This window comes from Lissotriton helveticus, chromosome 8 (assembly GCF_964261635.1).
Source record: "Lissotriton helveticus chromosome 8, aLisHel1.1, whole genome shotgun sequence".
NCBI lineage: Eukaryota > Metazoa > Chordata > Amphibia > Caudata > Salamandridae > Lissotriton > Lissotriton helveticus.
The window spans coordinates 1489849076-1489993254 of record NC_136069.1 but is presented as its reverse complement, the minus strand read 5'-3'; the positions used below and the strand labels follow the sequence as shown (position 1 = coordinate 1489993254).

Below are 144179 nucleotides of genomic sequence, written 5' to 3'. Positions count from 1 at the left end.
GCCTATTCGCACATCGGTCCGCTACTGACGCCGCCTCACGTGCCAACGTATTTTCTCCGCATTTTATACCCTATGCCGCATAACAGGTCATGTGACTTGTTTATAAAACTTTTCATTGGTTCATTTTACTTTTGGTTTCCTAATGATGGAAGGCTTGATCATATGACCTAAAAACAACACTTTTCATTGGATGAAAACTTTTTTTTTTTTCCAAACGATGAAAGCCCCACCTTGTTTCTGGATGTTTCAGACTGAAGCTGGCGTCAGCATGAGAGCACCACCATCTCGTAGCTCCGTCGTGGTCATTCCGCGAGCAATCATGGCAGCCGCTCCCCACCAGAAGCCTGCAGGAGTCGGGGCCCCCAAAACTTTTGATGAATTCTCAAAGCGGAGGGGACGCTTTCGAGAATGGGGTCCAAGACCTAGCAGACAAGCGTCCGATTTCCAAGGTGTCCCAGGGCCATTTCAGTGGACCAGGCCCAAAAAGGAAAGAGCCTGCCGCCATTTTGAGAGTCCTGTGGCAGCCGACTATCGCTGCACCGCAAGAGTGGGCGCAACTCAGCTGAATTGCGGCTTTTGACACAGTGGACCAAAAACGGACGGAATGGCAACTGAAACGGTAAAGGGGCGCCCCACTACAACAGATGACACTCCACCTGGAGAGGCCCGTTCACGCCGCCTCCCCCGGGGCGCTCCACGCCGTTATTCGGAGCAGCATTGTAGTATACCAAAACCAGTGCGGCAACTTACTGGACATCACCTTGGTGCCATCGTTCTGCTGCCTTGGAACTATTCGCACAACAGTTTGCTACTGAAGACCCACCCCCCGCGACGCCCCACGCCGTTATTTGCTGGGTGGCAACTTACTAGACATCACTTTCGTGTCATGTAGATTTCAGCGCGTTCTGCTGCCTTGGAACTATTTGCACAACAGTTTGCTACTGATGACCCGCCCCACGCCGGAAATCTGGACGTTGTGCTGCGTTGGGACTATTCGCACAGCCGACCGCTACTTCGTTGTTTTTCCCTAAAAATGTTTATATGTTATTACTATTTTTGTTTTCTTGTATATATTTATAAATTATTAAAGTTTTATAATCTTACTACTTTGTCGGAGTGCTATATATTTTTAATGTGACACATAATTGTAAAAACTTTGATGTACAAAGAGTCATCCCTGGAATCTTCCGCTTCACGCTCGGTCCCCTCCCCAATCACAATACAGGATGGTTTTCAGATAATAGCAACGCTTCTGCTGTGACGGATCTCATCGAGTGTGGGCCTTGATCTACTATAACTCCTTTGAAGAGGGGTGAATCTTTACAGCTGTGGCCATAAACTACATCTGCAGGGCTAGCTGATACCCTAGGACCAGCCTGGACAATCGGACACAGAGGAAAAGGAGTGTCAGAGGGTGCAGTAGTGAATAGGGCGAAAGGGAGGTGTCGGGCGGGCACAGGGTGTGATTCTCAGGAAAGAGCAGCGCAGATGGGGGGAGGTTTATTACCCATGCATAAGACAGAGAGCGGGGGTGACCACTGCCTGGGGGAGATGCTTGCGAGGGTGGGGAGCCATGCTAAGGATCGACAGCGTGCACAGAGTGGGTCTGGTCAAGGCATCTAAAATGGCTGCCGTGCACGACAAAAGTGTGGCATTTGAAAAAAGACAAGATGGCGCAGACAATGTTTTTCAACACTTCCTGATTTCCTTCGAATCGAACGTTAACAGACGTTGGGGCATATTACCAAAGTTAAGCGATATTTATCCCTAACGATGCATTGCAAAGATTTTTTTACCGTCAGAAATTATCGCAGATAAACGTTGCTATTATCAAAGTTTATCGCAAATACGATAAAAACCGACCGCAATGCATTAATATCGCTGAAAACTCAGCGATATTCATGCATTACCGAGCTAATCCTCTTAGCCATGTTATCCACCTCCCATAGGATAACATGGCTAAGAACTGCTCAGGGCAGCTGTTACTTTTTGGAGATATTCGCGCTTATCTCGAATATTTCCAAAAGTTGATAATAGGAGATAGCGATGTTAGCGACTGTTTCCAGTCGCTAACATCTTGGCATGCCCACTTTGCATGTCATTAGTGATAAATATCACTCACATGCAAAGTGGGGCCCAAGATGGTCGCTATCTCCTACTAGCCGTCGCTAACTGGTGTTAGCAACAGCTAGGTAATACAGATATAATTTTATCTCCGCGAAGCGGAGCGCTGTTACAGATATATATCTTGTTTTTGAACGTTAATTTCTCAAAATGCACTGAAGCACATATATTGAGACCTAGCAAAGGCACATCGGGCTACCAGTCCCTAATATTTTACCAAGTTTCGTGCAAATCCATTCAGCCGTTCGATTATTATTATTATTTTTTTTTTTTGCCCCGCAGGGCCCTTTTAAAACCTCCACATCAAACCTAGGGGATCAGCGAGGATCTACTATGCCCCCTTATGGTCATTTGCCCCTTCGCTTTGGCCTCCTCTTGTCTCTCGATCCTACCGAGAGACAAGATGGCGGCCGCTACGGACTGTTTGGAATGTTTACAGACACCGGAGAGCCAATCAGCTTCGCTTCGCAAAGCTCCGTAACGCGAAAAGTACGCGAAGCGGTCCGCTGTTACAGATATATATCTTTTTTTGAACGTTAATTTCTCAAAATCCACTGAAGCACATATATTGGGACCTAGCAAAGGCACATCGGGCTACCAGTCCCTACAATTTTGCCAAGTTTCGTGCAAATCCATTCAGCCGTAAGATTATTATTATAATTTTTTTTTTTTGCCCCGCGGGGCCCTTTTAAAACCTCCACATCAAACCTAGGGGGTCAGCGAGGATCTACTATTCCCCCTTATGGTCATTTGCCCCTTCGCTTTGGCCTCCTCTTGTCTCTCGATCCTACCGAGAGACAAGATGGCGGCCGCTACGGACTTTTTGGAATGTTGACAGACGCCAGAGAACCAATCAGCTTCGCTTCACAAAGCTCCGTTGCGCGAAAAGTCCGCGAACCAGTGCGCTAACTGGTCCGCTGTTACAGATATATATCTTTTTTTAAACGTTAATTTCTCAAAATCCACTGGAGCACATATATTGAGACCTACAAAAGGCACATCGGGCTACCAGTCCCTACAATTTTGCCAAGTTTCGTGCAAATCCATTCAGCCGTTCGGGCTAAAAGTGAGGCCAACCGCCCTATGGAAAACTCAATGTTAAAAACACGTTTTGGGACCCCCCTTTTTTCTCGGCCCCCACCGGACGAACCCCCCCCAAATTTTCAAGGGCTGCTCAGAAACAAAATGTGCCATTTTCCTGAAAATTTCAGCCAATTCCGTCCACAAACGCCAAAGTTATTAGACATAGAATTTTCAAAAAACCCATAGAGAAAAAATCCTAACTATATATACCTACTGGCGACCGCCAGTAGGTAATATATATATATATATATATATATATATATATATATATATATATATATATATATATATAAAACCAAACAAAATTGAGTGATCCTACCGCCCCCACACACCAGTCGGTAGTTTGTGCGATGTGCTGGCAGAGCCCACGAGTCGTAATATGTCGAAGAAAAACCAAGTAGGCGAACACTTAGCGGATAGTTGCTGAGCCAAAGATTTAATGGCAGTTATGCGTTTCAACTGTCAAAGTAGTCTTGTTCACACGATGGATTTTTGCCAAACCACATACCGATATTTAGACATAGAGAACGGACACCTTATGCAAGTATGCAATCTTATAGTTCTACTATGGCATCCATTTTGTAGCATGTCAGATTCAATTGGAAAATTTGCATCCGTACAGCAGAGTGTAATCATTATAGTAATAACAATTATTGGCGAGTAACTTGAGCTTATTGAATACAAAGACACGGCAGACCCCTTGAAACCTAAGAACCACTCGATTACCTCTTACAAATTATCTGACTGTTCTAAGATAAAGCGGACTCACAGCCTAAAGATATTGCCTCCCCCCCGTATTCCCAGGGGAGGGGGGAGGGGGAAGAAAGCACACTAGACACCAGGCATTTATTTTTAGAGCTCATTAGGGGTAAGGGCTGCCCGAGATGGGCATGCAAATGCCCCTACCCCTTCAAAATTCCACAGTCTTCCTTCCCCCCTGGGGGGGCAGAAAGCACACAAGTAACCAGGGATGCTTTTAATGTGTATATAGGGGTAGGGCTGCACAAAATGAGCATGCCAATGCCCCAACCCTCACCCCCCCCCCAAAAATCCACATGCTTTCTGCCCCCCTAGGAGGCAGATGGTGGCAATAGTCCCTGATTTGCCCCCTGGGGGCAGAAAGCACATTAGACACCAGGGATTGTTTTTTTCAATACGTAGGGGTGGAGACTGCCGAAAAATGGGCATGCCAATGCCCCCACCTCCCAAATAAATTACCACAGTCTTTCTGCCTCCCCTGGGATGCAGATGGGGGCAATAGCCCCAATATGTCCCCACCCATGGGGAGGCAGAAAGCACACTAGGCACCAGGGTTCTTTTTTATATAAATAGGGGTAGGGTCTGCTCAGAATGGGCATTCCAATGCCCCCAGGCCCCCACAAAAAAATTCTACAGTCTTTCTCCCCCCAGGAGGCTTATGGAGGCAATAGCCCCTGACTTGCCCCGAAGGGGGCAGAAAGCCCACTAGGCAACAGGGACTGCGCTATGTTTTATATGTAGGAGTGGGGGCTGCCCAGAATGGGCATGCCACTGCCCCCACCCATCCATAAAAATTAGCTAGTCTTTCTGCCTCCCCTAGGAGACAGATGTGGGCAATAGTCCCTGCTCTGCCCCCGGGGGAGAGTAGAAAGGCCACTAGGCACCAGGGACTTTGTTGTTTTTTATACGTAGGGCTGGGGCTGTCGAGAATGGGCATGCTAATGCCCCCACCCCCAAAAAAGTCTTTTGGCCCACTCCAGAAGGCAGATAGGGGCAATAGCCCCTCATGTGCCCCCCCTTCTACCCCGGGTAGCAGAAATTCCACTATGCACCAGGGATATGTTTATGGGCAGGCCAGGGAGAAGCCTCATATACAAGGGTTGTTCTCCTTCCCTTGCAACCTGGTTTTGCAAGGGAAGTCGACTTGGTTTTTGTCCTGGCTCGGCGGCCATCTTGGGCAACCTACCAAACCCAGACATTTCTGAAAACTAGACACCCGGGGGAGTCCAGGGAAGTATCCCCTACATGGATCCCCCGTTGTTTTACCCAGAATCCCCTGCTATTCTCAAATCTAACTGAAAAAATCACATTGTTTTCTCACGTTTCTGTGTGGGAAAGTTGTGAGTTCACCAGGCTGATGCAAATTTTCTACCACCCAGTTTTACCCCAGGTCTCCCGATAAAAATGGTACCTCATTTTTGTGGGTGGGCCAAGTACCCGTGACAGGCAAGGGCCCAAAACATGTGTTTTTGGTCCGGGCTCAGCGGCTATGTAAGGAAACCTACAAAACCCACACATTTCTAAAAACTAGACAGTCGGGAGAGTCCAGGGTTGTGTGGCTTTCGTGAATCCCCAATGTTTTCCTACCCAGAATTCTTTGGAAATCTCAAATTTAGCTGAAAAAATTCAAATTTTCCTCACATTTCTGTGAGGGATCCTTGTGCCTGTCACTCAGCGTTCCCCTCAGTGTCCAGGGTAAAATGATACCTCACTTGTGAGGGTGGGCCAAGGGCGTGCGACTGGGAAGGGTCGAAAACATAGGGATTGAGGGGATAGCACCGCAAACACATTGTGCTATATTTTTTTAAAATACGTTTTTAGGGTGAATTTGCATTGGACACCTACACATGTAAGGTTTCATTTTTATCCGGAGGCCAAGGGGAACGCTGTGTGGTATGACATTTGTGCCTGGTCAGTGATCCTACAATTTGAAATGTGAGGAAAATGTGACTTTGTAGGTTTGCAGGGGATACTGGGTAATAAAATGCTGGGGGATCCATGCAAGCCACACTGCCAGCCAAGAGCCAGTACATTCACACCACCAGCAGAGCGCCATCCACACACACCGCCAGCAAAGCGACATCCATGCACATCGCCAGGCAAGAACCAATCACCTACACTTTCAGCCAAATGCCATCTATGCACACAGTCAGCCAAGCAATATCCATGCACACAGTCAGCCAAGCAATATCCACGCACACCGCCAGCCAAGCGCCACACACGTACACCGCCAGCCAAGCGTTATCCGGGAACACCACCAGCATGCAGGCCCGGACTGGGAACAGCAACCCGCCCAGGCACATTGCTGCTTGACTGGCCCTGAGAGGTGGGGGCGTGCTAGTAAGAAGCACCGCTCCAGCTTTTGTTACTGGGGGCCGATATTGCACTAGTGCTGCAAAACTGCCCCGTGACAAAACCGCCCCCAGGGGCAGAAATCTGGCCCCCACTCCTCTGGCCCACTTGGATAACACCCGGTGCCCGCTATGGCCAGTCCAGCCATGCAGCCAAGCACCATACATGCAAACAGTCAGCCAAGCATCGGCCAACATACACCACCAGCAAAGAACCACTCCACGCACATCACCAGGCAAGGGCCAATGTACCCACACCATCATCATGTGTGAGTCCACCCACACCAATAGCCAAGTGCAGATCCACACATACCACCAGCAAAATGCCAGCCAAAGGTCAGTACAAGCAGACCGTCAACCAAGCTCTGGTTCACACACACACACAAAACTGGTTTCTAGTGGTTTCCTGCCCTGCTTGGGTGCAGATAAGACAAAAGATATCACTGAAACAGCCGAAATGTGTTGTGATAGGTCATTTTGATGTCTCCAAATACCATTTTTATTGGGAGACTTTGGGGAATGCTGGCTAGGCGGAGGTTTATGAATCCACACAGATTCCAGAACTTTCCATCTCAGAAATGTGAGGAAAATGTGTTTTTTTAACAGTTTGGGGTTTGCAAGGTATTCTGAGTAACAGAACCTGGTGAGAGCCACACAAGCTCCCCCTATCCTGGAGTCCACTGGTTGTGTAGTTTTCAAAAATATAAAGGTTTGATGGGTTGCCCTAGGTGCCAGCTCAGCTAGGGTTGAAAATCCACAGCTTGGCACTGTGCAAAAAAGGGTCAGTTTTAACTGGAAAAATGTGATGTGTCCAAATTGTTTTGGGCTGTTTGCTGTCGTGGGCACTAGGCCTACCCACACAAGCAAGGTACAATTTTTATTGGTAGACTTTGGAGAATGAGGGTGGGTGGAAGTTTGTGGATCCACACAGATTCCAGAACTGTGAGGAAAATGTGCTTTTGTTTTTCACAAAGTTTGAGGTTTGCATGGAAATCTGGGTAGCAGAACCTGGTGACAGCCACACAACTCACCCCATCCTGGATTTCTCTGGGTATTTAGTTTTTAAAAATGTATAGGTGTGCTAGGTTGCCCTAGGTTCCGGCAGAGCTAGATTTCAAAATCCACAGCTAGACGCAGTGCAAAAGAAAGGTCATTTGTCACTGAAAAATGGTGTTGCATTTTGGGCCGTTTCCTGTGGTGGGCACTAGGCCTACCCACATGAGTGAGGTAGCATTTTTATTGGGAGACTTAGGGGAACAAGGGTTATTAACCATTGGCTTTCTTTGCATTTCTGCCTTCCAAATGTAGGACAATTTGTAAAAATAAAAAAAATGTCATTTTGCAAAAAGACCTCTAATTCACAGGCTTGTATGGGTGACCACTATTTTAGAGAAGTGCAAATAACCACTGCTTCTAAACACTATACATTGTTCCCATTTCGGATATATATAGGTTTCCTTGGTACCCATTTTTCACTCTTTGTATTTTACCAAATGAATTGCTATATACCCTGTATACAATGAAAAACCATTGCAAGACACAGCTCAGTTATTGGCTATGGGTTCATTAGGTTCTTGGTGTACCTACAAGTTCTATATATCCCCACAACCAGAAGAGTTCAGCGGATGAAATGGTATATTGCTTTAAAAATCTGTCATACTTAGAAGAAGTTTCATGTGAAATCGTTGGCTCAAATGGCAGTTTTCTTCAACTCAATTTTTTTTTTTCAACTGTTAGTTTCTATTTTAAAAAAAAAAAACTGAAAAGATCTACACAAATAGCCCCTTGCTGAAGCTAGAAGTTTATCTACTTGTCAGAAATGTACAGCTTTCCGGGATCCATTATGGCTTTCACACCCATTTCTACCACTAACTTGAAGGAGGTTTAAAGCACCAAAAATGACAAAAATAGGTTATGTCCCAGTAAAATATCAAAACTGTGTAGAAAATGTTAGTTTTCTGACAATAGTCTTCCTGTCTCTGAAAGCTGGGAAGATGGTGATTTCAGTACCACAATCCCTTTGTTGATACTATTTGCAGGGAAAAAACATAGGCACTTTTTTCTGCAGCACTTCTTCCCCATCTATAAAAAAATAGCTGTATTTGGCTACATTTTGGTCCCCTCCAGGGCAATCCACATATCCTCATGATGTGCGAAGAAAAGGATGCAAATTTGGCCTGGATACCATGTGTGGACAAAAAGTTACAGGGGCCTAAGTGTGAACTACCACAAATAGCCCAAAAATACTTAGCAAGGGGAGGAGGCATAGCAGTGAATGGGTAAATGCTGACAATACCTGGTTATGGGCTTGGTACAGGTTGTATCAAACCCCCTCGCACGTCTATTATGGTGAGTGTTCATGGTCTAAAGTCCCCCCCCGTCCTTGATCACCACCATACATATCGCAAAATCACAATAGGATGCAGCAATTAGATTTCATAGAAAAGTATCCTTATCAACTCTCGGCTAACTCATGGTGACCCCCTTATTAATTGAAAATGCTAATGATATTGGGTAGGCCGTCACCTCCAGCTTTTCAAAAAGGCATTACTTATCAAGACAGCTATAAGTCTATGGTCGCTCCGAGAGGATTTTAAAACCATGTATTCTCCTACCCATTTCCTTAGATGATATGACAGTAAAATAAAATTAATTCGACTAAAATGGCCATGCACAACAAATGTAGGAGTATCATCTAGGCCACAGTCTGAGGAATCAAAAGCAAACATCAGATTATACGTCATAAACAGCAAATTAAGTTTGTCCCCATTTGGACTATGAGTGGGCTCCCATTCGGTACAGGCCACATGACATTGCTGGGGAAACTTGAAAATATTTTGCATTAAAATCCTCGATCCACACAATTCCATAGATGCTGTTAAATTTGCTCTCACTTTGCTCTATATCCTCCTGCAAAACTTACACTATGGCTGTTACTGCCTTGAAAAACCTTCTTATAAAAAGGAACCAGTAGCATATATTCTCTTTCACATTTTATGGATACAATGCAATAATGTGGTGAGGCCAGATTTGTCCACATAATCCGACCGGGGAAACTGGAGGACACCACTGTAACTAAACCTCCTTTAGCCCTCCCCTTGATTCCTGCTATCGCAGGAGTAGAGTAGGTAACAAGCCCCAAGATAACAAGCATTTGCATAGCCAATAGGTCTCGCCTTTGGGACCTTATAAGTGTTTAGCCATGCAACGGTTGGTGTTGTTGCACCAAGGATATTGTGCTGCATAACTAAATACTTATAAGGTCCCAAAAGCGAGACCTATTAGCTATACCAATGCTTGTTTAGTGAGCTGCATGCCATCAAGAGAATTACAACGTAATTTAGAGCCTGGTGGTAGTAAATACCCCTGTGTCTGGAGGAAGCAAACATTGTTTTCAGAGCCTTGACAATGGCCTAACGCAAAATAATGCCCCCCCGCAGAACGTAATGAGGGACCCTGGCCCCGAGTCTGCCACTTCTCACAAATATTCATTCACATTGGCCTGAAAGACGCCCCTCGGAAGGGTTGTGGTGCCTCTGAAGGGCTGGGGTGTCCCTGAAGGGATGGGGTTCTCCTGCGCCAATGCGGCTTGTGTTATGCCCCTACGCGCTGGCTGACAGTAGATTTGTTGAGGTTGCATGTCTCTCCTGCATCATAATTCAGAAATTTGTTTGCATGTGATGATGGTACCTGGGCCAAGAAGGCAGAAACTGCAGCACATCACCAAAACGCACCTGCTGCAGTGCAGGACACATGCCGCAGACAGCAGAGGAACACACAAAACCATCCGACTTGAAGCATGCAGCAAACTTGCGCATACAGTGCACATAGCAGACATGCAGCACAAGATGCAGTCAAAGCCAACTTACAAAAGATAAAACATCCAGCAAATCAGTGTTAAACACACACCAAGCAGAATTGCAGCATGCAACACAGCAGATTTACAACATATGGCACACATGGAACAGATTTGTAAAAAATGCCTTAATGTATACATTATGGGGCCGATTCCGATCCGGTAAAATTCTCGTCTGTACGATTCGCATCCGGAGCCGTCTCCGTGCGGCTCGTACACACACCGTACGACTCGACAAATATGATCCGGACCGGGGTATCAGGACGCGATTCGTACAGTCCACGTCAGGTAAGGGCGATTTGTATGGAAAAGCGCACATTCACATGCACACCGTACGGTGCGTACCCCCCATGATCGCAGGGGTACGCATCATAGCCCTGCGATCATGGGGGGTACGCACTGTACACCCAGCGGACATGGGGAACGCACCGTACACCCAGCGTACATGGTGTACGGTGCGTACACCCCAAGTTCGCAGGGTACGGTGCATACCCCCATGATCGCAGGGCTACGGTGCGTACCACTGCGATCATGGGGGGTATGCACCATACCCGGGGGGGGGGGGGCGTTCCGTACCTGTTTTGGGGCGAACTCTGCTTTTACGGGTGTTTTTAGCTCCCGTAGAAAAAGGGTCGTACGGTGCTTACCCAACACGAATCGTACTTGCCGGTTCGGAAAAAGCAGCCGCGAACCGTACAGATGTCGCGTACAGCGGGTTCCGAGGGAGATTCATATGGGGATTTCATTTGTACGGTCCCTGTACGATTCATATGGAGTCCAGCTCCTGGTACGGATCGTACTTCGTCGTACGTACTGGGGACTTTGCTGGGTACGATTCGTACGGGAAAAACGCTCCGAACGGCAATTCGGAGCGCTTTTTACCGGATCGGAATCGACCCCTATGTGTATACATACATATATATATACATACATACACACATATACATACTTTTGTTAGCTTTTTGGTGGTTTAATAAAACATACGGTAAATATAATCCAGAGTGCGCTAGGATTCCTTTTGGAGGTTTTCGAATAGAATGCAGAATTGCCTCCAAAAGTAGTGGCACCCATCATGAAAGTTAGCGGTGCTTCTTTGGCAACCTTGGAAACAAAATATACACATATATATATATACATATAATGACTCCAACCTCAAAATAAATAAAGCAGACAAAGGAGGTAATATTGTTAAATGGCCCCTCACTGCGTATATGGAGGAAGCAAACAAGCATTTAAGTGATGAGGATTGCTACAGAAGGAGTACTTTTAATGACATCAGGTGTTTAAAGGATACAGTGCACAAAGAACTTAACCAATGGAAGAGAGAGGGACTTTTGAGTAAAGAGGAGCATGCCTTCTTCAAAAATGATTTTCCGGTGACCCCAACCTTTTATCTCATTCCAAAAATTCACACACAGGTTACTCCTGCACCTGGGCGACCTATCATCTCAGCCCAGGTAAGTCTATTGGAAGCAGTCTCCAAGTACGTTGCTCACTTCCTTCATTATTTTGTAGAGAACTTACCCTCGTTTATAAAGGATACTGGGCATTTTTAACTAAACTTAAAAATATAGAATGGGAACCAGACTATGTTCTTATTGCCCTGGACATTAGCACCTTGTACACTAGCATCTGACATGCAGATGGTCTCAATGCTATAAAATATTTCCTGGATACACGAAACATTGGGTACAGACAACACAATGCTATGTTGTTAAGGATGATACAACTATGCCTTACTAACAATTACTTTTTGTTTAACAGGGAAATCTATCAGCAGCAAAGAGGCGTGGCTATGGGGGCATGCTTCTCCCCAACCTATGCATGTTTGCATGTTGGGTGGTGAGAGGAGCATGTCCTCAGGGGGACACACAAATCGTTGTTTGATGCAAATGTAGTCCAATTTTGGAGATTAATTGATGACATTTGTATGATATGGAAAGGGACAAAGGAATCAGCCTTAGAATTTGTGAATACTATCAATGAAAATAATTTGAATTTTACGGCAGATATTAGTATGACACATATACAGTTCCTTGACGTTGAGATCTATGTCAGCAATGAGTCAATTAAAACAAGGTTGCATAGGAAACCCACTGCGGGAAATGCGATTTTGCATGCTAGGAGTGCGCATCCTGGCCATTTAATTAAAAGTATACCCTATGGGGAGTTCCTTAGGATGCGAAGAATATGTAGCTCCAATTTAGACCTAGAGACATGTCAAATGGAAGCTTTTAAGAGATTCCTTGCACGTGGCTACAGCCCTAAAGAATTAGAACGTTCTAGGGCGAAGGCTAACAGCCATAGCAGAGATGAGTGTTTGGCTGTAACTAGCCATAGGAGTCACTCAAGGGATGGTCAAGAGCTTATCACGAATAAGGAACATATCCGCCTCATTACCACATTCAACACAGAGCAAAGAAAAGTGAGGGGTATTTTGAAAAGAACATTGGCCGCTATTAAAAACTGACATCAGCCTAGCCCCACTTCTACTAGAGGAACCTTCCATTACCTTTAGAAGGGCTCCCTTTGGTTAAATCTAGCCCTGAGGTAATGAACTTGAAGAACTGGTTATCCAACAAATCTGGGTTCCACAAATGCATATCATGCAGAGCATGTAAATTCAGTGTAAACACCAACGAATACTGCTCTGCATTCGACTCTAATCCAATTAAGATCGAAGGTTTATATACATGCCGCACCGAATTTGCGGTGTATGTATTACAATGTACCTGTGGGCTAAAATACGTAGGCAGCACCAAACTGCAAGTTTTTAATCGCATTCTCCAACATCTTAGGGCCATTGTTCATTCAGATGACAGCTACTCGGAAGCCCGATTTTTTAAACTGGTACACAATAAGAACTTAAATGATCTCAGTTATTACATTATAGATGCCGTACCAAAAAGCATAAGGGGAGGCAACAGAGAGAGACAATTCAGGCAGCTGGAGTGCAGGTATATCCTACTCTTGGACACAAGGATCCCCAATGGGATGGACACAGGGGAGGACCTATACAACTTCTTGTAAGTGTCAATCTGGGAAGTTTAATATACACGCATTAATGCAGACACCTTACAGTTATCTCCAAAAATTTATCCACATTCGAGTTAATATGTTAGGAACTCCTGATGTGGACTTAAGAGTAAAACAATGGTTCTTTTAGGGCCTAATACTTGTATGGGTATCTGTTCCACCTGACTATTAGTGTTTAAGCTATCATCAGGGCCTAGCCTCTGAAAACACACAAAAAATAAGCCTAATGGTTTAGTAATAATAGGTATTACACAGAATAGAACCAAGGTATATGGGGTATTCAGTTTAATATATTGAGATCAGTTTAACAAATTGGGGTCCGAATGAGGGATATACCACCATGCGAACTATTGATGAGTTCAGATTACTAATTAGCATTATTACTTTTAAATCTGACAGTGTAGCTTTTGTACATATTTTTTGTATATATTCATTTTGTGATCTGGTATTAAGACCGAGATAAAACTGAAAAATAACGTATTCTCAATTATGATTAGGTTTATAATTCAGCACTTGCACTGGATAATTTTGCACAATGCTTTCAATGCCAGGGAATGCAATATTTATGTAATTAATTTTAACATTGCATCCGTTACTGCCACTTCTTTTATATATCACTTTTAAGAATTTTCGTATATTGTATATGAATTTTATCTTGGAAATATGATATGCATTTTAATATCCTTTTTATCCAAGAATGTTTACACTTTGCACTGTTTTTTGCACATAATTGGGTTTAATAGCACTAGCACTTTAATCTTGTGAACAAGGTTTACGTTGGGCGCAATATGAGAATAGAAGACCTAATGTAGCAAGCTGGCAGCAGTCTGTTGTAATAGTTGACACAATATTGACATGAATAAAGTGTATTTAACATTGACTAATAGGAATAGGTTTAGGCACTGTCTCTTCATTGCTGCTAAATGTATGTTATTATGTTGTGGTCACATGTATAAATATTCAATTTATTTATATTCAAGAGGCAACTTTTTGCATGATCGTCATACTGCTATTATGGTGGCCGCACATTTAGTATGTCTTCTAACTCTATGCGCAGGGTAATGTGCTCGAATGGGAATTCACACTATTTAAACACATCCATTGGTTTCGGATGGTATTGTGAACAAGGCTGCAGTGACGCTGGAGACTATGGAGGAATAAAGCACTTTAAACTTACAACTCTTCGCGCACTGTGGTCTGTACCTGGATAAGCGGTATTTCATGTGCTGTGATTCAGGACTGGTTGGCTGAATATATAAATGCATTCGCCCATCATGTGGTGTTGTTTTCAATAAAGAAGCCTCCTTTGCCTCCCCTACCGCGGCCTCTTCTTCTTTTCTTAAGGAGGTTCCTGTATATATATATATATATATTAAAAAAAATTCAATACAATCCTTCTGGTCAGAGGGACAAACGGGTCGGACTCCCGTAGTTTTTGTAATTTTTCGGTTCAGTATCTACAAATACCTTGCTCACGATCGTGAGCAAGGTATTTGTAGATACCGAAACACGTTGATTGTCTCGCCTACAGCCATGCAAATGAGGATGTAAAGAAAATGTAAACAAAAAAAAATTGTTCTTCTGACCAGAAGGCTTGTGTTGAAAATATTAAACAGCGTGGTTCTGCTGCAGGATACCGCAACCAGATTTAGCGCTGCAAAATCGGCGATAGGGAACCTTGTTGGGACATATATATATATATATATATATGTTTACACATATGTTATGGATTTTTAAAAAGATGTGGCATGTGAGAGAGCACAAATTAAGAAAAATTGTAGAAGTGCACCATATTTACAAGCACGTTGCATTAGCCTAGTAGAGATTATATAAGGGTGTCAAATATATAGAGTGACCATATATAAGAGTGTTTAATTAGAAGGATAATACATATACCAGTGTGAAAAGTTAATATAGAATTGTGTGGTGATGTTAGAAAGATGTTGAAATTCCATGTTATATGGCTGTTTGAAGGGAAAATGTAATTCTGCTAAACGTAGAAATGTGTAGGCCACATGGCAGTTCACAAAGAGTACAAGAAGCTGATGCATTTCCACATGAGATGGATTTTAATGTTGTTATAATTCAAAGTATTATTGATTAATAGAACTGAAATATGTTTTAGACGCTTTATATAATCATTGTGTGTTATAAGTTAGAATACTGTTTAAACTAAGAAATTAAAGGGTTGCAGAATGCATAGGCCCGTTTCATGTAATCTTAATAGGCCTGAAAAGACAAAAGTCATCTTCTTTGATCTGCATGTGCTCGTTAGAGAAAAGTCGTGCTAGGCACAAATTGTGAAGCCTGCTAGATGGTTTACGACTTAGAAGATACGGTGGAGGCCGGATTTTGGGGCCCACAGTACAAGTGTCTGTTTGCAGGTGTGAGGAGGTCCTAATCAGGAGAGTGATGAATAGACTTTTGTTCAAGAGAGCCAGGCACAGGCCTGTAGGAGTCTTTAGGAATTTCTGGGGGGTACCGTCCTGCCGGAGAGGAGCCTGGGAAGCAAGGTCAACTTTAACGACGGGCCCAGAGGAGTATCAGCATGGAAAATTCCAGAACCAACACCACGTGAGGGGCGTCTCTAAAGGGCATTTCTATTGTAAATGTGATTTTGTATTAGGGACAGCACCCCTGGGTGGAGTTAAGGCAGATGGTCTGAGGAACCTAAGAGAGCGGATGGGTAGGCAGATAGGTTAACTGCGAGACTTCGATTCACCAAGAAGACTAAGGGAAGTGTGTGATCTTCTTTGAAAGTCACCACTGCTGACACCTTTTTAGGTTAAGATCTGCTAAGTAGGGATGTCACTTGGTCTAGTGTAGGGACAGTCTAATCTGATTTTTCCGTGCTGTAAATGACTCATAAGCTACAGCTTGTGTCTATTCTTGCAACTCTGATGATTTTTGAATTGGCATTGGTAATATTTGTTTGCCGACTAAGAGCATTTAGAGAATTTATGTTTGTATTGATACCCGTGTATCTTTTGAACCTTATTCTGAGATGTTTGTATCTCCAGTTAAGTTTGGCTTTACAATAAACTTTTAAAACCTTTTCCTTAGTAGGTGGTTCTTCAGAGTGGTATAAGTCTTTAACTGATTGACCTAGTAGTGGATTGCCTTTTACTCAATGACAGGTACCAACGGTTCAGTCGACCAGAGTTGGGATCTAGATCTATAACAATAGACTAGAAATCCCGCGTTAACAGATGGTAGCAGAGTGAGGATGGTTATCTTCTTGAGGAAGGTAACCTAGACTAGGTTAAGTTTACCCCAAAGGTCCCTAGAGTTCGAGAGGTGGCCTGCCGAAGAAGGTGCTGACGGCACGAGAGAAAAGCAGCAGAGTCGGACGAGAGTGAGTATAAAAAGGGTCATGCGTGAACAGATTGCGGTGTTTTGTGTTGTATTTGTATTGTAATGTCATGCGGAGTTGAATGCCTGTAGTGTGAATGAGAGAGGGTTGTGAGCGCGCGCAACCTGGCAAAATCTTAAGTTCGAGGAAGAGCTTAAGTGGTTCGGGTGTATCGAACATCCAGAGTAGTTGTCGACCAGAGAAAGGGGGTCATGAGGTACCATTGATAGCCCGCAGGACCGAGATAGGGGGAACGCAAGAGTGAGTGTGTGGGTAACGGACGCAGGTCAAAAGTTACCGGGTGCAAGTAACCTATCAGAGAAGGCGATTGTCTGGACGTACACGGAAAGACATTTCGTCAGTTAAGGTGACAATTACAGTTAGACTGTGGACGTACAGTCAAGGAAAGTGATCGCTTGGTCGGAAGTAATAATTTTTCAAAGTATGAATGGGACGCATGCATGACCGGGAGACGAGCGGAGAAAGGAGGGGAACTGCTGCGAAGGGGGACGAGTGACGTCAGCGGGAGCCGCGCTGTGATAGGGCGGTTGGTGTGAAGCCGCGCTGTGATAGGGCGGTTGGTGTGAAGCCGCGCTGAGATAGGGCGGTTGGAGTGACGTCAGGGAGAACCGCGCTGTGATAGGGCGGTTGGTGTGACGTCAGTGAAGAGCCGCGCTGTGATAGGGCAGTTAGCGAGAACAGTGCAGAGATTGGTGGATTGTCATCAGGAAGTAAACGAACGCGGAGAACATAGAAATTTTGTAGATTTTGAACATGAAGTGTTTTAAATGTTTGAGAGGGATTTTTAAGAGGAAAAGAATAGAATCTTTTTACGGGGAAGAGGCACCGCCAGAGGGTACACCAGCTCACTATATGGCAACGAATGTTGGGTTACATACTATACTGTGGCTTGATACTTGGAGTAAGATTACAGAGGGGAATGAGGAACTGACCTTTCCGAAATACGGAACGTTTAGATTAGAAGTGTTCCATCAGTTGAAAGCAGTTATGTCCTCATTGAGACCTTTGCCTAGACCAACACAGTTTGAGGCGCTTAATGCATGGCTTAGGGCGGCGCACGACAGGAATCAGAACAGACGCCAGGAAAGGGTACGGCGATCAGTAAGGGCAGTGCAAGATGCTAAATGGGATGCGGAAGCCAAGAAATGGAGGGTACAGGCGATTGAGGTGGATAAGTTGTACCCAATGAGGGAGGTTGCAGGTGGAAAGAAACCCATGGAAGAGGACGATGAGAGTGAGTCGGAGGATGGTCTGATAAATAGGTTGTTGATAGATAGACCGCCTCCGGACTGTAGGGAGACAGAAGGTACGGAGCTCCCAAGGGAAAACAGGGTTGACGTGGAAGGGTATAGGCTACTCCCTATAACAGATTGGGCACCTAACAAAGATGAAGAGGCACCTCAGCATGGTACTGTACAGAGGGTAGTCGGAAGGGTTGTGGTGCAGAAGATGCCTGCAACAGAGAGGGTTGAGTCTTATGAGTTGCCAGATGCTCTTCAAGTACCCGTTACCATAGGTCCCATACGGTCGATCTATCACCCAGGGAAGGGGAAAGAGGAAGAACAGGTACAGCTAGACAGAGAAAGAATTGAGATGGAAAGGAGGAATAACACGACAAATGCCTGGAGGCAATTGCCAGGACCGATAACGTGGAGCACCCCATTAGATTCAGCAGTGTGTCCCGAAACAGAGCAGGGGGGTTAGAGAGGACCGATGGACCTGAGGGGACCACGGCCGAAATCTTTTAAAGAATTGAGGGCTGACTTGAGGGAATGGGATGGGTCCACAGAAGCACCGAGCAACAGGTCAAAAGCAGAAGCTGAATGGGGAAGTCGAGGCAAAGGGACATTATCTCACTGCGGGGCTAGCGAAAGCAGTCAGGAGTGGGATGGTAAAAGTCAGGAGAATAGAGGAGTTACATGTCATATTGACGGAGGAAATGGGCAGGAGCAAAGAGGCAGAAGTACGGAGTGTGGAGAGACATCTCGTCTCATTCAAAGTGAGGGAGATCAAAGGACACAAGAGTACAGGGAAAGGTTTAGGTGCACTCACCATGCACCTAATGATAACATACAGCACTGGAGTCGTGGGAACAGCGAAGGGTCTTGCCAGGTGTCGAGTGATCAGAGACCACCGGCAAATGGTAAAGAAATGGGGAATAACGGAATGTCTTACCATGCACCTAGAGAAACCAGGCAGAATGGGAAATGCAGGATTATGAGAGGTAGAGGAGTGTTTCACCATACACCCAGAGAAGATGGAACTGCATGGGACCTGGAGAGATGGGAACATGGGAGGACTCCCCATAACTCGCCTGAGCCTAGACGTGGGACTCAGAGCTGTGATGGGAGAGATGTAAATGGGCTCTCTAGAGATGGCATACTGAAAGCGGTGGTTAAAGCCAAGAGACTTGATGTGTCCAGTTTAAGATCTGATCTGGACGATATAATAGAGGGTACGTTGCCGATGGAAAGGATTGAGATGTACGAACAAGATGAGCTGCTGTTTATAGCAAAGGACATCACTCGAAAGGCAAGGACAACTCATGAGAAACTGTCTGTACTAGCAGACAAGTATATGGTAGATTTGTCCAGAACCAAGGCATTACAGGGTAACCACAGGTTGCATTATTCAGATCAGGATCTAGATGAGAGGAGGACAACTGGATTAAAAACACACATAAGGGAACTGATCACAGGAATAAGAGCATGGAGAGATCTGGATAAATGGGAAGAGAGGTGGTCCAAAAAGGGAACCGTTAGACGGAGCACGAATGTGATGTCTCCAGGGGGAAGGCTAATGCAGATGGAGGCATACCCTTTGCGAGAAATATCGAATGGGAATTATGTACATGTGCCCTGGAGTAGGGGAGATTTGGCTGCATTTACAAACTCATTCCCGAAGTTAAGGGATAATCCTGTGGAGTGGAACAAGCAGGTAGAAAGGTTTGTCAAGATCTCAAAGGTATTGTGGATTGATTTGAACACCTTATTCGATATTGTGGTCCCAGGAGATTTGTGGATAGCATGCAAGACTAGTGTCGAATGGCCAACTGCAGAACCAGAAAGGGATGCTCTCACTAATGGACCGTCAGAAAGTGTAATGTTAAAGTATGAAAGGGTAATAACTTGGCTGAAAGATAAGGTGCCACCACAAGACATAGATTGGGTAAAAATAGACCGAACAAGACAAGAACCCAAGGAGACAGTTCATGAGTATTATGAACGATTACTGAAAACGTTCAAACAATATAGTGGATTAGATGTAATGGATCCCAAAGATATAGGACAGTTTGTATCAAAGTTCGTTTTGGGGTTGCGACCTGATATTTGCTTGATGATTCAGCAACATTTAATTTGTTGGCAAAACAAACCATTGGATGAGATTTTGAGGTATGCAAGGTATTGTAGTGATGAGATAGATTCTAAGGCAAAGAAACTAAAGGAGAAGCTGATGGTGGTACAAATGCAGTCAGCTGGAAAGGGAGGACAGCAGCAACAGGGAACAGGGACAATGGGACGGAAATCGAATAATCAGAATAAGGACAGCGAGGAAAACTCGAGACCCAGAATAGACTTTGCTACATTGAAGAAAACGACAAAGTGCCACCAGTGTCACCAGGTGGGACATTGGAGACGTGAGTGTCCCTATAACCCTGAAAATGGAGAACTAGAAGTTCTAGAGGAGGAAGTTCAGGAAGTCCCAGTCCAAAAGGTGACAGTGACAAAGGGTAAGGTGGCCAAAGGGGGGACTTCGGCTCCACGAGCTCAGTTCCCGCAGCCACCAAAGATTTCGACAGGGGGAAGATCCATAGGCAAATGCCCCTCTTTGTAGACGGAGAAGAGAGTTACTACGTTGATCCATTGACGGGACAACGTGTAAGCAGACAGGAGGACTGTACCCTCAGGGCAGTTCTAGAGGTGGATCAAAGAGGACCGTTTGTTGAGGCTGAAGTGGCAGGGTGTCCTACAACGTTCCTGGTGGATACCGGAGCTACTCGATCAACTTTGAGATCGGCAGTGGTTCCGGATCTACCGATGTCGGGGGAAACAATTCAGGTGGTAGGAGTTGCAAACAGGAGAATGAATGGCCCTCTGACAGAACCAGTGTCAGTGAAAATAGGAAACTACACCGACGAACATCAGTTTGTGGTATGTGATTCTAGTCCTGTGTGTTTGTTAGGAAGGGACTTATTGTGCAAACTGAACTGCACAATATACTGCACACCTCAGGGAGTGGAGGTACAGACTACAGACGATGATGCTACCTTTAAAGTTACAAATTCGAGAACATGCATAGAACTGTACCCTACCCTGACTGTGGAGGACCTTCCATGGGATTTACGAGATGCAGTGTCATCAGAGGTCTGGGATTTTACTGGAGAAGAGATAGGACTGATCAAAGGAGTAGAACCAGTGAAGATTCTGGTAAAACCAAATGCTGAATATCCAAGAACGCCCCAATACAAATTGTCCCAGGAGACGATTGTAGGAATAAAACCCGTAATTGACTCTATGATTCAACAGGGAATACTGAAAGAAATCGTGGGTAGTCCATGTAACTCCCCGATTATGGGTTTACAAAAACCTAGTGGGAAGTTTAGAATAGTGCAGGATCTTCGAAAGATTAATAACATAGTTGTTTCATGTTGTCCAGTGGTACCGAATCCATCAGTGATACTATTTCAGATACCATTCCAAGCTGAGTGGTTCACAGTGATAGACCTTTGTCAGGCTTTCTTTTCAATCCCATTAGATGAAGAGAGCCAGTATCTCTTCGCTTTTAAGCTGGAAAATCGCGTTCTAACATGGTGTCGTATCCCACAAGGGTATACAGAAAGCCCATCAATTTTCAACCAGCTGTTAAAGAAAAATCTTGAAAGTCTAGTACTGCCACAGAATTCGGTTCTGGTCCAGTACATAGACGACCTACTTGTTGCGTCAGGAACAGAAGAAGCTTGTAAGGTAGACACCATTGCCTTGCTGAACCATTTAGCTGAAAATGGACACAAGGTATCTCCGAGCAAATTACAGTACTGTCTGACTGAAGTACAGTACTTGGGTCATCGGATAGAAAAGGGAAAGCGCAAAGTGTCACCAGATAGGATAGAGGCGATAATGAAAATGAACGCGCCTACAACACAGAGAGAAGTCAGGATGTTCCTAGGAATGGTAGGTTATTGCCGACAGTGGATAGCAAACTTTTCACTGAAAGCAAAACCCTTACAGAAACTGACGCACAAGGAGGTGAGTGATCCAGTACCATGGGACAGAGAGTGTTTGATGTCGTTCCTACAGCTGAGAGAGGACTTGTGTCGTGCTCCGGCTTTGGGAATGCCAGACTATGAGAAATCATTTTCAATCTATTGCTGCGAGAGAGAAGGTTGTGCTTTGTCAGTGTTGGTACAGACCCATGGGAATGCCCGTAGACCAGTTGCATACTTTTCGGCTACTTTAGATCCGGTAGCCGCAGCGTTGTCCGGATGTCTCAAATCCGTTGCTGCAACAGGTGTCAGCATTGAGAGGTGTGAGAACATAGTGATGGGACATCAATTAGTGGTGTATGTACCGCATTCTGTGAAGCTGTTAATGACCAGGACCAAGACACAGCACTTGACCAATAGTAGGCTCACGCGCTATGAGCAAGTTATTCTTGCTGCAGAGAACGTGACCCTTAAAAGGTGCTCTGTCTTGAATCCTGCTACACTGATGCCACTTCCTAATGATATAGAAGGCGAAGAATGTGAAGATCACGATTGCCTTGATGTGACTGAACTATGCACGAAGCCAAGACCAGATATTGTGGATGAGCCGTTGATCGACCCCGATGAAATTTACTTTGTTGATGGCTCATGTTTAAGAGACGATACTGGTCGTTTGAGAGCAGCTTATGCTGTTTGCACCATTACTGGAGTTGTGGAAGCCGCTTGCCTGGAAGGAGTACACTCCGCTCAGGTGGCAGAAATCATTGCATTGACCCGTGCCTGTATAGCAGGTAGCAAAATAAGAGTCACCATTTATACCGACAGCCAATATGGTTTTGGTGTAGTTCATGATTTTGGGCCATTGTGGTCTCAGAGGGGTTACATGACCTCATCTGGTTCGCCTATCCGAAATGGGGAATTTGTGCGACTGCTGTTAGAAGCATTACAAGGTCCAGATGCAATTGCAATTGCAATTGTCAAGTGCGTAGCCCACACCAAAAATACCGAATTTGTGTCACAAGGTAATAGATATGCGGACGAAGTTGCCCGCTATTGTGCGGAGCAAGGGTACTCTTTCACGGAGGTGGAAGTAGGTGGAGTTCAGGAAAAGACCGAGTTAAACATGATGCTAGAAACAGTTGATACTTGGGAGGATTTGAAAAACATGAAAGAGAATGCACCTGATTTTGAGAAAAAGGCATGGGAAACAGCAGGTTGTGTGAAAAGTGAAATGGACTTCTGGGTTTCAGCAGATGGAAGGGCAGTGTTACCTGAGGAATTAGTGAGTCCAATGGCACGACAGATACATGGTCCAGCACACTTAGGAAGGGATGCCATGCTGAGGGTATTCAGGCAGACTTGGTATTGCCCTAAGTTTAGGATTGCAGCAGAAGCAGTCTGTAGGAGATGCGTTACTTGTCAACAACTGAACGTAGGGAAAAGAACACCAGTTACATGAGTCACATTGGGAGGTCTGGGGGGCCTTTCAACAGAATGCAACTATATTTCATTGAGATGCCAAAAAGCAACCGCCTCAGATATGTTTTGGTGGTTGTGTGCATATTTTCCAGATGGATTGAAGCTTACCCTACACGTAGGTGTGACACACTCACAGTAGCAAAGTTGTTGCTTAGAGAGTTGATCCCGCGCTTCGGGGTGCCGACCTCTCTGGAATCTGATCGAGGAACTCATTTTAACAGTGAAGTCGTGATGATGCTTTGCTCTGCTTTGAACATTGATCAGAAGTTGCACTGTAGTTATCGACCAGAGGCTTCAGGTATCGTGGAGCAGGTCAATGGCACCTTGAAATCACGAATAGCCAAAGTATGTTCATCGACGTCCTTGAGATGGCCTGATGCTCTGCCCTTGGTGCTCATGAGTATGCGTAGCACACCAGACAGGAGGACAGGTCTCTCTCCACATGAAGTTTTAATGGGGAGGGCAATGAGACTTCCATCTGTCCCAACGACAGCTTTGTTGAACATTACAGATGACCTGATCCTGGATTACTGCAAGGGACTGTCTGACGCCATTCATTCTGTGTCCCTCCAGGTGCAGGCTGCTGAGGTTCCATCTTCAAGAGATCTGTGTCACGACTTGTGCCCAGGTGATTGGGTCCTATTGAGGAAGCACATCCGGAAGAACTGCTTAGACGTGCGTTGGAAGGGGCCCTACCAGGTCATATTGACAACGAATACCGCTGTGAAGTGCGGAGGGCTGCCAAACTGGATCCACGCCTCCCATACTCGAAGAGTTCCAGCACCCCTGGAAGAAACAGCTCCTCTCGCAGATGAAAATCCAGCTGTGGACGGAGAACCACAAGAGGGGATCAGTCAAGCTGTGGGGGTGTCTGAAGAAGTAGGGAGCGCTACAGATCCCGAAGAAAAAAGACAGTACGACAGTGAAACTGAAGTTGCCACTGAAGGAGAAAGTTGCTGTGAATACGACTCAGACACTGATCAAGTCCAGAGTGAGCAAGAACAGAGTGAGGGGACAAGAAGTGGGAGAACAAGGCGAGAAGAAGCTAGTTGGCCTGAAAGAAGAAAAAGGTCAAGCTTGAAGCCAGCTCCAGAGAGAACTCTTGCGCCCATATCTGAAGACTCGGATCTGGACGAAAGTGCACAAGGACAGGAACAGGAAGGTCCGAGAAGATCGAGGAGAGTGCGAGTGCCTTGCAGAAGATACGCTACACCTGAGTGGACCTACCTCGCTGCAGATGTCCAGAGCACGCGAAACTGGGAGGGTGAGGGAAGTGACCCTGACCAGGACTGACCCCATCATAACAGTGGAGATAGGGTTGCTGATACCAGGAGTGGAGGTCGAAGGGTTGCTGACACTCAATATCGTCTATCCTCCTTATCTAAGCGGAATAAGAGACTTGGTTTTCAATAAAGTAGAATTTCCGGTTTGTTGCTCAAGGAGTCCAATACTCGAGGAGCTCCTTCTTCGTTTGGAAACATTAGAATGCGTGATGAGAGTTGTAGGAACACGTATAATTCTGGATTGCTAAAGACTTTGCTTAAAGACTTTGAAGAGACTTTGAAAAGACTTTGTGAATAAATAGTTTGAGAGATAACCTAGCGCCAAAGTGAAAGAAGAAGAAATTTGGAACTTCCATTTAGTGGACGGAGTAGGGCTAGGGTTGTCTGTTGCTTGTGGGACTCAAAGACTGATCTTGCAGAAGTGATTATCAGCTTCCAGGTGTTGTTTGGAAAGGGACATTGTGCAAAGGAGCGAGACATTTTGCTGTGAAAGAAAACCAGAGCTACATTGTCTTGAGATCATGGAGGCTGGCAACCCGAACTGCAGGATAAAATGCATAGTAGGCACACTTTTAGTGGGAGTGATTATTCTTATAGTTTTAGTGGTTACAATATCATATGTAGTGGGACATGAAAATGAAGTAAAAGCAACAAGGGAAACAAAGATTGCATCAATACAGAATCCTACTACTGCTGGTCAAAATGAGAACAATCCAGAGAAAGACAAAGCTTTACTAGCAGACGAGACTCGTAGGTTACATGTAGATGCATCACAGGGCAACTTTAAATCAAATGCATATGCTAAACTGCTTTATGAATACATAGATGCTATGGAGGCTAAAAATTGCTATGTCTGCATGAAATTGCCAGCCTCTGTGGATGAAGGTATTAGATATCACCATCTTCCATTGACGTATGGAATCACATGTAGTTTGTTGCTGAGCATATTTTATGAACGTGATGGGTTTGAATACTACTTCTCAAACTTTGATTCTGTGTTACCAGAAGTCCCAAACTACAAGCATTTGAATAAGTGGGATTATTATAAGAGTGAAGACAGATTACAGAAATTTTTCCTTCCCTGGAGAACATTAGATACTTCACATGCCAGGAGAAATAATTTGACTTGTAAAGTGTCAGAAATTGAGAAAAAGTTTGTAGGACAAGTGGATGATCGATACAGGAGACAGAAGATTTTAAAAGCTTCAGGTCAATGGAAAACAGATTGGACCGAGGAAGAAAGGTCACACCAAAGAAAGGGTAGCAATGGTTCAATAGCTTTAGATCGAGTGAAAAGGGGGAAACTGTGTGTACATAGGGGTAAGACCTATTACGAGAATGTGTTTGTGGGAGAAGTGAGTTGTGAACATGCTTTCCAATTAGAGTACTACTCCAAAGATTTCTTGAAGGAAGTGCAGGTGATCCCAAATGTATATTTTGTATGTGGAAGAAATGCATACGTGAAACTACCGGATAATTGGTATGGATCATGTTATTTGGCAGTTGTCTTCCCAAAAATATACCATGCTAAAGACATAGAAATCATAGAAGGAGGAAAACAAGCTAGAGGAAGAAGAGATCTAAGCAATGAGGAGGTAGTTGGAGATATATTTGGTGCTGCATTTCCTTTTTTGGGAATAATACTGAATGACATCAAGATTAGAAGATTGGCAACAGTTGTAGATAGGTTATCCACCAGTACTGCTAGATCACTAATGCTGGTGGAGGGAGAAATGCAATCGATAAGGGCAATGGTTCTTCAGAACCGACTTGCTCTAGACGTTCTGTTAGCCAAAGAGGGAGGAGTCTGTAAGGCTTTGAAGGTCCAGGAATGTTGCACTTACATTCCAGACAATCCAAAACCTTTAGAAAAGTATATACGGAACATTACTGAAATACATCATGAACTTGAAGATTTGACAAAGGTAAATGTGTGGGAGAAAGTAGGTCAAGGAATGGGTAAAGTTGGAGGTTGGTTTGCCAACCTAGGAAAGAGTTTCATTTGGTACATACTGAAACCTATCATCATAATAGTGATTTGTATAGTCACTTTGTGGGGATTGGTGCGGCTGTACAAATGGTATAGGTCAAACAGGTTGCAGAGATCCATGAGAGAGCAGGAGAGGAGATAAACTGCGATGCAGGATACCCAGTTTAGGAGTCTGAGGGCCCTAGAGACGATGAAGCGAGGGGGTACTGCAACAACTGTTTGATTTAGTCCATACATTAGGGATGGTGTTGTATTGATGATGACTACTAAAAGTCATCAAAGGGGGGACTGAGAGAGCACAAATTAAGAAAAATTGTAGAAGTGCACCATATTTACAAGCACGTTGCATTAGCCTAGTAGAGATTATATAAGGGTGTCAAATATATAGAGTGACCATATATAAGAGTGTTTAATTAGAAGGATAATACATATACCCGTGTGAAAAGTTAATATAGAATTGTGTGGTGATGTTACAAAGATGTTGAAATTCCATGTTATATGGCTGTTTGAAGGGAAAATGTAATTCTGCTAAACGTAGAAATGTGTAGGCCACATGGCAGTTCACAAAGAGTACAAGAAGCTGATGCATTTCCACATGAGATGGATTTTAATGTTGTTATAATTCAAAGTATTATTGATTAATAGAACTGAAATATGTTTTAGACGCTTTATATAATCATTGTGTGTTATAAGTTAGAATACTGTTTAAACTAAGAAATTAAAGGGTTGCAGAATGCATAGGCCCGTTTCATGTAATCTTAATAGGCCTGAAAAGACAAAAGTCATCTTCTTTGATCTGCATGTGCTCGTTAGAGAAAAGTCGTGCTAGGCACAAATTGTGAAGCCTGCTAGATGGTTTACGACTTAGAAGATACGGTGGAGGCCGGATTTTGGGGTCCACAGTACAAGTGTCTGTTTGCAGGTGCGAGGAGGTCCTAATCAGGAGAGTGATGAATAGACTTTTGTTCAAGAGAGCCAGGCACAGGCCTGTAGGAGTCTTTAGGAATTTCTGGGGGGTACCGTCCTGCCGGAGAGGAGCCTGGGAAGCAAGGTCAACTTTAACGACGGGCCCAGAGGAGTATCAGCATGGAAAATTCCAGAACCAACACCACGTGAGGGGCGTCTCTAAAGGGCGTTTCTATTGTAAATGTGATTTTGTATTAGGGACAGCACCCCTGCGTGGAGTTAAGGCAGATGGTCTGAGGAACCTAAAAGAGCGGATGGGTAGGCAGATAGGTTAACTGCGAGACTTCGATTCACCAAGAAGACTAAGGGAAGTGTGTGATCTTCTTTGGAAGTCACCACTGCTGACACCTTTTTAGGTTAAGATCTGCTAAGTAGGGATGTCACTTGGTCTAGTGTAGGGACAGTCTAATCTGATTTTTCCTTTCTGTAAATGACTCATAAGCTACAGCTTGTGTCTATTCTTGCAACTCTGATGATTTTTGAATTGGCTTTGGTAATATTTGTTTGCCGACTAAGAGCATTTAGAGTATTTATGTTTGTATTGATACCCATGTATCTTTTGAACCCTATTCTGAGATGTTTGTATCTCCAGTTAAGTTTGGCTTTACAATAAACTTTTAAAACCTTTTCCTTAGTAGGTGGTTCTTCAGAGTGGTATAAGTCTTTAACTGATTGACCTAGTAGTGGATTGCCTTTTACTCAATGACAGGTACCAATGGTTCAGTTGACCAGAGTTGGGATCTAGATCTATAACAATAGTCTAGAAATCCCGCGTTAACACATGCACCGCAAATAAGCTAAAGCTGTCTCTACGCCATACTTAAACATTAAACATTGTTGTATGCACTTTTTACAGTACGTAGTACACATTTATTCTACAAATCTACAGCCAGAAGATCGTTTCACAGGAAACAGCAGGAGACCAAGAATCTAACGCAGCGGGAGAGGAATGTTCAACCGTGCATTAGAAGGAATAAAGTAACCCTTACTGTACATTAAAAATATGTCGCAGATCACCCGACAGTCCCTCAGCACTAGAAATGCGGCTTTCAGTCCGGTTTCTCTAAATGATGCAAGCATCTAAAACAATGCGGTGGCATGTACTTTATTCCACATATTATTAATCAGAGCATTTTATCACAATACGCAGGTTTATGAGAGCCGGCGACATAGGCCTCCTCTTCTTGGAACAGATGAGACCATGAAAAGAAAGAAAGTTCTTGTGCCAGGCGGCAGAGATCCACCAATGCCACACACTCGAGTGAGCGGTTAATAATCACTTCAACTCCCATCACTCTTTTGCAGATTCGCCAATGCCTTTTTTTATAGCTCAGACAGCACACATCATTAGGCGTGCAGCCTGATAGAACATGTAGACACTTTATCACTCCATCCCTTACTCAACAAGGACTTGTCTCATTAAACTGTGGAACAGATAAACATGGTTAGTACACTGAATGTCACTTCGGCGAAACCTCATGCCGGGTACTCAAAGCTATTTAATGAAATGTTTGCAAAATCTTTTGGTGCCAAGTTTTTTTCTGGTCACAGAAAACTCGCGGAATCGTTGGGAAGAGACCCAAGGATGTGGGGCTTGGTCTGCAATGTAGAACCCCCCCCCCCAACCACAAAAAAAACAATTAGTGTAGAACACATTCACTCGTCTCAGCATCTCTTCATAGGCAGAAGCTGCTACATCTGTTGCAAAATGTACATTTCCCTTTAATCACCTTCAAAGTTTGAAGAAGTTTCCCAGTTATTTTAAATCGATCTTCTGAGAAGCGATGCAGGTTTGTTGAGGAAATATATGGCGCTTTATTCATCAAACTATTAGTCGGAACCGTGCAATGCTAGAGACAATGTCTGCAGGTTTTGTAAATGATGCGACCTAGTTAGAAGCATTTATGAACACCCTGCTAGAGATGAACAAACTGCACGAGACAAGCGCTAATGTGGTACAGGTGCTGCTCCAGCTGGACTGCTCACTTGGGTTCAAACCAGTTAACCGGGAGGAAGGGATTAGGAAGCAAATTTGGCAGGCTTGCTAAGTACCCCCGTTGTTGCCTCTGTTAATGAAATTGGTGGTCTTTTTTTCGAACTGCAAGTGGCTTCCATGTTCCACCACGCCATCGCAAATTTCACAAGCTCCTTTTCGAAATATTCCAAAATGAAAAGAAAGCTTTAGTGTATACAGTATCATGCAGCTGTATAATGGGCAGGTAGGTTGACTCATTGAGGAGCATGGCACTTGTTCTGCACATTTACTCTGTCTAAAACGCATACTTTAAATCGTGAATTTCTCAGAGTAAGCACTCTATTTACAGAAAGCAACGCTCAGAAACAGGAGGCAACCATAGCTCTGGACTCATTAGCGCCAGTTCATGATACGGCCTCAGAACACCATTTGGATGTGTGCTCAAGAGAGCAAAGCCCTCAAAAGTAGCACACATTACTGTATGTGATTTTTGGCCCTGCAGCTGTCTCTCCTCGAGGGCCCCATCCGCTGTGCCCAGCCTTCTGCCAACCCACATGCACACATGCTGGTTGGCCGCAAGGCCTGGTCTACAGTAAGACCCTCCTTTTTAGTTGTTTTTTTTTAGTTTGTAGATCCGAAATTGGATTTGTGGTTTACAGCCTTGTAACAGGAACCTGTGGCAAGCATCATGGACCTATGCGGGATTCCTAGGTCCAGAACCGAGACCTCACATCTAAAAAAAACAGGTCAAAAATGTTCTGCGCATCTTACCTTGGATCTACGGTACCAAACTGTGATGATACAGAATATTCTTGGTACACAGCCGCTGTTCACAGTACCCTGAGTGCCCTTGCAGGGACCCAAAAAATACACCTATGCACAGTGTTGCTATCAGTGTTGTCATTTCTAATTACATTAGGGATGTGATCAATGCAGTCATTGAACATGTCGTGAGTGACATATACGTGAGGGTATACTTGAGGGTACCAGCAGTGCATAAGGAGGGCCTGAGTTATAATTACTTTAGGGCAAGAGATGTATTTACTATGACTAGTGAATTTCTGTGGTTTTCTTAGTTTAAAATGTTATGTTTTAACATATATTTTCACCTAACTATAATGTCCCTTTAGTTATCAAATACCATATTTTTGCAATTCCTATAACATCCCTTTAAACTTTCTTTTTTCAGTGAATGTCCCACACTGGCACCTTAAGCCGTGCATGGCATGGGGTTAGGTGCAGGGCCTAGTGACAAAGAACGCAAAGGTTGAAACGTGTAGCTACATTAAAGTATATTGAATTTCCAGTTTGCAGAGTGTGGTGCCCTAAATAAAGGATATTGAATTTTACTGGATTCAAGCTAACCAGGCTGATGAGGGGTGTTACAACAAAACCGGTTCCTGGATGCTTGTTTCTGGTCCAGGGAAGACCTGGATTGGCAGTTTGGGCTGGACTCTTCCCATGAGGAACAGGGTCAAGACTGATTTGCATCTGGCTTGGTCTAAACTGTGGTGGCAAAGTGAGTTAAAGAACGATGATGGATTTAACCCAGATCTGTGACTGGGGGTGAGTGTCTAAAATGTTTCAGTGCCCCGTTCATCATCTCCTGTGGTTTGCTTTGTTCGCCCTAAGTTGGCAGGGTATGCTCAGACATGGTTCCTTTGCTCACTTTGCCACTGGATTCAAGCTAACCTGGCTGATGAGGGGAGTTAGACAGAAAACCGGCCCCAGAATGCTTCTTTCCGGTCCAGGGATGACATTGCTTGGCAGTTCGAGCTGGACTGTTCGCATGACAAACAGAGTCAAGACTGATTTGATAATTTGGCTCGGTCTGAACTGGGGTGGTGAAGTGAGCTAAAGAACGATGATGGATTCAACCCAGATCTGTGACTTGGGGTGAGTGTCTGAAAAGTTTCAGAGCTCCGTCCATCATCTCCTTGTGTTTGCTTTGTTCGCCCTAAGCTGGCAGAGTATGCCCAGAAGTGTTCACTTTGCCACTGGATTCAAGCTAGCCTGGCTGATATGGGGTGTTACCCCAAAACCGGTCCCAGAATGCTTGTTTCTGGTCCAAGGAAGACCTGGCTTGGCAGTTTGGGCTGAAATGTTCCTATGAGGAACATGGTTAATACTGATTTGCATATGGCTGGGTCAGAACAGGGGTGGGCAATTGAGCTAAAGAATGATGATGGATTCAACCCAGATCTGTGACTGGGGGTGAGTGTCTGAAATGTTTCAGTGCTCCGTTCATCATCTCCTTGGGTTTGCTTTATTCGCCCTAAGTTGGCAGGGTATGCCCAGACATGGGTCCCTTGCTCACTTTGCCACTGGATTCAAGCCGGCCTGGCTGATGAGGAGTGTTACCCCAATACGGTTCACAGGATGCTTGTTTTCGGTCCCGGGAAGATCTGGCTTAATAGTTCAAGCTGGAATGTTCCCATGAGGAACAGTGTCAAGACTAATTTGCATATGACTGGGTCTGAACTGGGGTGGCGAAGTGAGCTAAAGAACAATTATGGATTCAAACCAGATCTGTGACTGGGGAGGAGTGTCTGAAAAGTTTCAGCGCTCCGTCTATCATCTCCTTCTGTTTGCCCTAAGTTGGCAGGGTATGCCCAGACGTGGGTCCCTTGCTCACTTTACCACTGGATTCAAGCTAGGATGCCTGATGTGGGGAGTTACCCCAAAACCTGTCCTAGAATGCTCGTTTCTGGTCCAGGGAAGACCTAGCTTGGCAGTTTGGGCTTAACTGATCCCATGAGGAACAGAGTCAAGAGTGATCTGAATATGGCTGGGTCTGAACTGGGGTTGCGAAGTGAGCTAAAGTGTCTGAAAAGTTTCAACGCTCCGTCCATCATCTCCTTGTGTTTGCTTTATCAAATGTTATGTTCATGGAGTGCAGTGATTTCCTTCCTTACCATATGTACTCACTGACACATATGGGGTTTCACTTTGTTCTAAACCACTTTGCTCCACTGCTGTTCATGGACGAAGAACACCCCCCCACCCCCCCCCATGTTAGTGCGGCAAATGTACACACATTGGTAGCATATACTCACATCTCCCCTGAAACATACAGAGTACCTGACTGGGACATACTGGTTTTTTACTTTGTAATTTTGCATCAAACCAGCATTGTTGGTGTTCACACCATTGGACAAATACACACAAGGGAAAAACACCACACCTTAGAGGAGATCATTGTTCAAGCCCTGACCCGCGTGAACCAAAATAAATAGTTCCAAACACAAACACCACAGCTGTACATATCCAGTTTGACATTGCAAATATGATGTGTCAGGTACAAACCAACCTGACCACCTCCAATAATATGCACACTTCCCTCACCTGTTTGTGAATATATATATTTTTAAATATCACTTATATTGAATTTTACCATATTTCATGATAGAAATAAAATTAGACTTGTAACAAAATACCAGCCTCGCCCAATACATATGAACAGAATCATGCAGTATTTAAATTTCCCCCTCAATGTCGGAGACAGAAAAGAAGTCACATTCCAACTGTTTGCCTCTAGAAGCCGCCCAATCACCTCAAACCTTGCAGTGCTTCTGAGGGCAACCCCTGGCCATGCAAACCACCGGTTTTCTAATCAAGCACCAGTCCACCCCTTTCTTCCATGCAGCTACAGATAGTGGACTTCCTGCCTTCCAGTGACACGCCACATCACTCTTGACCAGTGTGAAACCTGCTCTCAGAAGTGTCGTGCCACAACAAGAAAGGTCTAAGTCATCAGCTGTGTAAAAAGAACCTGCTTTGGGTCTCAGGGTATCGACCAAGCCAGGACATTCCCTATGCAGTTCAGGATACACTCCCAGAATAGGCGGAGAACAGGACATCCCCATGCAGTATGCAGAAATTCCAAAACATGACAGTGACAATAAGCACAGGGGCAAAGCAATCACTCCTATGCAATTAAGCCCGTAGCGAGTGAGGTAGGTCCTATGGAAATAATTGAATTGAATATGGCGTAGTTTTGCAGAGATTACTGCACCCCTCGGGGAGGTGCTTGCCTCCACCTAATTGTCAGCCGATAGGGCCCCCAGGTCGTGCTCCCAGACAGGCCACAGCTCCCTGAATGTATCAGCCATTTTTTGGATCAAGGAACGATAAATGTGTTACACCAAGTGATCATCCATATCACCCTGTAGCAGGTTAGCCCTAGGGGTTGGAAGTCAGGGAGCTCGTCCAGCCTAGCAACAAAAGGGCAGGGTAGCATGTTGCAGCTGTAAAAACGGACTATGGTGAAGGGTATATTCCTCCTGGACTGTTTGATAGGATTTAGGTGTCACCCCAAGAACATCACACAGGGTAGGGATCCCGATGGTATCCCAGCCACAAAAACCCGGCAGCGGCGTCACCTGGTATGGTACCCGCCAACAGGGAGTTCTGGCCTTTTAGCCTCTTATTCCAAGCCAAAGCTCTTAGGGTTGACCTCCTCATCAAAATAAACACCATAGTCACCAAGAGAAGAGCCTGCGGGAGGACCCGCCTTTGCAGGAGTTGCAGTATAGTTGTATCGCCAAGACCCCATTTTTTTTCTAGCATAAGATGGGTCCCCGAGTATCCGACCATCATTCATTGAGGACCACAGGTGAGAGGTCCTATCGTAGCTTTGCAGAACAGCAGCAGCAATACCACCATCACAGGTGTCATTAAAGCATTTAGTAAACGGTATGCAGGGGGGGGTCTTATAATTTCACAGAAAGCCTGAGAAGGGAGTGAAGGTGAGAAAAAAAGGATTTAGATAAGACATAGGGATAATTCTGCAGTTGATATAAGAGACGGGGAGGGGTACCATCTTAAAGATGGCAGACCTTCCCAAGAGTGACAACGGGAGGACAGCTCACATCTTCATCTCCGTCTGTAATCTGTCCAACAGGAGGCTGGATGTTCATCGCCCAAGCCAGAGCGGCGTCAGGTGTCACAAAAACCCCTAGGTATTTAACACCCATGGCTGCCACTTATAAACCAGCTGGCCAGCATAATTCTGGCAATGTGGAGCCGACGAGAAATATTTCTGACTTGGATGTGTTGAGTGTATGGCCGGATGTTTCAACATATATCTGCAGTATTGGCAGTATCAGTGGGCCCGAGGTCTCAGGGTGCGTAAAAAAGATTGCTGCATCATCTGCATGAAGGGCAATGTGGTCTGCCATTGCTGGACTCCAGTCAAATACAGACACCTGTGCATCAATTCGTAGCCACTCCGCGAGCAGCTCTATTGCTGTTCCAAACAACAGTGTTTCTCACCTAATAGGGATTGGTCAGACACCGCTGTGCTCACTGAACATGCGCAATCAAGTCAGTATGAAGAAGGCAGATGTAGGTGATGAACCTGGGACCAATGGTAAGTCGCCGCAAGAGGGCAAACAAGTAGGCCGAGCTAACTGGATCAAAAGCCTTTTCTATATTTGCGAGGAGTATGGCAGCAGGGCAGCCATGCTGGGAAGCCGGGGCTATAGCGTTATGAACACTGTGAATATAATGTCTAGTGGCCTGCCCGGGCATAAACCCCCCTGGTCTGTGTGTACCAAGGAGGGGACAACACCAATCTAGTCATCTGCTAGGGCCTTGGCCTGGATTTTCACATCCACATTAAAAAGGGCATTCGGTCTAGAAGAAGAGCATTGCCCTGGGGGACTTCCTTGCTTTGGCAATCACCATGATCTTAGACCTGCGAAAGGTTGGAGGCAACCTGCCATGGGCAACCATCTTCCCGATCGCCCTCACAAAATCTTTCAACAGTTTGTGCATAAGTGGTTTATAAAACTCACCAGGCAAACCTATAGGTCCTGGTGTTTTAATGGAGCAGAGGTTTGTAAAAACACACTGGGGAAACCTATAGGTCATGGCATTTTAGTGGAGTAGAGACAGGCCAGGGTCGTTGTCAATTCCTCTCCAGTCAGCTCTCCTTCCAGCGACTGCTGCTCAACTTCCATAAGCGGTACAAAAGGGGGTGGTGATGGACGGAGCATCTGAACCAATCAAACACTCACACCCAGTCAAAAGATCTGGGTTTAATCCATTACCGTTCTTTAGCCCACTCTGCCACCCCAGTTCAGACATGGCTATATGCAAATCAGTCTGACCCTGTGCCTCATGGGAACAGTCCAGCCCGAACTGCCAAGCCATGCCTTCCCTGGACCGGAAACAAGCTTTCGAGGACCGGTTTCTGGCATTACAGCCGTCTTCAGCCCGGCTTGCTTGAATCCAGTGGCAAAGTGAGCAAGGGACTCATGTCTGAGCATACCCTGCCGCACTTATCGCGGCTAATAGCGGTACAAAAGGGGGTGGTGATGGACGGAGCATCTGAACCAATCAAACACTCACACCCAGTCAAAAGATCTGGGTTTAATCCATCACCGTTCTTTAGCCCACTCTGCCACCCCAGTTCAGACATGGCTATATGCAAATCAGTCTGACCCTGTGCCTCATGGGAACAGTCCAGCCCAAACTGCCAAGCAATGCCTTCCCTGGACCGGAAACAAGCTTCCGCGGACCGGTTTATGGCATTACAGCCGTCTTCAGCCCGGCTTGCCTGAATCCAGTGGCAAAGAGAGCAAGGGACTCATGTCTGAGCATACCCTGCCGCACTTATCGCGGCTAAAAGCGGTACAAAAGGGGGTGGTGATGGACGGAGCATCTGAACCAATCAAACACTCACACCCAGTCAAAAGATCTGGGTTTAATCCATCACCGTTCTTTAGCCCACTCTGCCACCCCAGTTCAGACATGGCTATATGCAAATCAGTCTGACCCTGTGCCTCATGGGAACAGTCCAGCCCGAACTGCCAAGCCATGCCTTCCCTGGACCGGAAACAAGCTTCTGAGGACCGGTTTCTGGCATAACAGCCGTCTTCAGACCGGCTTGCTTGAATCCAGTGGCAAAGTGAGCAAGGGACTCACGTCTGAGCATACCCTGCCACACTTATCGCGGCCAAAAGGGGGTGGTGATGGACGGAGCATCTGAACCAATCAAACACTCACACCCAGTCCAAAGATCTGGGTTTAATCCATCACCGTTCTTTAGCCCACTCTGCCACCCCAGTTCAGACATGGCTATATGCAAATCAATCTGACCCTGTGCCTCATGAGAACAGTCCAGCCCGAACTGCCAAGCCATGCCTTCCCTGGACCGGAAACAAGCTTCCGAGGACCGGTTTCTGGCATTACAGCCGTCTTCAGCCCGGCTTGCTTGAATCCAGTGGCAAAGTGAGCAAGGGACTCACGTCTGAGCATACCCTGCCACACTTATCGCGGTACAAAAGGGGGTGGTGATGGACGGAGCATCTGAACCAATCAAACACTCACACCCAGTCAAAAGATCTGGGTTTAATCCATCACCGTTCTTTAGCCCACTCTGCCACCCCAGTTCAGACATGGCTATATGCAAATCGGTCTGACCCTGTGCCTCATGGGAACAGTCCAGCCCGAACTGCCAAGCCATGCCTTCCATAAGCGGCCAAATAGACAAGTCCACAACAAACAGAGATCATTGTCTCCTTAAGGGTGTTACTGCACTCGTAGAGTGCCATTTAGTATTGCGAAAATTGTTGTGCTACTGCTACCTCCATGATAATTTTGTTCCAGAACTTGTCGCAAACATTTGAGACTGGGGCACGGTGCGCAACTGCTGAGCAAAGATAGTGAAGGGCTTTACTCTCCTTATCACCCCACTGGTATAGGTGTGACTGCGTCACAAGCCATACCGATTTAGCATTATTATAATTAAGTTCTTGTATCGCCTGTAGCTACCTGTGGGGCTTCCCAGTGTTTTGAGGACAGGTGAGACTGCTTAGAAGTGAGACCTAAAATAACCAGATTTTTAATTCCTTGTGGAAGGTTGATAGAGAGGTGCAGCATCTCAGGGAGAGTTTTCCATAACTTGGGGCCCAGAAAAGAGAGAGAGACAACCTATCCGGGCACACCTGACTCTGTGAACTGTAAAAAGGGATTGGTTGCTTGAGCACAAAGTATGATGGGGTTGGTAGGGCACCACAAACTTTTGCAGGCACTGAGGTCCCGAGCTCAAGCTGATTTTATACATTAAACAGAGGGCCTTTAAAATGAAATTGCTTGTCCACTGTGAGCTAGGGAAGGCTGCGGAGCAGACCTGATATGGAAGATTGTTTGGGAAATCAGAATAGAAGTCTGGCGGCAGAGTTCTGGACCACTTGAAGGAGTCTGTTTTTGGCCTTATCTGCCCCTAAGTACTGGATGTTGCCGTAATCTAACCTAGATAGTATCATAGCTTGGATGACAGTTCTTTGGGCCGAAAAAGGGAGTACCCATAAGATCGCTTTGAACCATTCCATAATGGCAAAACAAGAGGAAGCTACTTTAGCTGCCTTTGGCTTCATGGAGAGGGTTGGGTCCAGCCAGAAGCCACGGTTATTCACCTTGCTGGTATGTTCGGGAAGTGCCCCAGCAATGTAGGCCAGTGTTGGGCCCCCAAAGCTGAAGATTCTTACCCAATACCATAACCTCAGTCTAGCCTTAATTTAATTTTAACTTTATAGTTGGACTTTTAGTACAGGAATGTGGGGGGGGTGGGGGCTCTGTCCGAGCGGTGGAGATGTTTGCTACTGGGGTGGGTACAAATGGAAGGACATGGAAGAAAATAGAACAAAATCAAACACATGCCCCAAATAACACAAACCTGTTACACATTAAAACTAAATGTCTGACACAATAAAATGCCTCACAGCCTACACACTGCCCTTTACTCCTTTATCACTAATAGGGCACCACACACCACCTGTAGATACCAAGATGCCACCAGCCCCACTCGAGAGAAAGAAAAACAATGATTACACTGCAGCAATGTTTGTGAGTGAAGTAAAAATAAGTGTTTAATAAAGTTAAAGTAAATGGGCCCAATGCGCAAAAATCAAGCTGATAATCCATAATCCACAATACAGTTGAGTTTGTGTTTTCAATGTTTTCACTAATCTGTATTGTCATATACTGTGGAAGTTTCTTTTCCATGCCCCTTTCTAAAATCTGCTCTTGAGGCCCCAAATGGTAGAAAAGTAGAAGAGAGTTTGTTTTTATATAATTATAATCATGAACAGAAGTATTATGTTTATGAACAATGCACATATAAAAAATGAAGTGAACAATGTGATTAAGTTGTAAATTAAATGATAGGTTTTAAAAGGGCTTTCAGATTTGGTGCAAAGATTTAAGTGAGATGATTAGGTAGCATGTCTGAAAGCAATTTGCAAAAAGACTGCATTATCAACATAAGTAAAATGAACAATCTCTGTAAGATTACTGTTCTGGATTGACATTATCTCCAAAATAAGCAGTCATGGCACAATTAGTACACCAGATTTGGATGAGGTCAATAGTGAATAGCCCTTTTGAGATGGAGCAGTGTGTGAGCAAAAAAGCATGTTTCATTATACAAGGCGAGTACGAGGCAATAATCTCCTTTGATTAGAAAATAAAGGTGTGATCCTGGAATATGTGATAAAAGTCATTATGTCCTACGTATAAAAGAATTTCAATAGGATGGCACAGTCTGGATATATACTGTAATGTACGAGCCACTCCACTCAATCTCATGAGAAGGTTTGGAATATGGCACCCTCAAATGTGCCCAACAGCCCTCCCCCCATGACCATTTTTTAATTTGGTATACAAGATAGAGCATCCTTGCTTAGCATTGAGGTATATATTTCATGTAGTCCGGACTTTGATGCCAGAAGGGTTGAAACTTTTCAGATGGTTGTACTGGCATTCTATAAAACGTTTTGAATGTAAGAATATTGATGTATTGTAACAAACATTAATCTAGAAGTCATTCTTAAAGGTTAACTCAGATATTGTGTCTCTCATTTCTACACAGACTTTGATAATCTTTCTTCTTATACTTGTATGGTTTTAATGAATAGACATTTGGTGGGAAAGTGATTGCTTTGTCTCAGAGGAACTTTATAATAATAATGTACAGAACTAGTTACTTTGAATATGAATTAATGATGGAAGCGTGTTAATATATCACAGAAGGCAGGTATGTGTAAAAGCTAACAGACTCCCCATACTCTTCAGATTAATTTTAGCGGTGAATATTGTGTTAGCACTGGGAAGACAAGATTGTTATCAACCCTTAGAGAACTAGAGATACAAATTTATTTAAAGGTATATCATACTACATATTAGAAATCAGGTGCTCTAGGATGATGAACAGAATCACTAAAGACTTAAAGTGGCTATATCCAGTGTCTTTTTTGTCTTTTATTCCATTCTCTTTTCCTAGGGTCTTCTTCTAACCTACATATAATGATGTCTGGTCTCGTTATTGATGGGTGTAGGGAAGCACTCTAGCTGGATACAGGATTACAAGGATTACTCAGCCTATGTTATCTTTCCAATGTGAGCATTGATTCTCATACCACCGGGTCTTGAATCTCAGATGTACAATAGGAGATCAGTTCGGTGAGGCCAAAAAGACCAGTCATTAAAGTCAGAACCAATTTCAGTTTACATTGTTTTAAAAAAACTTTACCTACAAAAATCAGAAAGGAAATATGTCAGTCAAACACCATTTCCTCTGCAATCTAAAAATCACTGATCTTGGGCCTGATCACCTCCAGTTCGGGATTCCAAGTTGCATTACTGCAATCTTCATATCCACAAGTAATGCCTATAATATCGTTACCACCTCTAGAGATATTCAATGGAGGTCCCATCTAATATGTACTATTCCTCAATCAGTGTTCTTTGCATTTCATATGTAAACCTATGACTTTTCCAGAAGACCATGCTAAAGCAGCTTTTGCCTGCTCTAAGAGTGTGGAATGCTTCAAATTGGAGTGTTCATTAGAGTACAGAAATGATCAGTTTCCGTATAATTTTTTTCTGTGATAAAATGCAGTTGTTTGAGAAGAAGTGATATATTCTTTCTCTGATTAGCGAGTAGTTGAACTTCAAATAGACCCATCAAGATTTGCTAAAGTACCATAAATTATTCTGTAGGTGGACTAGAGCGGCTTACCTGAAGAGCATACATAGGTAGTGAACAAGGCTCAAAGAATAAAAGACTGGGGCTAAAATTTTGTTCATTCGAGATTTGAAGAGACTAAAATCTCAGAAGCTCCTGAACCTATGCAATCGGGTAGTGGAAAAGGTCATATTCCAAAACAGAAAGAAAATATATATATGTATTGTGGTAGATCTGGACATTTAATTAAAAAGAGATGAATATTCCTAATAGTAGAGTGTCAGTAACATCACAACTAATACAAAAAAAATTTAAGCTGGCAGAACGCTGGATTAGTCGACAATGAAAGATCTGCCTTGCTGAGTGAACGACATGAGCCAGCCTAAAGTATGACGTTAATGCCATGCAGTTATCATTTGCTCACATGATTGTTCCAATGAAAACTACTTAAGTAGATGGTAGATTGTTCCAGGACAGATTCCGAAGTGCCAGGACATTATACGGACATTATATTGACATTGTTAACTCAATCCTGAATGATCCCTGTGATTAAGAATAAAGTTCCATGAGAGGTTAACAGTGGATGATCCCACTACATCTTTCGGCCCATTGTGTGTTTAGTTGCATAAGGCCTCCTTCTTAGGTTGTGGGATTGTTTTGGTTTGAACGTTGTATCTCACTTAAAAATGCTCTTGGGCATGCCGTTGATGACACTGCATAATTCCAGTATTGATTTGGCACCAAGAATGTTACAACTGAACTCTGATTATTGTAGGCACATTTGCTTCATAAGTGATAAATCCTTCAATAGTCACCCCTCAGGGCGATAGCAGTAACAGTGACACCTCATGTTATAGGTTCTGCAATTGTTCTGTATTTCCTAAAGGCCCGCTGTTTTTATCCTCTACCGTTAGCCTAATTGCATGTAATAGCCAGCATTTGCTTTGCACAGCAACATGCTTGCTTTTGTGCTACACATTTATTTTGCCAAAGGGCAGCACGTTTTGTTATTTAGCTCATTTGCTGGGATTCAGACAGAATATTTCCTACAAGGACGAAAAACGCTGCACAATGTTTTCCCTGTGGCCGGACACCAACACTAAGACATAACAGAAAAAACAGATGCTGTTTTTAACATGCAAGAGAGCTCTGATGCCTGAGATGCAGAACAACTACCTATGTATGCCAGGTATGGGGTCCACCACAAATCTCAGAGATCTATAATACAATGCTGGGTTTCTTTAAAGAGGCATAGGCAAATTTGTCTTTCAATATGACAGTCTTTTATGATATGTCTTTTCATTGTGTACAGTCTGTTGACTATGATAATCACAGTTTTGACCTGCATAGGTCCTTTAATTGCAGCACAGTTACAACAAAATAAAGCACAGTAGTTTCAATAAATACTGGAAGCTTTTTTTCTTGCACCTTTACTCTTTATTGTAGATGTGTAGGAGTGAGAGAACAAAAGGTAATGGCCCAGTACCGCGATCCCTGAGAGGGTCTAGAGTGTTGTGTTCTGGGGTGCCAAATTACTCTCTGGAAAGGTTAGGAGAGCAAGTAAGGCACTATGAGCTAGTCATTTGGGCCCAAAGGTACTGATGTGGTATGGTGACTCACTACCTACATACTGATGGTCTGTGGTCCCAGGCATAGTTTTGTTTCCAAGCAGAATCCTTGCATCATGGTGCAACCTACGTTTGGTCTGGTACTAATTTGCGGATCTCCTGAGTAGTGCTTATGTGTGTCCACAATACCGGTACACCAGCATTTGGGGTTAATCATCCACAATTTTTAGGAAGTGCCCTTTTATTGTTGGTTTTTCAAGCATGAAAGTTTCAAAGGATCATACCCATTTCTTGTGTTGCACTTTGTTTTCATTACGGTTTTACTTAAGGCTGTACCACAGCCTATTGCTATTCCTATAAATTGCAGATCTGCAGTACATGCACAGGTAACGCAACATGGACTTACTAAACAGTGTGGAGCTTTTATCTATATAGCAGATCCAGCTTGCTGCTTTGAAGTCTTTTATTCTTGAGCCGATTTTCCGGCTGTGGATGGTAATAGGAACGCATTCCATATGTACACCACACCTGCAGTGCCAAATCTATATAGACCTTATGCGTTCATGGAAATACCACTGTCTTACTTCGATACCGTACCTGGTTGCTCTCCCACATGTAGCTACACCTGCATGCATGGGCCCTTTCAGTAATAATGGGGTGACCTGGCCAGCTCTAGCTGGATATGCACCATATTCTAATAAGGCGACTCTAAACCTTTTGTAAAAACTGTCTTTTCTTTACAAAGCTCTGGTTGTCTTACACAGATGTTTGAATCAATTTCTTTTGTGCACCTTGCTAGCACTACCAGCAAGGGTTGGCCTGCCTGGACAAGTCCAGATGCCTGCAGAGCATCCAATAAGCCCTTCAAATTGTCATTCAGGTGTGGGCAAAATATTTACTAATCCTGGGGAAATTCCATTTTCGATCACCCAAAAAGTAAAACAATTTGAAGTTCTCTTACAGAACCACAAGACAAGCACATAATTTGAACTATCTGCTTACCCCACAGAATGGCTCCTGGTATTGGAGACTGTAACACCTGAGGGGCAGTGTTCACAGTTGTCTATACGATCAGTCATGGCACTCCCTCACTGTTCGTCTTACCGGATGTTTTAAAACCAATACACAACGAACACAGAGCAGCAGCTGCCCTAGATTTGGGGATGAAACTAATGGGAAATTTCCCCGCAGTGTTGGCAATGATTCTAGCATACATTAGAGATGAAGCAGCATCTCTGGCTATACACCAGTGGCTCACAGTGGTTGCAGTAGCAGAATGTGAACATGAGTTGCCTATAATTATTGTAGATGTGTATACCTCCTTAATGAAGGAAGTGACCTGATTAGGGCCACCCCGGTCACTCACGACCACTTCCCTTCCCAGCCTCCCAAACAAATGAAAAGCCGGTCAGTGAGTTGAGAATACAAACCAAGTATATTTATTCAAATACACTCGAGCGGAGCTCAGTCTGCCCAGTCGCACCGGATAATGTACCCCCTTCCTAGGGAGTATGTTCGATTTACCATATCCAATATCAGAACAGAACACCAATCTGATGACACCCTAAACTAACACCGTTGGTACTATAGCAAAGTACACCCTAACTTACACACTTCAGCCCTGGCTAATGGCTTCTCCTTTGGTGCACTATTCCTCCGCCGAGGACACAAATTGTACCTGGTGACTCCAGGCACAGAGGGGTCAACTAACAGCGGCTCTGTCATGGCTCGGATTTCTGGGGAGACCGCTGCATTTAGCGTGCCACTGGAATCAAGCTATCCTGGCTGAAGAGGGGAGAAACCCCGAAACCGGTCCTAGGATGCTTGTTTCCGGTCCAGAGAGGACATGGCTTGACAGTTCGGCCTGGACTGTTCCCATGAGGCATGGGGTCAAGACTGATTTGCATTTGGCCAGGTCTAAACTGGGGTGGCACGGTGAGCAAAAGAATGATGGATTTAATTCCATTTGGGTCCACATTAACTTAGCGTCACTGAAGGGGACGAACTGAGGCACCTTCTCACACTCAGTGTCCCCAATGCCATCCCTCACCCACTGATCATAGGGCAAGGACAGAGGCACTCATTTGCAATGAGTACCATGGATCCAATTCTTTCAGCCAGCAATTTTCCCAGCGGTGAGAGTGGCCAGGAGGACCTGCTCAGGTCCATTCCAATGGGACTCTCAACTCTTCTTCCACTGAAAATGGCGCACAATGATCCAATCACCAGGCTAAATGTCGTATCCGGGCCCCTCTGGTATATCTGGCAGAGTGTCCCAGACCTTTTGGTGAATAGAACGCAGATTTTCAGTTAACTGGCACAGGTAGTCTGTCAACAATGGGTACTCAATATCAGAAAATCTAGAAGGGTGCGGGACGCCCCAGACATTTGCCGGGCATCCAAATATGACCTTATAAGGTGACAATCCTGTTCTAGAATGTACAGTTGTTCTTGTTGCCAAAAGAGCTAATAGTAAAGCATCTGGCCACTGTAAGCCTGTTGTCTCCTGAATCTTTGCATACTTCAGTTTGAGAGTACCATTGTACTTCTCAACCAAACCTGCTGACTGGGGGTGGTTTGCAGCATGAAACTTCTGTTTTATGAGCAAGCCGTCACAAATTAATTGTATGACTTTGGCATTAAAATGACTTACGTTATGTCTCCCGATCAAACAGGGCAAGCTGAAACGAGGGAAGTCAGGTGCCAGCTGAAGGAAGTGACCCGATTAGGGCCACCCGGATCACTCGCGACCACCTCTTAGCCTTCCAAACAAATGAAGAGTCGGTCAGACTGTAGAGAATGCAAACCAAGTATATTTATTCAGATACACTCGAGCAGAGCCCAGTCTGCCCAGTCCCTGTGGATTGCTGCAGAGGGACTGACATCAGCAAACATGGTGATACATTATGTATGATTCAGAACAGGAAGGCACGCCCAGACTGGAAATTTCCAGTTAGAGGCAGCTACACCAAGAAGTTACAGAAGGATAAGTTTTGATCCTGGGACCGGGCACACACTATCTCTATGCCGTGGTCGTTCTGTCTGCGCCCATCGCTGGACTAGTGGAAGCAGGCCTCTAACTAGTGGGAAAGGTATGAGCTAATAAGAAAAGTGTATTCATTAGTACAGCAATGCCCAACCTTGAAGGAAACGAAAATTACCAAAGCTGCTTCTCGCAGAGAGAGACTAGTTTCGATCAAGGCTCAAAATGTCGGCCAAGCGTAAAATGGTGCAGCGAATGCCAACTTATGCAAACATTCTACGTAAACGACACAGGTTAGACATTTTTATTCTAACATTAGGACACAATAATTTGGGAACCAGACTTACTAAAGCACCTCTTGGCAAGCATAGCACTGACAAGGAAGCAAACTCCTCACATGAGCCTGTAAAACAACTATGAGATAAATCTAAACAACCACAGAAAAGTAACCCCCCCCCCCCCGGAGTACTCTAAGAGGCAGTATGCATTTCATGATCGCACTAAAATAAAGACTCCCGATAGGTACCAGGTTCCTGATGCATGTTCTCCTTGTTCCTTCAGGAATCGTCTGACAAGCAGTACAGCACAGGAGGGCGATCTGAACGCAGACAAGAAGAGTACGTGTAACCAAAAAGCAAGACAATACTCGTCCGATGTAAGGATAAAAAAGAAAAAAAAGAGGAAAAACCCTGTCAATATAAAGCCCCTTTTCAGATATAACCTCTAAATGTACCACAGATACTGAGAACCCTCCTCTATACAGGAGTTGGGTGGTGACTCTCCTCAACAGCACAACAGAAGTCACCATAGTGTGCCAGAATCTCCAGGAGTTTCTGGTAGTGAAAACAATTGATACATTTATTACAGTTGAAACCCCAGACAGGCACAGAGCCCCTCCAGACAGATTATATGATCTGCAGATTCAAACTGAGAGTGACATATAGTGCACCATTACAACAATATTTTGGGAAATCTTTTTTGCCTGATAACATTCTTTTGCAGAGGTCGATTGGCCTCTGCAGTTTGTACAAACATGCCCACAGGATGCAACACTTCCTTCCTTTTCTACTCATTCTGGACCAAGTTAAAACAAGATAATGCAAAAGAATTGACTCTTGCACTAGCTCTTACATTATATCGCAATCATGTTAGTTGGTATAGGGACTCTCCTTATATAATACCTTTATAGTCCAGTCTGCAAGGGCAACACAATATCCTATAAAACAGGATGCTTAAGCACCTGTTAAAGTAATACTCTCCCAATTGGAGCACCAAGGACCAATCAACCCTGTATATCTCAGACGAATAATCCTCTTTTTCCTGTATTGAAACAGAATCATTCATATCGAAAAGTCTTAGACGACAGGCATTTAAACAGTCATACACATACTTTGGCGATACACTATACGTCACTCATAAGCAATATAGTCTGTCACAAATATAAAACAAACTTGGATATCTCAAACTTTTGTTAGCCACAATCTAGTGCTTGAAAGCAGAGATTGGTCAGTGTTTTCCGCTCTTGGTTTTCATATGATATACACAAGGCTTCCAAAGGGCTATAAGAATGGCCTAGGATTATGCAGCACGCAATATGTCAATTCAACATTATATCGACCAAGGTGTATTGTCCTATGTAGATGAGATCTGCTTTATGGATGATTAACTAAACTCACACTTTACCAGAGTATATCACATAATATTGGGATCTGCTGAAGAAATCTATTACAATTTTTCTAATATAGAATTTAGAATATAAACTTACACATGAGGGCAAGAGTCTTGCACCTCATTTTAAACTAACTGCTTCTGGGTATTACATGGATCAAGATGATTTTTCCTGTCAGTTCTTCTGCTTTTGAAACCCCTCCAATAAGGATCTATGTTTTCATTTTATGGTTGTAACACACTTATCTGGTACCACCTTGGATATATGTTTGGATAACACTTTCGTTGTTTATTTTATTCCTGTGGATTATTGGCCACTATCTTCCAGAACACTCTGCTACACACCTGGCTGATGGAGATGGCCCCACACTCTTCTTCCTGATAAGTTAAAGAGAGACGTGTCCTTTGTGAATATTTCTGCTGTTCCAGTAACTGATGAAATTGTTTGGGATAAAGTTTCTTTCCATCTATTCGGTGTTATAGAGAGGCTGCAGATACCATATGCGTTTCGGGTTTCTATGTGTGATGTAATAATACCTGGGTTACATTCAGATGATTGGGATGTTGAAAGTGTAAACTCCATGCTCTTGTAGCTGGAGTATTCTACTGTTTTTGAGTCAGAGGACCTATGCATGAATTCTGCTAATTATGGAGAAATGTTCTGTTATCATTTCGGTCATCCTTTTCCACATAGAGTCACAGTCCAAAGCACCATTTTTAATTATATGCAATAGGAACATTGTCCAACTCCCCAGCAGGGGAGTTCTAAAACAGAAAGAAAAATGCACTTATTTTTCAGAATATGATACATCAGACCCAGCATCATATGATTTCAAATTAGTCCCGGCACCACTGAACAAATATATGCTTACACAAACTAAGCTAATATTTTGAGATTCCTTTGTTACTGAATTGGCCGTTAAAGGCTAGGACTACTGGACAGACAATTGAAATAAAAATGGATTTGGAGTACCAAACCTTGGCATGTCCAGGGGACAGAAACTTTGTTTCAAGTATGTTTAATCTAATACAAATGATCGTACTGAATGACACCGTCCAGCAGACTACATGTCTGGGATTGACTAAAATAAAAAATGAATGGCCCAGTTATTCCCTCAATTGCCCGCTTTGAAAATTGGCAAAATTCGACAAATTGTACCGAACAACTCAATAGTATGTTGTAGAATGGTGCATTTAATTCCACACTTTCAGGTCCTTACAGGTGGTTATTGTGGTCAGTGGACACAAATGGTTACTATGCTCTTTTTCTGAATTCCACACCGGTGTTCAGGGGAAGCAGACACGGTCCTAGATTTTTGCACTTGCAACATTCAGGTAGTGTTACCCCTTATTCAGTGGGGAAGTTGTGTCAACAATGGTTGGAACATTCCACACTGTGTAAAGTGCTACAACATCTTTCTCTACGGTCTGAGGACATGGATTTATCAGATTTTTTTACTGGGGCCTAAATCTCCACATTATAAAATATGTATTTAATATACATATAATGACATTTGAAAATTGTCACAGTTGGAAGCTGACACGCTTAAGACAAACTGATTAAGATAATTTGGATAAAAGGCTTGCTGTTGAAAACAGTATTAATACGCCGTCTTCACATATTTGCAATCTCAAGAACATTGTGTCATCTGTTATTGATAACATGCAAAGTGACATGTCAACATTTTATCATGCGCAAAGTCAGCTTCAAACTATCATTACATTTAGCTGGACACTGCAAACCCTTAAGAATGCCAGTAACCTCTTCTTGCCCTTTAATCTGACATGTAAACAACAACTCCTGGCTAAGATAGATACCACCTATACAATGTTGCAGTTAGAACATTTCCCATTTACCATAACTGAAACACCTTCAGCTGCCTGGTTACTACACAGTGTAATATCTTTACTGATTTCAATTCACAGCTTGCATGAAACACTTTCCAGTTGTTAGAAACAAATCCCTAGGAGGCAGCTTCATTTATTAATCATGGTCACTACCATTTTCCTATCGTTGTGAATGAGCCAATAAGGAAGTCCTCCTTACGGGAGAAGAAGTGACTCTTCTATCGGACATTCACTTGTTTGCAAACACATGACTATTATACACACTGCACGTAATGCTGCAGTAGCAAATTTGTTCTGCTATCTAAAAGGAATACCAGCCACCACAATACGCTCACTTATCACTGTCCTTTCAAATGGATGTTATTTAATGCTTAGTGAACAAGACTGCTGTGGAATGTGAGCTGAAATCCCCTACATTTTGTCTGTCTTCCAGGATGTCACCTGCTGCTGTAATGTCCCCCGCCCCATGTAAGGGGTTATGGATAGTTCGTTATAGACTTCCATTCCAACTTTGAAGTCAGATTTTAACAAGCTAAGCAGACTTAGAGCACTATTGTTTAAAAAAGGAGTAGTTCTCAAATCTGCTAGAAAAACTTCTGAATTTCAGGTTGCAAGGGCATCCAGTGGAATCCAGTTCTTGTTAAACACAAACTTTCCATTATATTTTGGCGAATTGGATAATTATATTTTTAATGCCACCATTGTCAGCCTTGCACTTGTTTTTAAGATTGTGGGCTCTGGCTTAGTCAGTTCATTCAAAATAATATTGGGAGTTATACAGTTTTATTAATTCCCTTGTTTCCAGTGTGTTCAGTGGAATCCCGCTGCTATTTCTCATTTGCAGCATTTTGGTTGTATGTATGCTCCTCTGCAATGGATGTTCCGTTTGCAGGCCCAATGGCATTACCCCCAGGTCCCTCCTGTCCTCGTCCCCTTCATTCATAAAATATGAGATTAACTATCTCGCAGACAGAAAAAAGAAAGCAGGAATGCTGGTACGCCCTTACCTCTCCCTATAGGGAGTATATAAGGGTACAGTACCCAGCATGCCTCCTGTTCTTTTTTCTGTCTATAGACAGTTTAATTTTTCTGTTTGGATCCAGGAGCCGACGGGCTCCTGGGGCTTACCTGCTGCTGGGCTTCGGGTGAGGGCTGGCTTCCCGGGTCTCTCCTCCTGCCGGGCTTGGGGAGTTTCCTGCGGGCACTTCGGGCTGTTCTCCTATGTTCTGTGGCCCTGGTGGCGTCTGCGCCGTGTCTCCGTTCTGCCGGGCTTTCCGGAGACGCAGCGCTCTTGGAGTGATTGCTGCGGTGCTGCGGCGGCTCCAGTGCGGCTGGGGCGCTTCCTTCCTGTTTCTGCCTGACTTCCTTTGTTTGGGGACGGGAAGTCAGGCGTTTTCCATGGCGGCTGGCGGCAGTGTTTGTTGGTGTTGCCGGTCCTGCGTGTAAGTACCGCATAGCGGTTTTTCTTTCCCCTTTTTAAAGCGTCTGTGGTTCTCTTGTGCCTGCATTCGTTTTTTGGCTTTGTTGGGGCGTGGTGCTGCTGTTGGCTCGCTTTTCCACTGCCTGTGTGTGTTCTGTGTGCCTCGCTGACGGACTTGGTTCCTGGGGCTGGCTGGCTAGGCTGCTTTGCACCTTCCATACTCTGTGGGTTTCCTGCTGGCCTTGGACATGGGGAAACGTGCTAGGAAGAGCAGGCATATTGCGGTGTCCTCTTCTTCCTCTTCTTAGTCTTCTCCTTCTCCTGCCCGTTCTCGCCATCGTTCCAGGGGTGGGGATGCCAGATTGAAGGCTCTTATCAAGGAGACTCTTTTGGAGTTGGGGGGTCCCGGTGCTAAGGGGTCCTCGGCCAGGTCCAAGTCGCGGTCCAGGTGTGCTCCCCCTCCGTCTTCTTCTTCTTCTTCTTCTTCTGCTTCGGACTCAGAGGAAGGGGGTTTGGACGCTGATCCTGTGAAGGGCAAATATGTCAATAAGGAGATGTTGCCGGACTTACTGAGCCATGTTAAGGCTAATATGGCGTTCCCTGCGGATGATGTCCCTGGTACTTCTGGGGGTTCCTTGCTTCGGTAGTTCCAGTACTCTGCGCCTGTGGTGATGCCTGTTCATCCCTGTGTGAAGGAGGTTTTGGATCGGGAGTGGAAAGATCCGGATCGCATCATGCTTCCTCGCTTCATGGCCAAGTTGTATCCTCTTCAGGATATGGCTAAGGATTTGCCGGACTCTGTTCCTGTGGATTCGTTTGTGGCGAGTCTGGTGGGGCGCACCTCTTTGGCTGAGGATGCGGTTGTCCGTGATCCTGTTGATAAAAGGGTGGACGCTTCCCTTCGTAAAGTGTATTCTGGTTCCCATCTGGCGCTGCGTGCTGGCATTTACGGGACTTATGTGGCGCAGTCTTTGCTTTCTGATTTGAAGACTTTGTATGGTTCCATGGATGATGCCACTGACTGTTCTGACATTCTGACTCACATTGAGCGTCAGGTGGAGTTTCTGTCTGACGTGTCTTTCGATGTAGTGCGTGCCTCTGCTCTGTCTGGGGGTGCTTGCATTGCTGCTCGTCGGAACGTGGTCCTTAAAGACTGGAAGACTGATTCAGCCCACAAGTCGGCTGCGCTGCGGTTGCCCTTTCAGGGTTCCATGTTGTTTGGTGCTGAGTTGGAGGGCAAGCTTCATAGGCTTTTCAAGGAGAAGAAACATTCCTCCTCTTTCAAGATGCCCTCGGCTGCTCCGGCGTTCTCTAAGCCTAAGCCTTTCTTTCGCCCCTCTTCTCACCGGCAGTTTTCCAGGGGTCGTGGTCGTTTTCAGCCTGGTCGGGGTCGGGACAAGAAGGCGAAGTCCCCTCCTGCGAAGCCTCGTTCCTGACTATCTGGGGTCTGAGGTCGGATCCTTGGTAGGTGGTCGGCTTCGGCTCTTTCTTCCGGCCTGGATGTCCTCCTGTTCAGACTTATGGGTCCTGGACGTGATCCGTTTGGGGTACCGTGTGGAGTTCTCCAGCCTGCCTCCGGACTCGGGGGTCCGTCCGACTCCTTGGCCGTCCTGCCCATCCAGGCGTGCGGAACTGTTGCTGGGTGTTCAGTCTCTGTTGGACAAAGGGGCGGTTCAGGTGGTTCCTCCGGGGGAGATGGGTCGGGGGTTTTACTCCATTTTTCTGGTGCCCAAGGTGACTGGAGGGTTTCGCCTTGTTCTGGATCTCAAGGCCCTGAACAAATTTGTGCTGCGGATTCCGTTCAAAATGGAGACTCTTCAGAGGGTGATTTCCCTGGTTCTGCGGGGTCATTACATGTGCACTCTGGACCTCCAGGATGCCTATTATCACGTCCCTGTCCATCCTCTCTCCAGTCCCTTCCTGCGCTTTTGCCTTCTGGGGGTCCATTACCAGTTTGTGGTTCTCCCGTTTGGCCGGAGGTCGGCTCCCAGGGTGTTTACGAAGGTGGTCGCCCCCTTGGTGGCTTTCTTGCATCTCCAGGGGTTGATGGTTTACCCGTATCTGGACGATTGGCTCCTGCATTCTCCCTCCGCGGAGCAGTTGTTGGCGGATCAGCGGGTGGTGTGTGCTGCGTTGAGGGACCATGGGTTCCTGTTGAATCTCCCCAAGTGCCAGCTCCCTCCGTCCCAGGACCTGCAGTTCATTGGGGCCCGTTTCCGCACGGATCTGAATCGGGTGTTCCTGCCGGTGGATCGGGCTGTGACCCTGTGTTCTCTGGCTCATCGGTTTCTGGTGGGGAGTTCATTTCAGGTCCGGCTGTGGTTACGCCTTCTGGGGTTGATGGCGGCCTCTGTGTTCACGGTGTCTTGGGCTCGTTTCCATCTTCGTCCTCTGTGGTCCTACCTGCTGGCTCGTTGGGATCCCTTGTCGGGGGACTTGTCCCTTTTGGTTCCTGTATCCCTGTCGATCCTTCCTGCCCTCCGTTGGTGGTCTCTGTCATCCAATCTGGACAAGGGCTTGCCTCTGCAGTCTCCTCCTCCGGTGGTCCTTACGACGGATGCCAGCGCTCTGGGCTGGGGGGCGACTTTGGGGTCGGAGTGCCTTCAGGGTCGGTGGTCCCTTCTGGAGAGTCATCGGTCTTCGAACTGGCGGGAGTTGTCTGCTGTGTGTCGGGCTGTCCGGGGGTTTCGGCTCCTTCTGGTGGGCCATCATGTGTTGGTTCGGTCGGACAACTCGGTGACGGTGGCCTATCTGAATCACCAGGGCGGTATCCGTTCTCGGTCCCTGAACGCGGTGGTGTCCCCATTGTTTTGCTGGGCGGGTGCCATCTGTTGTCCCTGGTGGCTGTACATGTCCGGGGGGTGGACAATGGGGTGGCGGATGCCCTCAGTCGTTTTTTTCCTTCCTCCCTGGAGTTGGCCTTGACTCCGGTGGCCTTTCGTCTGGTGTGTGTGAGGTTTGGTCGGCCCTTTCTGGACCTCTTTGCTTCCCGGCACAATGCGCAGCTTCCCCGTTTCTTCTCCCGGATTCCTCAGGAGGGGTCTTGGGGGGTGGATGCTCTGTCCCTTCCCTGGCCGTCTCGCCTGCTGTACGCCTTTCCTCCTCTGGTTCTGATCTCTCGCTTTCTGTCCCGGCTGTTGCGGGAGGATCGGGAGGTGGTGGTGCCCTTCTGGCCCCGCAGGTCTTGGTTCCCCACGCTGATGCTGTTGGCTGTTCAGGGTCCGTGGTTCTTCCCCTTCCTTCTGTCTCCCTTGCCGTCCTCTCCGATGTTGCCCCTCCGGCGGCTTCGGCTGTCTGTTTGGAGGTTGAGAGGCAGGGGTGGAGGCATAGGGGTCTCCCGGAACATTTAGCCTTGGCTATTCAGAGGTCTCGGAAGCCTTCTACCCTTCAGTCCTATGGTAGGCATTGGGGCAACTTTGAGCGTTGGTGTCTTGGCCTGGCCGCCCCTGGTTTGTCCTTTGCCGGATGTTCTCCAGTTCCTTTGGGATGGGTTCGGGAAGTGTTTGTCCGTTTCTACTTTGCGGGCTCAGTGGGCTGCTATCAGGGCTTTTCGGGCTCCTTGGGGGAATCTGCCGGATGTGGATGGTCTGGTTTCCCGTCTGTTGCGTAGTTTTTCTAATTCCCGTCCTGTGGTGCGTCCTTTTCCTCTCTGGGATCTTCCCTTGGTTTTGAGGGTTCTTGTTGCCGCTCCCTGTGAACCTTTGGAGGAGGTCGATATGAAGTTTGTCACCCTGAAGGTTGTTTTTTTGGTGGCTATCACTTCTGCTCGTCGCCTGGGGGAGCTGGGTGCTTTGATGGCTCGGGAGCCTTTTCTGTCCTTTTCTGCTGACGGGGTGGTTCTTCGTTTGGATTCCTCCTTCGTTCCTAAGGTTTCCTCCCAATTCCATCGCTCTCAGGAGCTGGTCCTGCCTGCTTTGCTTTCGGCTCCGGTGGACGGTGACGACCTCCCTTGGTCCTTGCTGGATTTTTGCCGGGCTTTGCCGGTTTATTTGGATCGGACCCGGGACTTTAGGCTTTCTGACTCCCTGTTTGTTTCTTTTGGTGCTGCCTCCAGGGGTGGCCGTGCTTCTTCTTCTTCCATTGGGCGTTGGTTGAAGCAGGTTATTGTTCTTGCTTATTCCCTTTCTGGTTCCCCCCCCCGGCTGGGGTTCAGGGGCGTTCTACTAGGGGGATGGCTGCTTCCTGCTCGGAGGTTCGTGGGGTGTCCCTTTCTGAAATTTGTAGGGCCGCCACTTGGGCTTCTGCTAATACCTTTGTTAGGCATTACCGTATCCAGAATGTTCTGGGGGATGACACTAACTTTGGTTTGGGGGTTCTTCGGGCTGTATGTTCCTGATTCCCCTTGTTTTTAGGTTTTGCCTGGCGAAAAGATGCGCTCTGCGCATCTTTTTCGCGCAGGCGAAAACCTGATGAGAACTGTAGTGGGGTTTGGGTCGGCCCTCGTCATTTATTGGCTGGCTCCATAAATGGAGCCTAGCCATTGGACGAGGGGCCTGTCCGTCAATGCCGGACCAGATTCGGGGGCGTTCCCGCGATTCTTTGGCTTTTGCCGACGTCACGCGACGTCAGCCGAAAGCCGGGAACGCCCCCGAATCTGGTCCGGCATTGAGCCGGCACCCGCCTTTCTGACCTTCTCAGTTTCTTCCCTCAGGCTCGGACGGGAATAATTATCCCTCCCCTCCACTCCTCTTCACACCCACTCACTCCCCTCCTCCGAATTCCCCTGCCGCCCCCTCCTCCACGCAGCCGATTCTACCCCTTCCCGCCCCCTCCCGCCCCTGCCGATTCTACCCCTTCCCGCCCCCTCCCGCCCCCTGCTTCCACCCTGTATGAAAACGTACTCCCTGGTGGGTGGCGCGGCTGGGGGTGGCTCTGTCGGGGGTGCCCGCCTTCCACTCCTCCTACGGCTCCTCCCTACTCCTTCCCCGCCCCCGGAGCCCGGACACAGACACAGCGCGGCGGCCGCACTCCACCCGGACCCGCCTCCGGCTCCGGCTCCGGCTCCTGGCCCCCTCACCCTACCGAAACGGCTCCAGCAGGTTTCCGGGGCCCAACACCCCCGTCCAGCAGGTAAGAACGGCACCCCGGGAGGGAGGCGGGGAAGCGGCAGAGTGGCCTACTCGAGGCCCCGGCTGCGGCCTGTTCCGGCCTTTGTGCCCCTCCAGCCGGGGCCTCAGTTGGGGACGGGGTGCAGCAGGCAGGGGGCTGAGGAGGGGCAGAGAGAGGGGAGGTGGAGGAAGGCCGCCGTTTGTATACGAAGTGAATGGAGGATGGGGGTCACAAGGCGTCACCTGTGTTGTGGTTCCCAGATTCCTGTGTTCCGCTGATGGCTCTGTGATTCCTATTTCCACATTCTGATTAATATTTTATCATATGAAAACACCTATGCCTTGAATGTCGCCCTTAGAACGTAGAGCTCCATCTTCTATAGCAGTACTGGAGATTTGTATTCCACATAACTTTAATTCCTAGGTAACCTGGCCTTTTCGTTGGATACATTGCATAGCTTCTGGTACCACTCCGTCAACTTTTCCTATCTTTCATGTTCCTAATTATCTCTTTTTTAGTCTATCATCTCCCCTGTTGGATAATGTTTCTCGTAACAGCTTCTATTGCCAGGAGTTGTTAGACGATCTATCATTACTGACTACAGGTACCAGCCATTCAGTTTAGATCTATCTTGAGACTTCTTTTAACTTACCTGTATCACGCTTCTAACCCATTGCCTTGCTAATCTTCAATCTTTATCTATCACACTAAATATAGGGTGATGTTTTGACACGCTCCAGCTATCGGGTGTGGGTATTCCACCTCATGTTGAATCCTAGCACGCAGCATGGTTTCTGTCAGCAGTGGGTTATAAGGTTAACTATCTGGTAAAGTGGCATGACTTTGACGTTTTTAAATCAGTTTTGAGTAGACTTTATTCCCAACTTTTTCGAGTTTCAGTGTGTATGATTCTTACTATAGGCATTTTGATATATATATCTCCAAAATACCCCTCCAATGCAAAAAGGTAAGAGGCCACTCGGGGAGTTCAGTTCTGAAACCATTTAATTGATTTCACAGGCATAATGAATTTCTGCGCTTTCGCCGTCCTCAGACGCCTCTATCATTCACAGTGCTGCTCCGCCCACACCTTTGAGTGTCCTGTTGTGCTCCCATTGGTTTGAGAGCTCGCCCCCACGATCGCCTTTTAGCACGCCCACTGTAGTGCTGGATGTAACCACAGGTCCCAGGATGCACTTCGTCTGGATGGCTGTGCATTGGGGGAAGGATGATGTTTTCCTTTTCGCCAGAGTGAAGGTGAGAGTAGCAAGGCGGGTAGCGCTGTGTGCAAGATGGTATCCTTAGGCTTCCTGGGTCCCCTTTACATTCAAGCCCCTCATGTGGATTCCTGCCCAGCCTCGAGTCGGGATACATGATTCCCAGCACCCTGTATAATAACAAGCTGCACCTGGCAGAAGCCCTTCCATTCATCCACATTTCGAGGCGGGCCGGAGCACCAAATCCTTGGTAAAGTAAACAGCAGCAAAGCTTTGTTTTACAGAGTTTTATATAGCGCGAACTTGACCCGAACGTATCTGGTATCAACGTGCTTTACATAGCGCCGGTTACGTTACAAGAGGACACACATTAATTTTTGTTAGCACAGGGAGATTAAGTGATTTGCCCAGAATTACAGGATGCTCAGCGTCATTGCAGAGACTCAAACCCGGTTCGGCAGATTCGAGGTCGACCACCCTAGCGGTTAGGTCAACTCCTCTCCCCAATATACTCAGGATTTGTCTGTCATTTTTAGACTCTCCAGGTTTATGATACCCCCCTCACTACCAGTATAGCGCCCTGATGAAGGTGTGACCAGTGCATCTGGGTGCCCCACACTGAAACGTGCGTCAGCGCATTTTCTTCACATGACTGGAGCTACTCCTCTATGAAATTTGGATACCTTTTGGAACGTAAAGTACTAAAAACAAATGTGAATATATTAATTTTATGAAATTAGGATACCACGTGTACTGACATTTTCATTGCTCTGTACCAGGATAATGTTATTTTTCAATTTTTCGTCCTGATTGTTTATGTGATATTGTCTTGTGGTTTACATCGAGTTCACAACCGGTGCTCCCTGCGGCGGCAGCAGCTCACGTCCTGCCAGCAGTGCCCACTTACCCCGCAGCACAATCAGCATCGTCTCCTTCTACTGGTGGCGCGACACGATGGTGGCTAAGCAGAGGATACGGATGGCTAACGAGAAGCACAGCAAGAACCTCACCCAACGCGGCAATGTAGCTAAGACCACGGTGAGCGCTCACCTGTCTGACGCTCCTTACTTGCCCCTTTGGTGACGTAGCTCGTAAATCTGTTAAGTTCCCCCTGTGATCTGCAGGGGTAAGGGGCTGGGGGAATCCACCCATCTAGGGGCAGCCTCTACTCTGATCCCTCTCTCTCAGGTGTGTCACTTTATTGTACTGAACCCATCTCAATATGGCATGGGGTGTATCCCTTTTAATTAATTGTCACTTTCTGATCCTGTGGGTAAAGTGTAACCCATTTTGCTGACTTATTTTTGTCAGTAAGCCCAAGTGCTGTTCTGTATACTGTCCGATGTCCATTCCAGAGGCAGGGCACTCTCTCCTTATGGATACATTACTAGACACTCCACTTTCCACCTGGAGCCTAAATGTACCCCCTGCTATTACCCGCCTCTAGTAAAAGGGTGCCCTCTATGCTGATACTTTGTGGCTTTTTTGGTCCAGCGTAGTCCATGTACTGACCAATCTTTCTCCTCTGGTAGAGGAATGCACAGGAGGAGAAGTCCTCGGTGGGACCCCCTGGCTCCTGGCGCTCTTCATTTTCGTGGTCTGCGGCTCAGGTGAGTTCTGTGGTTTTGATTGATGTGCACAGCATTAAAGGAATACAAAACAAAGATGTTCTTAAACACATGGCTCTCCCTAAAGGGACGTGGTCGTCCCTTTTACTCTGCATGTCAGCGCCGAGAAGGTTGCTTACTTCGATGCTGTATTAAATAGATGCTGTTCCCTGAGTATCAGGCATTCCGTTCAGGGGTTTCTTTCTATCTAGGTTGTATCTCAGCGTACGTTTTCTGTTGTGGGGGTCCATAGTCACGCTCATTTCCCATATTATGAACCTTGCCATATGTTGTTCAGCTGGGCGAACGAATGCCCAAACCCGTTGTTATTTCATGGAGTTGATAGTTTGTTTTGTTCAGTGTCATGAATATACCCGTCTGGCCACACCCTAATTGAAGTCAATGTACATATGTTGTTCCACGGTTCCATAGTTTGCTTGGAACTGCAGGTGTCTTGCAATATCATTTTAATGTATAGTTGGGAAATAATATATTCTTTATAATGAAGAGTTGCAGAATAACTCACTCCAAAGCTGTATGGAACTCTGAGGGCCTGATGTTCACTGCCAGACAGTGTGTGGGGCTTGCAGTGTGTTGGGGGGGGGCTTGCAGTGTGTGGGGGGGGCTTGCAGTGTGTGGGGGGGGCTTGCAGTGTGTGGGGGGGCTTGCAGTGTGTTGGGGGGCTCGCAGTGTGTGGGGGGGCTCGCAGTGTGTGAGGGCTTGCAGTGTGTTGGGGGGCTTGCAGTGTGTTGGGGGCTTGCAGTGTGTGGGTGTGTGTGGGGGGCTCTGTGTGGGTGTGTGTGGGGAGGCCTCTGAGTGTGTATTGGGGGGGCTCTCTGTGGGTGTTTGTGTGTGTCATTTGCGAGAGATCAAGCTAGTGGCATTGTAAATGACAATGCTATTTATTTATGTTAAAAAAAACATAAATAAAAATATTGTCAAGAGCAATGCCAATAGCTCAAACTTTAACAAAGGCAAAACCATTGCATTGTAAATGCTTGTTCTTTTTTGCTGTGCTGTTGTTTTCAATAAATTGCTGGGTTTGCTGTTCTGCTGTGTCCTGGTGGTTTGTTGTTTGATGATGGCCGGTTGCTGCTTGGGTGTTCTCATATTTTATGAATGAAGGGGACGAGGACAGGAGGGACCTGGGGGTAATATCCTATTACTTACTGGTAATCTTCATTACTCCGGGTCCCGTTGTCCTCGTCCCCTTCATTACATCCCTCCCTCCCTCCCGGGCTTTCCGGCCCTCATCTTGGGCTTGGTGGTTCAGGAGGGATGCTGGGTACTGTACCCTTATATACTCCCTATAGGGAGAGGGAGGGGCGTACCAGCATTCCTGCTTTCTTTTTTCTGTCTGCGAGATAGTTAATCTCATATTTTATGAATGAAGGGGACGAGGACAACGGGACCCGGAGTAATGAAGATTACCGGTAAGTAATAGGACATTACTACCACTCTAGCTGTGTCATGAGCACATGCTTCAATTCTTAGGTAAACCAGGCCGGTTGGATTGACAATGACAAATCAAGGTCCTGTTCCTGGAGCAATAATATTTCATATTTGCTTGGCTTTGCAGAGGCTGGCTCCCATGGACATTGACCTGCTGATTAACCATTAGCGACCAATTTTCAAAGTTGTTCCTTAGGCCTACCGCTTCTTCATTATGCACGCTTGGAGCCATTACTACCCAAGGAGATGTGTGCATCGGCACATGGATAACCAAACACTGGCTCTAATAACACGGATGCAGGTTTCACAGCAACATTCTCCGCATCAGCTGAGACCGATGATCCAGTCTGTTCTGTGGAACTTATGAACTGTGATGTAAACATATCATAGTTTGTGGAGACTGAATAGATTATGGATTTGCTGGCCTTTGAATTTGCAAGTGACATCACGGATATCTCTAACACACCTTAAATTGCACCACTTTTTCAAAACTGACATCTGTTCTTTTTTGTTTGATTGTTTTGAAATTATAATCCTTTCAATTATACTTTGCCTCCTTGTTATGAAAGTTTCCATAAAGTATATAATAAGAACACATACATGTATCTTACCTTCAAACAGAAATTAGGATTGCATGTTTGATTTAGAACCAGGCACGACAATACCGTAGTCAAGTATATGCACTCACAGAATTAGAGACTGAAAACCTTAGTGCATAGGTGATAATTCAGCTAACAAATTTATTAAACTACTGCGTACGCCTACTTCCTCTCCATTACTTTTGCTTTCTATAAGAGGTGAACATAAGATATTGTAAGACTATGGCGCAATCAACAGGGTTACAATGAAAATGTATATAGTTGTCTTTTCTATCCATTTTCCGACATCAGATAAAACATGCAAAGATTTTCACCAAATTTGGTCTTAGAGGAGATATCATTTTCTCAGAGTCAGAGATGGCGATTAATAAAAAACTGTTGAGCGTAAAGGTTGGATTATTTGAATATTAAAACAGGTCCTTTGGACTTTAACATCCCAGCTGCCTACCAATATTTTATTGACATTTTATGGATGTGGTCTGTAGTTTAGCTAGGTTCAATTTTAATCTATTCAGATTCTTTAGAGATACCCGTACAAATGCCAAAGCAGTATTGCAACGCTTAGTGATCTGTAAAGAAGCTGCTTTTGTATGTCAAAAGAGGCTTACCAGGCATTTTGGATTAGGGTACTGTGGAAAATTAGTACGGTTTGGTAAACATTATCTGCGCCATCTTGCCTTTTTCCCCGGATGCCACACTTTTTGTCGTGTGCACCCGCCATTTTAGGTGCCTCGATCAGAACCACCCTCTGCACGCCACTGGCCCCCAGCATAGCCCTTCGCCCTCGCAAAGCCCGCACGCTGACAAACCCCACACTCGCATGCCTTGGGTCATAAACCCCCCTTCAACGCAGCTCTGCCTCAGAACCCCATCCTGTTCCCAGTGCGACACCTCCCGTCATTCCTTTTCATGGTCCCAGGCCCTTTGATACCAACCCCCCTTTTCCTGTGTGCCCGTTTGTCTTCCTCGTTCCCAGGCCACCACCTAGCTCTGCGGATACTGTTTATTGCCCCCCCCCCCCGTACAGTAGGAAGCATCCCTCAAATTGATCAAAGCCCCCACCCTATGAGATCCGATCAACCCCACACATCCCGTGAATCGGCGGGATGTCCAGCTGCGCGATAATCATCACCTGTTGTGACTTGGGCGGGGACTTCAACTGTAAATGTGTGTGGGAACGGGCCTGTAGGGGAGATTCAGAGGATGTCCTTTCATACTTCAAAGCATTACAAGACTGTGTTACCTGCAATAAAATTCATTTAACTGTGTATAAGAGGCCAGGCCTCAGAGATGCGGTTAGAGCACCTCGTGACGATACTGGCTGTCTGAACTGATGTGTTCTCCTCCGGAGAGAATAAACCTTGTTTCCTGCCTTCCAGTCTCCAGCGCCTGCCTCTTCATTGATTAATATTTTGTGGGTTAAAGAGGCGATACCGCCGGGCAAATATTGATTGTCCATGGACCTTAGTTTTTACAATTGGCGTCCCAAGCGTGGGGCCCATCAGTGACTCGTGGATCCAGTGGGAGAGGTCCTGACGACAGAGTGAACGACTGCAACGATCGGGAGAGCTCTTGCCCAATAGACCCTCGTCTGGCAGCCGATCATCCGAACTTCACTGGCTCCGAACAGACCTCTCTCGAGTGATCTACGGTCCTGACTGGGAACCATCAGGAGTGCCGTGAGGAATACGAGGAAAGGAGGACGATCGGGCGCTGGATTCGGAAGATAAGAAACTGTCCATACGGTCCGGGTAAGGTCGTGTAGACACGACGAATTGCGAAATGGTTGTTTAATTGTTCAGAAAATACTAGTATTACTCTTTGTTAACCTATTTGGAGATTCACTGTCTGCAAACGGAGAAACAGTAGGCTCTTTCTCTTTGCAAACAGTGAAGGATAAGTAACGCAGCCAGCATGCCTATCTTTCTCCCCCACTGATTGATTATTTATTCACGAATTGTTTTCGGGAGATTCCCTCTCCCACACTGATTAACTGTTTTTTGACCCCGAGCTACTGTTCGCGGATTGTTTTCTGGAGATTCTCTGTCTACAAACAGGAAAGAACAGGTTCCCCTTTGCAGATAGTGAAAGGGTAGAGGACGCAGACCTTTGCGGATCTACTTATTCTCCCCACTGGTCGTTTATTAATTGTTTTGATATTGGTTCATGAGGTATTCACTGCCTGCAAACAACGTAGAATAGAAATATTCTGTCTAGTCTTTGCACGCAGTGATAAGATAGGCAGTCCTGACTTTTTGTCCTCTTCGCGAGCCGTCATGTCTGTCTTCTCCCCACTGGTTGATAGTTGGTTCAGCCCGGACCGTTTATTAGAGGTGGATCATCTAGCTCCGCTGGAAGGCACCCCTAATAAAGACATGTTCATAAACTATGGATTAGTTACCATAGCCTATAATAAGCTGTGGCACAGGTATACCAAAGAAAATCAAGAGAAACAGTGGCCACTGATAGGATCCTTCGATCTTGATAAAATAGAAACGCTAGAAATAGCCCTTCGTAATAATAAGACAACGCCTATTATGCTCGACAGTCTCGGTATGTGGCGCAAAGAAGCAATGCAACGAAAGAAAAGAGACGAGGGCAGAGTAGGTAAAGGAATATATCGACAGGACAACCCCAGGACACAATGACCCGAAAGTAATCCCCCGACACTGCGCACAGGGCGACCAGACTTCGGGCAAAACCAATGTGCTTTTTGTAAATATGCCGGGCACTGGAAAGCCCAATGTCCGACTCTACTGAACGAGAGTAGGAGCAGAGGGCCGACAGGAATAACAGGCCGGCAGAAAGGGAAAAGGCGCGAGACAAAGATGAATCAGACTGACATGGACAGGCCAGATAGAACCACCACGTTCGATTATGCCCGATGGCACAGATTTCGCCAGGCCGATTTCAGCGACATGTTTGAGTCCTCATAGATCAAACAACGCTAAGACGGGAAACCCAGTCTAGCTCTAAATTAACCGGCGACGAACCCCGTACTACCACTACTGTTCCCTAACAAAAAAAGAAAGCCACCCTTTTCGGAGAACCTATAGAAACAATACACAGAGTAGTCTCGGACAGATTAGTATACATTCCATTAATGAACTCAAACTTTGGGTGCAATGGGACCGATTACTTTCTGCTGCCCCCCCCCCCCACTCTGTAAAAAGAAAGGAGCAATTACAGGCATGCATAGACAACCCCCCATTACCCAGACATGCCTGTCCAAAACAAAATACCTACCCCCACTCCGGAAGTTCCCGAAATGCCGCAGGTCACCGGTCACGCCCATCCGGAAGGTGAACCACACAGCACGTGTGGGGCGGGGCCTGCTGGCAACTGTCGATCGAGTGGGATGTCCAAGAGGCACCACGGGCCCGGCACGAAATGGCTGTCCCATCCTCTTCTTCTCGGAGGTCGGGCTGGGAGGGAGAGGCGACGCGGACGAGCCTCTCCCACCTCCACGGATAGGAGGCTTCCCAGCCCCAGTCCGGCCATCACAAATACCTCTGCAGAAATTTGTCCAGGTTGGGCTGGGAAGGAGAGGCGACGCGGACGAGCCTCTCCCACCTCCACGGATAGGAGGCTTCCCAGCCCCCGGCCCGGCACCGAAGTCCTCCAGCCGGGCGGCGCCAATACTTGCGCAGCACCGAACATGCAACGGTGCCCATACTTGCGCAGCACCGAACACACAACAGCTGCGCCAATACTTGCGCAGCACCGAACATGCACCGCAGGTGGCCATACTTCCGCAGCACTGGACATGGGACTTGAGGAACACGGGATGTGGAGTGGCCATCATGCATGCCCATGAAAGAGAGCAGCGTGGGGTGCACCGGGAGAGGGAGACGGCGCGAACGAGTCTCCCTGGCCCCCCCAGGTGGGGGCGCCACAGCTGCACCCTAGCCGAATGTCCTGCTCCTACGACACGGAGTTCCATTTCTTTCACTCCAAAAGGTCTCCTCCACTCTTGCAGACTCGACGAAGGGCGGCTGCTGCAGGGCCTCAAAATGGCGTCTGGGCCCCCTGGAAGGCGGGTCTAGGCCGCTAGAGTAACTTTGACCAGCAATGTAACTCGGACGCTTGTCCACCGGGGCACGAGCCCCCACCTCCGACAGCATCCCCACAGCCTTGAAGATTCTACAAAAGTCCCAGGAGCCCTCGGCCCCTGCCGGCTTCCGGCGAGGAACGACTGCCTTGGTCCCTAACGAAATAACCACGACATAGCCACCCCTTCTGTTAGCACGAGTTTTTGAACTGCCGAAGAGGACTCTGGTCCAACCGCCGGTTATGGGAAACATTTTGTCTCTGATGCTACTTCCGGACTAGCCGGGCCCCGCCCAAAATGGCGCCGGAATCAATGAGAACTTGCGAACGCCTCGTGGTGTTTTTAGCTAAAAAGACTCGATGTTCTGAAAAATGTATATGATCCTTTGTACACTTTACGAAAAAGAGGGAGGGTTCACTCGACGAACATGTAAAAGGGCCCCGTGAAAAATGTTTTTTCAAATGTACAATTTATTATGATATTATTGTAGCCGATACATAACCTCGCTTACGACACACGCACACGGTATACGTATAGGAAATTTGATTGCAACTAGTCCAACTGTACTGCCAACTATGAAATGAATGCCCCTTGATCCCTCAACTATCGATAGACGTTTTAGTCCCCTACAAATGAATGAATAAACCTTTTTAATATTCTTAATATTCCCAATACTGCAAAATAGCCCCCCCTACTGTACGCACTTTAGCCATTGCCGTGCCCGGCCTAATACGATTGCACTGTCATATCTGCATGCTGGACGTTTTCCGAACTATGAAATGGGTATTGCATACTTTTTTGAAAAATGTGGGGTCAGCGGGAGAGTTTTTTTGTGCACCTTGCTTTGTTCTCTTTTTAAGGTTATTAGAAGATGGTTGCTCAGCTCCAGATGGAGGATCGAATCTAAGACACGATACTCTGCCTCCAAGTATGCGACTGGCTCTGGAACTAACGCATGGAGAAGGACCTCGACTTCTGAGGACGGGTAACGTGAAGCGGTGTAAATGATAGAACGTTATGAAGGTACAACACTCAAAGGTACTAGGGAACAGAGTTGGCCGAAGAGCCGGTATGCCTTAGACCATCACAGCATTGGAAAAGATTTAAGGGCCCCGATAGCTAGATACACCTACCAACTAGATACCCCGCACTAAGAGCCCCTGATTTTTTAACGTTTCCCTACACGCGACCTATAAGGACACACTGCCCCCCCCCCCCCCCTGGCTTCAGAAACCAAGACCCCAGGGATTCTATCCCGAGGAGACAAGACGAGTATGAGGTAAGTAAAGAACTTTCATACCCATGCATTTGATATACCCGAATGTTGTCCCCCTCCCTTCCCCTCTTTTCCTCCCTCTACAGGTTACACCAGAAATCACGACCAAGGTATGGTGAAGATCTGAAGCCTCGCCATGTCTGATACATGAAGCGGACTAACGCTGCAAGGTGGCACCTAGGGACACCCACAAACTGCTCTTGTAACGAAAGAGCCAATAAATTGTATGATATGTCTGAAAACACGGTCACCCCTAATCCGTGCTGCGTGAATGGACACGTGTCACGTATGTCTGAAACTATGAGAACATGTTTTTGTGCGACTAAGGTGCTGACTTGACTGGTCGGCGGACCAAGAGTGCGAGAAGTGCGATACAATGGTGTCTTTTACTCAATGCATGCCCCCTCTACCCTGCCTAATGCTCGTCCGTCCCAAACTGCATGCTTTTGAAATTCTAACACGGACCCGTAATGTCTTATGTTGTGTAGTGCGCTGAATAGCCTATCTTAATACACGGCCACTCCCCATGTCGCACGTGTACTATTTAGCCTATTGTTGCACATCTCTCTCACTCTCTCTCTCTCTCTCTCTCTCTCTCCCTCTCTCTCTCTCTCTCTCTCCCTCCCCTCCACACTCTCGCTCTTCCGAACGACTAGCACCTGATTGGCAAACCGCCACCCCGGGTGCACCACCCAATTGGCCCCAAATACCGCAAGTATTTGCACAAACTTTGTCTTAACTAAAATCTCCCTGATGCCGTGTCACTACCTCTCCTTTCTGCTAAATATTGATGAAATCTAGAATTGGCCAAACGGGAAAGGACAGGTAAGACGACTAAGGTTCCCTAATCTGACCCGTAATAAGGGAACTACATGTCAGTGGCCTCTATAAAAAAAATGCCTCGGATAACGCGACCTTCCCCATCCCGAATTGTCGCAATCCCCAAACAGTAAAAAAATGATCGACACATCCCTATCTTCCCAGAACCCCCTCAGTTTTGTATCAGCTGCCCCGGACGAGAGTTTTAAAAATGTCCCTCACCCCTGTTGTAAGAAACAAGTCGACTTACAACTAACACAGGCCAGCCGTTGTTCCTAGAAACGATCTGTTGATGAGCAAGCTACGGAATTTTAGAATTCGAGAAATGTCACTGAACGCTTACCAACTGAACTGTGGCCTTCTGCTAAATAACGCCCTTATGACACAAAGCAAGGCGATAGTCTCTAACCACAGTTTGCTATGTCCCTAGTTGTTTCCATAAGACCCCGGTTTTAAAAAGTAACCAGGTTGTAAGAGGCTATGTAGGAACTAGAATGATGTTTGCGAAGTTAAGATTAGGCCGAAATGAAGAAACCGTTGCAATGAACCCTGTTGAAAGTAAAATGTTTAACTAAAAGGTAGGATGCATTTATAGAATGAAAAATTGTTTAGCCTATGTTCGTCCCTCAGAAAGATACCCATCAGACTATGGTGATAGCACGTTGCACCTTTTTTTCAACAACAACAAAAAAATATATATATATAAAGCCCTGGAGAACGGTATAGCTTTGTAAGGCTCGTACTAGGAAGGTGGGTCGCTGTCAGAAGAACTGACGTAACTGTAATACACATAATGCGATGAATAGGTACCAGATTTCGTACCACGACAATGAATGAAAATCCAGCAAGCCCATCATCAATTATTTATATGATGGTTGTGAACCCCAATGTAACGGATGTTTCTCATTTGCTTGGAGCTGGGAGAGAAATAGACTTATGTGATTACCTTCCTCTGCCAATTCTCTAAAGACTGTCTTTTCAAACTCATTTAAGGGTACCGCTGTCGGAGGAAAGAGACCGGATGTGGGAGCACGTGGCCTGACTACAGATCGTGGAACATCTGCGACATTGGCCAAGGCGAGACCGCGACAGAAAGGAGTTGCAGGATGAGGCACTGTTTCCGACAAAATGAGAGGAAAGGGCTGACCCGATGCCCCTGCTCAATGTTCAACGTGTGCCGAAAAGTCCCCGCTCTCTGAATTCGGTCATGAGCCCACCTACCTGAAATTTTCCGTCCCCCTGGTCTGTTCCCGATTTGGCCCTGCTCCATCCCCCCCTCTTTCTCCGACCTACCCTATGGACTACTTACACACACTCTTCTTCCACCTGAACTTTTTTGACAATCGACTCAAAAGGACACAGGGCGAAAAGGACCTTTTTGACCAGGAAGGCGAGGAAAAGGTCATGCCCTGCAACGCGGAGCTCAGAAGAGAGCTGGACTCATCGCTCCACCGTGCCAACAGAAGACGACAAAGAATGCTGAGAACTCACTAATAACGGTCCATGACAATAGGACCTCCCCTTCGAACAATGGCGCCCCTGATTATTGTTTTTACTACGTCTCATTTCTCTCCCAGCCACCATTGTATTGATTATGCTCCAACTAAAAATGAACAGAACTTACATATGTAATAACCTATCAGTTCACATTCCGAATGACTACAAGTATCTATGAAATGTACTCAATGCTCACACTACAGAATCGTTTTGCCCGATATTGCATTACTATGACCTTCCTGCAAACGAGCTTATCGATAGACCCGCCTCCTAAGACGAAAAATTTTAAATGTAATGTTTATAGCTCCTTCACCTGGGTTCCCATTTCTTTACTTATGACCACCACAGTAGACATGGATAGGAAATAGGCCAGCAAGATGTCTTGGATATGTTAAAGGGAGGACTGTGGAAAATTAGTACGGTTTGGTAAACATTATCTGCGCCATCTTGCCTTTTTCCCCGGATGCCACACTTTTTGTCGTGTGCACCCGCCATTTTAGGTGCCTCGATCAGAACCACCCTCTGCACGCCACTGGCCCCCAGCATAGCCCTTCGCCCTCGCAAAGCCCGCACGCTGACAAACCCCACACTCGCATGCCTTGGGTCATAAACCCCCCTTCAACGCAGCTCTGCCTCAGAACCCCATCCTGTTCCCAGCGCGACACCTCCCGTCATTCCTTTTCATGGTCCCAGGCCCTTTGATACCAACCCCCCTTTTCCTGTGTGCCCGTCTGTCTTCCTCGTTCCCAGGCCACCACCTAGCTCTGCGGATACTGTTTATTGCCCCCCCCCCCCGTACAGTAGGAAGCATCCCTCAAATTGATCAAAGCCCCCACCCTATGAGATCCGATCAACCCCACACATCCCGTGAATCGGCGGGATGTCCAGCTGCGCGATAATCATCACCTGTTGTGACTTGGGCGGGGACTTCAACTGTAAATGTGTGTGGGAACGGGCCTGTAGGGGAGATTCAGAGGATGTCCTTTCATACTTCAAAGCATTACAAGACTGTGTTACCTGCAATAAAATTCATTTAACTGTGTATAAGAGGCCAGGCCTCAGAGATGCGGTTAGAGCACCTCGTGACGATACTGGCTGTCTGAACTGATGTGTTCTCCTCCGGAGAGAATAAACCTTGTTTCCTGCCTTCCAGTCTCCAGCGCCTGCCTCTTCATTGATTAATATTTTGTGGGTTAAAGAGGCGATACCGCCGGGCAAATATTGATTGTCCATTGACCTTAGTTTTTACAGTACAACTTTGAAAAGTGTGCCCCTATTATGCAAAACCCATATGTTGGGCAGCCATTTACTGTTGAACTGCATGCTTTGTTCTTTGTTGTTGTTGTAATGGTTTGCGTTGTAACAGTTGCGATGTAAAAGCACTGCGTGGTAAAAGTTGCGTTGTAAAGGATATTTCCCGCATAATGCACATCTGCAGGGTAAGGGAAAAGTTACATTATGAGCTTAGCGAACATTTCATAGCTAGAAAATGAATAAACTCCGAGGCGGTTTCCTGGAAAAGCTTCTTGTAATTCGGTTTGGCAAACGGGTATGCTGTGTTCTGTTTACTTGTTTTAAATGTCATCTGAGCTAGCCCTTTAACCTGGCAGATTCTGGCATTGGTCTAGGATGGCAGAAACACCTGCCCCTTTCATCCAAGGAAACTCTTTCCATCCTTGCCTTCAATGATACAATAACACACGTGCCACTGTAGTACAGTACCTGCTTCTATGTATTGCGACCATATGTCACATTTAGGGGGTCAAGTTTGTTTTATTTAATCCAAATAAAAGCCCCTTCCTTTCGAGAAATCAGAAGTGTTAGGGCAGTGAAGTAACATTGAGCAATCAACACTACAAGTTACACAAGCACTTATTTGTGAAGTGAAAGCCAACTGTGGGAAACCGGTGTTTGTGGAGAGAACAGGCAACCCAAGACGCACACTGCAGCATATCTACGCTGATGGTACCAGGTTTGATTTGATAACGAGCACATATTTTTGTTTTTTGATGCCGACAGTTTCCCCGACTTCGGTCTTCCCAGTTTAAATGACTTCTCTGTATGCAATTGAAGCTAATTTGGCACATGCAAATAGAGCTCTTTGTAGCGAGTGAGACAGGATGTCACCATTCTCCATTTTCAAATATAAATTCTTTTTTTTTCTCTCAGATTTCAAAGTATTTTATTGATTTTTTTTATACACAGGTACGGAGTACCAGCCACGTGTGGTTGGTGTTGCCTTAGTTACAGGTAATTGGTATGCGTATTTAGCTACACCCCTTTACATTGACTTGCTAGTAGATTAAGGACAGGGTGAAAGAAAGAGCGAGAATAGAGAAGAAAGTGTGAAGATAGGTTACAAGAAGTGTTCTATAGCGATGAGCCTAGTCTGGGTTTGTAGCGCTTTGTTTTGTGAGCATCCGTTCCCCCCCAAGTGATCTCACGGGGGTTCATAGGAGTCGAGATACGCGTCAAGCGATTTTCCACATCCCCCTAGTAGCTGACCTCCAGGGTGAGTTCTGCAGTGCGTTGCTATCTGCGCCTCTGAGGTACGTCACCCAGTTGATCCAGCCTTTGTATGAAGTCTTAGCTGTATCCTTCCAGTTTGACAGGACCATTTTCACTGCCACAGTCATTAGGAGGTCTAGCAGATCTCGGTCATGCTGTGAAGCAAGTCAAACACTATACGTTTACATTTCACTGGAGCCACAGAGGGTCCCATGAAATAAAATGTTCTAATAAGTAATTCAAAAATATTTTTAAAAAAGAACTGCTGACTTAAGTTGAACCCGAGGACTTGGGCAGGGCAGCTCATTGATACTGTTGCTCAATTCACACACATTGTGTTAAGCAGAACCCTGTTGATGAAGATAATTGTTTTTTAAAATCTGAGAACACTATAGTTAAAACAAGAAATGCTAAATAATCATGGTGAAAGTGCAAAACTCCATTGCTGAGGCACGATGCTTTCAAACCACTTTTGATAAATAAGTCACAAAGTCAGCAATTACTCTTTAGGCACCATCTCTTTTATTCTGGTCTCTTTAAACAGCTTAGCAGGAATGAATGCTACTAGACCACTGGATACATTTTTCTGCTCTTTTTTCTGTAGCAACAATAAAAAAATACATTGTTACACAGAATACAAAAATAATTGAGTGAAGGTTAGAAATCGCAGGACTCCAAAGTTTGGTATCACTCATCATTTAATACCCACGATTTTATTGCTTGTGAAAGTTCTGACGCATTGACAAAGTTGACTTCTAGCAAGATCACATCTTTCAATAACCTTCTGATACTGTAAAAAAGTTTGTTTTTTAGGTCGAGCCTGGTCTCCGCATGTGCTGCTCTGCATGCTATATTCAGGTACAGACTTGAGGCTACGCCCATCTTTTCAACTGGCTCCTGTAACTGTCTTTTCTAAATCGTTGCTTTTCATGCAAGAATAGGTTAAGTAGTCTCTTCTTGGTACCGCCTTGTCTGCATTTGTAACCTCCCATGAGGAATGGACTTTTTACTTGTGTTGTTACACGGTCTGATTAGTGTAATCGGTGAGAACTATTTTCTTTAATGATCTTCCCCTATTCCACCCACGACTTCTCAGCACGCCACCCGCTTTTATATTGTTATTAGTAATCAATTTAGTGTTTCAGCTCGGTCCGCTTTAAATATAGCGGCCGCACTTATTTAGTTAACAGCATGGTCCACTTTCACTTTAGTGGTCGCGCTTATTTATTTATTTTACAGCAGGGTCCACTTTCACTTTAGCGGCTGCGCTACAGAACCTTTATTTATTTGTTTTTCTTTTTGGCCGAAAGTACCCCATACCACACTTTCACTTTAATGTTGTCAGCGCCCCTTTCCTTACATGCTGCTCCCAGTAACCTGAATACAGCAAGCAGCATCTAAAGAAAGGGGCGCGGCACCATTAAAGTGGTCTTGCATTTGCGAGAGTTTAACTATTGGTATTAGCAATGAATGCATTTACATACGTGTTGATTTTAAAAACACAAAACAAATAAAAGGTATTGTCATTTACAATGCCAATAGCTTAAACTCTCGCAAATACGAGACCTATTGCATTAAAAATGCTTGTTTATTAATGAATTTACTACACAAGACTGGCATACACTAAAGCAGTTTCTAGGCCACAGCTAAATATCACAGTAGTCATAAGAAGAGGCTTCTACCATCAATCAACCCTGAAAAGTACCTGCCTTTATTTAAACTGAGAACGTTCTTGAAACCAACACCCTGGTTCTATACAGTATTGACTTCTCACAAAATGTCTGAATTGGTCTGCTATCAATGTGTCACATACGTATGATATGGAAGTGCTGCAGCTCAAAATCCCACAGTCTAATTTCAAATGCCAAATCCTGCAAGGCAATTAGACCAGCAGATACCTACTTCATCATATAGGTTCACCCCACAAAATATCATGTCCACCAAACGCATACACTACCAGGTCATAAGAAAATTGGTGAAAAACTGGTTGGTTTCTCACCAAACACAGAAGTACATATGAACGAGAACCATGGCTAAGATACTCCTTCTTCATGAGACATCCCTAATGCACTCTCCACTCACCACACTTGGCCTCAACACATACAGATATGGGAAAATCTGCTATAAGTCCTCCATGTAAAGGGCAGTCATTTCCCAATAGGCCAGGCATAAGTTGCAATTCACAATAAATACACTGTTTCCCTCTACTCTAAGCCATTGAGAGGAGACTGTATTTCTTTTTTGCGAATTCAAGACTCAAAAATGTAAATGTATATGTAAATGTAAAAATCTTTGCGTGAAGCTTCTCCTGATCCAGCATTACCCGCCAGCAACTTTAATGCATTGGGTGTTTTTTCATGCAAATACAAAACTGAAACAACCTTAAAATGTCATAGTATTTTATTGTACCAAGCATTTCGTTTTTGAAAAAGTCAAACATTTTCTTAAAAGAGCATCAGTTTTGACCAGAACATTTAATCCATTCAAAATGTTATCAAATGCATTTAAAAATAAGGCACATTTTTAATGTAAGATTTTTCTAAAATTCCCTTTTTAACACCATCCATCAGTGCCATCAAACGTTAAGTAAATAGTGATCGCATAGTATTGAATCATGTAACAAACCAGAATTGCAGGAGTTCATAAGATTATAACAAAAGTTCAGTGGAAGGTTTGTTTTTATTTGTAGATATAAAATATGCATCACACCTACTTATGCCTAAACAATGTCTTTCCTTTGCTAGAGAATAATTTCATTAAGGCATAACTTAAAAATCGGCAATGTATTTCACCAGAAGTCGCTTACATTGTTTCTTCGCAAGAAACTTCAAACAGATTCTCTAAATCCTAAACCACAGTGGAGGTCAATGACTAGCTAGTCAAAGATTATAGTTTAGTGCTCGTTTGAAGGCAACGCACCCATAAAATCTTTTTTAGCACCATTCATCTCATTAGGAGGATAAAGCTTCATCCATAGCAGGCTATCTAGGATTGTTCATCATTCATGTTCAGTCATATTTGATCTATATTCAGACACAAAATATCCAACAGGCTAGATGAATTAGCCAATCAAATATTACTACAAGATAATGGTGCTAGATTATGCACCTTTATTGTCCGATCAGTCTCTCTTGATTTACAGATCATAAGAACTATCTATCAAATAGACAAAGCAATGGCATGGTAAACACAATAGGCATCTCGGAGTACCTCTTGGCCTTTGATAAGGGCATTAGATCTGGTGGCCTTGACAGATGACAGGGTAGAACTATTCAAGAGGGGGACAGTAACTGCCCAAAAAATTGGCAAAAGTCATTGATATAACATATAATGATTGCACATGTCAGACTTCCAACTGTAGGGATGACTATTTGTGGATTACAAAAAAACAAAAAAAAAAGTTAAAATCATTCCATCTAAGAAAAAAGGCTACCAAAATATGATAATCTGCAGGTGAAGTACACATGCTGGGACAAAGAACGCAACTTAACACAATTACAAAAATAGAAGATATAAAAAGTATGTACCCCTTCAACATTAAATCATTGTGCCAGTGACAGGGGTTTATATTCTATGCCTGCTTTCCTACAAATGGAAATGAAAGTGTCAGCGTGAGAATGACAAATGTTCCTGATGTCACACAGCTAGAATACAGCCTCATTATACCCCTTAAACACATGTAAATGGGGCTGAATTAACAAAAATACTATGTGAAGCTTAAAAAAAAAGCATTTAACAGACCAAAAAAAAAAACCAGTCAAAACATTTGGATCAACTGCCCTAATTCACAAATAGAGAATTAGTATGAGAGGTTGTCTCAGCATTCAACTATGCACTGTTTGTACCAGATTAGGCCAGTGTGCAATAAATCATTAGTTAAAACCAGTCTGTTTCCGTTAAATGGCTTTGTGGAAGATATTTTCACAAATTATAAAAATGAATTAATTATATCACTATAAAACAAAATGGCGGGAGTGCAATATCCAAAATGATTATAACAATTCTATTACAGGTCATTTAGGAGTTAGCAGTTCATGGAGGTTATCCTTGTAGAAAAAGGTATGTGTCAGCTTGCAACATAAAGAATTACCATTAATCTATCCCAGAATTCCAGTTTTTTTTATTAGAACAGTACGCATGTACTTCTGCGCTTAGCACCCCATTCTGTAAGCACACAGAACACAAGCAAACTGTTCAGTAAATCAAAGATGGTGTAGGATTAAATAGATAGGAGGTTAAACATATGGACAGATACTCTATATGTGCTTCATGCACATTGCTCATTCGATGATGCAGATTTAGCCATTCCAATCTTTGATTGGTCTTGCAAATTTGGAGAAATTTCACCTTGCTTAAACAAATTGTGCCACAATGGAATTCTAAAAAGGTAGTTGTGTAATCACGCTCTTAATACGTGAAACATATTTTCTATTCCTGAATACAGTTTCACCTTGCATCGCGGGATTTTAAGGATATATCCACGCTATTAATGTCGTTTCCTCCTAAAAATAGTGACGTAAAACTTTAAAAAGCTCATCTTTATAGTTTTGCTATAGGCTTTGCAGCTACAGCTATGCTTTCAATGGCACACTCATCAGTGCCTCTGCGGATTCTGAAATAGCCATTTTCACCCCAGGAAGACCCCCAACTATTTTTAATGATCCAGTAGTCTTCCCCTGTAGCAGCATCTCTGTCGTAGCCTACCAGCAGCACCGCGTGGTTCGTCAGCTCAAAAGGGTTGAAGCGATCCTGCAGCCCTGTGTGGTGATAAATCCCCCCTTGGTAATGCATAAAGTCATCATAAACTTCAAAAGCTACTGCCAAAGGCCCATGTTTTACAAGTTCATATTTCATAAAAGCCTCATTACACCCCCCATAAAACCCTCCAACATAATGGTACTCTGACGTGTAGTACCGGTAGCAGTCCTCTTTAAGTTTGCAGGGAGAATCGGAGGCGGTGTAAGGGAGGCACTCCTCATCCACGATTCCAAAGTCTTGGACATATTTTCCTGCGATAAGATAGGGAAATCCTCCATCACAACCTGAAAATATTAGAACACAAGGTTACGAATATATCCAGATGGCTTTTCATTTAGTCTGACTTCTCTTTCCCCACTTGTCCTCAATTTCAATTCAAAACTGCTGTTGTCTTTCTTTATTGAGGTTTAGGAGTAGACCTGGTCGAAAATTTAATCACACCAGCATAATTCATGTAACATTTGTTACATGGAATTTCAGAACTTATGCCACTAGCAATAAAAATATATATTTTTTAAAAATACTGCATAAGAATGCGAGCAGCTGCTGTTGAGAATACTTTCTTCCTTTTCACTTCTTTTAGTGCAAAATACGCCCTTGTGTCCAAAAATGTATCTGTGGACACATTTCACGCTAAATATAGCACAAAATTATGGATTTATACTTCAGGTAATCACACAATTTTGCAGAAATTTGTCAACATTTGTTGTAATTACATTAAAGCAAATTACACACATTTTGTACACCCCTAATTAGGAGGGAGCTCACCAACGCCCTAGTAAAGCAATTGACTTGGCAGCATGGGTGGGTTTTAGATGTGCTTATAAAATAAGCTGGGAAACGATGACAAACACTCTTGTGCAATTTCTCTTCTGGCTTGTGCAACAGGTCTAGCAGTTCATCATTCTACATTGCTTTACATACCCAATAACCACTAGGTACATAAAACCTTTAAACCACACGACACAGTAAAGTTTCACTCCAGGCCTCAGATACTTCGGTCTCCAGAATTTGGTTTCCCAGAGTCCCTCAATCTTTGGTAATGTGTATGCAAAGATCACTGGAAAAGCTACCGGCAGCACAGAAAGACATGCTGGTTGGGTGGGGATACTTGCTGAGTTTGTCTGATTAGGATTCTATCACCGCTGTGCTCAATGGCCAATGCTTTTGGCAATACAAAAACAGTGCTTCGCGCACTCACTGCAAATGGCCACATTTGCTATTGTTTAAAAATCAAGAAGTACAAGCTACTCTCCATGCTCGTTATTTATTGGTTGCAATCGGCTGTATTTCCAGGAGCCTAGTTTCAAGGCCAACAATTATAGAGTACATAATAAAATGCGAAAAAATACATAGCACAAAAACAAAAATTTACAACAATCAATAAAGAAAGAAACCATTCAGAGGCATAGGTAACAGATGAGGAGAAGGGCCTAAGGTAAAGAGCATTTATGTATAGTGGAAGAAGTAGAGGACAACCCTAAACATTGTCTGAATAAGAAGGGGACACCAACAGATGGGCTGAATGCATGCTCCCCCATTTGGATTTTTCCCCCGTGGACCCAGACAGGGCAGACCTCATGTTAAAATTCCATTTTAAATGATGTCTGGATTTTGGCATGTATGACCTTTTTAGGTAGATCATTCAAGTTAGCTCATGCTTTTACTTCTGTTAGACGCTAGAGAAGGGCAAAGTGTTGGCCATGTTTAGAACAAAAGGAGTCTGACAGGCTGGTGGAAGTTAAAGACGTTGGTTAGGTTTTTGGGGGCTTTTCTCTTCACTGCTCTCCCGAAGAAACCCCCCCCCCCTCCCCCCAGTATTTTATGCTGAATGAATGTGCGGTTTCAAAGGCAGCGTGGTCAGTTCACATCTTTTGGGTGGAACCTGGTTGTTTTTAGGTCTCGCCTAGGCAGCACTTGCGCTGGACTCAGGATATGGGTATGAAGCTACGCCTACTTCCCACCCACCCATTTTTTTTTTAAACAGAGTTTTAAATAGCGCAAACCTGACCCGAATCGGGTATCACAGCGCTTTACATATCACCTGTTTCGTTACATGAGGACACATTCATTTTGTTAGGCACAGGGAGATTAAGTGATTTTCCCAGAATCACAGGATGTTCAGCGACTTTTTAATTGGCTTCTGTCACTGTCCTTTGTAAATGGTGGCTTTTCAGCGGTCAATAGGCTTAGTAGTCCCTCCTTAGTGCCGCATTTTCTCCAATTGTAACCTCCCATGTAGACACCCCCTGTTATATGTGTGGTTACTCAGTAGGTTTTGATTACTGCCTCTATTGAGCACTATTTTCCTAAATGGTTTTGTTGACACGCTCGGCGCAATGCTTTTGTTGTTTATGTACACAGCGTGGCATGCAGCAGAAATAATGGCGATTGCGCCTTTCTTCTGTTATTTGCAGGTCGAACGTGGCCACATGCATTTTTCTGTTTATTTTATTTTTCTATTTTTAACAATGGTGGCACCCGCGCTTTAGTTTTAAACATCTTAAGCTAAGTAAAGAGATATTTTTAAAACCAAGTTTTTTCCATTTCTTTACTTTTGAAGCAATTGCAGCACCCACGCTTTAGCTTGCGAGTGCCGCAGTGTCTTTTTTTTATTTTATATAATAGCAACCAATGTTGCAGGATGCAGTATCATATGTGGCCCAAAGAGGTCCCATGAGTGCACTATACCCATGTGTGGGCATAGCTACATGAGTGGATGCACTCTGGTGAAATTTAAGTTCATCCTTCGATCTCACCAGTGCACAGGGAAGCCATATCGAGTACATGGGCTGGTTACTCGTCATTACAAGTTTCCCAGCTACATGATGGCTTCACTGTAGCCCAAGGTGTTTGGTATCAAACACCTCGTCTTAATAAACCCGCACTGATGCCAGTGCTGGATTAATTAATAAACCCCACTGATCCCTAATGTGCTCACTGACTGATCTCGACCAGCCAGACACCCTAGAAAAGTTTCTGACCCCCCTGAGGTGAGCGCCTTCACCCTCAGAGGTCAGGAACAAAGCCTGCTCTGGGCTGAGGTGTTCACAACTCCTCCAAGCAGGAACGGTCTTCCAGGCCGGGCAGCTTCAACAGCCCAGCCACCTTTGTTATGTGACCCAGGTCTCTCCAGGGAGTGGAGCTACCCACCTCCCTGTCCAGACCCCACTTTTTGGCGACAAGACCGGCAGGAAAATTAGTAAGATTAAGAGGTGTGCCCACATCCAGCCAGCACCAACCCTAAGGTGGACTAGCTGTTGTGGACCCCACTTTTCAGATTCCTCCATCTTGTTTTGGATGGAATTAGTATTCTAGGGTCAGGTATATGCCCACTTCCCACAGGAAGTGTTCATATAGAGTGTAGACACCATAAAGGCTGGTAGCCCATTGGCCACTACCGTTCATCATGGTTCCCTCTAAACTGAGCAGGCACACACACCTAGATTTCCCTCTGCGTAGTCACCTACAATCAGCGCGCACTACAAAGGATTCCACTGCATTCAGTAAATATGTCACCGGAGCCTCTGAAGTGCGGCTCATGGTGATGCTGCTGCGCTTCCAAATGCATTTCTAAAGATGTTTAAATGCCTGCAAGGCGGTCATTAAACAGCAGGAGAGAATTCTCAGAGCTTTCTCTGCAGCCCAAGTCCCGTTTGCAAAGTCCACGGACCTCGGGCTCCTCCACATAGCTGCCAAGGTTTCAGATTTTTGAACATCAAAAAGAGAGAAAGGAACAGAGAAGCTAGTTCCCTTCCCTGAGGAATATATATGCAATCAAGAAGAACCAGCTAGTGTTAAAAACTGTGTGGTTGGTCATAGAAAGAAAACATTTTTTCTTACGAAAGCCCTCACCCACCAACCTAGTTGGTGGCATGCTTCATCATCGGGCCCCCACCCGGTGGCACTGTGCGTGCCCCGGGTGTGCTACGACGCCGGTTTACAGCAGAGCAGGTTTTTGAGGAGCGAGTGTGCTGTGATTGTGTGAGAATGTGAGATTAAAAAACTGTCCTCGGGTCCCTTTACCCACTAGGGTTATTTAATAAGGGGGCCTTTGGCAGTAATAAAAACAAGGCAGATGTGTCTGGTGTTAGCAATGGTCTCCCACATCCATTGTGATCGCCATGTTTCAGCCAGGCCTTGAAACTGATCTGGCTTTCTTCAGGACATAATGTGCATAAAGTGAGCAGTCAAAAAATAATCAGGATGACCATTGATGTGCTGCACTCACTAAGGTGCACTACAGGTAGAGGGTAATGCCCTCCCTAGATCAACTCTTGTGATTGACAAGGTGAACCACATGAGTATCCGGCAGCGTGGTCTGACACGTTTTCGTCACAGGTCGGACCTTCGTTATGACCCACGGTTGCTCAGATTCTCCGATGCCTACCATGGGGTTCATCCCTGCACCCTATGGTAGGCACCTCAAGGAAACCATGTCAGAAACCGTGATCGTAATCTTAAGGGTGGAAAGACCCGCCATTGAGATCACTTGCCAGCTTCTGAATAGCGCGCGGGCTCATTGAGTCCGTTGGAAACCAATCGTAATGACAGTCAGGATTACTTTCCGACCGCCTCCAACATAACGAGGCAGTCGGAAAGAAAACCGACTGGCCCATTACGATGCGGCCCTTAGAGGCCGTATCATAATCACCCTTATATAGAGAGCCAGCTTCCTCCATCAGGTTAAGCAGAATCACTCTGCTCCAATTTTATTATTTCTCAGCTGCATAACCATTTGGAAATTACATTAAAAATGGTGTGGTCTCCTATAGGAGGAATACAAAAATGTAAGCCAAAAGTTCTCGGAGCACTACCCTCCAACAAGGAACTAAATAAGCCTCCTTGATTTGGAATGTTAATGTGTGTAACTTCGTAAAGTGGTGGAAAACAAATAGAGGAGTGATCTTTAGTGATTCTCTAAAGTACCTTTAAAAGAGTTGTGGTGGTGCAAAAACACAATTTCTAATGTTTGCCACAAATCCCTTCACAGTATGTAGGGATGATGCAAAGGATACAGGCATAATGAAAATATCTCCGGTCAAACATTACCGGTTAAGGTACCGGTTCTAGAATTAAACCATTATTGAGAAATGTAATGACACATTCATCGTATTTGTTACCAGTACTTGACAAATGAGAAGTGGAACATTACCAAGTCAATTAAACAGAGGATTCTGTAAGATCATGGGTTTAAATATTTTAACTCTGGATACTTGTATTTGTATTTATAGAGCGCCGTGTCACCCAGGGGTCTCTAAGCGCTTATCAGCGGGTGCACCTGGAACGCAGACAGGAAGGCAGAATAATTGATCTACATCTTCAGAAAAAACGTTTTTATTGAACTGTAAATTTGCTTGTGTTTACCTTGAGAGTACTGGCTACAGGACACAACCTGCTGAGGGCTAAGAATGGGCGTCTGGGAGTTGTTGGTCAGGATACGAATTCTAGCTTCTAACATCCCCATGGTAGCAAATGAATAACAACTGCCGCAGGAAGCTGTGGAACAAAAGCATAACATTATTCAAAGAGGAAGTAACAAGGTAGGGAACAAAAACTTCCCTTGTAGGCATGGAAACAGGAGAAAAGTAACCGGTTAGCAAATGTTGCCATAATGCAGGGCCTTAAAAAGTCTATTTCACATAAAGATATGGAAAAATTAATTTGCATGAAGAAAATATGCAAACTGAGCAAAGTTAGAGCTACATATGTTCATTCAGCACCCAGGCTAAGCAAAAGGAACAGGAGGTAGAATTCATTTAGAGGATCGATCCCTTTGAAAATTCAATATGCTAAGTAACTGCAATGTGTACTTTCCGTCTACCAGATTGAGGGTGGAGAGTGAAAAAATAACAACATCTCTGCTGGCTGGCCACCAGACATGACAACTTTCTCATAGAGCGGGATTTGTTTTTTAATGTAGAGAGATGAGTAGGGTGGGCTATTTCCAATTGTTCATCTCAAACAATTGCCAGCTTTCCAGAAAAAATTTAAATATTTGGGGCACACTAGTTTAGGTAACAGACTTGGCCTTTCCCAAGAAATCCCATGGCCACCAAATAAAAATCCAATGATAAAACATGGGGATTGAGTCACAGACCAGGGATTGGAACAGTGGAGAATCAACTGGTACAGGTTTCTGCTTGGATTAGGTTACAGACTTATTACGAATTTATAACGAATGTCGGGAGCATTTCTAAAAAACATTCATGTTGATTTTCAGCTTTACTGCATTTTTCACTGCATGAAAAATACACATAAGCAAATCATGCTGAAATGTGCATTTGCGCAAGTAACATTTTTATTTTTCCACAGTAGAAATATTTATCTTGAACAATTCTATTCCTATACAGGGGTCGAAAAATGTACTCGCCCGCTCGCAAATGCGAGTGAATTTCCTGAAGGGCGAGTCAGTTTCAAGGCCTACTTGACCGGCCTGGCGAGTGCTTATCTGGCACTGCAGTAGCAGGTGAAGGCTCTAGGGGCGATTTTGGAAAAGGGGGGTGGTGATGGACAGAGTTTCTGAATGATGCAGAATACTCTTACCAAGTCAATAGATCATGGTTTTAATCCATCACCGTTTTTTAGCTCACTGCACCATCCCAGCTCAGAACCTGGCTATATGCAAATTAGTCTGTTCCTATCCCAGTGCATGATGGCCTACCAATACAATTCTTATACTGGGAAGGAAACAAGCTTCCGGGGACCGGTTTCTGGCATCACAGCCTTCTTCGGCCCGGCTTGCTTGAATCCTGATGGTGCAATGAGCAAGGGACTCATGTCTGAGTATACCCTCCCACACATAGTGTGGATAAAACCGATTTTGGAAAAGGGGGGTGGTGATGGACAGTTTCTGAATGATGCAGAATACTCTTACCAAGTCAATAGATCATGGTTTTAATCCATCACCGTTTTTTTAGCTCACTGCACCATCCCAGCTCAGAACCTGGCTATATGCAAATTAGTCTGTTCCTGTCCCAGTGCATGATGGGAACAGGGCAAACCAAACTACCAAGCCAATTCTTATACTGGGAAGGAAACAAGCTTCCGGGGACCGGTTTCTGGCATCACAGCCTTCTTCGGTAGCATTACAATGCCGGCAAAGACGGCATTTAAGTATCAAGTGCACGCGGTGAAGGCTCTAGGGGGCAGCATGCACGCACCACCTAACATAGTGGTGGTGGTGTGGTGCGCTGCTTATTGTTTCTGTGGGTACCAGGGCTGTCAATCTTATAGCGCGCAAAAGCGCTACCAATGACGGCCTTGGCCTGCCCCTGCGCGCTGTGCTGCATAAAGTGCAGCAGTGACGCAGCACGCCACCACGCGCGCTCTCTTCGGTGGAGTTGGGACGGAGTGCAGGGCGATTTGAAGGCGAGTCGTTTTTTTAATATATTGTTTCGTTGCAGGCCTTATGTGCAGAAACCTCCCCTCACACTCCGTCCATGCCCCAGGCCTGCAGACGGCGCAGACGGTCATCTGTGTGCCATAATGAGCCGGAGCTAGGTCTGCCCCGGGCTCCGCAGACAGCTCGGTCACTTCTGCTGTCAGTGCCCGGTGTTAAAATAAAAAGGGTGTTGGATGCGCTATCAGTACCTTCGATCCAGCCGCCTTTAGCTGCGCCGTGAGACGATTGAGGGAGTGGGCTGCGGCCTGGAGACGGCTGGGGGCTCCAGAACGGACCCCACGCATAGTCAACATGAGAGGCCGGGACTCGCAATACTAAGCGCTTTATTGTAAGAGAAGCACGACTCCTGACTGAGGCGCAAACTCCCATCTGTGTTAGACAACCGTGGTGCAAACTGCGCACACGGACTTTCATCAGATAAAGGATGTCGCATATCGTACAAACATACACTCCCCAACCGGGAGGATCAGGTGCCATTAGGGCGTTGGCCACATTCCGAAGCGGACCAATCAGAATTTAGGCGCAGAGAGCACTTCCATAAAATACCACACACTTTACAATCTGTATTTACACTAGTAAATAATTTAACTAGATGGCGTCTTCTTACTTTCCCTTATGGAATCCCTCGCCCTGCGGTGAGGTTGGGGGGCTTCCCTCTGCCACCCCACCCGTCTGTCAGGACTCCCCACGGCTTCCTCCTCTATACTGACACGAAACTGGTTAGCTCACATTTTTCCACACTTGCCAACATTGTGTGACCACAAACACGTCACTAGTCACTGACGAGTTTTAGGACCTCGACCAGAATTGAGAATGCCCTAGTGCATTCTTTGACTATCACTTCGGGTGCCCATCAGCGCGTGTTTATTATCATTAATTTGTACCACCGTGGGATGACGAGGAGTTACTAGGCACACAAGGTAAAACTACATAGCGGTCCAGCATGAACTTTTAAGGACAAGCCACAAACTGTGATGGAAAATAAACTGAAGCAGCACAGTTAGCCCAATATCGATCTTGCACTGTTAACCAGTAAACGTAGAGACCCAGAGTGGCCGGGGACAGGGCTAATTAAGCAAACGAGTTTTATGAAGCTACAGAGAGAACACCAAACGAAGCTCGAATACAAAACAGCGGCACTTGAATAATAAACAGAAAGACAGGCCTGACAGCATCAAGCCATCTTCGTACTAGCTACAGGCAAGCAATAGTCAAGGATCAAACATATACATGTATGTATTGTTTATGTGCGTGGTATTTGCGTAACACACCCCAGATGGTCAGAACTGATGGATTTATGGGCGCGTATAATGTGAGAGTATGGTGAATGTGAGCACTGTCAGCAGGGAGGAGAACAACCACTATCAACAGGGTGCGCCCCCCAGCATTAGAGTACTGCGAATGTGAGTGGTAGCTGTCAGCATAGAGGAGTACTGTCAGCATTGTGCCCCATGAGCATGAGAGTACTGTGAATGTGGAGTAGTATCTGTCAACATGGGACGTCAAAAATTCATATGCGATCAGGTTGTGGGTTGAGTGCATTGTTAGGTCGAGTAGAAAAGTTTACTCACTCGACCTGCAGGTCAAGTAAGATTTTTTAGATTTGTCGAGCCCTGCTATAGATCCAGCGAAATATCAGGGTGTTCAGTTACCACTTCAGAAAGACACAGATACAAAATCAGAGGGAAGAAACAACCGGTAATTAGCCATACATGCAAGAGTTTGTGGGGGTTCAGAGCAAGTTTAAGTGAGACCCATTTAACTCCAAACCTGAAATTTACAACTATGGCTATTCTAGCAGATTGTCCATAACTGAAAGCGTAATTTACAATTACAAAGTTTTATAACTCAATAGGATTTACGGCTGCATGACCATTTTTTGATGACTCCGTTGCACACAACCCCGAAAAAATGTTTATTAATGGATACCTTTATAGCCCTTCCATTCTTAATATCCGTGTTTAAAGTATATAAAATCACTTCGGGGTGAAGCCAACCATACACCAATTCTACTAGGAGTTGGACCATTGTAAAACGTTTTAATAATAAACTAGAACATAATAGCAAAATATTTATAAATATAGATAGGTAACAGTGAATTACAGAATGTTTTGTCGCCAATGGGTTCTAAGCAAAACCAAATAGACGAGAGTGGAGCTCAAGTGGTCTATGATGTCATTCAGAAACCCAAGGTGAAAAACATCCCCGTAATTCACTTTTTACCCATCTATAATTTTATGTTATGCAGGACTCCCCAAAATATTCAACTGCTACACAGCAGCATAGGAGTTTGTGCTCCAGTCCTCTTCTGACAGACTTGAATTCCTTTAGTAGTGTTAGTAGTAAAATCGAAGATTACATAGACCGTAGTCTATTAAACCAAATTTCATACAGGCATACAAAAAAAATCTTGCACTTAAATGTCAAAAAAATGTAACCTGGTGATAAAGTGGCATGGTACTTAATCTAATACATGTTGATATTAACGCCTCGAGACCCTCACGGGTGAGTAGTTGCGCTTTACAAACCGCGATTGATAGTTAGCTTCCCGGAACACATTCATTCAGCAGCTAGGGTGTATTTTACCTTTAAGTGCATACGTTGTGCAGATGCCTCTCTAATAGTGATATGCATTGCTCTTGACTGGATCATACAATCTGTGCTATGTGTTGTATGAAAGAGGTTTACATTTAAATTATTTGCCAGACCGAAGCACATATTTGCGCATCGTATTCTCCAAATCACTCTCCCACCCTCCATCCAAGTCCTTCATCCTCAGGTTTTAAGTCAGGTGCTGGAGGCAGTAACAGATGTAGTGCTTAGGGGCTTATCTGTGGTGGTTGCAGCTAAAAGGTATGAAGGATAGGGCTGGAACTCATGTGGCACAGCCAGATAAGCATGCAGATTTAAAGTTGTGTCAGCGGAATTCAGAATGGCTTGTGCAAGATTCATGGAAAAATCCTTGAGTGGAATGTGAGAGAATCGGACTAAGGGATGCAAAAAAGACACACTGGAGGTGTTTGAGGAGCTTCAGGACACCGCAAAGTAGTGCCTTGCTACCTGTGCAGCTGAAAGAGAGCCAGAATTCATCAAGAGAAGGGACCACACTCATTCTTCTACGTCGAGTAACGCTGGATCATGCAGACTGGTTCGGATGCTTAATAAACCCCTGTCCCCCTGCTGTAAAGTCAGGTGTCGCACCTGGTTCGATCCTCAGCCTGATGCTCTTTCAGGGCTTGCATAGAACAGTCTGAAACAAGGTGACAGATGGAAATCTTGGGATGATCCTAGGAGCACTCCTATAGAATGTGACCTCCAGGCAACACCCCGCCCCTTTATTCATGGAGTTGCACGATTTCAGCGCTGTAGTAGAAACCGGAACATCAATTTATGGCAAAGGGAAGAGGAACAACTCGTTCTACTGGGCCAGAGTGAATCCAATGCAATCTGTCAAATAGCAAGACTCCTCATTTGACCAACAAGAAAGGAGGAGCCTTTACGGCCTGTTTCTAGAACAGGAAATTAATCTTTTTCATCAAGAAGGGTAAGTTACGACAACATTTTATTATTTTTTTGTAATATTGATCAATTCTGGTGGCGCATGGCACATATATAGTGCAATAAAAATTGGTTACCAGCAGGTTTTCAATATAAATTTGTACTTTAATGAGTAGGGTTTGTTTAGGACGCCACAAGCCTGCTAGTGAGCTAAAACATATTTTATACATTGGTTTAAATGTGTGATGGTAAATGTTGTTCCGTGTCTGCATCATGAAGAAATAATCGGGCATACCTTGATTTCGAACAGGACTGACGTAGTTAATACCATGAACATTTCTCCAATCCCAGGAGTCGGGCACATTTGAGAATCCAGTAGATTCTTGCATCACTGGTGCAGGCTTTGGACGTCTGAAATAAAGTACACATTTTAAACCTAACAGGGCAAGAATTTCAAAAAATCTAATTAACTTCATCAACATGAACCAAACCATGAATAAAATATACTTTCGATTATGCAAGTATAAGCTTACACATAAATTGAGACAAGGAGATCCAACAGGGCAAGGAATTCAATACTCATTTAAAAGCGAACAAAATAAATTTAAAAAATCAAACATTAAATGGTAGATCACCTGCAAATAAAAGCATAGAAAACAAATCTTTATTTCAGTAGATATAAGCATAAAAGCCAAATAAGTTAACTAACATTGGCATTTTGTTCTCCTTGAAAAAGGTTATATTATAGAAAGACTTCACCTGACACACTATGCTTATCCATTAAGAGCGTATGGACTCCTATTGTGCTTGCAAGAACATAAAAAAAAAGTAAAAATGCATAAATGCACTTTAAAGGCGATTAGGAACAAAATTAAATGTTGTGTTCTTAATGCCCCATTTGCTGAGAAATGTGGCACACGGTCATAGGTCTACTGAATTTTGCAGTGTTTCCAATTGGTGGTTCAGAGCACGGTGTAGGAGGGTTTTGGCAGATAGTAGTGTCTAATAAATAAAGAGTGCCATTGCCCATTAACATTTGCAAGATCCTGAGAATCTGTGTACTTCTGGACAACAGTCCCCATGCTCCAAACACAAACATGGGAATCGTCCGAATTATGCACTGCAGAACTCCCAACAAAATAATAAAATAACTTTGCTTGAAACTAGTTCAGAGATCCAATTACAGCAAATTTCATAAAAGCAAATTCTCCCTCTCTGTCTCATCCCCCAATACTGGCAGGGCATTACTAATACCGTTCTAAAACAAGGCACATTTACAAGTTTGCTGAATTCTAGATGGATAACACCAGCATGAAAGAAATCACTGAGAAATGTGATCTTATAATTCAATTAATCCTTAACTGTCAACGTCCTTCTGAAGATCCAGGGAAAGATCACAGCAACAATGAACGTGCTCGGCGAGATCCACCGAAGGAAGGAGAAACCTACAGGTTTATCTTATTTGATCTGTCGGCAGTGTTTGACAAATGATTGTGAATACTGCTAAAAATTAGATATCACAGAATTTGCCTTCACTATAAAGTTTAACCGGTTTGCATCATTTCTCTAGAGCTGGAGTCAACTGGTCAAAACAAGCAAAAATATATTAGAAATAAAAGAAATGACCCAACCAGTTTCCATAAGGGTATTTAATCTGCATAGAGAAGTCTGGAAACAGGCTTTAAAGTGCAGTTGCCACATATGTTACCGTGATCCCATTAAAGCAGTATTCACCCTGGAGCAAGATTATAGACAGAGAAAATAAAGATTCAAGCATATTATGCCAATTTTAGAAGATCGCTAAAGTCTTTCAGTGGAGGTCACAATAATATTCAAATTCGGCTGTGTAACTCACAAAGTCATCCACCAAACGCTTGATGACCTCTTGACAATCCCTCGTGGTTCCAACACGAAAAAACTATTACTACAAAATACCTCAGGTTGCACTCACTCAGACATAGGTCTTATTCTGAACTCACAGAGGCAGAACTTTTAACCTGTAGATCACTTACCTTATATTCACAAAAGACAACGATAATCCTGCATTGTCACAGGCACACCCCATATAATGCACTCACTAAATATGGCGGCTATCCTGGACTCACACAAGTGTAATGCTCACACAGAGTAACACCACTCACTAGGAAGGAGCAGAGTTTGTACTGACCAGTGGCATAGGAGGCACAGGTTGAGTATCTGGTGCATCGGCCATTAGTACAATTAAAAAGCTGTTGAATTAAGCTACAATATAGCCTGAATGCCCACGGAGGTTAACTTTTCTCCTATTAGCCACACTTGGACCAGCACTGAAGGCAATACATTGGATCGCCCATTTCTACTACTTTAGTGTATAACTTCCTCTAGTCCCCACTCTCTCAGAATCTTGCTCTGCGGAGCAAATAGTTTACTGAGACTATGGTAGGTTTCCACAGTTTTACTTCTGGTTTTACCAAGAAGTGTTTTTTAAAGTTAGCTAGGCATTTTTTAGCATAAAATGATATTACAAGACTCAAATAATTCATTTCTGTCCTGCGAGTTTACGTTCTTTTACTAACTGCCACAGTTTATCCTACACCCATATAGCTAAACACAAAGATTACTGTGACTGTCTTCTCTACAGAAGCTATCCTACAGCATGGACAGAACTTCTTTGACCACTGCTGATGTCAGGAGCCAGGGCCAAAAGGTGCTCTCCACATTTATAAATGTAAGCATTCGCACGGCTTGGCCATCCACTACGCATGTAATGAGGGCCTTGCAGGGCCTCCACCGGTGCTTCCGTAGATTAATACGCTTGGAGTCCGACTCCTTCAGATGAGGGAATCAGACGGATCCAACACCAAGCTCCCAGTTCTGTAAGGTTTCCTTTGACACTAGTAGGCATGAACTCATAGGGAGGCTGAAACATACAAGCATCACATAAAGAAGAAGTGTCACAAATGTGCCGCGAAAATTTAGCAGAAGAGTGGTAACAATGTAGTATGTAGCTTGTGTTGCATCTAAGAGTACGCGGTCACAAATATATTAGCAAACCATCGTGTGGTAGCCACTGTCATGAACAGACAGCACATGTTTCATTGAAAGGGCCACTGAATTTGCACAGACAGTTTTACTGATGAAACTATAGAGAGCACAAATGATAATGGGAGGAAATTTGGCTTCAGCGAATATTTTAGTCATATGTGCAATACCAAAGTAAAGTGTCTCAATTTGTTTTGGACCTAATAAAATCTGTGTTTACGTTACATATCGGAATTAGAAAAAAACAATTCATTTGTGTTGGTTTATTTTGAAATATTTGTACTGTTCATTTATAGGTATTTAAATGTTGATGTATTAAAATTTAAAAAACGACATGATACAGCCTTTCGTTTCACACCAGCAAGATTGTAACATAATTTACTTAACAAAATCCTCAAACTTTGCCCTAAAGGAAAGTAAAGTAAACCCCAGTCTCCATGTTAAAAGAATTAACAGCATTCTGACAGCAGACTAGACTGACCTTTGACCGGTCTTTGAACGCACAGCAAAAAAAAAAAACAAGTTAGTCTTCGTTAATGCCCGTTCACCTTCAGAACTCCAACATGATTATGCGGGTGCCTTCACAGGGGTCAAAAGGCTGCACCAATGATAGCTGCGTCCCTGAACTCTCCACCACTGAATACGAGCAAGCAATCTGACCTGCTCTTCTTCCCAAGAGACTTACAAGCGTTGCTATTCAAAGTATACTAAAACTAAGAACTACCTAGAGCCTTCACAGGTTTTTCTGCTGCTGCTGAATTTGACCCTTCTATCGGTCTTTTGATCGTCTAAATTAACCTTACCACCCACTTAGCCTTCCCCTTCAACTCAAAATTCTTACCTCCAAATGACCCCCAATCTCAACTTGTTGATAGAGTGGTTATATGTTTAGCTCACATATTTATGGAAAAGTTGTGAGAAAAATGTTCCGTACTACTTCCATCGGTGCATTTGAAATAAAAATAAATAGATGCATACAAGCTGCGTAACATTCAACAGCTCTGAAGAAATATCTGGTACTCCCACTAAGGGATACAGTATTCACATTTTGGAAATCAGAGCAGAGCACGATTTAGTTATCTTATTTTCTAGCCCTGAATACCTTATAGATTATTAGAGGGATGTCCATATTTTTGCTTCGGATTGGCTGCCCAGATGTTATGGAGGGATTTTCATAAAGTTCAAACTTCTGGTAGGCATTTCCTCAAAGTGGACAATGTTACAGGATGGGTGGCCTAGATGATATTCCCATGGTTTCACAAGTGTAGGGTCATCCATGCAAGGGTTTGGTTGGAGATTTCCTACCCAACATGTATAGATGCTAAAACACCGATTACTGCACCAAGCCCCTCTCCTACTGTTCCCACCTCTCACTCCATACTGGAGGGCCCATGAGGATTGTGGAGACTCCCTCCATGACCTCTCATATGTAGAAGATTCCAACACATGTAACGTCATCCATATGCGAAGCATGGGCCTGTACTCTGCATTTAATTTATGTTTTTCCTAAGCCTACAAATTCTCTAATCTTGTGAATTTCTGCAGTGGAACTTCTTGCAATACCTATTTTTCTTGCAAATGGATCATTTGTGTTCCATATGAGGTTTATTCCAGTCTTGCAAAGCCACATTAGGGCTAGTGACGGACAGATGGTCAGTTTTGCTATGGTTTTTGGCTGCTCCACTTTGTAATCCAAGTGGTTCTTGACTGCACCACCAGTAAGCAAGATGGCTCAGTTAGTTAAAGGCTCGACATGATCGATAGGTCAACATGGCCAACTCTGCAGCTCCAATCCTTCAGAAATCATAACTTCAAGCGAGATTCAATTAGGCAATAGTAGTGCAAGTGCTTAATTTGAGCCTATGTTTGCAGGTGGTGCCCACCAGCACTCATTTTTGGGAACCAGAACTTATTTTTCTCCATCAGATTCTGAATCTGAGCAGTACAGTGACAAAAAACACAATGGTGAAAGAAGGAAGAAAAGAAAGACGGAAAAACTTCACAAAAGAAGAAAGCAGGAACCTGCAGAGTGAGATAAAGGAGTAGGGTGTGTCTGGCACAGTTATGAGGTGGAATCAAGACCACACAGTGATGGTATTCAGTGTGCCGACATTCACTACCACCGCTCAAGGGCTGATGAGCAAAACTTTAGGGCACGGCACTTATTTAGTTTTTTACAAATTAAGCATGAAGTAGTAGATCTTATTTACAGCACTTAAAAAGTATGGATTGGGGCACTACATGTAAAAACAAATAGGTTCCTTCTTTTGTTGTTCTTAGACTATTTCAGGAAGTAAGATACGGCCATATTGAGGTCAGCCAAGAGGTCCGTTGTACAAGGTAATCCGGTTCCATTAAGTATTAACTTTAATTCCTAAGTTTAACCACGAGTTGACATTCAGTTTAGTTCCAAAGGTTATGAATTACAGGCTATGTTGCGATAAGTTTGGCTGCCTTCCATTCTTTTCATGCTTCATACAACTAAGTCTGGATGTGTTGGTTTGTGGCCAGCAAAGAGCTAGTTTTGGATTAAACATGTGCCAATTCTAGTGTGTACCCACAACTATGGTTCCTACTGGAACCATCGTTAGATGCTTGGTCATCACTCCGACAGCTGTCTTTTCAGAGAACTTGTTAGCAACCTTTCAGTGTGCAATGCAACAGGCACAGCTTGATATAATTATAATATTATATATTTTCTTTTTTTTTTCAGTGACGTAGCTAAGACGTTCTACGGAATCCGCTGCTGAAACAGCCAAACGCCAGGACCCAGAACATCCTTCTTCAACTACATCTTACTTCACTTCTTTTTATTTCATTCTTGCATGTTCTTTTTCAACCCTGCTTTCCCCCAGTGGCAGCACTGCTATCCTATCTCTTCCTCATCCTTCACTTGCTCTCTTACTCTGGGTCAAAGTATAATGAAGAAAAAAGTCCCAGTTCCTAAAAATAAGTACTAGTACCTAGCACCTGCCCAACCACACAAATCAAGTACTGATGTTGGGATTTATTTACAAATGAGGAGAACTACTTCAACTGTCCTCTGTTAAAGGGTGAAAGATTAAGACTTTGCAACACTCAAACCTCACATTACATCGGCTACACTTATATGTCAATAGGTCCAATATGGAATGGGTGAGCATCAATCATCATTGTCTACATTGAAAGGTAGGACACCTTGCAAGCAAAGCAAGCATTTGCAATGCAATAGGTCTCGCATTACTGAAAGTTTGAGCTACTGGCGTTGCTATTCTTAATGCTCAAACTTTATGTAATGCAGAGCTATTGCACTGCAAAGCCATTGCAGCACCCGTGTGTTAGCTTAAAATGTTTAAAGTTAAAGCACAGGTGCCACAATTGTAACGAAAGTAAATAAATGGAATAGAAAAAAAAATGGTGGGCGCACGCTTTTTTTCTATTTATTTACCTTTGTTAAAATGCCAGCACCCGAGCTATAGCTTTAAGCATCTTAAGCTAAAGCGCGGGTGCCACGATTGCTTTAAAAGTAATGAAATAGGGGGGGAAAAAAACATTGTTTTTCAATTTCTTTACATTTGAAGCAATTGCAGCAACCGCGCTTCAGCTTAAAATGTATAAATTCAAAGCGCGGGTGCCACCATTGTACCCCCCCAAAAAAAAGTTAAACAGAAAAAGAAAGGCATGCGGCCGCGTTCGGTACTGCAACTAATAAAAGAATAGCATGCCGACTATAATGCCAGCTGAGCATAAATAAAAACTTTTTTTTAAAGCGTTGCGAGAGAGCGTGTCGTGCCTGCAACGGCAGAAAGGAGAAAAATATTTAAGAAAATAGTGCTCGGAGGCTGCAATTAAAACCTACAGAGTAACAAAACATTTAACAGGATGTGTCCTCATGGGAGGTTACAGGAAGATAATAGGAGGGACTACTGAGCCTGACGAATGAAAAGCCACCATTTACAAGGGGCAGTGACAGGAGTCAATTAAAAAGATGGGAGGAGAGTGGGCGGAGCTTCATGCCCGTATCCTGAATATAGCAGGTCTTAAAGAGCTAGTGCAAGCAGTGCCTAGGCGAGACCTAAAATGGATCTCCGCTGTAATCATCACCCATATAACTGGCTCCCATTTCATCATCAATAGCCTGGATAGTTAGGGGCCTAGGCCTACAATATTTCATTGCCTCAGGGAACTTATTTTGCTGCAAGTTATGATGCAAAAAAAAAGGAAGACATTTTAAAGAAGCCTGCTGCAATCACCTTGTACCACACCCTGGAAGATGATGGAAAGACAAAGAAACCACCTACTGCATGTGCAGTCTCTCGTGACGAATCAGAGAACTGGGACAATATACACTGAAAACAAGAAATGACGCAAACAACTGGAGTCCCTCCCCAGTTAAAACAGAACATAATATAGCGTGTATTTGTAAGGCACATTTCAACAAAAAGTGTTTCTTGGTGCTGAAATAACAGATGTTTATTAGTACCTAACTCAATGGTACTCATTTTCTTGCCCTCCGAAGGTTGAAAGGCTGAGTGGACCCGCCGGGATTTGAACCTGTGACCATGAAGTCGAACACAGGCCTCTACAGTGGACGCATTAGTCCACTAAGTCACCAGACCTGGCTTGGGCTGTAGGTCATGCCCGACACTGAAGAAAAAAACCACACCCGAGATGCAGAAATCTAACCTGCAGCTGTGAAATCTCAGTGAAGACTTATTGAAACCAGCAGTAACTACCCAAGAAGTTTATCAGTTCGGTTCAGAAGTCTATTTCATCAATTGCAATCAATGTACAAGATCTCTAATACACAGTTCTCATTTAAAAGATCGAGGAAAAAAGAAAAAAATAGACAACACTACTATTCAAACACTATGCACAAACAATATGAACTGGCAGGATTGCGGATGGAGGTAGACACCGGAGGTGGAGAAATGCAGTGTTAAGATTCAAAATTTTGATCTTCACATCAAAGACTGCTCGGCCTTTTATCCTCTTAGAAGTTGGAAAGTTAGATCTGATTAAAAATTGGAAAGAGGCATACCAGTTATAATAAAAGAAGAACATGAAACAAGTTATTGTATTACTAATCTAAAAACCATCTATTTATTATACAAAACTAAGTTCACTTTTAACTAGTATAACCAGAAGGCAATAAGACAAACTAAAACAAAAAAAGTTTTATGGACAAAAAAACAAGCATTTGCAATGTAATAGGTCTTGCATTTCCGAGAGTTTACGGTAATGTCAATTACAATGGCAATAGCTCAAACTCTTGTAAATCGGAGATCTATTTCACTTCAAAGAAGCGGCGGGGCTGCCCGAAAGTGAAAGCACGCGCGCACAGCATGTAAGGAACGCACGTAATGCTTGCAGTAGGAGAAACTCATTAAAGAAAATAGTGCTTACAGACTAAATAAGACCTACAGTGTTGCAACAGAAGTAAAAGGGACAGTCGCCATGGGAGGTTACAAATAAAGACAAGAGGTACTAAGAAGGGACAAACACGCATATTAACGAATCAGAAGCTAGTATTTACGAAGGACAATGACACAAGCCAATGAAAAATATGGGCAGAGAGTGGGCGGCACTTCAAGTACATGCTCCAATCCAGCATGCCTCATAGAGCAGCGCATGTGCTGCCCTGGCTCAAGCTAAAAAGATAGATGATAATGAAATATGCTACGGATGGCCAGACTATAACTTAAAAAAGAAAACTGACTAACGTACCTTTGGTCACGGTGGATAAAAGCAGACTCTTTAGCTCAAGGATAAAGAGCAGAAATAATAATGCATTTTCTATTTATAGACAATCCCTCTTTCCAACAAAGAGATTATACATAGGGAAGGCACGCCGAAGGGGACCATCACTTACCTTTTTTTATTCAAAACGTTTCAAAATGAATCCGCATTAGTAATCTGGCCTTAAAGAAATGGTCATCAATTTTCATGTTCGTGTCTTGCAATATTACAAGCCATCAGACTTCATATAACTGAACCAACATTTGACATTCCAAACAAACTACTCATCAACCCGTCAAATGTTTCTGCAGCTCTCTTTATCGAGCCAATGCTGTAAAGGGAGATAAAGTGTTTCCTGTGTAAGAACATACTCGCGCGTCTCTGCATCTCAGGCCAACTCTGACCAAAGGTGCTTTGCTTGGTTACAGATTCCCACACAGTGAGATGTCTCTGTTGAAAGTCACTGGCCCCCAGCCAGAAGCACTACAAATCCAGTCAAAAGCTGAACACCCTAACTAGGTTAGAATTAATCAACCAACAAAAAATAGCACTGAGTCCCAACAAGGAGAGAATGCAAAGAAAGTAACCACTGAATACATTTAGATTTCTTTCATGTGTTCTCTGCAAAGTGGAAAGCTAAACAACTGTAGCTAAAGGTTACACTGCAAGTAAAAGAAAAGTGTCTTTGGGACAGGAATATCCTTGGCATTAGACTACAAGCGTGTACCACTGCCCAAATTGCCTGACTGGCATATTGACTTCATTTTGCCCCGGTGTCATCCTATTCTGGTGTAGGTGCAACAACCTAGGCCTGCCTCTGGATATGCAAGGTCCAGGTCATGTTCTATGACCAAGAGTGGAAAACAATCCCTGTCCTGGGTGCAAGCATGAAGCAGTGGTGACAGCAGTTAGCATTTTGTGAATCTTTAGTGTGACAAGACCTTTTTATTTGTCCGTATGACAGTGTGACCTACAGTTCCCTCTCATGGAAATTTCCACTGGTATGTAAAATGCAGAACCTTGCACTGACAACCTGTGCGCACGCGGAGTGCTGAGGAGTGTACAGTTAGCTTGTGACATGGGTGGTGGCAGTAGTAGGAGTATGTGTGAGACTGCGTACTAGACCAGTGGGATTCACTTTGGATGCCCCTCGATGTAGCTTGGCAAAATGGAGAATTAAGAAAGCTTTCACAGGAAGAATATAGCTTGCATTGCGGTGGTTGGAGGGTAGAGATCCAGACATTGAAGGAAGAATGGATGGAGACAGGGTTACCTTTACAAATTTCATGAAGAACTTTGTTAGCAATGGTCCGTTTATTCGTTTTTATTGAGCACTGCCCCTTGCTAAGCTGGTAGAGGAGAAGGGTGGGACTGCAGTATGCTGTTTAAGTTGAAGGAGTTTTTAACTGGAGGACTGCCCTTTTGTCTGTCTCCGATTACTGCTTCAGAAGACTGACAATGCCCATTGCAGGAAGCTCACACCTAACTGTGTAAATGTTACTGCTTAGAGCCAGACCCATTCTTACCTGTTGTGAGAAGAATCACTTTACACAAAGGATGTTTCTGGAAAGCAGCCTGAGAAGGACACTTGAAAATGAGCCAACTCAAATTGATTCTAAAGTTTAAAGACAGTGGATCCAAATCCAACCTACCCAAAAACGTTGTTCCTTATCCCTTCTTCTTGCCCCAGTGTTCACAGAAGCGGGGCTGCAACTTCTCCCTTCTAGCAGCTAAATCGTGGAACAGATTCCTCCTCCACCTTTGCACAGCCCCCACCCTGTAGGAATCCAGGTGAAACCTTAAAACCTGGCTGTTCAACCAGAACATCACAGCAGCAGAAACTCCCCCGTTCCCCAGCACCTGGATACCCTCATGGGTGATAAGTCGCACTCTACAAATCCTATTTGATTGATTTACCCCATGTCTAGAAAATGTGTAAAAAAAAAAAAAAAGTGGGACTCAAACCATCCCGCTTGCTTCGGTCTCAAGTTCTTCTTGGCCACGGGATGAAGAACCCTGCAGAGTACTCAAAGAGCTGCTGTGTAACTATGGCTGGTGACCTTCTGACAGCCAGTATCCCAGAGGTGAAGGTCATCTGAAGTCACTTTTGCTGGAGGATCCGAGGGTCAACCTGAAGAACCTAGAAGCGTGCCTGCCAGATGAGAGGGAATGAGTACGCCTGGCCCTGCATGAGAAAAGTCTGTCCAGGAGGCAAGGCCTTTGTGCGTTTCCACAGAGGGAGAACACCAGAGAAAGCAGACTATCCCAGAGACTGCGCCCGGAGAAGGCCCATTCTATCATAGGGTCGCCACTACCTTTTGTCAAGTTCCTGGAATGAGCTGGGTCAACTTTATGCCAGACACACCCATCACCTAGCAGCCAGCTACGGGTTTAAATGTCTGGTATTGCTGACAGAGACAACGGGCCACCATTGACCTAGATCTCGGCATCAGAAAATTCAGCCTGAAGGGCGCAACTACTCCCTACTGAGCATTGGCCTGCAGTCAACTTCCAAAGGTGCCAATGCTGTGAAGACCTGTCTCCCTGAGTCAATCTTCCGATTCTATCTGGAAAGACGCAGTCATGATGCCACATCAAAGAATCCAAGCTGCTAAGGAGGGATGGTATGGCCGCATCAAAGTCACACTGACAGGCAATTCTTGCAGGTAAACCAAGTGACGTTGCCTGACAGAAGATACAAAGACGTGTGGGCTGATTAATTTAATATTTTTCACTTTTTTCTGCAAAAGAGTTCATTTGAAGGTTTATAAGAGGTCTACAGTACACATGTTGGACATAAACAATTGCATTTTTGGTCCATTATATACGGTCATTGTGTCGTATTAGCTAAAGTTACTTATAATCAACCTAGCTGCTGCTGTAGAGTAGCACTGACAAAATTGTTCAATACCAAATTCACCTCTAACAATACCCAAGTAAAAAAAAAAAAAAATCCAACATGTTTTCCAGAACCCATCTACCAAATGGAAGTATGCCCAGCGGGTGAAACAAGACTAAGGGCCTCATTACGATGGCTGGAGGATCGCCACCGACAGGCTGTCGGTGGTGGTTTTTCGGCCATCTTACCAGGGATCTCCGTCCGATGTATAACAATGGCATTTTGACGGGTGGCGGTCGGAATCACAGACCACCACGGTCCTGACGGGTGGTCTATATTTGACTGCCTGTCAGACCTCCCTGTAAACCCAGAATTGCGGTGGTGCCTAGAAGGCACCGCGGTAGGGATTACAATATCTATTTCCGCCAGTCGTTCAGCAGAGGTCAACCTGCAGCAAAACGGCAGGCGGGAATGGATGTGGGGGCCTGTGGCGGGCCCCCTAACCCCTTGGGCCAGGGAAATAGGCCCTCCCTACATATCCCTACACCATGTGGTAGGCGCCGAATGGTGCCTGCCACGTAGAGCAGAAATCTGTGTGGGGTGTCTGTTTTGGCTTGCAGCAGGTGCTGCAGAGCACAGCACCCAGCACAATGCAAAACATCGGCAATACGACCGCCACGGTGGCGGTTGCAACATAATTTTCCCTGTGGGACCGCCTCCTTGTAGGCGGGCGGTCCAAAATACGATTGGATGGCAGCCAGAGGAAAGTCCTTCCACCATCTTAATGACCCCCTAAGTTCTTGCTGCAAAACAAACTGTAAATACTTTATACATTTGTTATTCTGTTAGTACCTTGGGATCCTTGAGTGACGGCCACCAGCTCTTCGATTCAAATCTCCAAGTGTAAGCTTTTCATACTCCTTGTACGCAGTTGCCTTCCACGATTTCTGAACAGAGTTAATGGCATCAACGAAGTCAAGATTGTACACGTAAGGTTTGTGTGAAAACCTACAGGAACAATAGAAGCTGAAATGTGAACCACTGAAAAAACAATACTTTTCAAATCACACAAAGTGATACTCACCTTGATTAAATATTCAGTAAGAGTCATACATGTATTTTAAATCCAGACTAAGATTCTGCTTTATAATCCCATTTCAAAGAAATTTCAAAATTATTTTCCCAACCAGGCTTTGAAGATTTGTTCTGTAATAGTGGAATTGTATCTCCACTCTATATGTGTTATGGGTTGTCCAATAAAGGTTTTTTTTAATGTCACTGAACTTCAAGAGGGAGCAAGGGGGAACAAGAACAGAACCCACTATCTCCTCCCACACATATAGGTCAGGCCCTGATCCCAGCCAGATACTATACACATCCTTTGGCTGTCCACAGTGTGGGTGTTGGCTGCAGGTCTTGGTCTCTGGCCAAGCCCTGTGCCAAACCACGCCACAAAGGGCCAATCCCTGCTGCAGTGAAAGTCATAGGAGCTCATTTACCGTGTTGTGATCAACGAAATATACAATGTCATAAATAATGCACAGAAGGGGCGCAAGTTATAGTTCGATCAGTAAACTATACCTGAAGCTTTTCAGTGTTTAAATGTTAGTTTTTGTGTTATTTCAACACCCCACTATAACGTTGTTTTAACTATTCGTTTTTTCAGTGACTATATATCTATTGAATGCCAAGGTAGAAAAAAACAAAACGGCTTCACTTGTAAAAGCTGTACTTTCGAAAATTATTTACTGAACCGTATATATATCCAAGAATCACAGAGACAATCCCTTTCTGCAGTGACCCTTCAAATGTTTTTAGATTCAGCAGAAAGAAGTGAAGAAATGTCTCCCGTGCAAGTGGGCAATAAGGACACCCTAGACTAAAGTTACCAAGCACACGTCCTGTCCAAAGATTAGGACCCTGCAGGTTTCAATACTATTAAATCCATTAACAAAATATTCTTTTGATACAATTCATAAGATTTCCAAGAAATAGTGCATTAGATGGCAACAACATTCCTTCTGAAGGGTCACAGAGGTAATTCCATTTGAAAAGAAGGATGTCAAAAACTAATGTCTGCGCAGCTAGCATTGATATTTCAGGTTAATTCTTTAGAAGATAAAACGTTTTTTTTTTTTTTAATTTTTAATTTTTTAATTTATACCAAATTCCCAAGCCAATATGTTTTCTAAATTAAATAGAGCTGAATATAAGAGGACATTTTGGGAATTGTTTTCAACTACTTGGGGCTCGTGTCTATTTACAACAAAGACATTTTAATATTAAATATTTACTTCTGTTGAAATTTTTGCTAGAAGCACTGCAAGAACGGCAAAAGAGTAGTGAAACACTCACCTTTCGTGAGGTTCATTAGACCTCACGGTTTCTGAACGGGAGCGCGAAGATGAGATTTTCTTCCCAACGAAACATGCCCAGTGCCGGCCCAACACATCATGGACCCAACCAGGAAGAGTCTCGTGGCAGTAACTTGTAACATTCTGGCCATGCTGTTCGTACTGTTAATTACACAAATTGAAGAATAAACCTCAAATCAAAATGGAAACCATAGACAATAACATGAACTTAGTACACATAAAAAATATGCAATAGTTTTGGAACCTTGGATTTTACACCTACAATCACAAATGGGCCTGAATACCTACTCAAACTGCCGCTACACAAAGAGACACCAAGATTTTCAGGGTGTATTAACATCTGCAACAGATGAGCCCGCAGAGCTTCTGAATGAAGCCACAACACCTTGCCCTGTGCCCGCTTTCCCACTCAACATCATAATGTCACACTTACTGATTTGCTGGTTCTTGCTGTAGACCTAAATCTCTTTTCCAAGTGCTATGTTAGCATCTGAATCCTGCATCCTTATCTGGATGGCATGCTAAATTGGGCTTTAAAGTGTTTTTCCCCAATTAGATTCACTATTCTTTTGCCAACCAAAAAGTAGGCTATTCACTATAAAGCGCGCAATCACTGATGTACATGCATTTGGTTATAACATCAAATTAATCTCTTCACTTCCTGAGGATTTTAAGTGCTAACAGGCACACATACATGGTAATTGAGGAACATCGAGGTTTGGAGATTCCCTACCCGTTGAAGTACAAGTTGACTATTTAGCCTCCTAAGTTCTAAACTCTTACTCTCCGTTGTTCACCTGAGTATTTGGATTCTTAGATGCCCAATACAACAACATTTTGTGTATTTCCATCAATTAAGAACAGGCTATGGTGATTCAGCGGGCTCCCTCTAAATTGCCCTCTTCTCTACTGCTTCTGTACACACCACTCACAACCTTCCTCTACAGCCTTCGGATAAGATCTGTGCCTTATGAAGTTGCCTACACAGCAGAATAGTATTACCAACCTTACATAATTGTATAAAGAGTCGGTTTTAGGAAGTGTCATTTAGAAAAAGAAGAGGTGGTCACAGGTGAAGTGAAGGAATCACTGTAGAATCATTACTTACCCCATAGATTGCTTTCTTGTTTCCATGACTAAAAGATCTAGGCTCCTGTTCCTTGGGTTCAGCCAGCAGCTGAGTTAGTGAGTTATTGTAATAATATTAATAATAATAATAATAATAATACTAATAATAATAATAATAATCATAATAATAATAATAATCTTGATATTTGTATAGCGCAAAGAGCTACCTCAGAGGTGTCCCGGTGCTTAGTGGTAGTCAGGTGAGTAGATTGGGACCTCGTCTAGCCATAGCCGAAGAGCCACGTCTTCAAGTACTTTCGGAATTCGGATTCAGAGTCCGACATGCGAAGTTGCAGTGGCATTGCATTCCATAGCATAGCTGTCCTGACAGAAAAGGACCTCCCTTCCTTTCTGGCTTTAGCAAAACTGGGAATGCAAAGTAGGAGCTTGGAATTGGATCTCAGTGTATGGGCCGATTGGTATGTCTCTTTCTAAGATATCTCGGTCCTGTATTGTGCATAGCCCGAAAAGCTAGGGGCGGGGACTTAAATTCAATGCGTTTTGCCACCGGGAGCCAATGAAGGAGCCTGATGCGAGGGGAAATGTCGTGGCAGAAAGGTACTCTGGGAATAAATCTTGCAGCTACATTCTGAATCATCTGCAGTCTGTGAAACAGATACCGGGGAAGTCCCAAGTACAGACTATCGGCATAGTCTAGCTGAGATGTAACCGTCGCATGTACTAATGTTCTCCGGCTATCCTCTGGCAAGAGGTGCCGGAATTTCTTTAGGGTTTTTAGTTTATCGAAGCATGTAGACGAGACTGGGCGTATGTGAGTTTCAAAGGATAAATCAGAGTCCCACTTGAAGGTTAGGTTTCTAGAGGTCTTTGCAGGACAAGGCGGAGTGCCCATCTCAGCAGGCCACCAAAGTCCTGTGGGAGGAGGGGGGGATGACTCACCAAAGAACACGACCTCCGTCTTGTCTGTATTTAATTTCAGTTTGTTGTTATTCATCCAGTTGGTGATGTCTTTCAGGCACCCCATTAACCTAGGAAACGGGTCCTTTGACTGATCCTTATTGGTGAATATCAGCTGGGTGTGGTCTACATACGACACTGCCTTCATGTCCCAGGTGTCAATGAGATTGAAGAGTGGTACCAGGTAGGTGTTAAAGAGCAGGAGGCTAAGTGCCGAGCCCTGTGGTACCCCGCACCTCAGAGGCTTAGGTGAAGATTGATGTGGCAGGAGAAATACACTTTGGGTGCGATTATGGAGATAGGACTGAATCCAAGCAAGGGCTGTGCCATGAATACCAAGCTGTTCAAGTCTATTTAGCAGAATGGAATGTGCAACCATGTCGAAGGCGGCGGATAGATCCAACAGACTCAACACAGCAGATGCTCCAGGTTCCATCGACATTCTCATAAACTATGCCACCTCCATCAAGGGGGTTTCAGTACTATATCCAGCCCGAAAACCTGATTGAGTGTTGTGAAGGATGTCCTGGAAATTGACATGATTGGCGAGTTGACACTGCGCTATTTTTTCTACCATTTTTGCTGGTGCCGGTCGCAAAGAGATAGGCCGGTAATTCCCGAACTCCATGGAATTGGCATTAGCTTTTTTCAGGAGGGGTAGTAGGCAAGCCTGTTTCCCGACATCAGGGAAGATGCCAGTGGACAGTGACACATTCCAGATATGATTTAATACTGGATTAATCCAGTGAGCAAGTAATCTAAAAATCTTGGGTGGGCATTGGTCCACGGGAGAGCCCGACTTGCACCTTAAGATTTAATTCAGAGATTCCTGCAAGGTAATATGGGCGAACTCCGTGAAGGTGCCCTCTGACTTGCAAGTTATCGGTGCCTGAGGAACCAAAAGTGGCTCTTCTGTTGTGAAAGAGGAGAATACTATATGAATCTTCTCCTCAAAGAAGTTGGATAGATTCGTGCATAAGGCTGTGCAGGGCAGAATTTTCCCTTCAGCAGCAGACTGGTTAGTGAAGGATCTGACAATCCTGAAAATCTCTTTGCTTGAGTGCTCCACACCCTCAATCTGCTTAACAAAGTACTATTTTCTAGCTGCTCCTATCAATACACGCAGCTTTCTTTAAAGCTTCCTTATACTCCTGCTTTGCTTCTGGAGCATAACCTTTCCTCCATTGCCTTTCCAATCTCTTACATCCACTTTTTCCCCTCCTAAGGTCATCCGAGAACCAACTGGCTGAGGGGGATGGTCTCAGAGAATTAGGTATTTTTAGCGGTGCCACCGCACCAAGGGCAGCCGTGAGCTTAGCATTAAACATAACTGCGTCCGCGTTGGGATCTCCTGTGCGTAGTTGGCCACCGTTAAGAATCAGTGGACCCACTTTGTCTGCACTCACTTTTTTCCAGTTCCTACCTACCACTGTTTTTGGCCAGTGGGCTGTGATTTGCCTATGTTAAAAGAGAAAGGAACTACATAGTGGTCTGTCCACGTCATGCATTGAGGGTTCTCAGCTCTAATGGATTGGATGTTGGAGAAAAGGAGTTTGAGAGTATGGCCTACTCTATTGGTAGACGCGAGAACGTGTCGAGTGAGGTTCACTCCCTTGAGGTCTTGCACAAGCTGCGAGGCCAGGGGACATGAGAGGTCGTCCACATGGAGAGTTAAATCACCTAAGGCCATGAAGTTGGTGTATTGTAGGGATTTCTTTAGAATGAGGTCGCTTAGCTCCAAAAGATGATGATTAGGGTAATCTGGAGGTCTATATAGTAGTAGGTCTGCGACAGATAGGGTAGGGGAAATCTTAATGCAGAAATTCAAGCCCTCGATGGAAGCCAAACCACTCAACTCAGAAGAGGCAATGTCCCATGACTCCTTTAGAATAATAGCTACCCCACCGCCACAATCTTGTGGAGTTCCTAATTCTGTAAGAATTAACCTAAATACTGCCGGAAATATTCCTTTTGACTATATTTCCAGGAAACCTCTGCCAGTAAAATAGTTAACAAAATGTTCAGAAACCCTTCACTACAATGTTATACTTCATCCTATACATTTGGTTGCCATCTACAAGCAAAACTGTACCACTACCCACAATGTCAAATATCACCCACCACAGGGATAGATCATCCTCCCATCGATAAGGAGCTAATGTTCACCATTCAGTGCTGTGGTGCTCCCACAGGCCCTGAAACAGCAGACTGAACTGAAGAAGTAATTCAGTATAATGTGATGAGACTCGGAGGCAGCTGTGAATGCGGGAGCAGTCAGGGGATAGTTCGAATGACTTATAACCAAAACACTAGCCACCTGCTCATTTAACGAATTACAAAAAGTAACAGGGAAAGGCATAATCATTTTAGAACATTATGACTGGTGTATTAGTAGGTAAGAAGAAAACATTTTGTAACTCCTGTGATCGCTTAAAATCTAAGCACTAAATGTGCTGATGTAGGTCTCCAGGCTAAAGATTAAACTATATTGTCAGGTTCCTCCTGCATGTCAATTACTTTTAAATTGATTTTATATAAAAGAAAAACTGTATATAATATATAAAAAATGCAACTGGAAAAACAAATGTTACAGGGGCGGTCTAGTTAGGCTCAGATTTCACTCGTACAAAACCAGTGAAATTCAGCAGTTCTAGTTAGCTGAACGAAGTATAATTTACGCACCGCAATGCACTGCTCAGGACCTCACATATTACATCACTCATGACATGGTCAGTGACATCACGGATTACAGCATCCAGCGCATGTTTTGTAAAAGATTATGAGTGTTAAACATATATACCAAGGTACTACAAACGTTAAAATAGTATACTTTCAGTACTACTGATGAGTGATACTATTTCTAACAAATATTATGTGTGTGACTGTGTATCTGTGTGTGAGTGGGTGTTGGTGTGCCTGTATTGGGGTGTGTGTTTGTGTGTGGGGGGGGTCTATGAGCAACTGTATGGGTATATAAGTAGGTGCATGAGTAGCTATTTGGGTGAGTGAGTGGCTGTTTGAGTGACTGTATTGGTGAGTGAGTGGATGTCAGTGGTTGTAGGAGTGAGTGACTGGCTGTATAAGTGGCTGTACAGGTAAGTGAGAGGCTTTTTGGTTAAGTGAGTTGTGCGAGAGGCTGTATTGTAGAGTAAGTGCCTGAATGATGGATGTATGGGTGAGTGAGCGGAAGTGCGAGTGCTTGTATGGTTGTGTGCGAGTGTATGAATGGGTATGTAAGTGGTTTTAATTTCCTAAATGAAACTACTAACCTTTAACAGTGGGTGTGTGAGTGACTGCATTACTGCGTGGGCGGGAAAAGGGTTTGTGCTCCCACCCATCTGGAGCCGCTTTGGGCTACTGCCAGGTGGGAGCACATTACCCTTTCCATGCCCCTGCTTTTGGGCAGGAAATAGCCACAGATTCTGGTCCAGCCTCAGGGGATGGAATCAGCAAGGCCATTCACTGGTACTGAGATTGGGGGAGGGTGGGGAGTGTATGCGCTCCCTTCCCATTTGCAAAGTTGTGCCCCGTGGGATGAGTTCCTTTTCAGGCTTGGGGTTGGAGACCGAGCAGCAGCCATCCCTCTTTATTAAACTGTTGGCCCTGGCATATGGGGTCTACAGAACCTCTTAGAGGCTCAGGGAGGGAGGACCATGTACTGCTCCAAATAATAAATGTGTCACCCCTTGGGCCTAGGCCAGGCCCAGGTGTATATATATATATTTTTTTTTTAAATAGTGCAGGTGCCTGCACATTCTATGTTTATTTTACCGAGATTCGTGGATCCTCAGAGTTTGCTGCAAATTTTTTGTTTTTTGTTTTTTAAGTGTTTGTCCCCAAGTGGGGGTCCCGATGGGAGCCCACCACCAGGTCTAGGGGGTCAAGGTATCCCTAACCTACATCCTTACGTTTTTTGTTGTTGTTTTTTTTAAGCACTCAGGACTGAGTCCAGATTCCTAAAATGGCTGCTTCCACATCTAGCTGATGAAACGGCAGCCAATCAGATCTCAGCAAGAGATCGGTCGGCTTTCAAGATACTCTGCAGCATCATATATACAATGTTTTTGAGTCTTAATTGCTCAGAAACTACTGAACGGTGTTGCACCAAATAACAGAAAACACGCCTTCCGGACCAAGTTCTAGTGTCTGCCAAAACTGGTGTACATCCTTCAGTCCTTTGGGGTGTCTAAAGTTCCTATGAAACAATAGGTTTCGGGAACCCCCCTTCCGGACCAAGTTCTAGTGTCTGCCAAAACTGGTGTACATCCTTCAGTCCTTTGGGGTGTCTAAAGTTCCTATGAAACAATAGGTTTCGGGAACCCCCCTTTTTCTTTGCCCCCAGCTTAAAGGAATTGCCCCAAATCTGTCCATGCACAAACTAGGCAAAAAAAAGAGCATTTTTTGGAAAGTATCGTGAAGATTTGTCAAATGGCGTCAAAGTTATTATCAACACCCGAAAAACAAAAAAACACACATTTAATCTTCCCCATCTTTCTACTAGACCCTTCAAAATGGAATTGTCACCTACTCTTTGCTAAAAGGAGCCTTCTGGCATCATAAGGGCTCCCTTGCACCAGCTAGTAGTACTATATGCTCTGAGCAAAAATCCCATTAAACTGAAACTGCTCTCAAGTGCCAATGGAAGACCAACTTTTCTGCCTCAGACTTTCCAACCCATCAACAAGCAGGAAGCACTAGTTTTCTTTAAGACAAGATTCCTCCCTGAGCAGATGCTTAAATAAGACTTCAACACTTAAGCAGACAGACTAAAAAACCAAGAGGAAAAAACAAGTTGTCTAAAGCTTACCTTAAAAAATGCAAACCACTTGTAGTCATTAATAACAACCTCAAATCCTTGATTGTAAATTAACGTGAAGAAACCAGAATTCCCCAGGTCATCTTGAGCAAAGTCGAGTTTTTGAAGATGGACTGTAAATTTACTTTGTAAAGGACCTGTAAAATAATGCCAGATGTTACACAGGCGCACATATACTGGCAGAAGACAAACATGACAATCTACCTGCCCACTCCTCAGGCATCTTTTACACCACAGGCTAGTTAGCCTCTAGCTCTTGCATTGCTGTATTTATCTTAGGCTGTTCTAAAAAATATTTGTTTTACAAATGTTGACCCAAACACACACAATTTGCAGTAGCCTCTAATGCAGTGACGTCACACCAAGGAATGGGCGTCAAACCTTTAATATACCTCATGTTAAAGATAATTAGATGAGAAGTAACACAGTATTTGCCACATATAGATGACAATAGTAGCGGTAGGCACTATGTAGCTATAGTTAGGATTTTGAGAGGTAGTGGTCCTCAGATTTCTGATTGGCAATAACTTTACCATGGTTTGTCAAATCTCCACGAAACTTTGTAGACATATTCCTTTTTCTATATTGGTTGATGGTGCAACGTTTTGTGGTGATTGGTTAAAGGGGTGCAAAGAAAAAAGGGTGGTCCGAAAACAAGTTTTTCCATCAATGCATTTTACATTGACGTCTTAAAGACATTTAGGAGCAAAATGGCTGAACAGATTTTGATGAAATTTCACAGGAATACAGATTACGGTGTTGAAAGTGACTGTTTTGCTAGAGGATGTAAAATCGCTCTGTAGATTTTAAGCAATAAGGGACAAACACCTACTGATATATTGGGCCATGGTGTACTCTCGGTACCTGGTGATGACGAAACGCAAAAGGATTGATTAATGAAAGCCTCAACAAAAGGAAAAGACAGTCATATTGTTTACACAACACTATGGTTTTGCTGTGTGTTTTATAGTGAAATATTTATTACTCTTGTTTTAATGTTGATGAAGTAATGATGCAGTTTAGCAAACTGTGCAGCGGTAGGGAAAAGTAGTTTGATTGATTTATATATATTTTTTTTTAAAACACATTCTGTGACACTGTACTCTACAACATTCCACGACACTCTCCTCCACTCTGAAACTTTTTTTTATAAAAAAATAAAACCCATTGAAATTCAACGACAAAACTAAAGGTTTAGGGAAAAAATGTAATTCATTATTTTTCTACAAAAAGAACTTAAACTACATAACCATAGAATTTATAGTTATAACTTTATAGCTGTAACTTAAAGTTATAATATACACACACTACATTAACCACAAGTCCATTTCTGGGACCAGGTAAATGCAGTTTCTGCTGTTTGTGTATTCATTGAGGAATGGGCCACAATTTATTTTCCAGAAGCCTGGTCTCACAACAGTGGAGACCGAGGGACTCTTTGTCTTCCACGGTTGGAGTATGGACTACAAACTCCCTTTGCCAGTGATTCTTTCCCTAGTCCCCAAAAAGAATTGAGATAAACCAAGAGTGAGGCACTTTAGGGCTGACAATGGGCCCCAAAAAGAAGCTCGAGAAACCCTAAGCTTTTCAGAAAGAGTAATAACTGGAAGGTGAAACTGTGCAGCATGACTGATGCCAGAACACACAAAGGTTTAGCCATGATTGATAATGCACCTTGCTACAAAAGGCTCTGGGTAGTCACCCACCAAGTATGCAGAGTACTGGCCTGTATTATTTTCTAGAATCAGAAAGATACACAAGACACTCCCCCAAGCTTTCAGCGACCCCGTGCTAGTAACAAGTCCAGTTTAGCAACATCAGCAGAGAGAATTGAAGCAGTATTTTTAAACTGTCAAAATGTAACTGATAAACTTACTCTTATCAGGGAAACAGAAATAGGAGCAAAAAGGAGAACAAACATTGACGAGTTTGAAAGAAATGGCGTTGCTGCAAAACTTCAGTTCTGGCGTTTGGCCGCAGTCTATTGGCTTCATACTTACCACAATATAACGGAGTTCTAAAACCTCCCTATAAAAATACTGTATCTAAAAAACATATCGGGGTGTTGTTTGTGTCAGATTCCAACTTGTTCTCCACACAATGTGGAATAATGTTTGTAAAAAGCAGGGCTTTAAATTGGATAAACAAGTGTGTGGGTGTTAGGGTGTCACTAAAAGGGGTACGGCCGGTATAATTAAGGGTGTTAATGTAGACTAAACTTCTATTCCCACAGTGTGCAGTTTTTAGTTCCTTTCTGAGCTTTCTGTTACTGCATACAGATGCATTACTCAACAGCTGACAGACCTACAACCAGCCAGGATGATTGGCTGTGTCACGGATTGTTATCTATACAAGATAAATTGGAAACAAAAATTATTTTGTGGTAATGAACTAAAATGAGGCATTTAAATTCTGAAATTGTGAGACTGTGAATTAAACACCACTGAGGCCTGTGGAAGGGGTAGTGGTCTTCGGAGTGGCTCAATCCCTTCTGTTAGGTCCACTCTCCGTTAGACGTGCACACCCTTTTTATTCTCCTCTCCTCCCCTGTTTACATATCTTACACCTCATCTTTCCTCTTAAGCAACCTTCTTTTCACTCTCTCCTATATGCACTTATTCGCAACTCCTTCTCTTTACCATCTCCAAACACACAACACACCCACCCGCTCAGTTGTAAGCACTGTATTTTCTTTTACTTTTTACTTTTCAATATTTTGGCAACTGTAGACTTACTTCTCACACATTTGTACAAAATCACAATTGCAACTGGAATTTGTGACAATTGCTCTGTGAGCTCTGCAGAGAGGCGAAAGATTGGGTGACCATGGTATGAATCCCTTTTTAGGTTGAGCCTAGGCAGCGCACAGCACTGCTCTATGAGTGACCTTCGGTCAGCTCGTTTCAAGCACTTATGCTTGTGGTGGCATCCACCTTGCGGGAGCGAGCAGCGACGCACAGGGGCCATCTGTTTGTAATTAACGTGGCTTCGCGCGCTTCTTTATATTGCTCTACTCTCGCTCCCCTGTGAGTCACCCTCATTTACCGAAGTTAGGGCGCGTTTCATTTGGACATCAATTCCCTTTATTGAAAGAGAAAGCCTGTGGAAATTGAACCCTTAAAAAACACGCTTATGCAGAGTTTCATTTGTTTTGATCAAGACTAGATAATAGCTTGCGCACAACCTTGTCAGTTAAATGCTTTGAGCGTGGCGTTTAATGAATTTTCTGGGTGCTACCGAGGTGACGTTTCCGTCCTGAGGACACGTCTAATGTAACTATTTAAGTCGTGCTTCCAATAACTCTTGCTTGCATCCCCCTATGGGCACTCTCCTTCTGGCCTCCAAGAGGGTTATTAAGTAAATGATCACGTTAAATCTTATTATTTTTCTGCTTCATTCGTTTTATTGAAATTCACTTCATTTCAATTTTCCTTTTCTGCATTATAAATCATTTCATGTGTTCATGACACTCCAATGCATTTCGAGCCAAATCGCTCTTCATCAGGGAGCAGGTCTATAATAGAACACACTATTTGTATACACTGTCATTTTGTCAATAAAGTTATTCACATTTTTATTAAAACATTATGCATGCATTAATTTGTGCAGTTTATATTTCCTGGTGATGTGTTTAATGGTGCACTTTATTAGTGTAATGAACACTCATCATTAAGTGATTGACACAGTTTTTTTTATGTAGGTGATGTGACTCCTTATGTGGCTATGTTTAAAGAAACGTTGGTTGGTTTGTGTTGACTGTGTTTAAACTTCATCGTTTTACTCACATGTCCGAAGGCCTCAATCTTTCAAACGCTGAAAAAACAACCGGGAAAGACTAATGTTTAACAACCGCGATTAGATTTGCGTTAGTTCGAAAATCATGTTATTGTATTCCATTTCCCGCGCTTATATGCGCTTGGAAACACTTACTTGTATTTAGTCTTCAGTGCTTTCGAACCGGTTTACTACCGGCAGCGTCGCAGTATAGTTTCGATTCTTGCGGTGTGTGTTTATGGCAAGCTTACGGCTTAAAACGTGACTGACTCGAGTAATGTTCCTAGAAGTACTACAGATATGTGGTATACGGCGGCCATATTAGGTGTGGGTACTGGCTACGATGTGATGCCGGCTATAATTAAACTGTCATGGTTTGACTCATTGTGCGGTTTGTAAATGCAGGTGAATAAAAAAAAACTTTCAGACAAAACATATAAAGGATATAAAACATAACATCATGGTTGTTATCTGCAACTATACAGTTCCTTGGAACAGAACAGTCCCATTGTTACTCATAGGTACATGCATATTCTGTGCGTTCATTAACCCCTTCGGTGCTCATGACGGAACGGTTCCGTCATGAGCGTCGGTTGGCCTGTGCTCATGACGGAACCGTTCCGTCATGAGTCCATAGGTTCTTTAGAACCTTCAGCACCGCAGCGGAATTCGCGTAGCACTGAAGGGGTTAAGACCATTTGGTCTACATGACTACATTCTCATCATCCAGTAGTTTTCTCTTCTTAAAAGATGTTTATTATTGTCTCTTCCTTCAATTTTTTCGATTACCTCCAGTATCCGGAATCTTAACTGGGATATATTGTGTTTTGCTTCCATGAAGTGGGTTGCAACAGTGGATTTTGCGTTTTTAGTTCTGATGTTAGATTTATGTTCGTTGATTCTTATTTTGAATTTTCTTTCAGTTTTTCCCACATATACTTTGCCGCATGGGCACTTTAATAGATAAATTACGTTGTCTGTGTCACATGTGGCTGTCACATAAAGCTTGATATTGTTTCCTTTCATTGGATGATTTATTTTAGTCCCTCGTATGATGCGATTGCAACTATTGCAGTTCATGCACGGTGTTGTACCTTTAGGATTTTTTTATTTCTTTTGCTTTCTGTTTGAGTATTTCACTTATGTTTTTGTTTCTGGTGTATGCAAAAATCCTGCCCTGGTTTAAAAACGGTTTTGTGATCAGGTTTTTTGCGTAGTTTCCACTGGAAATCCTCGCTGCTTCTTCTGTGCATTTTCCGCTCTATTAACCCTGCAGAAAACGGTGCGTGAACAAACCTGGGACTGAGCACTATCTGCACAAAAAGACATTTTGTGCACAAAGTGCATAGCCGGGCGCAAACACCGCTTGCACCCGATTTTTACTCAAGACCGGTCTTAAAATGCCACCTCTCAATATTCTGTTAATTTTTATATGTCCTGTATACAATGCAAAATGCTTCAGTGGAAAGCAATTTTCCCTCAAATCCACAAACGCATTGAAAATGCCTGGATACTTTCCTCTACATTCGATGGCATCTCTTCTGCACGAACTATGTTTTTTCAGTGGGCATGGGGGAGGAGGGGAGAAGAGGAACGAGCCTAGTGATATCCATATTACCTACTGGCGGTCGCCAGTAGGTATATATAGTTAGGATTTTTTCTCTATGGGTTTTTTGAAAATTCTATGTCTAATAACTTTGGCGTTTGTGGACGGAATTGGCTGAAATTTTCAGGAAAATGGCACATTTTGTTTCTGAGCAGCCCTTGAAAATTTGGGGGGGGTTCGTCCAGTGGGGGCCGAGAAAAAAGGGGGGTCCCAAAACGTGTTTTTAACATTGAGTTTTCCATAGGGCGGTTGGCCTCACTTTTAGCCCGAACGGCTGAATGGATTTGCACGAAACTTGGCAAAATTGTAGGGACTGGTAGCCCGATGTGCCTTTTGTAGGTCTCAATATATGTGCTCCAGTGGATTTTGAGAAATTAACGTTTAAAAAAAGATATATATCTGTAACAGCGGACCGGGCAGCGCTCTGGTTCGCGGACTTTTCGCGCAACGGAGCTTTGTGAAGCGAAGCTGATTGGTTCTCCGGCGTCTGTCAACATTCCAAACAGTCCGTAGCGGCCGCCATCTTGTCTCTCGGTAGGATCGAGAGACAAGAGGAGGTCAAAACAAAGGGGGAAATAACTATAAGGGGGCATAGTAGATCCTCGCTGACCCCCTAGGTTTGATGTGGAGGTTTTAAAAGGGCCCCGCGGGGCAAAAAAAAATAATAATAATAATAATTGAACGGCTGAATGGATTTGCACGAAACTTGGCAAAATATTAGGGACTGGTAGCCCGATGTGCCTTTGCTAGGTCTCAATATATGTGCTCCAGTGGATTTTGAGAAATTAACGTTCAAAAAAAGATATATATCTGTAACAGCGCTCCGCTTCGCGTAACGGAGGTTTGCGAAGCTGATTGGTCATTCTGTCACTGGGCTATAGTTGGGCTACATCTGGCTGATATTTGGGCTACATTTGTTTTTTTGTGTGTCTGGCGGCCATCTTTGGGCTACATTGGGCTACATTGGGCTTCATTGGGCTACATTCGGCTAATTAGCAAATAGCTCATCGCAAACTAGGAATGGTAAAGAATCGCTATTTATTCCTTAAAGTTCGCTATTTAGGAAATGCAAAAAACTTTGATGATATATATGGCGGTTCATCTCTAACAAGATAAGAAGCATAGGGATACATTTATGATGACTGGCGCATCACCAGGGATGTGTTAGTCATTCTGTGCCGCTGTTCCGTCACCTATGGTGTGCTGCATTTACAATGCGGCGCATCATGGGGCAAAAACAGCACAGATGCGTGATGTATCTGTGCCGTAAAGGTGGCGCATTGCTGGAGTTGTATCGCAAGTGTGATGAAGCTCCAGCAAGGGTCGGGGGTGCCCCTGTCGCAGGGTTTCTGTTCTCACACAGAACTGTGGACAGAGGATTGGAACCTCGGCGAATGCATTGCTGGAGTTGTATCGCAAGTGTGATGAAGCTCCAGCAAGGGTCGGGGGTGCCCCTGTCGCAGGGTTTCTGTTGTCACACAGAACTGTGGACAGAGGATTGGAACCTCGGCGAATTAGGGTGTCCCAAAACTCACGTTAGTAATCAAAAACTCCTTAGCAAGCTAGGTACAGTGTCAGATTGGATATAACAAACTCTCAATGTTTAGACAATCCAGAATATGAACTTATAGTACCTCAGGATACGTGGAACTCATGAACAGTCGGTCGTTATAGATTTCTTAGAAACCAGAACATGGAGTTAAGAAGAACAGATGTGTATTTGAAATGTTTATTTACTAATGCCGTCTTCTCAGGCGTAGTACCTTAGATAATAAAAGTACACATATTATCAGTAGCAAAATTACCAGCATAGTTACTAGTACATAAAAAGCGAATGGTGACAGTATGTTAACATGCTGTAAATGAATAAGAGTTAGCAACACTTATAAGCAGCCGCGGGCCGTGGAGGGAGTTACGGTGGGGCAGGGAGGCGGGGAGGGGGAGGGGCAAGGTAGAGAGGGCTCCACCCTGCTTCTCCCCCTCCCCGCCTCCCTGCCCCATCGTAACTCCCTCCACGGCCCGCGGCTGCTTATATCTCACCCTCCCTAATACACATATTATATTATTTGCTAAGAAGGTCTCTTTGTGTTGGTTTAGGGCGTGCCCATACTTTAGTGTCTTAGATTTGAAGGAATCACATCACCATACACCAGCTCTCTCTTCATGTGAACCGCATCAACTGTTGTGTATGTGTGTTCGGCAAAGCAATATAAAACCCGCCTCATGCCCAGAATTGGCAGAAGTTGCACTTATGTTATGAGTATGAAGTCGTGGAGATCAGACCTCATAACAATTCTGTATCGTGTTGTTCTTGAAACTTTAGCACTCGCTGTACAGATATAGTTTAACAAGTAAAGCAGATAGTAGACCAATAACATATTATTCTCATGTAAACCACGATGAACTACTAGGTGGAAAGCTAAAGCAACAACTAAGTGTCGTGTGCAGAAGTTGCAAAAAAGGAAAAATGGCGTTTAAACCGGTAATGAGCCCATGCTAACTTAACACGGTGTAAAGATATCCAGGACCTAGATGACACCTCCTCATGATCCGGAAACGAACTGAATAAGATAATAGAAGTGCCATCTCATGAGAGCAGATTGCAAGTTTATATGTGGACGGTCCGCAAGGTAAAGCATTAAAAACTAGGAAAATTTAATGCTAAAGAAAAATAAAACAGCCAAGTACTTTATCGAGTCTTAAGCCAATAGGCAAGGTAAATAATAAAAACTTGACAAATAAGTCAATGAATTGTCAATGAAATGCTAGTACTCAGCATATCAAACATGAAAAAGGTCTATGACATAACTGTGTATGCAAAATAAGCTGCAACAGCCTCCAATAGGAAGTCACCGTCTTCATCCGAAAACAGTTCAGCCATCCAATTTAAAAGCGGAAAAGAACATACGTGCTCTCCCAGCACCGGATCCTCTATCACCGTCAGAGGACAGCTCGGTGGGTTTTCAAGAAAGCTCTCTTCCAAGAAAGACTGTGCTGCCGCCAGTAAATTCCAGGGACCAAGTAGTCCATGCATCAATGCCACAGCCATAATCCTTTCGCCAGGACAAACCAACTCGTGAGTAATGATAGGAGTCATCAGCTGATTAAAGTCGACGTCAGGAGAAACCGGTCCGCAGAGACACAAATCAATGGCCCAATCGAAATCACAGGTCAGGCAGTGAAATACAGGCTGGACACAGGTGAAGTAGGAGAACCGAAAAGATAATCCATATGCCGTGCTTAATATCGCCAACGGCATTGTGCCATAATATTCTAGCATGCGATTGCGGAACAGTGTCAGCAGCTGCAGGGTCGGAGGTTGCATAGGAGGGACATCCATATTTAAAAATGTAAAAAAGCACAAGAGCGTCCGCTGGTAATGCAAGTAAAAATGCCAATCCACGAACCAGAGTGCAGAAAATACAATGAAAGGAAGCAGGGATGACTCCAAAGATTTTCTCAAATGAAGTCACGAGACCACTGGTAACAACTTTAAAAAAGTGTGTCAGGGACTTTGTGGAGGATGCGTTAAAGATAGTCGGAAACATGTTGCTGAAATTGAAAGGCAAATCTTAATTGAAAAGGGTGTGCACCTCTGTACGGGTGTTCGCTATGTGAAGTACGAAAGTTTCACGGGCCGAACTCAAGGCCACCTCTCTCTGAGACAAAAGAGCTCTTATTCTTGCCATGCCGTTGAAACGTGTCCCAAGGTTGGTATTTGTGGCCAGATTGAAAACTCCCTATGTTCATGTGTGGGAGGAAATAGAACATTTCTGCAGCAAATAACCCGTTCACTTACTGTTACGATAAAAGGAATACTTTTAATTAACTCAGAACAATCTTCATTATTGAGCATCAAATAACTACCATTTTCCAACAACTTGAACGTGGGGATGATAGCAGGAACTGGCGTGCCTTGCAACACGCAAGCCATATTTGGTCGGTGTTTGTTGCATGAACCGTGTAACTGTATGTGCCTACACATTAGTGAATGATCTGGCGTCTCAGTGCATTCCTCTCCATTCAGATAAACTTCTTGATCATCTTTGAAACATCTGTATGTGTATGGAAGCGACCAGACCTCATGAAGAAAAGCACTACCTAAAGGTTCATAACGACCTATTGGTATATATTTCATACAATTTGAAAACTTATATAAAGCAAAAGGCAGCGTTATTAAACCGTGGATAAGGCATGTTGTCAAAAAACCCGCAATCCTCTGCTGATGATGTCACTGAGCATGTCATGAATGATGTAATATGTGACATCATCAGCAGTGGATTACGGGTAATAGTATCTCTAGTTTACTCCCCTATAGCTGTCTTTATTTTAACATAAGTGTGTGTTTCCCTCCCTTATACTTACTGTTTTTGGTTCGCTTCCAGTTCGCGTACCGGCGAGCGAACTAGGAAGCGAACTAAGAGAAATAGAGGTTGGCACAGTTCCAAATATTGTACCAATTTTTTAATAACGGGGAGGTAGTTCTGAAAATAACTTTTTTTTTTTTTTTTCTGAACATTTTTTTACTGTTTTTGAATTTTTCGGAACAGTTTTATATTTTTTTGGGTTTTTCTTGGAGGGGGCAATGAAAACGATTCATTGTAAAGGGCTCAACAGGAGCAACAAAACAAAAAAAAGAAGTATTTATTATTTTGGGCGTTTCGGACAAACTTGCATATGATAGTCAATAGCTCTGTTGATCAGAGTGATGCTTCTTTCTCCGTAGGAAATGAATCCATCGCAAAATACGCAGGTGTGTTTTACTTCACCAAATCTCATTTGTATATTTGGCACCATCTCCCTGCCCTCTGGTCCCGTTACTTCCGGTACAACAGATCTTCTGGCCATAATAGGGAGATTATCTAGGTCGTTCCGAAACTGTGCAGCACTGTAGTTGTTAGGATGCCACCTAGTCATATGGCGATGCATTGTGTAGTTTCCGAAACTGTATTTTTTGTCGGTCCCTCTGGACAGTCTATCTTGACATATAAGGCAAGTTACGTATCTTGCATTTACTTTTTTCTGACCTTTGGGAATTTTAAAAAATTGCCAAATGAAGTTTTCTTTCCGGTGAGACGTCCTGGGCTGCTCAGGCAAAAACTGCCTCTCTTCGTGCTCGTCCTCCTGTTCCTCTTCTTCTTCTTCTTGTTGAATTATAACTTGAGCAGGTGGTCCACTCTTCCTTAGATGTGGTGGAGGTGGTGGGGAAGCACCAGCTGAAGCTACTAAAGAAGCCATTGCTCAGTGATCACAAAGGGTCTTTCTCTCACAATGATGAAAGTCAGAGTGAGGAAAGAAGGAGGGATTTTCATCATTTGGGAAAAACAAGAGTTCTCAACCAATCAAAAGTGTTCATTTTAGATTATATGACCTAGTCTTACATCATTAGGAAACCAAAAGTGAAATGAACCAATGAAAAGTGTTATTACCAAGTCACATGACTTGCTGTGTTTACGTTAAGCGCTTTGCAGGGCCTCCCGGTTTGCTTCCAGAAACCTGCGCTTTGCGACTCGCTTCGCGTACCAGTTCGCTAACGTAGTACGTCATATGACGTATCACGCGACAACGTGAAACGTCATGCGGACGGGAGGCGTCACGATGTTGTTTTGTAACGCGGCACTTGCGGTAAAGAAACGTTTACCGGCTCGCGGTCTATTTCGCGGCATCAAGGTCAGCTAACGGGAAGCTTCCCTATTTGCGAAGCGGGAACGAAGAAAAAAAAATATTTAAAAAAAAATTATTCATAAACATATAAAATATATTTTTGGATTTAAAGAAGAATACATTTTACAGCTACAGATATTAGCTGTTAAAAAACCAATGAAATTCACAGAAAAAACCATAGGTTATAGACCATATATAGTTAGGAATTAGCATTTACAAAACCTTGAAAATTCACTGAAAAAACCATAGGTTATAGACCATATATAGTTAGGAATTAGCATTTAAAAAACCTTATTTTACTCACACAAAACCATTGAAATTCCATATATAGTTAGTTGCACTAACTATATATCGCGCACCCGCAATCCACTGCTGATCATGTCACATATTACATCATTCATGACATGGTCAGTGACATCACTGATGACATCACTGATGACATCTCAAATGACATCACTGATCATCAAGGTCAGCTAACGGGAAGCTTCCCTATTTGCGAAGCGGGAACGAAGAAAAAAAAATATTTAAAAAAAAATTATTCATAAACATATAAAATATATTTTTGGATTTAAGGAAGAATACATTTTACAGCTACAGATATTAGCTGTTAAAAAACCATGTTTTAAAGGAGAGAGCACAAGCACTTTAGCACAGGCTAGCAGTTAGCAGCACAGAGACCTAAAAGCCATCATACATGGGTGTAGCAAATAGGAGGGTGACCCCGCATAGAGGATCAAGTTCGACATGACTCCCCTCCAGCCACTCGTCAGGACAGACTAATCAATACCTTGATGGGCTTTAGTGTTTACGCAAAAGAATGTAGATAAAGGCCCTCTTATGCAGTGGCACTTGTCAGTTCTATGACCTTCCGAACTCAGTAGGATCCCTCTGTCTACACTCTATTGGGTCACTAGACTGTCCCATGGGGAACCCTCAACCTCACTAGTGGATCCCATCTTTGCAGCTCCTAACCTGAACTTGCACAGATACATTCCAGTGTGCAGTCAGTACCAACATTGACAGCAGTGATATGGCCCATTCTGACCTTTATATCAGACTTTTGTCCATAGCCCAAGGAAAATTCTGCCCATAAGGACAGCAACCCTCACAGGCCACTCACAGCTGTCCGTGTCAAGGGCCACGCCTCGTGCCATCGACTGCCAAGTGGAAGCTCCAAGCAGGGACCTTGGGCAGGCCTCTCTTCCAGCCTTGGGCATTGCAAGGAGTCCTTCAAGCCCTCCTGTGGGTTCTCTGAGGTTTCTAAGACCGGGGCCAACAGCGTCTATGTTAGGCCCCCTACCTCCCACCATTACCGGGGTGGTATCCGGAGACTGGCTTCTCAGCCCAGGGTCTGCACCCGGACAAGTGAGAGGAGGGTCCTCTTACTCCGAGCACCTTCATCTGGGCCCCTGACCCTCTGAGTGAGATCAGTACCCACTGAAAACCTTAGCTTTCAGGGAGCCCTGGGCAGCAGCCCTTCCCAGCTCTCCTGACTCCAATGAAAACTAATTTTCCTGGGAAATTTGTCAATTGACTGTTAGCCAATTTCACACTTGGTAAGGAGAGAGCACAAGCACTTTAACACCGGCTAGCAATGGTAAAGTGCATAGAGTCCTAAAAGCCAACAAAAAAGGATCCAGAAACAGGAAGGTTTAGTCAAAAAGTTTGGGGATGACCCCGCTTAGAGGTCCAAGTCCAACGGGAGATCCTACCAGATCCATATATGACAAAATAATAATCCATCCTCGTAATCAGATGGAGACAATGAAGCAACACGTTCCTCTTCAACACTGGATAGACATTACTCACAAGGTGAAATACTTATTAGTTTAAAAATAAAAAGCTTCCGGTGGCTGCCCCTGAATCACGGAGGCCTGGAAAGCAAAAAATAACCTCAAACTTCCAATCTAAACTTCTCTTGCTGCCTGCACCTAGCCGTCTGACAGTAGCAGATTGAACTTTCAGCAACTGTAGCTCTCCTCAGCTGTTTTTGCCAAATGCCTCGTTTTGTTCTCAACTCTAGTGGAAGGACATTTTAAACTTCTTCAGCCCTCAAGCTTCAAACATTCCCTTGAGAAAATTAAATAGTTTTATTTCAGCACAATTTTTAGGGCAAGTGTGGAGGTTTTGGTTCCATCTAAGACTGATACAAGGAACTTAGTAATAACATGTATTCCAAAATCCTCAATGGCTCAATGATTGTTGTAAATTGATGCTAAGTGCCCAGAACATGAAACCTATTACACTCACATCTGAAATTACTCCATTGACGGACCAGCAGATGACCACTATTTGAAATAGGCTATCTCGCTGATCTTCTATTATTGGAAACAACCTAACTGGTAAAGTATGGGCTATTCCGCGAGGACGGAAGGAGCAGCGCAACCCGGCATATGTGTACCTTTGAACATGTTGCTCTCAAGCCTATCTATGGTCACACTACACTTGGATTTTTAGGTGCTGCCTAAGTGCAAAAAATATAACCCCTTCCAGCACACTTCTTCACACACAATACCAGTACTGAACTCACTGTCCATCAAGGGTGGTAGGACAAGTTGGCCATGACAGCAGTAGAGTGCTTGACTTACTGAACCATTCCATTGGCTAATGCATACATCCTAAGGACTTTTAAATAGACATTTCACATTATTCTTGTTTCACTGCCTGGAACTACTGTAGCAGTCAAAATATTGGGCATGCTCATTTCCCAAGTCAGAAGAAATAATTGCATCCACCATAGGATCAAAAGTAGGGTTGACGATGACAGGATTTAAACATCTGACTTTAAAGTTGGATAGAGATTGTAGCAGTAAGAAAAAGAAACAACCTTGGCTAACTGCATGCCGATGTGAATTTATGAGGCAGGTGTCAGCTCTATGACTGGCAAAAAAGATAAGGTGGGTAATGCACTAGCTGAAAATATCCATGTGCAACCCCCAGTTACAATTATTTATCATAAGAAAGACTTATCACAAGATCGTGCAGAAAGTTAACGTGCATACTGCAAAGCATCCAATCCAACATCTTAGGTCTAAAGTTTATTTCTCCTTGTGGCTGGTTTAGTGTGGGTGGAAGGCGAAGGACAGAATGAATGACAGAGGTTCCCATCACCCCTCACTTTTTGCTTAACAAAGAGAAACTTACAACAGAACTGAAGAAATTCATTACTCACCGTCCTTCACATATGAAGATTAAAAAGCTAAGGCTCGATTCGGACAGTCCTCGTCTTTTTTTGCAAATTAAAATATTGCCTGCTGCCCACGAGGAAAAAAAAGCCAGGCAAAAGGGATGAAATCTGACTGCGTGTGCCCCCTCCTCGACCCCCTCAACCACAGCATACCGAATGCCACCATCTCCCTCCCACTCCGACGTTCACACTTCTTCACAGTGAACTCTGGTCTGCCCCACATCTTTGTGTATTAATCAGTTTCCCCGATGCAGCTCTCCTTGTTAGTTTGTGAAATGTTTAATACAAAACTGTTTAAAAATCAAAAAAGATTAAAACTGAGCAACAAGAATCCTCAATAAAAAATGTAGGTTATAAAAAAATAAAATAAAAAGATTGATGTATGAAAATCTCAATGAAAAACATCGCTTCTCGAGCAGAACCAGCCGAATCTTTAATTACACTTCCTTGTTTTTGATTATGCAACAAGCCAATAAGGGAATTTCCAAACTCTTGCCTTTGCCAACTGCACTGCCATGGAAAATACTGATAATGCACAACACCTGGAAAGACCGGTTGGCGTGGATCAGGAAAAACTAATACATGGAGAATGTTACTGGGTGGGGCCTTTTAATTAATCCGACTGCAGTTCTGGAATATTTCTTACCCTCACTCCCATATCAGAACCCCTGCACCTTAAAAATGTATCTAATAAGGATCTTTGTTCAGGTGTAAAGATTGTATCTGTTGGAGGACCAATGTTATGATGATTTGGTAAGTTTGATGATTTGGTAAATTGCTACTTATCAAAGCATCATAAACTTTTATCATTTTGAAAGAAAATTCTAAAGAAAATGTTCAATGTGTAGAAAAACAAAATTCCTACATTTACAAGTTCAATTGATTTTGAACTCAGAACTTTTCTTCAGACTACCTCTTTGAAGAATACATTTATTGATGGAGTGATAAGGGTATGAGAGTTTGGGCATACCTCCCCTAATTTTAAACAGGTCTTCTAGACTACCTTGACAACAATAGTCGACAATCTACTAAAGTCTCCCCTTCTTCAACTCTCGCATCATTTGTAAAGATGCGACTGGCTTCACGTCTGCACAGGATTGTGTTGCACAATATTCCTGGCTCAGCACAAATTACCACTTCAAGCACTGCCTTTTTCAACACATGCATCATGGCCCGAGTCATCCGCTATGGTTAACTGCCCTACATTGTAATAAAAAGTGAGTTGAGCATTTAACTGGACACTCCAAAGTGTAACCTATTCTGCTAATGATTCTCTGGAAGCTCGCTCGCGATTTCGACGGCAATTAAAAAAAAACAAAAAAAAAACCTCCATTTTGCCTTTACTTCGTGTTTTTTACCCAGTCAAAACCGGACTTCTTCAAAAGCAATCCCTCTCGCTCTGTTCCCCGTGTATCGCCTCAAACATATTGCCATAGGGCAGACACAGCATGCTGCAGAGTGAAGGAAAACACAGGGATGGGTAGAAGAAGACTAGTGAGGAAGAGTGGGGTGGAAGTCAAAGAGCAAGGTGACCCCTAATAATCAGGAAGGTAAAACAGCTACAGAGGTTCACGAGAAGGGGTACAACACTTCTGCATAGGGTAATTCATTTCAGATGGGAAACATTTTTACTTGCACGGCCAAAGTTTGAGGATACAGCTTTCCGGATATACCGAAGTATACCAAGGGTAGAAAACAAATGCTCCAAACAAACAGAAAACCAGTGGCAAGGTAAAATTATAGGTGTGCCCACTATTTAAACAGTATAGCTTTTATAATGCTTGCTCTATTTCAAAGGTGAAGAAGGCCTTTCTGTGAATCAAACCGGTGTTTTACAGGTGACACATGATCACAGCAATGAGTACTCATCTCACTGAGCCATCTTTCAGGTTACTGTAAAATTTTTAATAGCGCCTTTTAATCACAGTTAAAATAATGGATATGGTGTCCATCAGGTGGTTCATAACCTTTTGGTTTCTGCAGACCCATCTGAATCACACCTGGAAGCCATTACTACAATTTGTACCTCAACAATAATACACAACCAGGTACACACTCTATGAACTCAGCACATCTATCTTCTTCTGCAACAGCATGTTTAAATATGTGAGGCACTACACACCGGTATACGACCCAGGTTGAATTCACAAATCACTTGGTAATTATGTGAAATTGGAATTCTCAGCAGAAATGGTGGGAGAGTAGCCGTGAATGTACTGTAGCCTCGGACAGACAAAAAGGCATCAATCGGGCTTGGCATGAAGAAAGCTGGAGACCATTCAGGGCCTTTGTCTCAAAAGAGGACAAACGCAGTAATTGTATAAGGGCTGGAAGACCAGATTTTCATTAAGCCACAGTGCATACTGCCTACTGGGAAGTGCCTGTGGAAGTATTTCAGCTCTGTTTAAAAGTGCAGGCAGGACCCTTTCCAGTACAAGAAGTGTAAATACTTTGAGTCTGCAAGTGCCTGGTCGAATAAAGCAGTGGACAGTAGAACCTGCTACCTAAAATGAGGTCATGTGCCCAGGTTAGGCCCGGTAGGAAATAGTGCCATTTTTGATGCGCACGATCTTTTCATAAAGTTGCCTTCACTTTGTCACATCGACTTTTGACACTCAGTTGCATTTGTGACACATGGATTGGTTTCTAAGATACATGGACCTTGCTGGCACAAACAACTTCATGAGAACATTACCATATTGCCTTGGCATTATGTGCAAGGCCTTCACGTACGTATAAAAAAAAAAATGTGTCTTAATACTTCCATATGGCGACGCAGCTATCTGTGGAATACAAACAATATGCATCCTGATCACAATCACAGCCTGAGACAAGGATGCAGATATAGATCTCCTTTTGTATCCAAATAGAATCAGAGTAGATACTTCTGCAGACTTACAGGGGTCCTTGCATGCTGATGCTTTCGCCTAGCAGCTGACTGACACCTCAGTGAGGGGTGTACAGTTTGTGACCACAACGAGGTCCTACACTCTTACCCACAAGGTAAGAGGGTTTAGATCATCCAGAAGGGGGTTTCTTGTCAGACCATTCACTCACACAGTGGACACGTAGGTTAAGGCGTGCATCATAGGAGTATGCTAGATTGCTATAATACTCCACATGCATGTATATATAGGTTGTCTCAATAAAATGGTGGAAATCATCCACTGTTTTGACACTGGTTATTACTTTTGTCTGCTTCGCTCTGTAGGTCATTGCAGCACTTTTTTTTTTTTTTTTTAAATACAAGAATCACTAAGGTTCAATAAATATTGAAAAAACTCCCTTCGTGTACTCTTTGTATATTTCTCAGAGCGAAAGAGAGCTTGAGCGACTGAGTGAAAAGTTCTAGGTCTGTCACCACGGTTTTTGAGGGAACAGAGTGGTCATCTCCAGTAGTTGAGAGAAAAACATGGGAGGGGTGTTCCCTAGGTACCAGGAAAAACCAATTTCTATTTTCACATTCAGCTAGCCCACACAACCACAACAGGAATAAATTTGTTCAAAGGATTTTTAATTTTATTTTTTATAAATATATACGTATAAATCGTTTTCATAGAAAAATAATTTCATTTAGACCGTGTAATAACATCTGAAAAACATTTCGTAATCATATACAAAGTTGCAATATAAAAACTAGGACACAAAAATAATTCAAGAAGGCACAAAGTACATTCACTCATCCACTCAAACACACCTTTTGTACCATCAGATACATACACCAACATTCACATACAAATCACCACACACAAAAGCGCCGACGCGCGTTTCGGACAAGTGCCAATACAGGCTTCCTTCATCAGGGCGCACTTAGAGTAGAACATGCAGACACAATGTATGTCGTCTGACACAAGGTCCTGGGAAGCGGTCCTAGTAACAGCAAGTGTGGGTATTCAAACAGCCCTAAAGAGCGGGACCACTGTGTGATTTCAGGTAATATGCGAGAGAATAGCCGCATCGACATAGATGGGAGTCCAGTAAATGAATAAACTTGCTAGGCAGTCAGGTTCCGGGACATCAAAGTTTGGAAGGCTTGTCGAGGATCCGGGGAGAGCTCAGGGAGGGAGCTGAAATACCTCTTGAAAGTTCCGATTATACCTGATGACAAAACTCCAGGAGGCCAAAGTAACAGATGGGGGGCCAGGATACAATATTAGGAAAACCTTTGGAAAACGGTCGACGTCTTTCCTCTGAGATCGAGGAAGTATCTCCGAAGTGAACGGACTCGGGTCACAGCTTCAGAGAAATGAAGGGCGGTAAGCCTTAGATGACGGGAAGACAAAGCATGGTCCGGACACGATGACAAAAAGGGGGGGCGAGACTCCTTCTCCCTGCGGCGGCAAAATTCGCCGATCATCTCCAGTAGTTGCCAAAACTGTTCGCTCCCTGTCCAGGTTTAGGAGGGCTTATGGTGGTATTGTGAGCTAGCTGATCAAAGGGACAACATATCCAGCGGTGGTGCATTGAATCAAGCTGGCACCACCCTAGGTTTATGTCGCCTGCAAACGTGTAGTTCCTACTGATTTGTGAAAACTACACAACAATAGCCTTTTGGGCAGTCTGTGCATACATGCTTAGATTACTTAGTGGTTAGAACATTGGCCTCCTATGTGTGAAAATGCTTTAATTTTCTAGAAAATCATAAGCATTTCAAAAGTGTCTTTAGAAAAAAAACTGATTGCTATTCTACAGTTCTTTGCTTTCACACAAATAAATATTTATTCCTATCCCATTTAAGTGTAATGCTTCACATTACCATACAACATTCATTTACAGCCAGACTAGTGCCATTGCCAATGCTTGTTTAAACAGGTCAGAGCTAAATTCATAGATTTAAGAAAAGTACCTTACTCGCAAAAGAGGAAGCTGAAAAACCCTACAGAAAAAGAAACTAACAGAGACAGCCAAATGGCCACAAGAAAGAGGAAGCTCAGTATCATAAGAAATAGACCATAAGAAAAGTGCCAGCAGCACACACTGCATCTTAAAAAGTCACAAATAAAAAAGTGCAGAAAACCCGATTGGAGGTCATGATGCGATCTGTGACAGAGTGCCCACACAGTAAACTCCATGGATAAAATTCTAATAATGGTAACCTTGATCGCCTTTGGTAGTTTAGACTGAGCAGCACAGCGGTTATCAGAGAAAATGAGTGAGGAATTGTGTAAAAAACCTAATCAATCAATTAAATAGTAGTTAAGAAATGTAAAGTGCGTGTGGTTTTAAATATGGTGAATATTTAATAAGCAAAATAAAACAAGCATTGGCAAGGCCAACTGGTCGCGCCTTAGTGGCCTATTGGCTTTGCCGATTGTCTTTAGCCCCACTGCTTAGCTGACTAAAGGTCAAATAAAAAAGCCTTTGACACCTGCCGAGTCATTTTGTAGCCACGCACCATGTAAAGTAAGGCAAGGATTGTGGGGTAACAGCAAATTAAAGTGTGGGATGTTGGGTAGAGAACGGCAAAGCAACATAGGGGCGAAGGGTGTTTAAACAGTCAAAGTACACGGCGGCCTGTAAAAGAGAAACCTAAAAGTCTGACATGGTACCCCAAGTGGTTACATGTGTGAGCAGCGCTTTACACTTCCAAATGTAAAGAACAAGCAGGCCACACCATCCCCACTTCCTCATCTTCTGACTATTCTGTGCAATCAAGATAAGGACTGAAAAAGTAGCACATTGTCTTAATTTCTATATTAACTTATCATGAATTAAATTCGAACATTATATTGCTTTTTGAGAAATCAAAAATTATCAAAATCTAACTTGCTGTAGGCAAGGAAAGTAAATGGTGAAATTTCAATATCAATGGACACCATCAGGCACGCTCTAGGAATAAGTGTCGAAATTAGTGACCAAGAGAAGTTGGAGCTCACAGGCCTGTCTCCTAGCTCTGCATGCGGTTCTATGCAAACCATGAGATTCTTCCAAGTATTGAGAAAACGTCCGGATGCATAACTTTGTAACAGAGAGCGTCTTTAATATATTAAATCTGACAATGTCAGCCTGGTCTCCTAATATGAACCTACCATAACGAAGACCGCACACAGAGCGAGGGAACAGGCTTTTCAATTGAGAACATGATAGGGGCTGTTAGGAGGTACTCAATCTACAACAGAGATCTAACAAGCATTGGAAATGCAATAGGTCTCGCAGCATTAGAGTTAGTGCTTTTAGAATTGTTTATGGGTTTTTTTGTAAATCTTTAGCATTTTTGTTTCCTGTAGCCAATGCTAAAGAATTAAAAAAAAAAAACATAAACATTTCTAAAAGCTCTAACTCAAATGCTCCGAGACCTATTCCACTGTGTGAGGGTGAGGGGTTGAGGGTGAGTGAGGGTGAGTGAGGGTGGGTGAGGGTGAGTGAGGGTGAGGGGTTGAGGGTGAGTGAGAGTGAGGGTGAGGGTGAGTGAGGGTGGGTGAGTGAGGGTGAGTGAGGGTGAGGGTGAGTGAGGGTGAGGGTGAGTGAGGGTGAGGGGTTGATGTTGAGGGTGAGGGGTTGATGTTGAGGGTGAGGGGTTGAGGGTGAGTGAGGGTGAGGGTGAGTGAGGGTGGGTGAGGGTGAGTGAGGGTGAGGGTGAGTGAGGGTGAGTGAGGGTGAGTGAGGGTGAGGGTGAGTGAGGGTGAGGGTGAGTGAGGGTGAGGGTGAGTGAGGGTGAGTGAGGGTGAGGGGTTGATGTTGAGGGTGAGGGGTTGAGGGTGAGTGAGGGGTTGAGGGTGAGTGAGGGTGAGGGTGAGTGAGGGTGAGGGGTTGAGGGTGAGTGAGGGTGAGTGAGGGGTTGAGGGTGAGTGAGGGTGAGGGTGAGGGGTTGAGGGTGAGGGGTTGAGGGTGAGTGAGGGTGAGTGAGGGTGATGGGTTGAGGGTGAGTGAGGGTGAGTGAGGGTGAGTGAGGGTGAGTGAGTGAGGGTGAGGGTGAGTGAGGGGTTGAGGGTGAGTGAGGGGTTGAGGGTGAGTGAGGGGTTGAGGGTGAGTGAGGGGTTGAGGGTGAGTGAGGGTGAGGGTGAGTGAGGGTGAGGGGTTGAGGGTGAGTGAGGGACCGCAAAGCTATGGGGGGCAGAAATACCACAGGAGGGGGCTATAGCATAAATACCACTGGGAGTTGATAGAGCGGGAAAACGGCCAGAGATTTGCAGGGCAGAGAGAGCACCACAGCGAGACAGCAAGGTGCGAACTGTGTGAGATATTGTGACCGGCGCACGGTGGGGCATTCCCAGGGTAGAAACGCACTGGGACAGTGGCAGGACAGAGAACCCGCGCGAAGCTGGAATGGCAAGAAGATCTCTGGGGTTGGTATGGGTGCTACTTTGCATCCCAGTCCAACCTAAACTACAAAAACTCCTAATCAGGCCCATATGTGGAACTGGGGACGTGTTTCACTTGAATTTCTAGAAATAAAACGTTTTTACTTAAAAATGCCTGGAAGTAATTTTAAACATTTAATCGTAAAAACTATAAAACCCTAGTAGGCAGGAAACTACAAGTCCTGGCATTCACTGCCTAGCAGTTGGAATGTTTTCATGGTTTTGTTTGTAAAAGCCATGCTGGCCGCAACTGTTTAATAATAAAATACACGCTTGCTCTAAATGTCAGGGTATAACTTTTAAGAGGGCGGCTCAGTGAGAGCTGGATTCTTTGTCTCCCTGGCAGTGGCGGTTGCTGTCTTCTGTGTGGGGGAATGCTTTGCCATACAGTTCAACGAGAAGCTTTTACAGCCCGACATGAAAGGCCACCGACGTGACGACGAACAAAAGCCTCCACCCCCCCTCCTCCTCCTTGCTGGGGGCTGGCCGAGCCAAGCAAACTTCACACAAAGCTGCTGCAGCTGAAGTGAGTCACCGAGACACGATGCAAATGCAGAGTAAAACAGTCTCAGGTTTTTTGACACTCATCCATTGACAATACAACTGATTTCCTGTAAAGGGTGATTCACATGAGGGACAGATGCGCGTGAGTCTCAGCGTTTAAAATGTGGTTTGATTGAGGGGCGCAGAGACACGACAATGTTTAATAGAAAACAGAAAAACGTATCAAACAACAAGTTTGTACAGCTGAGCTATATTTGGGTGGGAGATATAAACTAAAATCATCATTGTGCGTTTAGTACTTTATTATCTAGACCCCCCAACCCTCTTGAATTCACTTTAAAAAAAAACATTTGACGATTATAAAGTTGGAAAAAAAGGCAATACTACGTGGTCTTTATTTATTATTATTTTTATTTGCAGTTTTAATTAGCGCAAACTCAACCGGAAGATATTAGAGCGCCTTGTATAAACACCTGTTGCGTTACAGACCAACACATTCATTTTTAGTCACAGAGTGATTTGCCCGGGCCCCAGAATCACAGGATGCATAAGCCTCCCGCCAGACTCGAACCCGATTCACCCAGCTTCAAAGTCTGACGTGCGTGGAAATCCCACCTAACATACAACGCGTCAGCGCACCCTGCTCCACTTCCTCCAAAAATTACACTAAGTAGTATCGCGCTGTTGGCTGTGTTATTGTTTACCCGATATTTTGATTTATTTAGGCAATGGAGCGGTTTTCAAGAGTGCGCTTCCCGCCATGTGCTCGTGCAGGGCGCTCTACGCAGGAGGGCGGGCTGTGCCTGTGAGCGCGCGAGAGAAACATTCCATTCTTTGAGAGGGTGTGAGAGCCCTCCCTGTCTGCCTTCAGACGGTTGGCTTGTTGTGTGCTCAGCCAGCCAGTGACTCAGAGGGGTTTAAGTGCACCGGATATGAGCCACCCAAGCTACCCCCGGGCTACAGGAAGTGTGAGGGGGAAACCAGCAGCAGCTGAGCCACGTTACAGAGCCGTGAGAGCATCACAGTAAGAGTCTGGAGGGTCAGGGGCCAGGGAGTTTCTGAGGAAGGTGGGTGTGACGTCGTAGTGCCATATTGGAGGGTGAGATGCTTGGGCACCTCCAGAGACGGCGGAGCGTGATGCACAACATGAGTCTTGAGGGTGAAGACCTGGGAGTGTCCTGGGATGGAAGAGTGCAATGGTACAGTATGTTCATGGGGGGTGCGTGGGGGGAGGGGCGTGGGAGTGTCTTTGAGTGGAGGGGTGTAATGTTGCAGTACAAGCCTGGAGGGGGAGAGTATTGGGCGCCCATAGGGATGGAGGAGTGTGCTGTCACAGCATGAGCCTGGAGGGTGAGGGGCTGCATAAATAATCACCTGGCCAATGCTGGTTTGTCTTGAAGCCTGCACGTTGAAAAGAAGTGTATCCTTTTGATTGGCGATTTTAATGCATTCCATAAAGAAACAAAGAATTTAGCTAAATGCAAGTTAACGTGCAAACCAATTTGGGACAACTTTAAGTTCCCTCTCGCTTACTCCCAAACGTTGACACGTATGGCCGAGCTCTAATGACCACTGTTTGCGGTGTGAGCACAGCCCCGCAACTGAGGAGCAGGGAGAACGAAGACTAGCATTCGGAGCAGTGGCAGCAAAAGGATGTATGCAGCCTACCCCTGCTGAGCACCTTCTCATATAACTGTACGTGTGCAAGGGGACAGTATAGTACATGGCGGGACGACGCATAAAAAGATACCGAAAGGCGACGGCACACTCTCCTGTGCAATGCCCCATTCCCTAGGAAATACCAGTGAAGCCATTAAACTGCTGGAAACTCCCCGGAGAAAGTATTTTCACCAGGGCAGATATGCACTGCACAGGAAGTGTTGGATGCGGCCACAGGACACTACGCACCACTGACACAGAGTTATACAGGTCGGGTGGCTTTGGTCTGCGGAAGGTTAATCCCCAGCATCGGTCCCTGTTGCTTGTTTCACACTGTTCTACCTGCTGCTTCAGGACGCCGATCGCCAAAGTGGTCGGTGAAGAGAGAGGAGCCAGTTAATGTAGAAGGGACGCACGCAGCAGCTCGGCATGCTGTGAAAGCCAGCATCACTCCGCAAGAAAAGACAGATGGCAGAGAAGTGCAATAGACAAGAAAGGGTGGAGGGGGCAGGGGAGGAGGGGGCAGGGGAGGAGGGGTCCGGGGAGGAGGGAAGGGCCAGAGGGACTTGATGGGAGTGGTGGGGGGGAGGGGGAGGGTATAGAGAGGGAGAGGAGGAGAGACAGGACAGGGGGAAGCAGCAGAGACACGGCGGGTAAAATAAACAAACAAGCCTTTCACCGTAACACGGCTGGCAGGGGAGGGGGCGGAGAGGGGAGAGGTGCGACACGGCAGTAGGAGGAGGAGGGGGGAGGAGAGTAGGGGAGGCACGGCCTAGCGGCAGGCAGGCAGGCGAGGAGAGGAGATGGGGGGGGGAGGAGAGTAGGGGAGGCACGGCCTAGCGGCCGTGCAATCAAGTAGTGAGGGGGCGGAGCTGGGGGAGGCTGTGAGAGAGAGTAGGCAAGGCAGGCGGCTGGGGGCATGTGCACGCGCTTTTAAGCTCAATGCACATGCGCATTGAGCTTAAAAGTCACGGGCACTGCAAGGAATCGCCACGATTCCTTGCAAGTTAGACAAGCATTGGAAATGCAATAGGTCTCGCATTAGAAAAGTGTGAGTTATTGGTCTTGTAAATGTAATAATTTTTAAATTTTTGTTTATGTTTTTATAATTTCAAATGCATTAATTTTGTTATTATAAATGGGACTTTTTTTAGAAATTGCAAATGTGACACCTATAGCATTATTAAATATACATGATTAGTATTTACCTAACGTACATGTATTGATATGACAAATTGTAATGGGTTTTATTTTTTATAAATAATTAATAATTACATAATAATTTCACTAATTTATAATGGCACTAGCTTATTTTTTTTGTGATAATGTGTAGCGTATTATAATATTTGTAAAAATGAAGATTAAAAGTGTAATAAACATTTTTTTGTTTCTACTTTTTGTAATAAATCTTTAAACATTGATACATTTAATTTTTGCTGAGAACTGGGACTTAAAAAAGGAAGTGCTGGAATAGATTTTCAGATTATGACGGGTGAAGAGAGGCAAGCATGTAATTATAGAAGGTGTTAGAGTGAGTGAGTGTCATCACATGCCCACACTTTGCCACGTACTTCACCAAATACACAAGTCACAGTCATGAGCCACATACTCTATCATATTCCAATAAACGCACACTTTAAAATGCACATGCGACCAAGATGTACATCATTACATGCACAAGTCCGTCAGAACATAGCATAACACACACAAAATACTGCCACAGATGTCATTTCGAATATGTCACACTGCCATGTAACAACTACATGCACGAGTTACCACAATAACAATATCACATGCACACATCACACCATAAGGAAAAAAAAATATGTTGCACTGCTGTAACCCAGGCAAAGTAAGCTGTGGCATTTTATGGGTTCTTAAGGGGGAATCGGGGAGGAGATAGTGGAAGGGAAAGAGAGGAAGAATGAAGTGGGTGGGCGGGGAGACAGTATAGGGGAAGGTAGACGGGAAAGAGAGGTAAGAGTAGCAAGAGAGAACAAGGGAGAGTGAGGGTGAAAGAGGAAGTGGAGGAGCAAGAACGAGCGGCCGAAACTAATTGAAAACGTGCTGGGAGGAGAGATGGGGGGTCTGGAGGCCTCGGAGCATGAGTGTGCGGGTTGGGGGAGGGGGAGCACAGAGAGGGGGGAGGAAACATGCTGTGGGAGCCTAATCATTACCGTGGTCGGTTGTTTAACAAGAATAAAGAAAGAAGGAAAAAACAATGACTCGTCTTTTACCAAGAGCCGGGCGGCCTTACCACGCAGCTTCATGGTTTGTTCGCCCTAACCAAAAACACACGTTCAGGAGCTTCGGATTAGACACAGAGCTGGTAACGCTAGCTAAGCTGCTGGCTCTACTCAACGGAGTGTGTGGAGAGCTGTGACGTGTCTGCAAGTTATAGAAACCGGCCGCGCAATTTGTTTCTTTCCATTGACTTCAAAAGTCACATTTGTTCGACGGAGATGTTATTTTTGGACGTCTGGGGGTGATAGGAAACAAGCAGTGCTTTAGCTAAGTAACTCCTCGCTGAGTAACATCTGATTGGAACATTGACCAAATAACCTGTGCCTATGATTTCTTTTTTCGAAAAATACACTAAAGAAAAAATGTTTAAGTGCCTGCAAGTAGTTTGCTGAGGAGTGGGTGGGAGGAGGCAACGCAACATGGGAAAGGAGCAGAGGGGAAAAGCATCACACACACACACACACACACAAGAGAACAAGGGAGTGCGAGCAAACGAGCAAGAGTCACAGCAATCTTAAAACAAGCATTGGCAATATGAAATAATAACAAGCCTTTCACCGTAACACGGCGGGCATGCAAATGCTGGTGGAAAGCCAAAGCGGGAGGGAGAAGTTCACTGAAGAGCAAAGCCGCCATTGCTAATCAAAAAAAGCTCTCGGCATTGCGTGGCGGGAGGGGGCGGGGGGAACGTCGAGGGCAGGCAGGATGACTCAGGGGAGGGGGCGGAGCGGGGCAGAGCGGCATGTAGGTGTGAAGAAGCCGGGCCTTTGAAGTGAAGCTAGGCTTCACTTCAAAGGTGTCGGAGGAATGCGGGCGGCTGTGCACGCGCTTTTAAGCTCAATGCACATGCGCATTGAGCTTAAAAGTCACGGGCACTGCAAGGAATCGCCACGATTCCTTGCAAGTTAGATAAAGTGTGGATGAGCCCCTATAGTCTCGCTTGCTCGATGCGCATGCGCATCGACAGGCGAGACCTAATAAAGTCTGGATGAGCCCCTATAGTCTCGCTTGCTCGATGCGCATGCGCATCGACAGGCGAGACCTAAAAAGCAAACCAGGGACTGGCAAAGCCAATAGGTCGGGCTAGCACTGGGATACTAACAGAAACATAAAAGACAGCATGCAAAAGTGAAAAAAAAAAAATGGATTGGCTTCTGTATATAATTAGTATAAGAAATCAAGTATTTTATATGTCTGGATTCAGATACGTTTTGGGATGGAAAATAGGCCCTCATGCATTGCAGCGAAAACACGCTACAGGATGCAGAATGCCAATAGTAGAAGGTGAGAGAGAGAGAACACTCCTCTGGGTGGAACCGACGCCCACTCTATGTATATTTAAAGAATCGATAATAACCGGTAATAGAGAGTTGAGCTGTCAGGCCAGACCTAAAAACGGGCCACCTAAAGCGCATTCCTTTTTTCACACAACGTGCTGCAGGATCAACAGGTGATGTGTACCATTTCAAGGAACAGACCAATACATCACTACAAGGCATATAACAGAAACAGATGCAGACAGACCACGTATGACGCCTATTTTTTCCAGAATCAATTACTTTTTACTCCCTCTAATTAACCCCAGATCATCCTTTTTTGGGGCCAAGTACAACATAATTCACTCTACCCCAGAAGCAAATACACTGTTATACTTATGCAGCATACAGTCTGCTCCCAATTCCAGCACAGACCTCCCTCTATGCTGCAAGACACCTCACACAACTACCTAGAGCCTGTGTTCCACACCCCTGCCTACAGCCCGTCTTAAAGTTCTGACTATGCAACAAATGCAAGCACATCCATTCCTGCAGTAGTTGCCCCATATGCCTTCATGAAGCAGTTTATCCAACAATCTTCCAATAACTTGGAACCCTATTCAAGTTCCACATCATGGTGCAATAGATGTTTTACTCCTTCTGTAGCACATTTCTCAAATCATTCATTCAGTAGGCCACCAGTGCCCTAATACATACACCTCCTGAAGCGAGTGCCCCGCATAAAGCAGCTCCCCACCTGCAGCAAGTGCCCCCCTTACAGTAGTTCTCCAGAAGCAGCCGGCATAGCTTGCGGGTGGGAGGGGGTGGCTTAAGAAATTAACACGGCGCTCGGCCAGGGGTTGTAGGGATGGGCACGTTCTCCATGCAGGCTGTAATGTAGCCTGCATGGAGAACAGGGAAGTGTGCATGACTGCTTTGGGCGGCCCGAGAGGGCCGACTAAACAGTCATTGCGCACTTGAGTGGGCAAGCCACTCCACCACTGCCCTGATTAGCCAGAAACCGGTCCCAGGATGCTTGTATCCAGTCCAGGGAAGACATGGCTTGGCAGTTCGGGCTGGACTGTTCCCATGACGCACAGGGTCAGACTGATTTGCATATGGCCATGTCTGAACTGGGGTGGTGGAGTGAGCTAAAGAATGATGATGGATTAAACCCAGATCAGTTGACTGGGGGCGAGTGTTTGATTTGCTCAAATGCTCCGTCCATCATCCCCTTTGGTACTGCTTCATGAGCAGAGCAACCCCGCCCACCCTCCTGCAAAGGAAATATAACATGATAATAACTGGAAGTTATTATCATGTTATGTTTCCTCTTCTCAAACTGCTTGAAAGCAGTAGGACGACACTCCTTTGCCATAGCGGAGGAGCCGCCACTGCAGCTCGCCACCTGCACAAATGTGCCGCGCTTCCAGCACCTATCCTTGTGGAACAAGTGCCCCGCTTCCAGGTCTCCTTCTGCATCACATGCCATCCTTTCAACTCTTCCTGCAGCAGGCACCTCCCCCAACTGTCCTCCTGCAGCAGTTGATCCTGCGCACGTCCTGCAGCAGGCTACCAGTGCCCAGCTCTAAGTCTGCAGTAGGTACACTCTTCCATCTCATCCTTCAACTCTCCTCCTTCATTCTGCCACATGTGCAACCTTCCAACTCTCCTCCCGCAGAATTTACCATCTCCTACTCTCATCCTGCAGCAGATGCCTTCTCCTACTATTCTCCTATGGCATGTACGCCCTCCTATTCTCCTCCTGCAACAGGTATCCCCCTTCTGCAGCCGATACCCCGCCTACTAACCTCCTGCATAGTGTCCCCTCCTGCAGATGGTACCCACTTCAACTTTCACTCTGCAGCAGATCACCAGAGCCCCAACCCTCAACTGCAGTAGGTACCCTCGTCCCACTCTCCAACTATTCACTTGCAGAAGATGCGAAGCTTACAGCTCTCCTCTGGCAGCAGGTGCCACCCTTCAGAATCTCCTGCAGCAGGCCATAGTGCCCCAACTCTCCTCATGCAGAATGAGTCGTCCCAACGTTGACCCTGCAGTAGATGGCACCCAAAACTCTCTCCTTGCACCAGGTGCCCCTTCTCCATGTAGCTGTGGTCCTTTCTCCCTTCCAGCAGAGACAGGCCACCATATTTCCAATGCCCACCAACATCCTATTTCAATAGGCCCCAATTGTTCCAGCAGCAGATATCCCCACTTTCTGAATAAAGTTACTCTCAGCCCCTTCTGCAGGTGATGCCCTTTTGCACAGTCACCCCACTTTCTCCATTAAGCTACGCAACCGCTCCTGGAGCTTTTGCCTACCTGCCCTGCCACCCCTCCATTATAATTTGCCCCAGCAACATGATACTTAAAATTAACTTTATATAAAATCGCCTGTATTCATTTCAAATATGGGGTTCTGTCTTTGTTTACTTTAATTATCGGTCGGAGAAAATTAAGGCAGCACTAGAAGAAGAACACCTCTTAAAGTGTGTTCTTATTTTCTCTTTGAAGTATGTACCTAAAAGGGGGCAACGGCTTTTGTCATTTATGCAAATTTTTGTACTGGGTTTTTACATGCCCACGGTAACAAAAAAACACACAAACTCGTCTCCGTCTAAAAACTTGGTTAGTTTGTAAACTTGTGTGCTTTAAGTCCCCCCTCGCTCCCCAACAATCGGCACTCCTCTCTTTCCGTTGCCTCTTAAGCCCCTCTCGTGCCCTGCTTCTAATAAAGTATTTGAACAAACTATCCCAGCCAGCGCTATTGTTGGGAATTCTGAAGTTTACATTTCCTCAATCTCACGGGCTAATTCCCGCCCCTGCCCCTCGTGCACAACCCCCACACAAGTGTCCTCACTCACCAAGACTGGAGCAGTCGATGCCTCGGTCCTGGGTCTCCCCCGCCCCCTTATACACGCTGAAGACCCAGGAGCCCTGGAGGTCCTGGAAGCTGCAGTTAGCCGGGGTGTCGGCCAGGGAGAGCCCCGGCACCGAGAGGAGCAGCAGCGGCAGGAGGCAGTGCAGGGCCATGGGGGTGCAGTGCGTTACCCGCAGAGAGTCTGACCTGAACGTCGCTGAAGAGGTGTCGAGGAAGTAACTTGGCTGCAACTGCGGGTCACGAGTTTTGGACGAGATAAAGTTTTTTAATTCCGGAGGGTCACATGACCCAGTCCGGTTAAGTCAGGCGATGCGGTCACATGCCGAGAATGAGTGTTCTTGCACACGCATGCGCTCTCGCGCCTTCCTCAATGCTTCGCGTGCACTGTGCGTCAGTGACCGCAGGCAGGTGCTTTTTTATTTTTTATTTTATGTGTTTTTATATAGCGCGGACTTTACCCGAAGGTGTCAGAGCGCTTCACAATAGGAACAGTAGTGAAACATAAGGATAACATTACAAGTCAGCCTGTTACAAGAGCAAACGTTACGTTACATGAGGCAATAGTGACATATGTGCATGTATCAAGAGGCAGCAAACGATACGTTACAAGAGGAAAAAAGTGACGTGTATGTTACAAAAACGTTATGTTACATGAGGCAATGGTGGCAATTGTGCATGTATTGAAAGCAAACAAAATACAAGAGGTAGCAACATTGCAAGAGGAAAAGTGACGTGTGCATGTTACAAAAGAGTACACTATACAAGTAGAAGTATAATACTGCAATAAATGGCAGACACTCAAACCACAAGAACACACTGGGAAGGCACTTCTATAGTCATGTATAACAGAATTTCCTATCATAGAAGGACTTCCTTCAGATAATAGAGAGGGTGTGAATTAAATTTGGAAGTGTCTTTGAACGAGGAGAGCTTTGAAGTCAGTTTTGAAGGCCTGCTCGTCACCTCTTAGGGTATGGTGTCAGCCAGGGTGACCAACCGTCCGTACTTCACACAGACTGTCCGTATATTAGTCCTGTTGTTCGTTACTCTTAATTTAATGCGATTTTATATAGCGGGAACATTACCTGAAGGTGTCAGAGTTGCGTTACATAAGGACTTCGGGTTACATAAGAGATTCAAACAGAAAAAAAATTGCAAATGTTCAAGGTGTAAAGTCACCCAAGTAAGAGATACAAACAGATAAACTCTACAATCACATAGTAATGGTAGTAAGTACAAAGGCCTACTACATATCTAGTGGTTAGAGTTTTATATATACAAATAGTAAATTCACACAGGATTACATTTTAACAGCGATTAGGTACCTGGACAATTATATAATACATATATACATATATATATATATTTAAGGCAGTTCAGCAAAAAGAGAAAAAATGATCGAGGGTCATCAGGAGGAGTTGGGAGGGAAGAAGGAATGGAACAAAGGTCAAACAAAATGGGGGGTCCGGGTCGTTGGTATAGACGGAGACCATCTCCAAAAATGGTGGGATGCTCAAAAGTCACCAAAGTCAAGAATCCAGAAGGGGAACCCAAAGAGCAGGATTCCATTGAGTAGAGTCAGAGGGGGGACGCAGCCACAGAACCAAATGCGAACAGAAGGCTGGAAGATGCGTGCACAGGCTCTGGCCAGGGGATGATCAGGTGGGGTGAGCATGGGTATGTCTGCCTGGATGCCTTGAGCAGCGGTCCCAGACAGAAGGAGGCAGAAACGCATCCAGGAGGACAAACCCACCCCCCGGGCTCAGATAGCAAAAAAAAGCCCAAGGTCGACACACTGCAGCACCAGGAATCTCCCCGCAACTGCACCCCGTGCCTGGGAACAAGACTCGCGAGTCCTGGTCGTCCCACAGGAGGCAAAGCAAGAGGGCAGGTGTGGGGAAAGCGGCAGAAGTTGAACCAGGAAGGCATCGGGTGGGGAAACCTCTTACCAGATCCTCAACAGCCAGCCGGAGAAACGGCACCCGCTGAGACTGGACTCCATCGATGGCCGGCCATCACCAAGCGTCGGCAGGCAGGGGGAGGCAAAGTACCAGCAGCGGAGAAGACGCAGAACAACCAGGCCAGATGCTCGGCTGAGTAGTAGTACTCTTGTTTAAACTGGCAACATTTATCCGTAATTTTAGCCTTTCTATTAAAAGAGAAAGGAGCTGCAACTTAAGAGGGAAGGGAGCCTCCTGGGAGTCCAGGGGAGGGGCAGTTTGCTTAATTGCCTTCTTGCCAGGGTGCCTGCTGCCTGAAAGAAATGTAAATGTGCACAGTTGGTTAATTTACAAAAGTATAGGCTGCTTGGAAGCCTGAATTCCTATCATTGACAGAGTCACTTGAAGCTTCATAAAAATAACGATGTATTCTTTTTGAGAGGTGTTTTAAGGGTGTTACCAGCTGAACTGTGGTGTGCCAGCGTATAATAGGCAGGTACAAAAAAAGTGTTTGCACCACCTACAGACTATATTGCTAAAATGTATTCTTTGGAAGTACTTTTTTTATTTTAAACCAAATTCTTTTGGACATTTTGTGGCAGCCTATGTTATACTGTTTGCAACTCAAGTTTAAAATAATGGCTTACACATTCACAGTTCTTTTTGTCACAGGTAGGGGGACCACCAATTTGTTATTTACACAGACAGTGCATAATTTTGGACTTCGTCCGTTGTCTGTAATGCCTTCAACTGATGCAGCTTGTCCGTAATTGTTGCACAATGCAGGGTGACAGCTAAAGCTGTAGCGGGATTTCGCCCTCCAACTCCCTCAGACGACTGTGGGCACAGCCTCTAACATTACCTAGATTGGCCTGTGTGTGATCAGTCAATTCTAGGGCTTTTAACCCCTCTCCATCAGAGTGGGCCTTGGCTTACTTTAGGGAGTGACAAACACACCTTCGCTCTGTTGCCTCCCTGGTTCCAGTGCAGATGAGAGGGCTTGTTGTAATATGCTTTGTGCATTTGTAAATGTTCTTTCTTCATGTCAAGTGAGGGGTTCGCAAATGTGGTGGTGAGCCTCAGCAAGGCCTACCAGTGCTAGGGGTTCTCCCTTCTCTGCACAGAGTCCTCAGACCAATAGGAAGAAGTTGCCACAGAAGCTGGAATAGAAAATACAGAGCTTATTAAACCTCATGAGTTGGAACTACATTTGCCCAGCACCCTTCGGTAATGTATGAAGTATGAAGTATGAAGTAGCACACTGAATGGAATGAGCTTGGTCCTTTTATTCCCCCACAGGGGCTCAAATGAAGGCGGTACAAGTACAAAATGCTGCTTTTAGGTACATATAAGGTCATACAGAAAATGCACAGTCAACAAGTGGGAGGAGCTAACAGTTGCTAATTCTGGTGAACACATCCTGACAGTTACAGACTGGGGACAGCTGCAAGCTCAACTGAGCATGTGCGAAGCAGAAAAGGCTAAATATATCTCGGCAGATTTCAAGAGCAGTTAACAGGAAAGTAGGACAGAGCACATGGCGAGCACATGGTAGCACATGTCAAACAAAATGGCTGACAGAAATACAAAATGGATGCCACAAAACGGACAAGATAGTCTCTAAATACAGGATGGCTTCTGCTAAAGCTAACCTAATCGCTGCCAAATTACAACACAAACAGAGCAGCACAATCAGAGGTAGGGGCACTACTGAAATGTCAAGCGGCATACTGCTTGACCAAATTGTGTGATGTTATGTTATGTTATGTTATAGAATTTATAAAGCGCTCAGCTGCCACAGCAAAGTGGCGTCCCGGCGCTATATTGGACAAAATAACACAACCAGACGGAGAGACCAGATAGAGCGGGGGAACAGATTTAGAGTAGTGGAAACAAAAAGGTTTTGATAGCTCTTCTGAAAGACAACAGATCCGGTAAGGCACGAATGTCAGCGGGTAAAGTGTTCCAGAGACTCGCTGCCAGGACACCAAAGGAGCGTCCACCAACTCTGGTTTTCCTGAAGCGAGGAACACAGGCCAGAAATTGACCCGTCGAACGTAGAATTCTAGAAGGAATATAGTAGGAGATTGCCTGTGCAAGAATGGGGGGGATGAAGCCTTTAAGATCTTAAAAACCAGGCACAGGGCTTTAAACTTGATCCTCTGTCCGACGGGCAGACAATGTAGGTCATGGATGGTACGTCTGACAGAACAGAATTTAGGCAGGCCTACCAGCATTCTGGCAGCCGCGTTTTGCACGCGCTGGAGGCGTGTGAGTTCAGCTTGGTTGACGCCCAAAAGAAGCGAACTGGCATAATCCAATCTAGAGAGCACTGTAGCTTGGACAATGAGTTGCCTTGTAGGAGCATCAAAAAATTTGAAAATGGGTCTAAGGCTCTGAAGGACAGCAAAACAGGTGCCGGCAACTTTTTTAGTATGAGGGGTGAAAGTCAAGTTGGAATCGAGCCAGACCCCAAGGGCAAATATTTTTTTGAAAGAGCCTCCTTTATCTTTGTGAAATTTAATAGGTGAGTAATATTTTATTTGAGAGAGCCTCCTTGATCATTGTGAAATTTTAGAGGTGGGTGAGCCAACAAATTAACAGGAAGAGTAGATGTCTCCCATCCATGTGGGAAACAAGCATCACATAATATATAATACAATCTCTTCAAAATCCAAACACTTGTGTCCCTTAACATGTAGAAGCTTTGACCTTACTACACTTTTTAAAAGTAATTGATTTTAAGCATAAACTTGGAACCATTCCTGCCTCTTCTGAACCCTGGTTACAATGCCATTAATGACCTAAGAGACAAGTCAATTGTCATATGTATGTGGCTGCATTCTTATAGATAGGGCAATATTATAGTCTAATAAATGAACACACTAGTTTTTGTACAACTCATATTCTAAGCTCTTGTATTTGAAAGTGATTTGATATGTGAAAATAAATTGGTTGGTGAAATAAAATATTCCCCTGACTTTTTTGCCTCTACCCCCTATATTTTTGACACTGTGCTGGAATTCGTTTTTGCTGGTTTAGATGCTTTGGGCACTTTGCCACTGCTGATCAGTGCCAAAGGGCAAGTGCTCTCTGGTTAAAATATTATTGTGAATGGTTATCCATGATTGGCATATTTGTTTTACCAATAGGACTCTAGTAAAGTGTACTGAGTGTGCCAGGGCTGGTGATTCAAATGCTACTCGTGGTCCTGCAGCACTGATTGTGCCACCCAATTCAATTCAAATAAACTTTATTCGGTTTTTGGTCAGAAAACCATGAAAGTTGCACAAATACAAGTACATAAAACAATTATATGTTAAAACATGATTTAAAAAGGTTATCCTATACCGCAAGCTAAATCAACTAGACTAATAAACATGCCTAGATGGACAGACTCTACACATCCATACAGGTCCTAGATTTCACAGAAGCTTTTAAAAAACCTACTATAAAAAAATGCAGTCGTCTTTCAATAATTGAAGATACACAAGGGCAGGTCGAGCCTGTCTAAAATTTGTTCTTTTTAAAATGGGAACCAGAAAGTGCCTACGGTGGGTTTCATACAGTTTACATAAAAACAAGAAGTGCAGCAGATCCTGCGGAGACTGTCCGTCGCAACCGCAGGGAGCTAGCACTTGACCTCTACTATAACCCTTACATCTGGCTAGCAAAAGGTGGAAGAGATTCATCCGAAACCTGGTTAATAAAAACTTCTTGTGTGTTGACAGAGACCCAATAAGATAAGGTTCCGTTATCGGAGTTGTTTTAAACATTAAAAACATACGAACACTAGGTTTCAGCACCTCCTCAGCTTCCATGTCCACTTTCCTTAAGATCAGGAAGGTTATCTTAGTTAATTCCACATCCTTCTTGACAATAACATCAGGCTTATACAATAGATCACCACACCCTATCCCTTCAAAACTACTTTTAATATACCTAAGCCAGGGAATACGGAATGAACTCAGAATTGAATAACACTTCTTTTAGGGAAGATGGTTTTTAAATTCTAAGTTTGGAAATAGCACTTTTAGAAAGTGGCCATTTTCTTGTTCAGCCTTTCTGTGTGCCTCTGCCTGTTTGTGAATTGACTGTATGGTTTGTGAGTGACAAGGGCTGGGGTGGCTCCAGGAGACTGGATGAGTCAGCAATAGGCTGAATAGACCTATGTGCATGTAGAGTGGTGGGAGGAGTAGCACCTGGGTCTGAATAGGGCTGTGCCTGCCTTCCACAAAGCTGGCTTCACCTCCTGCGGTGCATCTGATAGCCCTGGCCCACACTCACAAAGGAAGAAGATGTGCACTGGCAGAGTGCTCCCAGAACTGGTTTGGACTGGGTCCAGGACCCCTCACACAGGAAGAACAAAGACTTTTGGGGTATAAAAGTAGAGCTGAGACCCCTGTAAAATTAGATTAGGAAAAACTTTGTGATCGAGAAGGAATCCCTGCCAAAGAAGAACAGCCAGGAAGACTGAGGAAAAGTGCTGCCATTGCTGAGTGTCTGGGAGCTGACCTGCAGTTGCTGTGATTGCTGAGGAAGAGGACCAAGGGACTGTCTGCTGTGTGCTGTGTCCCCCCTGCTTGAAGAGGAGCTGTGCTGTGTGCTTTGCCCCGTCTGAAGTCTACCTGTCTCCAAGGGCCTGAGAAGAGCTGGCCTCCTGTTGTAAACTCAGGGACACAAAAGTTTACAGAAGAAAGCATTTTTTTAATTTGCGCCGAGTGCGTGTCTCTGCGCACTGACTGCGGCCTCCTGAACTTTGCCCTGCCTGCCCGTGTGCTCTGGACTCGGAGTGCTTATTGGCACACAGCGGGGGCTCTGTGTGAGGTGCGAATCCTCTAAGGGATCATCTCAAACCTTGAAAAAAGGGCCGAAATCACCACCGCCAGCCCGTGATCCAAAGTGCAGTACTGAGGGCCGTTATTGTGTCACCACCGGATCCCGATCTCCAAGATTATTGTGTGGTCCTTGTTTAATCACCGCCGCTGCCTGCCCGAGGCCGGGTCTGTAGTCTGAGAAGACTACAGACCCGCATTGCAGTCTGAACAAAGCTGGAGGGTTGCCGGGCAACCGGGACTCCCACCACCACGTCATTTATTTATTTATTTATAAAGCGCGACATTCATCTGAATGGATATCACGGCACTGAAGGAAAGCCCTTTCGGGGGAGAAATCCAGTGGGAGGGGCGTTCTGTAACTCATCAAGCTATGCGGAATAGGTGTGTCATCAGGATGCAGAGTGGAGGAAGGAAGTCCAGGCTCCACTGACACCATGCTGCAAGAGGCCGGTCTCCGCTGAGGCCGTACCGTAGAAGAAGAGCTCCTATCGGGGGCCCGCAAAGAAGGAAATGTCACCGCAAGAACTTCCCAGGTAAACGCTCCCAGCAGCGCTGTGTCGGTGCGAGGCCGGGAGTGGGTGAAGAACCGGCGGGGGGCTGTGAACGACTGACCTGTCGCTCAGCATTGGCTGAAAGTATCGCGGGGGCAATATTCAGGACAAGCGTCCTTCTGGTGATTGTCCATACAGCGGGGGCAATATTAAGGACAGAGTCCTTCTGGTGATTGTCCATACAGCGGGGGCAATATTAAGGACAGCGTCTTTCTGGGGACTTGAAAGACAGCAAGGGCAATATTTAAACGCAGTGTCATGCCCGCGCTTTTGTAAAGGGTGC

At 44.5% G+C, this 144179-nt stretch overlaps 1 protein-coding gene across 1 annotated transcript; it reads right to left on the bottom strand.

Annotated features, from left to right (window-relative positions):
- Positions 1–72394: 72394 nt before the first annotated feature.
- On the bottom strand, positions 72395–136946 carry CTSC (cathepsin C). The gene is made up of 7 exons (XM_078658432.1): positions 136551–136946; positions 106480–106625; positions 99607–99767; positions 98104–98259; positions 85969–86084; positions 80138–80269; positions 72395–75054 (listed from the first exon to the last, which is right to left on the bottom strand). Exons 1-7 carry the CDS (start codon positions 136717–136719, stop codon positions 74552–74554), a joined length of 1383 nt encoding a protein of 460 aa, XP_078514558.1. The 5' UTR covers positions 136720–136946; the 3' UTR covers positions 72395–74551.
- Between the last annotated feature and the right edge of the window lie 7233 nt (positions 136947–144179).

Bases quoted from the DNA above. Each gene is read 5' to 3' on its own strand.
- CTSC (XM_078658432.1), bottom strand. From the start codon at position 136,719: ATGGCCCTGCACTGCCTCCTGCCGCTGCTGCTCCTCTCGGTGCCGGGG. The intron at 99,768-106,479 runs GTAAGCTTTAGA...TGTAATTAACAG, and splicing joins AGTGGTTTGCATTTTTTAAG to TACGAACAGCATGGCCAGAA. The intron at 75,055-80,137 runs GTAAACACAAGC...TAATATTTTCAG, and splicing joins CTGTAGCCAGTACTCTCAAG to GTTGTGATGGAGGATTTCCC.